At 19.1% G+C, this 144179-nt stretch overlaps 3 protein-coding genes across 5 annotated transcripts; 2 read left to right on the top strand and 1 right to left on the bottom strand.

Annotated features, from left to right (window-relative positions):
- Positions 1-56477: 56477 nt before the first annotated feature.
- Positions 56478-116996, top strand: LOC727302 (prominin-1-A). Its single transcript, XM_026444787.1, has 18 exons — positions 56478-56508; positions 56590-56730; positions 65627-66001; positions 75286-75341; positions 79875-80050; positions 87181-87368; positions 96119-96214; positions 99287-99489; positions 101385-101520; positions 102070-102240; positions 103116-103215; positions 105602-105796; positions 109014-109236; positions 110588-110887; positions 113890-114048; positions 114132-114265; positions 116103-116153; positions 116940-116996. The coding sequence occupies exons 1-18, from the start codon at positions 56478-56480 to the stop codon at positions 116980-116982; spliced, it is 2778 nt and encodes a 925-aa protein (XP_026300572.1). The 3' UTR covers positions 116983-116996.
- Positions 116997-126021: 9025 nt separating this feature from the next.
- Positions 126022-129416, bottom strand: LOC552829 (phospholipase B1, membrane-associated-like). Of its 2 annotated transcripts, none has more exons than XM_026444743.1 (7): positions 129168-129416; positions 128691-128777; positions 128318-128529; positions 127658-127834; positions 126823-127118; positions 126266-126444; positions 126022-126189 (listed from the first exon to the last, which is right to left on the bottom strand). In XM_026444743.1, the coding sequence occupies exons 1-7, from the start codon at positions 129301-129303 to the stop codon at positions 126047-126049; spliced, it is 1230 nt and encodes a 409-aa protein (XP_026300528.1). In that variant the 5' UTR covers positions 129304-129416; the 3' UTR covers positions 126022-126046. The 2 variants fall into 2 exon arrangements, with proteins under 2 accessions (XP_026300528.1, XP_026300529.1); XM_026444744.1 differs by having other exon boundaries at positions 126052-126189; positions 126827-127118.
- A 5730-nt stretch (positions 129417-135146) lies between these two features.
- On the top strand, positions 135147-138769 carry SP34 (serine protease 34). Of its 2 annotated transcripts, NM_001011584.1 has the most exon segments (8): positions 135147-135201; positions 136036-136253; positions 136326-136526; positions 137369-137567; positions 137628-137840; positions 137909-138060; positions 138148-138301; positions 138372-138769. In NM_001011584.1, coding segments are annotated over 8 exon segments (1218 nt in total). In that variant the 3' UTR covers positions 138398-138769.
- The last annotated feature ends 5410 nt before the right edge of the window (positions 138770-144179 follow it).

Here is a 144179-nt window from a genome sequence, read left to right as displayed (position 1 = left end):
ATCAGATCAGCATTACAATCAGTAGTAAATTAGTCACAAGTAATTAGAGTAAAATACTATTTATCCATTCCAAACTCATAATACAAACAATTGTGCCATTCTACAATTGTAAGTGATTTTTTATATAAATAGCATCACATTTGTGCAATATTCAAAGTCATTAAGTTCAGATTTTAATATAATTTAAATTTTTTAATAATATATAATAAAAATGTGTATAAAAATTTAGTATTAATGTTTTTTAGTTCTATTTATTTTCTTATTATTAATATAAATTCTTTTCACTATGTATTTATCTAAACAAATAATCGAAATTTATAAAAAGCAGACGGAAACCATTAGGAAGCTAAAAGAATATTTCCTTTTTGTAAAATATTTAATAAGAAGATATTCCAGAGAATAGTTTAATATTTACGAATGCATGGAACCTTCGTGAAGAATGCTATTAATACTGGAAAGTCAAAAACTCCTACTACAGAAAAAATAGTGCTTCGGAATGTAGAAGAAAATCCTAATTCTAGTACGAGAATAATAGCAAGAAAATCACCATTTTTATATAGGAAATATTAAAGAAAATTGGATTACATCCTTATTATTGATATATGTGTTATTTCACATAATTATTTAAATGAAAAAATTAATCATTGCCATTCATGGATACCGCATTTCAGATAAAAACAATATGTATATTTTAAATATATATACAATATATATATACAATATATTATTCTTTATATAAACATTATATTATTAATTAATTGTTTTTGTATAAATATTTATAAATTAATTATTATAATTATTATAAAATTAAAAATTATAAATAAAAAAATAATATGGAAGAAATCAACTGAATGGAGCAAATATTTAAAAGCAATTAATATATCGCTAATATTTTTTACTAGTGTAATATTTGGCGAATGATTTTGTTATACATCAACTTGAGTTCTGATATTTTTTCACGCAGTATCACGTTTTATAATAGTTTGTATTTATAATAAAAAAAAAATTAATTTCGCCTTCATATTTTTTGTTTTTAGAATAATTTTATCACAATGCAATCAAAAAAATAATAATATATATAATAATATAATAATATAATGTAATATATATTTTAAATGATATTAATACAAAAAATTATATCGAAATAAATTTTTTAAAATTTGTAAAGTCACATCATCATTGTTTTAAAAATATTTTGACAATTTTAAATCAAAATAATTATAAATTAACTTCAATATCGAAATGAAATTATGATTATTATTATCATTTATTTTTCTTCAATTAAATTAAATTTCATAAGATAAAACAATTCTGTGAAAAAAGTTATAAAATCCAACGTCTCTTCATCGATATCATCGTGAAATTACAATCAAATTTATAAAATATAATAAAATTAATATAATTAAAAGTGTTGAGTCTATAAAAATGGAACTCATATTTTTTCCGGATGAATGGATTATATTAGACATAATCACTATTTTCATTTCTATTTTCATTTTTTTTTTTCAATTTTGCATTATTCTATTACATCATTCTGCGATAAAATGATAGTGAATTCATTGCAATATAATATAAATATTGACATGATCCATATCTATATAAGGCAATTTATTCTTTTTTCTTTTTTATATTATATATATCTTATTTTACTACTATTTACTACTTACTATACTATACTAAACTACTTACTATGTTTTTATTATAATCCACAATTTATTCTATATTAAAAAGTGAAATTGATTATATATGAGATGCAATAAATTCATTAATATCCTATAAAAATAATATAGGAAAAGAATTTTGTAACTAAGCATAAAATGATATTAACAATGATATGTGATGTTATTACTTTAACTACAAGAAAATATATTTATGGAACAATATTAAAGGATTTCAACGATTTACAAAAGTAAAAATGATAATTATAGATCTAAATGAATTCGAAAATTGTCCATTTACACGTAAGAATTCGATTATTTGAAAATATGCTCCATTTATCTTATAAAATATTACTTATAAATTATTAAAATTAATTATAATTATAATTTATTATAATTATTAAAAAATAGATTATAAAAAAAACAAATGAACAAAAAAAATTATTGAAATCTGCAAATTAGAAATCTAAAAAGAATTAAAAAGTAAAGAAAATTTACGTATTGATATCTGATAAAACGGAAATGAAAACATCAAGAAGGAAAAAACTAAAAGAATTTTTGTCATTTCTGATTTACTAAAATAACAGAATTGATATAAAATCTTGTATATCGCTTAAAAGATTTTTAAAACTATTAAATGGTTATAAAATAAATATAAAAAAAATATTCGAAAAATATATATTAAACATTGTAAAATTATATATAAATTATTATTATTATATTATTATTATAATAATAATTATTATTATTATTAATTATATTATTATTATTATAATTATTATTAATATTAATGTTATAAATTTCTACTCGTAGTTGGTATCCAATCATGCACAAAATTTTAATACACAATTCTATTGTAATAGATCATTAATTTAATTAATTAATTTCTATTAATTAATTAATAGTTACATTGGAAGAAATGATTGAAGCTTGCAATAAATATCTATCTTTGATTATCTCAGCAAAATTCAAAAACATTTTATAAAGAAACATGTAATTTGGACATAAATGGTATTTCTTTGTGAAATATCATTTCTAGTTTTTAAAAATTGAAAACGCTCATAAATATTTTTTAATTTAATAATTATGATTTTCAATTTTAAAAAAATATAAAGATATTGAAAAAAATATTAAAAAAACATTAAAAAATTATTTTACGTATTATTTGGAAAAATTAAATACTTGGCCAACCATCATCAATATTATTGAAATAATATCATCAACAACACAAACGAAATATTTGATGTCATCTGCAATCTCGTCTCTTATAAATCAAATGGAATAGCTCGAGGGATAAGATAATACTGCATTGACGATCGAATAATTAATTATATATTTATAATAATTATCTATAATTTATATTTATAAATTTATTATTATATATTATATATTTAATTATTATTACATATTATTATGTAATCAAATATTATCATATTTTATTAAAAGAAAAATCAATACTGTTTTTAATTTTAATCATTTGAATCGATTAATTAATAATGCATTGCAAATAAAATCTGATATCAAAAATGAAATATAAATAAAACTGAATATAAATAAAAATGAAAATAATATAAAATAATTATAATTATATATTTATCGTATATAAAAATCAACATTCTATTTATAAAAAATAAAAAATTTCCGAAATTGTTGAAAAATATTGTCTTTTATAATATATGTATATAACACAGAATGATCAAAAGAGAAATACAAGAAACTGCGTTCTTCAAAAATTATATATAAACAATAAAGTGATAAAAGTAAATAAAAATTTCATTTCGAAGAAATTATTATGAATGAACAAAAAGATGAAACAAAGGAAATCTGTGTAAAATTGTATATCTGAATAAAACAATATATTATATTTATTTTTCTAATTAATTCAAAACATTCCATAAATGTTATATAATTGTTTTCCATTATAGATTAAAATGTTCATCAATGTTTTATTATAAATGATGTGTTGTAAGGAATTTTAATATATTTTAAAATTTTTTTTAATTCATTATAGTATCTATTTCAAATTTAAAAATAACAATCAAAAAATAAATAATACTGAAAAAGAAATTAAATTGTTTTTTATATATTTATTATATAATTATTATATAATATATTTTTAATTATTATTATTCATTATATAATTTATATATTTATATATTTATATATTATAAATTATATATTATATATTAAATAGATAAATAAATTAAATGATAAATTCTAAGTTGAAAATATTTGCATTTATTGCCAGGAAAAAATTGCGTTTAATGTAAATAATATAAATAATGTAATTTAATGTAAATAATATAATGGATGGGCCGTAAACTGTTAGAAAACAAAGCTTAAATCGTTCGATTATTGTTCTCGATATTATATTATATTGTTCTTAAATTAGGAGCAATAATGTGATTTTATTTATTTCATCAAATCAAAATTATTTTAACTATTATTTGAATTAATTATTTTGAAAAAAATAATTTTTTAAATTTATTTCTTTTATTTTTTATTTATGAAAGTATCTAAATATAGTTTGATTTAATTATAATATATTTAATTATAAAATTACAAAGTTTTCTTTACTCTTACGAAATTTTCGAACAAAATATATAACAATATTAATAATATATTTTATCATATTATTAAAAATAAAAATAAATATTTTATTATTATAATTTTTCGAGTATAGTTTTGGTAAAACTTCCAAGTTTATAAATTATAAATTTTTGCAAATTTCGATAGAATTTTGAATTTTTTCTTCCTATTTTATTTCCTAATTTATAGTCCTGATCATTTGTTCTTTGTTCATCGCATGTTTATTTATTATTTCATCCTATTCGAATATCAGACCACCTGCGTAGAAGACGAAATTGAGACAATTGAGCAACCCCACTACAAACAAATGGCAAAATTCGATTGTAACGATTGATTACTGATCACAATTGCTTCCTTTTCACTTTGATGTTCATCCGGATAACTACAAATCGTTAACTCCATGGATTCGATCGAATCCATATTGAACCGTGTGCTCTTTGTAAGTTAGAGAATCTCCAATACTTTTATTATATTTATCTAAATCAATTTGTAAATTAATTAATTCGTGTCGCATTCACTTTATGAAATGAATTGAAATTTTGAAAGATATGATTCGCGGTTACTATGAATATTTATAGATTAAATATTATGGAAAATTGTAAACAAATATTGTTAAATATTGTAAAAAAAAACTTTGAAATTGATTTATTAGTTTTTTGATAAATTTCTTGATAAATTCTTTAAATTCTTTAAATAGTGAAACAAAATTCATAGTTTTTAGTAACAAGTTAATTGTTTAGTAACAAGTTAATCTATTCAAAATATTATTTTTGAATTATTTCTATCCAAAAAATTGATATATATAATTTCAAAAATAATATTTTTATTATTTGTTTATTGTGTTCTACATCTTTCATATAATCTTTCTTTTTATGTGATCAATATCTTTTTTTTACATAATATATTTATAATGAAATTTCAATTGAAAATTGATATTCTACTAGAAAAAATTTAGAAAAAAATTAGAATTATTTGATTTTCGTCATATTTTTCTTATTTAAAAATAGTAAAATGTATAATACATAAATTCTGAACAAAAATACAGGTATATTATGAACACAGTAAAGAATTATGTTGAAGAATTTTTTAAAAAAGGACAAGAAAAGGAGAACAAGAATGCAAGACTTCAAAAAATATAATATGCGAAAAAAATCAAAAGTCGAAATTAACAAAAATTTATTTTGTTGTTTTGATTTCTGAATTTTTATCCATGTTTAAATTCTTCCAAAAATAAAAAGAAAAAGTGAGGTATGAATTTCTTAAATTTCATCACTTCAATAATGGATCATCATCAAATATGGAAATAATAAGGTAATATTACAAATTTTGTAATTCTTCTAGTAATAATTTTCTTTTACTATTAGTTTAGTTTACTATTAGTTTCTTTTATTTTAATTTTATAAATTTTTCTATTAATTTTTTATTGCTAATATTATATATTTTATTATATAATATATAATTTTATATAATTCTTCTAATAATAAATTTAACATCTCTTTTACTACTTGGTTTTGTAAATTTTTCTATTAATTTATAATTTATGATTATCTCTTAATATATATGTAATGGAAAAATTTAATAATAACATCATGAATGATATGATTATAATAAATTAAACAATAAAATTAAAATTATTATAATTATTTTACAAACATGTACAAATATGTTGGTAATATTGATCGATATATTGATCAAAAAGATATACCAACCATACAGTTTTACCAAAGAAAAATATATTCAAAAATATAGTTATGTATATAATATATAATTTTTTTTTATATTCAATATTAATACAAATTATTAAGATTATTAATTATATAGTTTATCCAACAGGAAAAAATATAGTCAATTATAATCCGTGACAAAAATTTATTGACCAAATGCAATACGAAATTTATTAAAAATATTGTATTTTTTAAAATGTAAAATATTAAATAAATATAAATATAAAGTATATGGAGATTAAATTAGTATAATATAAGATAAATACAAAAAAAATTAAACTTTTGTATATTATGAAAGAGAAAACAAATAAAAAATAAAATAATAATTGGAAATAAGTATTTGATTGATAAAAACCTTGAAAAAAATATTTATTATTGTAAATTTATAAAGAAATAAAAGAAATTATTTTTTGAAACATATATTGTTTTACTATCGTATATATATACATATGATTATTTTTACTATATAAGTTATTTATATATCCAATTAAGGTTTTGCATTTTTATTATTTTTTTTCGTAAAGAAAATTTTAATTCTTTTTTTTTTTTGTTTACTTTATAAACTGTTATTATCTATATTTTAGATCTAATATTTTAGATCTATGTATAATTATATTTAATAAATTTCGTATATTATTATGTTTGTATCAAAAACATATTTTATAGTAAAAATAATAAAATAATAAAAATAGAATCAATAATAAAATAAAATAATAATAATAAATAATAATATTATAATATAATATATAAGATAATATAAGGAATAATATTATTATTAATTAGATTAAAAATATATATATTTAATATAAGAAGCGATTCGATTTGTATTAACAATCTGAAACAAGAATATCTAAAATATTCCCGTTATTAAAAATTTTATGACAAAGAGAAAAGACATAATAAAATTGCTTAACGAAAATAATTTTTTATTCAAAGTTACTTTTTAATGAAAGAAATTGTTATTTTTTTATAAAATTATAATATATAATTTTTATATATGTATATTTTTTTATACATTTAAATTTAATTAAAATTAATTAAATTTATTAATTAAATTTAATTTAAATTATTATCATTTATAACAAAAAAATTATTAGTTTTGGAGATATTAAAACGTTGCAAAAGTTTTCATATTTAAAAAATATATATATTTCAAAAAAATGATGAAGTTGAAATAATGAATTTTATGTACTTTTTAACACTTTCAATTTTCTTGATTATTTAATTTAAAAAAAAAAAAAAAAAAAAAAAAAGATTTGTACAAAACAAACAAATTGTCTTTTTGTTTCATAGCAATATTGTAGTACATACATTTGCATTCAATTTTAAATCATGTTGTACCAAGTATAGTGATAATAATTAATTATTTTTTTAAATTAAATTTTTTTGATATCTAAAGTGAAATTTCTGATAATTTCTTAGAACTTTTGTGAAATCATTAATTAGTGATTAATTTTTTTCTTACTATAAGTCTTACTATATTAAAAGCAATAACATGAATTGTTCAGTATTTATTCTATTTCGTTTAACATTACTAATTATTGATTATCTTTTCAATTTATTTATCAAATTTATAAAAAAAGCACAACGAATTGTTATAAATAAAATGTATTTTTCATTCTGTTCTTTTTAAAATTTTGATTGTGAATATGTATCTATCTTATGATAAAGAACTTTTTCTTATTTTGAAAACTTTTCTTCATTTTTTTTAAACAAATATATTTGAGAAATAAAATCATGTGTAGATAGAAATACAAAAAATAGACATATATGAAATAATAAAATAAAAAATAGGATAATAATAGAATAAAAAAAAAATTCATTAAGATTAACGACAAAAAATATTTTAATAAATTATAATTATAATAGCTAAATCACATTTAATTAAATTTAATGATTGAAGAAACAAAAAATTTAAAAACTATTATATTTATTTATAAATCAAATATTGGTAATAAAAGAATATTTACTTGAAATTGGAAGAATTAGGATTTGCAAATCCATCTGAATATATCATTAAAAATTTTTTCTTTTTTAATTTTAGAATATTTTGAGAAAAATATATTGTAAAAAGCAACTATTAAAACACTGGATTTAATATTACTTGATAATCATAAAACACATATTAATACAATTATTAAATATCAATTATTTATAAAAAAGAATATTTATAATTCTAATAATATATTTATAACATATTATATTAATATATTATATATTTTATATATATATATATATATATATATATATATTTACATCATATATTTCTTACATTTTTGTCACAATCAGCTACAGCTCTTAATAAAATTGTTTCTAAAAATTTATTTATAACTTGACTATAAATAATACAAATAAAATTATGAAATACATATAAAATTTACCTGAAACAAACAAATATAATTAAATAAAAATACTAAAACAAAAAAATATTTAATAAACAATATTTTTAATAATGAAGATCTGATTCAATAGAAATATAATAAATAGAATTCAATAAAAAATATTTTAAACACAATTCAAATATGTTCCAAGACTTAAATGTAATATTTAAAAAATCAAAAGAAAAATAATGATCATTATTTATAAAAGAAGATAAATTTAAAAAATGTTGTAGACTAATATCAATACAAAAATATAATACATAAATATACAAAATATATAATATAAAAAACATTCAATTTTTTCATTCATTGTTATTAAATAATTTATTATTTATGAATTTTTTTTAATTTTATTATAAAATAATTTTAAATAATAATTGAATATAAATTATAATTTTTAAATTTTTTAAATAATGTAAATTTAATATAAATATTATTATAAATATGTTGACTATGCTAATATAATATAATATTAATATGTATTAATAATATAATACTTAACATTATATACTTATATAATATTAAACTAATATATAATACTTAACATACTATTTAATAAAAATGATAAGAAAATAAATTAATAATATTGTAATTTTGATATTTCAATAATAATTAAAGAATATTTATATCATATTTCAATATTTCTCTTTTATTATATTGCCCGATTCATAAATATCAATATGTTTTCAATACAATTAATTTATGAAAGAAAAAAAATATTTTTTTAAGAAATGAAAAAAAAACATAAATGTATAAAAAAATTAATAACATCATGTATTATAACTAGTTGATTTTTCTAATGTATGTTATAATATATGTACATTAGAAATAGAATGGTCTTTTAATTTCTTTATATTTTATTCAAAACAAAAATCCTTTCATAACTCTTTCCTATAATAACAGAAAAAAGATAAAAAGATAAGATAATTACAGAAAAATAAAAAAATAATATCTCAAATCAAGTTTATGATTGTATTTCTTTTATATATTTTATTATTATATATTATTATTTATTTTTATATATTAATTATTATATACATATATTATATATTATATATAGATATTATATATTATAATATATAGATCTTTTTTTATTCTCAATTAAATTTATTATTCTATTTAGTATTTCAATTTTTAATATGTCTTTTCTCTATATATCATCCATATCAATCCTTATTTACGTTTTTTAGTTTTGTTATATTTCTAGGATTATAGAATTTTGTTTACAAGAAGATAAGTCATTTTAAAAGATTAATTTTATTTCAAAAAATATTATTATGAATATTATCTTATTGAAAAGTTCAGTTAATTTATAATAAATTTCTTTTAATTATTATCATTATTATTAAAAAATTTTATTATCATAATTTTTTTTCACAAATAAGAATTAATTACTTTTTTAGAAAATACTTTTAATTTTTCATTAATATAATTCATTTATATCAAAAGAAATATTCATAAAATATTGATTTTCAAACGATTATCATTCAATTTTGACATCATTCAATTGATATATATTTGATATTTTATTCCATATAAGCTTAAACAACATAAAAGAATTAAAAATTTTATTGTTTTTTATATAACATTCAACGAATGATATATTCAATATATAATAAAGTATTTAAATTTTTTTGATTAATATTTTTGATTCATATTTATAATTATTAATTTTTAATTATAAATTTCTCAAAATAAAATTTTCTTTATATTTTTTTTTACTATTAAAATTTGCTTACCTTTTATTATTATTTTGAATAGATTCAAATTATCTTCAAACATTTTCAAAGAAATTGAAATTTAAAGGTTTTTTTTTATAAGTCAATAAGCCAATTGAACCAAGAAAACAAACTGAAAAAACCTGAAATATTATATATCTTTTTTAATTTAAACACTAACTAGAAAATAAGTAGAAAAATATTTTGTCACATAAGAAAAATAGAAATTATTGAAATTTTAAATTAAAATTAATTAAATGCACGTTTTAATAATAGAAAACATATAATATATATAATACTATACATACTTAAACATATAATATATAGTAACATATATAGTAAATATATAGCAAATAAATAATATATATATATATATATATATATATGTACATAAAATATAACCTATTATTATATAAATTAGTATTACAGAGTTATAAATTTTTTATAATATAATGTAAACTACAAGAATATATTATAAAACAAAGTAAATAAAACTCTTTTAATATAATATTATGATAATTTTATGAATAATAAAAAATTATATTATCTTCTATTCTTATGTAATAACAATTAAAATTTTTTTAGATATTTCTAGAATATGGAATAAAAACTGATTAAAAATTTTAAAATTATATTATATTATATATAAAAATAATATCTATAGTAGTTTTTATAAATGTTAATTTCATTTATTTTTATTATATATTAATTATTAATATTAATGATAAATGTTTTATTTTATTAAAATAAATATATATTACTAATGCGAAAAAGATATGTAATGTTTTATAAAATTTCAAATCTAAAATAATATATGTATTTTATAATTTATAAAAATAAATATTAATAAATGCATAGAATAGACAAACACATTTTTTTTCAATTCTATTAATTTATATTCTATTAGATGAGCTAAGATCATAAATACTTACATTCTTCAACACATTCAAGTTTCAAATATAACATAGCCATAGAATAGATATAATAAATTTTCTTTTTTGCGTCACCAAGAAATTCTGTAAGCATTGAAAAAAATGAGACATAGAATATATGCACGTGACATGTATTATTTTCGTTACGAATTTTTAGGGATTTATTCTAGTTCCTAGACGCCATATTAGCTTTTCATCCAATCTGTATAAAATATAGAAAATAAAATAAAGTCATACAAATCCATAGAAAAGGATTATATTTATATTTGCGTTAATAAATATTAATAATAAAGATAATAGTAATAATAATAAAAATTAAACTTTGACAAAGTATAATTTTATTTTAACTTCTAAAAAAAATTTTAATAAGAAATTTTAATAGAAACTGGTATATAAAATATTATTTGCATGCAAAAAGTGGAATTAAAGAAAAAATAGGAGAAATATTTTTAAATTTATTTAGTACAACAATTTATTTATTAACAATATCGTATGATTATAAAAATTTATGAATTATAAATTGATGAATTATAAATTGTATGAATTATAAATTCATTTATCAATGTTATTTTCGCACGAAAAACGAAATGAAATATCTGTTATAAATTCTGTGAAATTTAGATAATTGTTTTTTTTTGTTAAATATTATGATTCTATATATTCTATATATTTATATAAATATTAAATATAATATTATAATTTTTTTAATCTTTTTAATCTTTATTTTTTATAATAAAATAAAAATAAATAAAAAATAAATAAAATAAATAAATAAAAATAAAAATAATAAAAATAAATAAATAAAAGTAAAAATAATAAATAAATAAAAATAAAAATAAATAAGTAAAAAATAATAAAATATAGATTTTTTTAAAAATATTGATTTTTTTTATTTCTAAATTATAACAAATATTATTGAAAATTAAATATTATTTTGAAAATATTTATATAATTTTCTTCATTCGCAACATTTTTTGTCCGCATATATATTTTAAAAAAGATAATATACAGAATTAAAATAATAGAAGATACTTATATTTATAAAATACCTTAAATATAGCTGAATAGAAATATATCAAATGCTTTAAAATATATATTTAGAAATAGCGTTATTGTTTTCTAGAAATATATTTTTCTAAGATTATAAATGGAAAAAATATTAGCGAATATAATTTGCGAATATAATTTTTTTATTTTTTTATATATTTTTTTTAAAGACATTATTTTATTTAACAAGTTATTAATTCTATAACTTATAAATGAAATATAAAAATTTTTTTTAGATTGAATGTAATATGATATATTTATTTTCTTTGTATATTTAAAATATAGAAAAATTTTTTAATTTTTCTATAAATTGCAATTAATTGCAGCATTTCAAATAATTGTTTCTTTTACAAAATATTATTTAAGTATATCATTTTAAGTAATTTTTTGTATAGTAAAAATTTTTCTTTTAAATATATATTATTTTCCATTAAAAAATTTTGAATCTTTAATTTAGAAATGAATATAGTATAAATTTTTAATTTCTTATATTATATAATGACATATTTTTCATAATGCTATTTTAAATAATAGTTACATTCGGATACTTTATGGATATATTATAAATATGTTATAAAAATGTAACAAAATAATAATGATCCAATATAAACATTTTTGTTTTGTTTATTCTTTTATTTATACTGATTTTTATTTTTCTTATTTGCATAAACAATGGAATTTATATATTTTTTAATATTTTTTTTTACGAATTGATAATTTTTTCGATTTATGAATATCTAAATAATTTTTTTCAATGATTCAGATATTATGATATATTATTTCTTTTACTAAAAATCAATACTGTGTTGGTAAATTGGCATTTAGAAAATTATAGCTCTAATGAAATAAACTGATTTTATTATTTTGTGTATTTCTAGTAACTTTTTGTAATCTTTTTCTTGTAAACTTTAATGTTTCTTTTTCTTGGAATTCTTTGAAGACATTTTTTGAAATAATAAAAAAAAAAATTTCATTTTCTGTAATATCTATTTATTTTCTTTTGTATGTAGAAACATTTTTCCTTTCAATATCTATAATTCTGTATTTATTTTTAATATATTTGAATTAATAATATTTGATTCCCAAGAATATAAATCTTTTATATTGTATCTATATTATATAAATATTAACAATGTTAGAAAATGATATAAATTTGCATAATAAATTATGAAATTTTCTACAATAGTTTGGAATCATAAACAGCATATATAGCATAAGCAATTTTTCATTTCAAAAATTTTTTAATTAAAAGATTTAGCATATACGAATATCAAAATTCTTGTATATCGGTATAGAGTATTAGAAAAGATTATAGATAGATTTTTTGACAGTTTTAATAAAATTGTATGTCAGTGTAGAATATTGAGATAAAATTATCGACAGATAATATTTCGATAATTTTCGACAAAAATTTTTAAAAAGTTAAAAAAAATTAAAAAAGATATTATTATATAATAATAAAGTATTAATCGATTCTATGGCACCATTGTTTAACGAAGCCATTTATCATACTTTTTTAAAACAAATATTTAATTATCGATTGTTTAAAGCACATTAAGTTATAAAAAATGGATTTTGCATAATATCTTTGAAAATCTATTTCATTCAGATATTCCATTAGAATAAAAAATAGAAAATAAAAAAAAATAGAAAGAATTGATTTTAGAATTCATTTTTAATATTTAAAAAAAAAAATAACACGTTAAAAAGTTTATATAATGCATCCGGAAATGTAGATTATGTTAATCAAGTAACGAATCAAGTAACGAATTAAAGATTATAATTAATTTTATTCGTTTTTATCTTTTTTATTTTGATTTTTATTTTTTACAATTTGCAAATTTGTCTATTAATATGTACAATCTTAACTTTAATAAAATGAAATGATCAATATTCTTTTTGTTCTCTAGTTCAGTGGAGACTTTAAAAGATCTTATAATATCTTTTTTTTCTTTTATTTTAAAAATATTAAATCTAATATCTAATATCTAATTTAATCTAAAATTGTATCAAAGACAATCAGTTTTATTTATTTTTATAAAGTGTTACAAAATTTTATTTTTTTGCCATTTATATAGTTCATTATTATAATGCAGATTTTTATGCAAAAGCATATTTTTTATATAACATATTTCACATATTTTATGTAAATAACATAAATACATATATTTATTAAATTAGATATTGCTAAATATAATAAAAAGAACTTTCTATAAAAAAAAGTTAATTCACATGTTAATATTGCAATTTATGATAAAAAAATGATATAAGAATTTAAAATATAATAGAATATAACAAAAAAGTTTAAATATATTTCAAATTTATAATGATGTTTTACAACCGTTTTATAATTTAATTAAATTTTTCAAACAAATTATAACAATTTACAGCACAAATCCTTGTTAAAAAAATTGAAAAATTATTGTTATTAAATAATTTCAGCAAATCATTCAGAAATATGAAAAAAAGATAAATTTAAAATATTTATAAGTAGAAGTAGAGTCTTTATATAATAGTGGAAATAGTGTCTACTTCGATATTATTTTATTTGCGAATTCTATTTTTCAAAGCTCTTGGTATTTATTTCTTACTTTTAGTTTATTTAAGTAGATGAATTTTTTTTGATGTTTTTGAAAACGCAATCAAGTATTGATTATAGCAGATTTGAAAAATTCATTGTCATTTTCACTTTATTACTACTTTATTAATGCAGATTTCGCTATTATTAACTATGTTTTTTACTATGCTTTATCTCGCGTAATTGCGAAAATAATATAGAAAATATAAACTCATATAGTATAGTCTGTTAGCTTCATTTTTTTCTCAAACATCCAGAAGTGGGAAAGTTTAGAATTTATAACATTATCAATTAATTATCGAAAAATTCTTAAAAAATATATTTTAAACAAAATTGTTTATTGTTAAGAGTTTCAAAATAAGTTCATTTAACGCGTTTGCATTATCGATGTATTTTATTGTATGTAAACTAACCGTTACAAATTTATTTCTCAAGTAAGTTTTGGAATTTATTTGGAAATATTTTTACTTTAATTTAAATAAATTTATGTTTATTTTATTTGAAATAATAATAATAATTTAAAAAAGATAAGTTCTTTTAACCCGTTTGCATTATCGATGTATTTTATTGTATGTAAACTAACCGTTATAAATTTATTTCTCAAGTTAAGTTTTGGATTTTATTTGGAAATATTTTTACTTTAATTTAAATATATTTATGTTTATTTTATTTGAAATAATAATAATAATTATTATTATTATTTTGACAAATAGAATAATAGAAGATCTTCTTCAATGAATCCTAATAATTTTAAGGTTATTCCAAATAAGTTTTCCTATATACAATATCTATATGCAATATGGATTCTATTTATTATTTCTTTATTTGAAAAGTATCTAATCTTAAAAAAGTTATAGTTTTCTTTCAGGTAAACATCATGACAGTACTGAATTATTTCTTAATTACTTTTAAAAATACTGATTTTATGACAAAATTTAATTTTTCATTTAAAATAATAATAAAAAAAATTGTTTTAAAATAAAAAAAATTATTAATTAAATATTTAAAAATTTTTCATTCATCTTATTATTATATAAACTATAAACAAGATTTGTTTACTTATTTTTTTTATTATTAATTAATTAAATAATTTAACTTAAATATTCAGCTTTTGCGTGACGTTTTAATTATGATTACCATTATTATTATTATTATAATCGCTAATCTTTAAATCTGTTATTCTAATATTAGATTAATTTTAGTATATATAGAAAATAATTTTACATATAGAGAATTCCTTATTCATTTATGATATTGTTCTTATATAATTAAAAGTTTAATGACAGTCAAAGTACATGTAATGTTTTACTTTGTTTTTTATATAGTTTATTTTTCAAAAATTTTTTATATTACATTTATCAAAATATTTTTAATACTTATAATAATTAAACTATTGAAATTATTGTATGACTAATAATATTTAATATAAATATTAATATATATTATAAATTAATTATTTATAAATTAATGTTTATATATTTATATTATTATTAAATTTTTTTAGATTTCCAGATACTATTCCCTAAAAATAAAATCTTATGCAAGATCTTCATTTATTTTTATAATTTTTTACACATTTATTTTACAATTTTTTAGATTTGAAAAAATTTTTTAAATTATATTCTTGTCTTTGATGATATGAAATCTTAATTTAGTATCATTTTAAATTAAACATGTAAATAAATAGATAATGAATTTATATATTCAGATTTATTTAGAATCACTTAGAATGATTAATTTTTATTCAGATTTCTTTTATTTTATTTAATTTTTTAATTTAATTTATTAAATTTTTAATTTATTTTATTTAAATATTAATATTTAAAAAAATATTTAAATATTAATATTTAAAAAAAATTAAATAATAGAATTAAAATTTGTTTTATTTAATTTGTTTTTTTTTCATTTTACATAAATTTTCATAAACTTATAAATTCTAATTATATAACTATACTATTATTTATATATTATAATTATATAACTTATATAACTAAAAAATGAAACTTATTCTAGCATGAAAAGTTCTGATTGAAAATATTCATACTGGAAGATTCATAGAGTTTTAATAGACAATACAAAAAAACAGATAAATCGAGATTCGTAAAAACTATAATTTTAGAAGAAATTGTGCCAGATGGGGTTGAAAATAATCCAAGCATATTAATACGAAATTGAATATATTTATATAACGTTTGAAAAAAAATTTATCATTGATAAGACATACAAAAGTTAACAAAACAAGTTATATAAACTACGAAATGTATTTATAAAATTATATCTTTATATCAAAATGTACAAGATATATGCATAATAAATGTAAAGAATATGTAAAAATTAATATATATCTACAATATATTAATCATTTTATATTTTTATTCATTATAATTTAAATTATAATTGTTTTGTTGTTATAAATTTATTTATTTTTTTTTTGATAAAATTAATTTATATAAGATAATCACAGAGATAGATAAGATAATTTTATAGAAAAGGTTTTATATTAGATATTTAAATTTACATTTCATTTTATATTGGAATTTATATTGGAATTTTTTGCGATTCTTTAACATTTTTATTAATTTTTGATATTATATTTAAATTTACAATTGCTAATTAATTTTGTATTTACAAATATTCGATGCATTTTTTAAAATTTATATTATTATATTTATTAAATTATTAGATTCTATTAAAACTGATTCCATAATTTTTAATTTTTTCGGAATGTCTTATAGCATTTGATAATAATTTTTAATAAAAATTAAATTTTGCTACAAATAAATAAATAATTATTATCTTCTTTTAATTAGATGCTTTCTTTTCATTGAATAATTCTATAATGCTTTTTATCTTATTTAAATAGATTACATGAAAAATAAATTTATAGATTTACTTTTGCAATAAAAATGTTTTTAAATAAAATTAAATTAAAAAAGTTTATATTTTTTAATTATTTCTTATTTTAATATAAATAACTTTTATATAAAAGTTATTTTTACAATAAATAAATTAAAATAAGATAAACGAACAGAGAAAATCCATAATTGAGAATAATTTTTAATATCAATTTTAGTATGTGTAGATAGCCAATTAATTATATTTTTTATATTATATATACATATATATATATATATATATATATATATATATATATTTAATGGAAATAATGATCAAATTTATATAAATTTTTTAATAAATTATTGTGCTACGATGTAAGTTTAGAGTTTTTTTAGAGGAAATATTAGATGTGAATTATGAAGAAACATGTGGTTTATGCATGACGGAGCACTGGCACATTTTTATACTGATATTTAAGATTAACAAATTTGTCATCTGATTAGCATCTATTTTAGCAGGAAAATATTTAAAAATTTTAAATATATAAATTAGTACAAATATTAATTGGGAATTGGAAAAATAAAACGAAATAGAAATATGTTCAATTGTATAACAGAATACTGTTGCCAACAATATATAAAATTTATTAAAAATAATATATAGTTTTAATTATTAAATTAGTAAATAATTATGAATATAAATAATTATAAATAAATATGAAGTGCATGTTAAATACATATTAAGTCAGTCTGATATAAAATAAATAATAATAATATATAATATATAGAATATAGTATATAATAATAAAAATAATAATTAAAAAAAATTTTTTTTATTAAAAAAAAACACCAAGGAAATAAAATTGTAATTAAATATAACTTCAAATATAGTACAAGCAGTTATACATATAAATGTAACAAATATTAACAAAAATACTATTTAAAAAAATAATGTCAATTTATAATAATAAATATTTTTTCTATTGCACGTATTTTTGATTAAGTACTTTTTTTCATTCTATTTTTCTTCATAATAAAAAAAAGTTAAAAACTTTTTTGTATCTAGTTCACTAATATCGATGTAACATTTATTATTTGTTATTATTTAATTTAAATTTATATCATAGCATTTATATAAAAAATTATAATATTTTTAATTTCATACTGCATTTAATCAAAAACTATTTAGAGAGTATTATTAAAATTTATTATTATTAAATAGTGCCAAAAAATATACTTTAAATATATATTTGCATATAATATATATACAAATAGAAATGAAAAAAAAATATAAAAATATAAATGAAAAATATAAGTGCACGATATGTTTTTTGAAAAAAAAAATAATAATCTTAAGTTAAATATGAAAAAAATATGCATATTCTTAATGCAATAAATCGTTGTTAATTATAATAAATATTTGTCTATTTTTAACAAATAAATTCGAAAAATAACTGCTTTTCAAATTTTTTTTTAGTCTTTTTAATTATAATTTATATTTATTTTTTTTATAATTTATAATTGTGCACGTTTTATTTGATTTTCCACAATAATAAATTAAATAGTAAGAGCAAATCATTTATTAATTAATTCCTTTTTTAACATTTTTAAATTTATAAGTTAAAAATTCTTTTTTTAATATTTTTGTTTTTAATAATATTCAATCATTCTAGATATATAGTAGTATAATAGTATAATAGTAAAATAGATAGAAGAGATGTGTAAGAATCCAGAAAGATATACGCAGTGCTTCTTTTGACATGAAGGATGCCGAATAAAAAATCCTTCTAACGCGTGTATATATAATATTTAAAATAATAATTATGTTGTTAGATGAATAATTATTGTAATTAATATTTAAATGATATTTTAAAAATAATTTTCATAAGCATGGCGAAAATTTAAAAAGTCATGAATAAGAAAAACAATTATAAAAATTATATTCAGTATAAAATAATCCAAATATTTCAAAATTTATTTGAACTACATTAATTTTTTTCGTATTTTTATAATGCGTAATCTATACATATTATTTAAATGCTAATAACGTAATGTAAACATTTATATTTTTGCTTTTTCTTCGATCATCTAAGATAAACTGATCTTAGCACATTTATTGTCTTGATTTTTATAAAAAATCAGATATTGATATTATATTCCTTTTTTTAAGATATAAATAAAGTAAACTTTATCATAATTATTATTATAATGATAATTAATAGTTATTTTGATTATTTTTAATTTAAAATCACAAAATTTTTATTGGTAATGCGTTCAAGAACTAACAGAACAATTTTTTCAAGTGGTGCTTTGTACTAGAATGAAAGATGTCGAAAAAACAGAAATTTTAGTAAATGCATTTTCGTTATTAAAGTAACATTCACGAATGCTGGACTTTTTAATATATACAATGCACATATATGACTCGAGAAAAATCTGCATTCTATATTATAGAATAATTTTTAATGTAATTTTTAAATATATACTGATTATAGAATATATAATATATTATATAGAATATATAATATATAATGATTATAGAGATATTATAGATAAGATTATAGATAAAGATATGAAAAAATTAATTTATTTCAAGAAGAAAAGGAACAATTTTATTTCGTAATTTGACTTTGAACTCGTATTTATTTATCAAAAAAAATAATGAATTCTATCTAATAAATAATAAATCAATTAATACGATTTTTAAATTTAATTTGATATTTCACAATTTTACTTTGTGAGTCAATTCATAATTATTACATTAAATACTAACTAATAAGTAATAAACTAATAAATCACTTAATAACTTTGATATTTCTAATTTTTGCCTTAGAATTTTCAATGATAGTTAAATAATTGCAAAACACTTTACTATTTCAAAGCTCACAATAATTTGTTATTAACATTCATAAAAATTTATATCATTATATTTAAATATAAGATATATAATATATATGATTATATTTATATCAATGTTATAAGATTTTCAATTTGATGGTTTGATGTTGATATTGAAGAAAAGTTTTTAATATTATTTTGATTTTATATTCTTAAATCTTTTTTAAACAATTTTGAAATATTGTGCATTGAGTTTGATCTTTAAATAATTTTGATAATAAAATTTGCTAATCGTTTTTATTTCTTTATATTAATAAATTTATAATGACAAAATTAAATAAACTAGTAATTATTCATGATTTTGTTTCTTATTTTTGAATAAAAAACAAATAAAAAATAAATAAAAGCAAACGTCACAGTAAATAATTAATTGATTTAAATGAACTTAACTAATTTTTCAAGAGATCGGTATAAGAGTACAAAAATATACTAAGATTATAGAAAGATTTAAAAATATTGGAGTAAGACAAATTTTAATTTTACTTTAATTAAATTACTTTTGATTTAATTATTTTAATTAGATATTATATAGATATTATATAGAATGTTATAAATATTAATTTTTAAATAAAGTCAAAGAAAATATAAAAATTTTTAAAATTATATTTAATATATATTTAAAATTTTTAAATCTTTAGTAAATCTTTTAAAAATATCTGTTTTAAAGTTTTTTGTTTTCAAAAGCAAATTTTCTGCGTATATATTCTACTTTACTTACTTTACTTACTTCATTTTCAATTATTATAAATTTAATAAATTAAATACCGAAATTCATTTATTTCCGCATAATATTTAATTCTTAGTTTTTAAGAAAAAAAGAAAAAAAATTATAATACATTCATTGCAAATAAATAAAAAATACTGAATTTTGTCTATGAAAAATATGAATATTCAAAATCAAGAAAAATATTTAAGAAAAATTAGCAATTATTTTTCATCTGTATCATGAACTTTTAAAATATTTATTATTAGAGAAATTTAAATATTTTCTATAGAATAATTTATTAAAGTAAAATAATTGAATATATAAAAAATGTTATTATTAAAAGATATCTATTTATATTAAAGAAATTTGAATATTTTTTGCGTAATAATTGGAATTAATGAAATTAAATAATTGAATATTATATTTTTTTTCATATTCTTATGGAAGTTTCAAATTTGATTTTAAGTTTAAGTATTCTAATAATTCTGTATATTTTCTCTTTACTAACAATTGAAAATATATATAAAGAAAATTGGGGTAAAATGTTAAATATAATAGAAAATATTATTTTTTGCTTCTTTTTCTAATATATATCGATTCTCTTTGTCAATTTCGTGCATAAATTGATAACATAATTTAACATGTTAAAATTTAAATACTCATCCAATATAAAAAATATATATTTTCATAAAAATCCGCAGTCTGGTAATAAAATTATAAATATATTGGGTCTGTAAGAAGAAGAAGTTAAACATCGATAAGAAAAATAAAATTAAAAGGAAAATTCAGTTAAGTCATACATTTATGTCTCCATTAACAAATTGTGATTCCTTAGATATTAAAATAGACTTAATTTGTTAAATCTAATAACAATACAATGTAAATAATTTTGAACTTTTGTTTCTTCAAGAATGCGAAATCGTGACGCTCTTCACATATAATCGTGATTCATGAAGATTTATTAAGATCAGAATTATCAGGATAAATTTCTCAATGTTTTCTTCTTTCTTTATCCTTTTCACAACCTATAATTATTCTACATATTTCATTTATGCCACATATATTACATTTAGGAACTAAATAATAACGTATTATCGAGCCATAAGACATTCTTTTTCTTCCATTATTTCCTTCTTAAATTTCTTAAATTGCTTAAATTCTTCGATCTAGTAACGCTAATTAAAATAGAATTTTATCTTTTGTTTAATTTTGTGTTAATATAATAAATAATTATAATAAATAAAAGGATTCAATTTCGCAAAATTAAAACTTAATTTATTCAGTTTAATTTTTTTTTCATAAAATTTTTTTAATTTTTATTATTTTCATTTTCTTGTTTATATTTATTATTAGTTTATATTTTTAAATTCACGAAATATATAATATATTTATATATAAATATCATTATAAATTTACAGAATTTATTCTATCCATTATTAAAATTAAAATTTAGATAAGATAAAGCTAAATAAAATGAATATTACAATTAGGGAAAGATTATTTTTTACAATATTTTTTGATGTATTTTTATGATAATAATTTTATTTAATTTATCAAAATATTGTTCTTTTTAAATAACAGTAATAGTCTTTTTTAAATAATACAATTATTTATTTAAATAATATAATAATTTAAAAAATAATTATTATTTAAATTAAAATATAATAATTATTTAATTAATTAATTTATTTATTATCTTCATATTTATTTTTTGTATTTATAAGAATTTATTTATATAAATTAAATATATATAAATATAATTATTCATAAATTTCATTTCCTGTCAAAATATAGAGAATAAAAAATATAATAATGATAACAATATATTTATAAAAATAAAATAATAATATATTTATATTATATCAAGAACACAGATAAAGAATACAGATATTTACTTGTGTAAATAATAATAATTATATCAATAGAAAAAATTATAATAAAAAAATTTTTTTATTAGCGTTTAATTGCAAATTATAAATTTTTTAACGAAAGAGTACTTTAACAGGAGTAATTAACGATATATATTTTTATATTATCATTTCGGTACAATAGTAATTTTGACTAATTTTTTTTTATAAGAATTTGCTCATATCCAATAACTTATATTATTATTTTAATTGTTAAGATATTAAGTTAAATTAATGCGGAACTTAAGATTACTTAAAATGGAGAATAACAACATCTATTTTTCTATTATCAAAAATCTTTCCCATTATTTTTTTCTGATATATCATTATTTTTTAGTTTTAAAATTAATAATTAATAATTTGTTGTATTCTATTTTATAATATTCTATTTCAAAAAATATTCAATTTCAATAGTTTATTTTTCGATATGAGATTATTATTAGAAATAAAAAAATATTATCAATTATATTAAATATAATAATATTATAAAATATATAATATATAATATTATTATTTATTTATATATATGATTATAACAGATGGTAAAAAATATATTGAGAAATGCATATTTATATCATATGTGATTTTAATTAATGTAGCAGAAATTTTAATAAATTAATTAATAATGATAATAAAAAGAAATAAGTTAAAAACATAAAAATTATTTGAAATTATTCGTTTATCGAAATAGCTAATCTTTTAAATTATTGATCGAATACGATAAGAGGTTTCATTTTATTGAAAATAATTTTTAATTCCTCATTCCTCATTAATTAATTTGATTCCATCATTTTTGAATTCTCTCCTCTTCATTATTTTAGTAGATTGTGTTTTAAATATCTCTCATCGGCTTTTCTACAAGCTTATCTTGATTTTTCGTCTTGTGTTCAATCAAATTGATGTATATAATGATGAATATTTTTGAAGCTTCTATATTTACTAGAAAGTTATCGTTTTTTCGAATCTTTTGAATGCATTGAATATGTGATTTTATGCAATTGAAATTATGAATAGAATGCACTAATTATCAAGCATTGCAAGTATTTTGAAAAGAAATACAATATGAAGGGAAAAGAACATTTGCTCATATATTTCGATCAATTGATTGATGCCATTTTATATTATTATTTCCATTTATAGGGAATTTATTAAATAATTCCTTTTATTTCCTTCATCGATGTGTAAGATTTTTCTGTAACATTTTTTCTTTTCAACTTTTATCGAGTGCTTAAATATCTCGAATTATTTGTATATTTCCGAAAAGGATTGCGTATTCTATTTTTAACATTATAAAATATTCAAAGAATTTGGACTTGATAAGATTTTCATCTTTTACATATTTGTATTAGCACTTATTTTTGAAAAAAATATAAATGCGAATTAAATTATTTTTTTTTTATTCATTATTATGATATGAAGAAAATAATATCGATATTCAATTTAAAATAAATATAGAATGAAAATTTCATTGTTATGAGTAAATATTTACTTTACAAATGTTTTTAGAAATTGAAGTTGAAATTTACTCTATACTTAAATAAGTTGCTATATTTTTGATTTTATGTTTCAGAAATCGTTAATTAAGTTTGCGATTAATCTTCAGCTATATATTATAGCATACATCTCTTTATTCGAAACATTCAATCATTATGAAATGCAAAGTATATATTCTTTTTCTCATCTTGATTATTATTATTACTTATATGACTTTAAAAAAATAAATCTCAAAATGATAAGAAACTAAAATTATTACTTGCAATTTTATTCTTTTTTTAATTTAACTAATTCACAATAAACTAGATATTTGATTTGTGTCAACTTTAATATTATATATATATTTTGGAATTATACTTGTATTATATGTAACTGAATATTTATATAAAACATGAAGTTATTGTTTAGACAAGATTGGATGGTCTGACGAAGATATTCGTATGATGATTTTATGAGTATAATATACAAATAAAATCTTCAAGTTAGTATATAGACTTTAATAAAATCTTATTTATAACTTCCTTTTATAAATCTTTTTCTTTTTTTCTCATTTTAATGTTATAATATATTATTTATTTTTTCTAATGAATTTTTTATTTCTATTTGAACTTTTAAAATATATATTTCATTCTTCAATAAATATAGAAAGTCCAATATGAAGTTTCCTGCAGGTTTTCTTGAATAATGTACATAATTTATTAATTTAATAATTTTGATTTCAATCACTTCAATAATTTATTTCTCTCTATAAACATATTATTTATCAATATACGAAGCCTATTTGATCAATATTAATTACGAATTCATAATTGAATAGAAAAATTAACATTGATATTTGCTGTCGAAATAATATTATGTTATTGAAACATAAAATATCTTGAAGCGAGAGTCTTAAAAATTATTTCAGCAATAGCATTATAAATGATAAAATTATATTCTTATTATTCTTATATACTCTTATATATTCTTATACTTTTGACATATTAAGTCACTCTCTCTTATAAAATTTGAATAATTTTAATATTTATTACAGAATAAAAGATATAGTTAATTCATTTAAATGTAAAATAAATAATATTCATGTAAAATATTTATATGTATATTATATATAAATAGAAATATATATGTATATAATAAGGAAAGATTTGTATAAAAAAATATTTGATTAAAAGAAGAAAAAATATAAACAAATAATTTTTACAAAATATTTAATTCAGATTTTAATGTTGATAATTTTATAAATAGAACAATATCATTATCTAAGGAATTATCTAGAATTAATTCAATGATATCTTTATGATCTATAATACGAAAAATTCAGAATAATTTGAATTCATATATAAAAACAGCAATATTTATTAAAATAAATAAAATAAATAAATAATATCATATTAATTAATTTTATGTAGTTTTTATGTACATAAAAAACAATATATAGGTGATTATGTATTATTATATATACGTGTATTTAAAGTTACTTTAGGATTAGAACATTTTTAATGTATTTTTATCGAAAAATAAAATTGTTCATATATGTATATATATATATATATATATATATATATATTAAAAAATTATTTAATTAATTAAAATAAAATACTTAAAATAATTAATTTATTCTATTATGATTTTTCATTTGAAATTCTTATTTATAAAAAAATCATATTAAATCATAAAACATTTTTTTTTAAATGCATAAATATATTATACATATAATAATATGATTATGTATATACATATATTTTATATTTATAAAACAAATTTATATATAATTGTTTAATATAATTGTTTAATACTCAATAAATAAATGTTTTGCATAATGTTCTCATGTATTATTTTTTTATGACATAATTTAAGAAATCAAATTCAAATGAAATTAAAAAACTGAATTCATCTAAATTAAAATAAGTTCTACAAAAAAAAACAAGGACAAAAATAACAAAATCACAAAATTAATATATCTTTTTTTTTTCATATTTTCAAATATTTTAGAACTTTTCCTTTATATATATATAGTTATATATTTAGTTATATATTTATATATATTTAGTTATATATTTATAGTAGTATTTGTTTCTTTTTTCTTTTGTTTTTTTATGACAAATTTAAAATCTAAAAAAAAAGTTATTTTTTATTAATTAAATATAAATTATAGATTTATAATTTATTCGATTATAATTATTATATAAATTATAAATTTAAATAAATTTATAAATGTTTAATAAATTGAATTGAATAAATTTTTTTATTTAATTTAATACTATTATTCAAATTGATTATTAATATTTATGTTTAAGTTGTAATAAAATAGTTTTTATTATAAACTAAACATAAATAATATAAATATACATAATAAAGAAATACATATAAATGTAAATTATAATTGATTACAGAAACAGAAATTTAAAACATTTTGAAACAAATTATTGAAACATAAATAAAGTATAAATTATTGAAATATAGATGAAATATAAATTATCAAAACATAAATATTTTTATATATTAAAATGAAAATTTAAAAATTATTTACATCATATGAATCATTATTATTATTACTATTTGGGAATTATTTTATTAATTGTGAATTAATAATAAAATTTTATTAATAATTTCATATTAATAATTCCATTTCACAATTGAATTGGAATTATTGAATTCACAACTATTGAATTATAATTTGCTGCAATTTAATACTGATATATTTTTTAATATTTTTGATTTGGTATATGCAACAAATTCAATAAAAAAATAATCTTCTTCAATTGATCTTTCATTTATCTTTATTGAATTTAATTCTAATAGATTTCGTATAAGAATCTTTTTTTAAATTTTGTCTCTTTTTTTATCGATTTGTGACTTCTTTTTTTTATTATATAATTCTGTTATATTCTATTTTAATATTTATAAAATTTTTTGTTCATTATATTCATTATATTTATATAATTCATTTTTGTTATTGTTTGTTACTGTTTTAATATCTGTTTTATTTATAATATTCAAAAGAACCATGAGATTATTTGTATTATCTTTCTATGGTTTATGGAATATTTTCAATGAAACACTTTAACAAGTATATAATTTTAAAAAAATTCATGTCGAAATATTTATATTCCAAGATTATTAAAATTAATGAGAAGAAAAAACTAAACCACACATTCACTGTTAATTGATTTTTTGTAGTTTTGAAAGAAATAAATATAAGGAGAATCTAGATAGCAGCAAATTATAAAATTCCAATGGAAAATAAATATTATTCTTTAGAAAAGAATAAAATGTTAGTAAACAATTTGTTATTAAACATTATAAATGGAAATATAAAGATATCTGCCTTTTCGCTTTTACAAATCTACTTATTTTCAAATCTCTCACTTTACAGACTTCACTAAAGAAATGGGGATAATAACATTCTTATGTTGAATTAGTTATTTATTATTAGTTACTTCTTTCGCCTGTTGCTTTTCTCAGAACAATATGTTATTTATTTTTCGACAAATATTAATTATTAAAACCAAAAAAGTTTGATAAAGAAAGTGCTTTATTTTCAAATGCAAGATATCATTTCGATCAGTAATCTCAGATAAGTAACAATATAAGATATATATTTATAAATAACTTGATGAACATTAATATAATTGAATTCAGAGCATGATTTTATTTCATAATTTCAGAATAAATTTTATGTTATTCCTAATATATCATAAATATTTTCACCTTTTTGTTGTCATATTAAAATAATTCTCTTTTTAATATTTTTAATATTTTTCTTTTTTATAATTTTCACATGAATGTGACAAAAGCATAATTATCTGTCTTCATTTCGTTAATATTGAAATATTTATAGTATTATACATTATATATTTTTCGAAAAAATCGAAAAAAACCTAATAATTTCTTTATGACAATAAATGACACACAAACACATATCGATCGTTTCTCGTTAATTTATAATTTTCAATTAATATCATATACAATAATAATATATATAAATAAATTTATTCTATATCAAAGAATAAAGAAAAAAATTATAAAGATTATTCATATATTCATATTAATATATCTATTTATATATAACCAGAAGAGATAATATAATATTATTTAAAACAATTTATTGATAGTAAAATTATCACATAAAAGAGGAAGATTCTGAGAAAAAGGTGAAAATAGAAAAATTAGAATAGAAGAATAGAAGAATAATTTTATTTTTCTGAAATTGAGGATTTTAATAATAGTTAAAATACTATAAAAGATAATATAAGTTGATAAAGGAACTCAAAGAAAATGTAAAAACGATATTCTTAAAAATTTGGACAATCCTTGGAAGACAATTAGATTACTACATAAATTAGACAATAAATAATCTTATTCGATAATATTGAAGAGAGTTATAAAAAATAGTGAAAAAGTTACCAATATGCTATCAATGAGCATAATATTCCTTAAATGAATATTTGAAAAAAAAAATCCAAAAAGAATAGTACACCATATGTAATACAATAACAATAAAATTAATAACAACAAACAATAAGTTAAAAAAAAAATCAATTAAAAAAACAATTCGAAATGTGATAAGAATCCAGAAAGAATTATTAAAAGAATATGAGAAATTTATATTAATATTTTTAGCTAATAATAAACCAAACTAAATTTTTGAAATTGAAACTAGGAAATGAAATATAAATATTCAAAAAATTTAATTTAACATGATACAAACCTGGCAATTAAAAATTACTACTCATAAAAATATTCAAAATGTGTCTTTACAAAAAATTCAATATTGTTTATTTATTGAACCAAAAAGAGTAAAAAAGATGAATTACAAATATAAAAACTTTTGTTTTCATTGACTTAAGCATAATATATGATAAAATCATTGCAAAATAATTAGAAAAATCAATTATGCAGTAATTTCGCCATTGGTATTTTTTGAATTAAAAAATAACAAATGAATTTCATATAATATAAATAATTGAATATAAATAAAAAAATATAATATAAATATAATAAAAAAAGTCTATTGAACTAAATAGTATTTATATTTTTCAATATGGTTAAATTAACGATTTGATGAAAAATCCTTTTAGAATTAAAGCCCTGCAATATTTCCGAGCGGATGGGATAAATAATATAGGTAAAATTTGTAAATCCTCAGATCTAAAGTAGAGAAAAAGAACACTCAAAAATTACTACTCCCATGAACTAACGTTTTACTTCTACATCATAGCTTAAGGTCATAATATGCATACATTATAATTCGAGAGATAGATGAATATCAAATTTTCAAAAATTCAATATGACTCAAATTTTGTAAAAAGAATATGTATAAATATGTATAAATATGAAAATATACATACATAAAATTTTGTAAATAACTCTCTATTTAGAAATTTCTCGATTATTTAAGCTAAAAATACGCGATGAATTAGAAATATTCCTTTCTAAAACGATTCAATATTGAATATAAACATTTTTCTTAACTGATATTATAAGAAAATATCCTTGAAAGATAAAATATTAGCACAAAAATTTTTATCACATTTATTTATGTCACTAAATAAATAATGTTAATAATTGCTTTATTTAGCTAAATCGTTAATAAATTATAAAATTATTTTTTATATAAATGGTAATATTTTAGTAATATCAGAAAATATAAGCATTATTAATATAAATTTTGGAATACGTGAGATATGTCTGTAATATTAGATTAATCTTATGAAATAATTAAATTAGATAAACTTGTTATTTATTATTTTATTACTATATTTTTTTTAAGTTTATTTTATTAAAATTATATAGTTGAGTTCATAGCAATAAATTTAAAAAAATTACACTTACTGAAATATTTAATCAATAATTTATATTCATTTTTTTATTGATTTTGTATATATAATATATAATATTATATAATATTGTTAAATAATATTATATAATATTATATAATATTTTATATGTATCTTTTTTTTGTCTAATATATTTGCTTCATCTTGTTTTAATTATTTCATTAAGTTTATTGAATTCTAATTTATTATTATAATGATTATTATATTATAATCTTGTTTACTCCCACAGTAGTAGTATTGTAATAGTTGAAAGCTAATAATGGATTGTAATATACCTTTGGAGATGTTGTAACATGTGATATATTTCTTAAAGATGAATAGATTGTATTATTGATTACGTGTATGATACGCGTATTTCTAGGAGAGCTGATTGTCTCACAATTTTACAGTAGGTAATCATGTCCGGCGGTTAGAGCACGATGTGGTATTACATGATGTGATATTAGAACAAACTATTTATGATGTCGTGTCTGATGGTAAGATAAATTCACAAACTTTTTTATAAATAACGAGTAATCGCATCTAACAGTTAGAGTATATGTTTTCAAATTATCTAATTGTTAGTAGTCAGAGTACGACATGATCACCATTAGACTCTATTTGCAAGTGAAGTTCGTGCCCTTAAAAAATCTCTTTCCAGTTAAATTGGAAGGATCAGTTTTCCGATGGAACATGATCACAACCAATAATATCGTGGTCAATTCGCGATACTTAAATTAAAAGAAAATTCCTTGCTTGAATGGTGATCTGTATACAAAAATCAAAAGACAAACAGGAACAAAACAGCATATCCCTCTTATAAATTTCCTCGAATAAAGAATGACGCTAATTATTGCCGAGTCTGAAATATGTTATTCTTAGGATCCAGCCAAATTGGATTATGTTAAAATATGCAATTGCAAGGATCGACTAAATTCTCAAAAACGACAGATCTCCCAACCATCACCTATTCAAATCTAAGAGAGATCTGCGAACAATAATAACAGAAAAAATCTTTTTTTTTTCTTTATGAAGAATCCTCTTAGCAATAAATGCTTGCAAACAAATACTTTGTCTATTCATAACCTTATCTATTCATAATCTTGATTAATATATGAAACTTTTGATTAAGTCTTTAAGCGATATAGATTATAATTGCAGTGATTAATTATTTGTCTAAGAAAACAAATCAGTAATAAATGCGAGAACACATAGAATAATTGCTTATTAAACAACAGTTTATGATTCAATTGGTTAAATGATTACTTAATTGATTAATTAATTAAATAATTATTTATAATTGTAAATAATTCGTTAGTCTAACAATTCGGTAATTTATTATGGAGATAAGCATTTAAGAGCAATGAAGAAACAAATATTTATTTGGAATGCAAACATTTAAGCAGATATCAAATTTGTTACGAAAATTTTATGTTACATATTATCATAATTCCTAATTGAGTGTAATATGTTACTACCCTCTATTACTAAAAGTGACTCAATTCCAGCAAATTTTCATAGGAAAAGAATACGTGACATCATATTATTATTTTCTCTACTGATTAGACAAAAGTATATCACACAACATGATGCGAAAGTTAATCTTAAAAATCTAATTATGTATTTATGTTTTAATGTAATAAAATTTATATTATGTATTTCATAATATAACAATATATAACTTATGTTAACTTATATATAAATTTATGTAATAAAATATAATTATAATTAATACATTATATATATATATAATGTATAAATTTTTTAATAATCATATAATAATATAATTATTAAATAATAATTATTAATCAATTAAATAATTTTAATATGTTTTTAATATGTATTTAATTTTATATGTATTTAATTTAATATGTATTTAATATATATATTTCATATGTGTAACAATTTTGATTTGTGTTTTGAAAACTATATTTTGATAATTGCATTTATTGTTTCTGTATTTTTAAATTTTGTTTTTATTTGAAAAATATTTTTCCAGATTTGCATTAAAATATAGTAATGTTAAATATAAAATCGCTATATCAATAATATTTTTGAAAATCAATTTTTCTTTAAAACTTATCATGATATTAATTTTATTCCGAAATTTACCCATATTTGATTGTAATGATTCTTCCTTTTTAATTTGAAAAAATAAATGAATATAAAAAATGCCAACATTTCCCATTCAAGAATAAAGCTTTTATGAAATTTTGTTTATTTATCTAATAATCTGTAACCTATGTTATTTTTGATGTTAAAAACTAATTAAAATAATAATGAATATAACAATTATTTATTAAATAGTATCTCTTAATACTTTTCTTAAAAGCAGTTTTTTTAATTATTGTTTGTATAGTTTCATATTCATCTGTCGAAATTTGAAAATTTGCTGCCCAATTTTAAAAACCTAAAACATTAAAAAGCAGATGATATATTACAATTTTATTAATTTAAAATTATATATTAAAATTTGCAAACATTGTATTTACAATAATATAATATGATATTTTAAAAATTTTAAATATGCTTTAGTAAAATAACAATTACAAATAATAAATATTAATTATAATCTTAGATTTATTTTCAATGCTTTAAAATACTATAGTACTATATTACTATATCAATGTTTAAAAATATTATATAAAACTATCTATTAATATAGCAGTTTTATAATCTTTTCAGACACTCTAATAGCATCAGCCATCACGTTCTAAATAGTTAAGCATTTTATTTTATTCTTTTTGTACAAATTTTTTATTATTTAAAATTGTTATTTTTTAAACTTTTTTTATGTAACGTTAAGTATTATATATATAATTTATATATATATATATATATATATATATATATATATATATATATATAATTTATATATATATATGTATAAATTAAATAAATCTTAGATAATTTGTAATATTATCGCATATTCATGTGTAATTAATTTATATAAAATAACAAATAAATGAACAAATAATATTGGATAATTTCCTCATTAGCTTGCATTAATCAATGTAAGCTAGAAATCAATGATTTTTTTTTTTTTAAAATTGCATTATCCACATATATTTCGATTATATTTCTCAATAAGTTATAAAGATATATAAAATACTTTTGTAAATTTTCTTTAATATTATCTTGTGATTAAATTGAACTTATTTGTATTTCATTTTCATTGCACGAAAATTCAACATTTTAATATTTAATACTCTCATTTAACATGAATACTTTCATTTATTAATAAAATATTTTATAGCATTTTTTTATCATAATAAATTTATTAATAATATTTTTTTATGGTGCGTACTTTCATTTTTTTTAATATATAAATTTTCATATATTTTTTATTAAATTTGAATCAGATCATATTGTTTCATATATTTCAATATTGAAATGAAAGTTTCTATTATGCTCAATAATGTCGAGATAAATATTTAATTTTGTTTCTTTTATATTAATATTAATATATTAATATAATTAATATATTAATATTAATATAATATAATATATATTATTATTTTAATTAATATAATATATATTAATATAATTTTATATTAATATTTAATATTAATATTAATGAGTTTTTTCTTTCTTCTGGATTGTTACTGTTAAATTAAACAGAAATATGTCATGTGACATGAGTAATGTGATATCTCATATACTTTTCACGCGAAAATTGATCAGTAATTTGCGCCACCTTTAGTGATAGAGAACGTAATCTAGGCTCTGTTCTAGCAATTTTAATTATGCTTAGCTAAATTCTTATATTTCAATATTTATTATATTTGTTTTATGTAATACAATAATTTTAATGTAAATTTTATATTTTGTTTTGTATGATTCATCATTGCATTTTTTAATTCAAAATTTTAAATCTAAATTTTCTAACTATGCATCGCGAAATGATTATTTTTTCTTTTTTTTCGGAAAAGAAAGAAAAAAACATTTAAGGCATAAACAATAGATAATTATTATTTATATTAATAATGTAATTTTATATGTGTATAATATATTGCTCACATATAAAATATTATAATATATATATTATAAATTTTTTAAATTATATTAATGCAAAACTATTAAATATTTATCTTATTTAAATCTTTATTATTTAATTCTTGAAATTGTAAATATTATAATTAAGAAATTATAAAATTAAAAAGAAATTAATATATTACGTTGTAAATTGCATAATCTAAAAGTTTCGACAAAAATAATTTGGCTTAGCAAATTGCTAAACAACCTTTTGCCAAAATATATATTATACATCATATCATAATAGTTAGAATAATATAATATCATGTACTCTACTTTACAAAAATTCGCCGAAATTGAATCATTTTTAATTGTACAAAGCATAGCATAGAATTCGTATCTAACAATTTTGGTAAATATTTAATAGATAGATAATATATTATAGATAAAATATATATTTATAGATAAAAAGATATAAAAACAGAGGGAGTTAGTTGTTAATATATATGCATGTTGTTTTATGTCAATTAATTATTCGATCTTATGACCGCGACATTCTAAATATCAAGTTCAATTACCAAATATTAATTTATTAATCATTTTTATTTAAAAAATATTCAATCTATGAATATCTTTTTTTATTTAGCTGTCAAGGCAAAAAATAAATCTTCATTAATAAGAAAGGAAATCTTAGCAGAAAGAATCAATCAAAATGAGTGAAATAAAAATCTGTATAATACTGCAAATACTAATCGCAACTATTTAACTTCAGATAGAATACGGTAAATATCGAAAAAAAAATATATCAATACTGCAAATATTGACTAATTAGAAAATATTTTATAATATCTCAGATGAAGAAATTACATCTGTTCATTAATCATAACAGATTAAATTCGATATCAGAAAAATGATTAAATATTAGAAAGATATATCTTTATATACATATATTGTATTATATATATCTTCAAAAATATATCGATAGGGGAAATCACTAAGCGTTGCATTTCATAGTAATATAATGTCTATTAATTTCTGAGATGAAGGAACTACATTTATTTATTAATCACAACAAGCTGAATTCGATATTAGAAATGGCTAAATATCAAAGAGATATATTAATAGGGAAAACCACTAAGCGTCGAATTTCATAATGATTCTGAATTTCAGACGATGAAACTGCATTTAGAGTTATGTAATTTCATGTAAAAAATATGTAAAAATGATTTTATTTAATATAATTTGTATTTTTATTTTACACAAAATAAATTGAATGAATTTTTTACTTTATCAAAATTTGTACTATTAAACTTACTTATCATAATGTGTACTATTAAACTATTAAAAAATTAAGATTTTTTTTAATATTGCATTAATTGTTATATTTTATATAATTATATAAATATAATTTCTTATATAAAAATTATTTTATTTTAAATTTTAAATAATAGAAATAAATATAAATAAAATTTTCATATAAATTTGTCACGTATTCGATTAAATAAAAAAGTATAACATTGAATCAAATCTAGATTCGCGGAAACTCGTTCCAATTCATTCAATTCTTTTGATTTGGTATAATTCAATTGATATATCAATTGATTTGATATAATTGATTTGATAATATGATCAAATATATCAAATTATTCGATACAATTGGACTGTCTGAAAGTTATCGAAAGGAACCTGAATATATTGAACTATTCAATATCAATACATCTCTAATAAATATCTTTTATAAATATCATTTCAAATAGTAAGCAATCAATAAACAGAACATTTTTTTAAGCGTTAAAAATAATGAGCGTCGCGCTTTATAATGACTCTAATTTTTATTTAAGTTTTATTTTAAATCTCTTAAATAATGAAAATTTTATTATAAAATAAAAAGATTTATTAATAAAAAATTCTTAATAAAAAAGAAATAATTATAAAAAATATCACAATTTATAATAATGAATACTATATGTATTCTTTTAGAAAAATTATATTTATTACTTTTTTTTATAAAATTGATTCAATTTTATAAAAATAAGATATTAAATTTTCGAAAGACATTATATATTTTTATTTTCAATTAATATTTTTCAATTAATATTCAATTAATCTTTTAATGTTATGTATGTTATGTGTATATTTTTATCTTTTCCATTATGGTTCAACAACATCTTCACTTATAAGGTTTTAAAGAAGCCTTCATAAATCTTTTGTGTGTCAGTTTACATATAGCCACGATTCAACAGAGTTCTATTTCTTTTGTATTGCGTATTTCAATGAGAATATTGATAAAATTTAATAATATAGTGAAAAAAAATGATTCAATTAAAAGGTAAGTGACATTTTCTATTTTGATTTTCATTTTTTGCTAAAAAGATAAAATATAAATCAAATGTATCTCAATATTTAATAATGTAAGAAAACGAAACAAATTTCATTTATTTAAAACAAAAAATTCATTTCATTATTATTATTTTTAAGTATAAGAAATAAATATGAGAAGTAAGTATAAGAAATAAAAATTTTCTACGTGATATTTTTTTCATTGTTAAACAAATAAAGAAATTTTTTTTATTCTTCATTTTCAAGAATAGATAAGTAAAGTTTAAACATTCATATTTTCTAATAGATTAATTAAAGCTTAAACATTAATAGTATTTAGCATTTCTTTTTTATTTTTAATATTAATTTTATTGATATTAAAAAGATAGTAAAAAGATTTCTTATTAAATTTAAAGTAAATGTAATAATTATTTTTAAAATATATATAAATATTATTTTTCTATATTTAAAAAAAACATTAATTAATATGTCAATGTAACTCAATAATAGATATAATATAATAGAATCTTTAATATATGAACTAAAAAACAAAAGCATTTGAATAAGCGAATTTTTGCACAATAAAAATTTTACGTACAATTTTAAAATACTTTACTATTATTATTAATTATAATATTATTTTTGTAAGCAATACATTTTGTAATGTTACATTGGTGCAATTCTCGAAAGTATATCAAATATATATATATATATATATATATATATATATATATATATATATATATATATATATATTTTAATAAGATTAATAAAACTGCAAGAAATTTATATTATATTATTATATTATATTAAGCAACTTATAAATCAAATTTTAATTTACAATTTTTTATTATCATTTTTCGATTTCAGTTTCAGAAATATATATATTTTCGATATTAAATATTATACTTCTAAAATTTATATAAAAAATTTATATATTAAAATTTATATATTATATTAGAATATTTATATTTTAATTTATATTATACAATAATTTCGAATTATTTAATTTCTTGTGTAATTGACATTTAATTTATGGAAATAGATCTATATTTTATAGAAATAAAACATACAAATATATATATATATATATATATATATATATATATAGGATGTTAATAATAATATCTGTAGAAATAATTTGAAAAATTGTTTTTAGAAATCAAAACAAATTTAGAAATTAATATACAAAAATATTGGATAAGGGTTATTTATTTATATATGTTATATATGTTATATATGCAATTTAAATTTAGGTAGAAACAAACACAGATAAAAATATAGTTTTATTTTATCCTCACTAGGCCATTTCACTTTATGCCTTAGTTCTAACAAATTTAAATTGCTTATAACTTAATAATAACTTAATAATAACTTAATAAGTTTTAAATTTTTATACGTCATTTTTAGAATCTATTTTTTTAAGATTTCTCATAAGAATATTAATATCTTATATATGTACATTTAAAAAGACAGGAATATGAGTTGAAATTAAAAAAAAAACTTTATTTTAACAATTTTTATATATAGTAACATTATTTCTTTTTTTTTCATATAATTTTTGTATATTTATTTTCTATATTTATTATAATTTAATTATATATTCAAATTTATTATTATAAAATTAATGAGGTATTTGATATTATATGAAATATTCTTTCAAAATACTATATTTATAAATCAAATACTTGCTATAAAATATAAAAAAAATAAATATAAAAATAAATATAAATTATTTATTATTGCTATATTTTATATAAAAATTTTATATAAAATATTTGTATAATATATATTAAATTAATTTTTATAAAAATCAAATTATTAAAAAATAATAAAATATAAAATAAATATACATCTATATTTATTTTGCTTAATCATGTTTTAAATACGAAGAGAATAAAAAATATCGAGATGAGTGGAAGAACAGAAAGAAAAATTCAAATTATGTCTTTGTTAAAATCATTCAAGTAATGAATTAATTCACAAATAAATATATTTTTTTATACAAATATATATATATTTATTTTATATTAGAAAAAAAATAAAATATAAATACAAAAATAATTATTCACTTAAAAATATAATTATTTATATAATTATTCATATAATAAATAAATAAATAAATATTTCATAAATAATTATTCATCAATTATTCATTAATTCATAAATAAATATTTTATTTATTTTATAATTTTTATAAAATTCTTTCTTATTTATTGACAATGTGACATTTTGATGGAAGCCTGATAATGTGACATACTTCTCATCTTCTCTTAATTAACCGTAATGGAAATATATGATATCATTAAGTTAACAGAAATACATGATATAACGCTTGATTTTAACGAAAATTTTGTGCATTTACTATTCTTCGGAATTTTTAAATATATAATTTATAATTTTATAATAATTGTATTGAATTTTTTTTTAATTTTCGCAATTTTTAATAATTTATAATTTCATGAATAATAAGAATAATAAGAATAATTAAGTACGAAAAATATTATTTATTATTAATATAATTTATAAAATTAATTAAAAATAAAAATAATAATTTAAAATACATAATAATAAATTTATAATAGATAATAATAAATATAATAATAATGAAATATTTTATATTGATAATAGCAACAATAATAGCATGTTTTCTCTTTCTCTTTCTCTTTTAGAAAAAAAGAGGAAATAATTATTTTGCAATAATTAAAGGATTCAATTTTAAAGTCATACTTTGAAAAATACAACGACATAATAAAATGTGAAATTTGTAATGTATAAAAAAGCATAGTTTGTCTTTAATACATGAATAAAAAATATATATGTATTTATAAAAATATGTATTTAAGAAAAAGCAAAATGTAGGTATCATAAAAAATCTTATCAATAAATCTTGTATTTATTATATTAGATAGAAATATTACAATGATCAAAAATTTAGTTATTATTAATAAAATCATTGATGTATTAAATATTAAAATATTATGTAATATAAATTAATATTATGTACAAATGTTTGGTGCAATATATTAATGAAGATAAAATATTTATTTACCTTCATTCAAGCATATTTATTTAATTTGATTAAAATTCAAAATAGCACTGTAGAAAATTTATGTTAGTGCCTTACACAAAAATGTAATTTATCATTAAAATATATAATTGGAGTATATGACAATACATATATGAAATGTGGAAATTGTTATTTGCATTTGTTATTTTATGCATAACATAATTGTTAGCAATAATTTATTTAATGACGTTAAAGATTTATATATTTTATACTCAATTTATACATATTTCATAGAGTCCAAAAACACAAGGAATTTTAAAAAGTAATTAAAAATTTGTGCAAAATAATATATTTAATTATTTATAATATATTTGACAAATTTTAGTGTGTGTGAAAAAAGTATTATAGTAATAGCAATATATTTTATATAGTATTTCTGTGAAGCATTGAAAACAAATCTATAATATTTACTATTTTCAATTGTTATTTACTAAAATATATTTAAAATTTTTAAAATTTGCATTATAGATATTTGCAAATTTTAATATATAATTTAAAAATAATAAAATTTAATATCTCATCTGTTCTTTGAATGATTTAGATTCTTAATTGAACAATAAATTTTTAAAAGAATTCTGTACAATATGATTTAAATAAATCTATAATTAACAAATTAATTAAGATACTTTTAAGAAAAACATTAAGAAATTGCTTGTTTATTTAATAATAGAAAAATTTTTATATTCATTATAATTTTTAAAAATGAAACATCAAAAATAAACATATAAATTATTAATAATAAATATGAAATAAAATTTTATAAAATTTTAATTTTTAATGAATGAAAATTTTATTTTTATAATTAAAAAAGAAAAATCATTATGATTAAATATAGAGTTATAAGTTTTAAAATAAAATTAATAAAATTAAGAATTTTAACGAAGAATTGATTTTTAAAAATATTGTTGGTATAATAATTTTATATTTAACGTTACCGTATTTCAATACAAATGTAAAAAGATATTTTTCAACATAAATTTTTAAAAATAGATTTAAAACTTAAACAATATGTGCAATTAGAATTTGAAATACAAATTTTTATATGTATGAAATATATTCAAACTTCTTAGAATTATTTAACTAATAAACTATAAAAAAACAAATAATTTTATGATTACCTAACATTTTACTATGCGATAAAAGCTACATAAATGATAATAAGCAAAATAATTCTGTATATTTAAAAAATAAGTTTATATATTATGAATTTTTATATATTTTTATTATATATTCATTTATATATTTGTTTTATTGTGTAAATTCATATTTAAATTATCATTATATATTTTTATAATTTTTTATTTGTCATGTTATATGATATCATTTGTGTATTTTTGTAATAAATTCTTTATCTATTATGTATTATATTACATTACATTATATTTTTATTATAAAATAATTCTATTTCCGTATTATTTAAATATTATTTCTTTATTATTATTTCGTTTTTTCCCTTATATTTGTTCAATATTACATATTTTGATTCATTTCACTCATAACAAAAGATATATTTAAAATGTTTTTCAAGTGATTTCATGTCATATTAATTTGTAATTACGACGAGATATCATAGCATTACAAGTTAAGCATCGCCTGTTGCATTCTATTATGTATAGTAATAATAGTACATCTATACCATCTAATAATAGCAATGGGAATAATCTGACATTACATATTTTTTTAATGCAGAAATTCGCTTTAGGGAAATTGAATCACATTCAATAATAATAGTGTATTATGTTTGTTCAATAACTCTTGTTATAATATTCTTGACGAAGCAAAATAAAATCACTCTGTTTCCGTTACACTATTATTATTATTTACTTTATTCTCGTCTTATTTCATCTAACGGGATTACTTTATAAGTAAGTAATATTTATACTTTATAAGTTAATAATATTTTATAAGTTATAAATTAATAAATAAACTTGAATTGATATTTTTGTATAAAAATTTTTTTATATTTTAACTTTTGTCTTTAAAATTGATTTTCTAATGACATTCACGAATATATTGTATATGCACATATAAACAATGATTTATAGAAATGTATCCATAAATAATAGTATTTCGAAATCAATCTATATCTTGATAATGAAGTTAATTTTATGATTTCACTTAATAAGAGCGTTTTCTTTCAAATTTTGTCAACAATTTTGTATGAAGAAAGAAAATATGCTGTTACGTTTGTTTGATATTTTTTTGTGGAAATATATTTAATCTTAGCTCTTATATAATAATATATCTGATTATTTCTAAGTATTGTTAATTCGATATTTAAGTGCATCATTATTTTCCTTATTATGGTTATAATATAGATAAAATGAACTTTTATTTTTTATATATATTTAATGTGTAATAATTATGTATATTTAATTATATTTTTTTTTATATCTTCTCCAATCATTAATATTACAGGAATTAATATATAAAACTCATAGAAACTCTTTTTTTTGTCAATTGACTCAATATTCTAGAATAAAATAAAAATAATTCGCATCTTAGTTTGAATAAGTTGCATCTTCTTAACTCGAGTATCGATTTGCAAATATAAGAAATTTCATTCAACCCAAGAATAATGTAAGTAGATAATATGTAATAGATAATGTAACTTATAGAATCGATTCTCAATAGAAATGTAGCGCTGATTATGTATATTTCAATTTGTCTTATTTAGATCTTCTTATTTAGATTTTCATGATGGATAAGAAGAGAAAACTAAAAAAGCTGGAGAAAAATAAAGAATGTAGAGGTTTTTATTTTTTCATTTCTTTCCTTATTTTGTTGTATTTGTTATATTTTAATTATATGTATACAAATTCGAGATTACATATAAAATGGTAGTAATAATTTTGCAATTTTTCTTTTCTTTTTTTTTTATTTCTTTTTTGTGTGATTGTTTACTTAAAAAAGTACTTAATTACTTAAATATTTTAATTATTATGTCTATATTTATCTGTTTTACAAATTATTTAAAAATTTTTTTTGATGTATAATGCATGATCATAATCCTTTTTCTTCTAATTTTTCTTCTAATTTTTCCGATCTTTCTCTTTCTACTGTTTCATATATACAGAATGTTCCAAAAATGTTGGAATATCCGTAAACTCGAGATTGCTAACATAATTTTAAATAATATTTTTTTTTGCAAAAACTTTCGTTATAGCTTTCTTAACAAATTATTAACAAAAATTATATAATATTATTAACAAAAAATACCAATCACACGTTGTCTAATCAAACCATGACAATATTGACTATATGCCTTCCATCGAACACGAACAAGTTCAATATCTCAAAGAAAGTATATTGAATATTATATTTATTTATTTATTCATTCTTATTCATGATATGATTCAATATAATTTTTTATCGATAAAAAAAATATTTGCTATATTCAATAAAATTAAATATATAAATATTATATATAAATATATAATTTAAAATCCTTTGCGCTTGACGATTTTTTCAATCGGGCGAAGTTCAAACTCAAGATGATTTTGCGTACATGTGATGAGTGTCTTACAAATAACGTAAAATCATTAGATTTCTTCACAAGTTTATTCTGAATTACTAGAATCTTGTGAAGCATCACTATCATTTTCGGATTCACTATTATTCTAATTTCTCGATTTCTTACTCTTTTTAATACTATGTCACTATCTCCATCACTGTTTTCTCTATCATTAATCTTATTTTCTCTATTACTAACTTCTTAATTATTTCCTCAATTAGTACAATCAATCTTGTTTCTCAATAGTTAAAAATCAATTTCATCTTCACTTGAGTTAATTTTATTTTCAAAATCCTTTTTTTAGAGCTTCTAAACTTTATGAAACTATATTACTTGCCACGATTGTCAAATCTGAACTAACGTTGGGGACATTGTCAGGATTATAGTTTTGAACTAGAATTTAAGATTGAATATCTTATCTCCATTTTAAAGTATAAGTTTACAACATTTCAAATAAAGAAATAAACAGCTAAGAAACTTATTCCCAAATCAATACTGTGCTCTTATTAATTGGAGATAACGAAATCTAGCATAAATAATGAGTTGTCTTATGAAACATTGTAACTACTGAAAGTTGCCTCTCGAGCGCAGAGTTAATAATTTTTAAGTTATTTAATTATATATCGAATTCACTGATAATTGGCATTAACTTTATTCGTTATCCATTATCTATTATTATTTCATATATTATGTAAATGTTATGTATGTTGTATAACTGATCAAAAAATAAAAAATTACTATCTAAAATAAAATAGTTTTTTTAAAGTTAGATCAAATAATTTAAATTTTTTGAAAAATTAAAAGAATTATTTCCAACAAATAAGTAACTGACGGATTATAAACATAACTACTGAATGTAACTACTTTCTCAAATATTTCTGAAATATATTCTTGTAGAGAATCGAATGAGGTAAAGAATCTATATTACTGTATCACATGAGGCAAATCATGGTAGTTAAATATGAAATGTTTAATAATAAAAATCGGCTGATAATGGAAGTCATAAAGCGATGGCGGGGAAGAAATTATCCAGGACAGATGTACAAAATGAGATAAAAAATATTTGCAAATATAGAATTGCTTGAAATCATAAGAAAAATAATGTAGGTTGTTTTTTTATAATTTTTTCATCTAAGTTTGCAATGAAAAGTTAAACAATATGATTTAAAAATTTATGTCAATTACATATATGCCAAAAATTTAAATCGAATCGGTTATGCATAAATAATCAACAGACATCGAAAAATAAATTTAAAAAAACACTTTCTTCCAGTAATTATATTACATGCAAATATCACAATATTCATTCATCTCAATCATATGTCGTTAATATCTTAATAAACAAGTTGTTGTCGTTTGAAGAAATTGTACAACTAATGAATTATTACAAATATTACGTAAATAGATGCTTGTATTATATTTTACTAATTCTCTTTTTCCATAATTTTAAGGATTGTTACCTATTATTTCTTTTATCTTAAAAATGAAATTGAAATTATCTACCTTCGTTTCATTAATAAATATTTATGTCATAAAGAATTAACTTCGAAAAAAAATGATACTATGCCTAAAGTACATTTTTTTGATATTTAAAATAGTTAAAATTTTACAAACTTTTATTTAAGCTTTTGTTGTTTTCTTTTTAGAATTATTTTTTTATTAATTCATTAATTATCATGCTATTGACATATATATATATATATGAATTTAAGCATTAGTCCACATTTTTCCTTGCAATCTTCAACTATTTGTGTTGATAGATTTGGTATAGGATATGATTTTCTCATTGTTCATCGATTTCTTTTTTTCTTTCTATTAGTAAGATTAATAAGCAATAATAAATGTGAAGAAAACATAATTATCTACCAAAATCTTCATTAAGCTATTTTTGAAATTAATTTAATTTCAGGAAAAGATTTTAATGTATAAAAATATTTTTCGAATAAGTAAATTGGACTGTTAATAATGAATAAAAAAATTAAAATTTTTATTTTTTTCTTTTTTATTCGGAAGATTGTATTTATCATATAAGCATATTTGTTATCGCATCATTGACATATGCATATAATGTTTATGTATGAATTCAAATGTTAATCCACACATACTGTTCTGTCTCATAATATTGTTTGAGTCGATAAAATAGATTTAATATATAGATATAATATATAGATTTTGATTTCTCTTTCATTACTCATTATTCATTTTTATTTTTCTTACCGGTTGAATGAAGAAATGTACATGTATATACATATAAAAATACATAAATACATATTTTTCAGGGTTTTTTGTTTCATTAGCACTAGAATCTGAATGAATTGTAGGTGATGTAATATTGAGATTATTGCACATTTTTAAAATGAAGTTTGCTGTTGTATGCAATATGTCATTATTAATATAGATAATATAATATATATAATTTTTTTTATCATACATGATTTTTTCTAATAAATTTAGAAAATTAAATTATGTTTTTTAATTCTTTCGTCTCGAATATAATATAGACAATCTTCATTAATATTTATTGAAATTAGTTTAGTTTCGAGAAAAGCTCTATAATGTTCAAAACGCAATCAACAGAACAATCGAAATATCAAAAAAAATTATTTAATTTTTTTTTCTTTTTACTGTCTTTCTGAAAATATTGTACATGTCATGTTAATACATTTCTTATCATATTACTAACATGTATTGCATGTACAAATTCAAACGTTAGATGTTATTCTGTTTTGCAATATTCGTTTAGAAATTTCGTTTTAATAAAATAGAATTGATATATTGTGATCTATCTGTTTAATCATTTCTTTTTATTTTCATTGTTTATCGATTCGATTAATGAATAATAATGAAATTCCATGTATTTCTTAAATATAAAGAAAACATAAATATATATATATATATATGAAAATGCTTTTTAAGATTTGATATGGCAAAACAATTATTGAAATTAATTTATTTTTATAATTATAGTAATGTAATAGTATTATAATGATATATATTATATATATTGCATTTTTGTTTTTAAATTTTAATGAAATCTTAAGACTTATCAAATAAACAACTCTAAAAAATACATTATTTATATTTAACTTTTCATTAAATGCATATTTTTAGAATAATGTCGTTTCAGAAAGGATCTCTATAATGTTTAAAGTTCCTTTTTTTTAAATAGAATAGTTGAAAAATCAGTTTCCATCGAAATTTTTATCATTTCTTTTTAAATATTTATGATTTAATGATTATAATAGATTATAATTTTCCCATTAATTATTTTTATTTCTCGTATCAGTTCGATAAAGAATTGATAAAAAAAATTAATGTTCACTTGACGATACAATCAATATTGATTTAAATAAATTATGTGTGTGTAGTATTAAAATTAATTATTGCACATTCAAAATAATAAGTTTTTTGTTACGTGGAGTATGCATCACAGATATTAAATAATTTCCTTTTTTAACAATATGAATGGCTTTTTTTAAATAATTTTATTATATATTTAATAATTTATTATTTTTTTTATTTAATTTAATTTTATTTAATTTAATTTACTATCTTTTTTTTTCTCGAATGTAATGAAGGCATAATTATGAAACTTTTTCATTAATAAGTGCTCATTTCTAGAGTTAGTTTAGTTTTGAGAAAAGATTTTACAATGTTTAAAATGGAATTTTCGAATGGAATGTAAGTAATGATAACTTCCTCTTTTTTTATATTTCTGAAAATTTCTGGAATATTGTAATTGTTAGCCAGCATCCGTTATTGCGTTATATATTACGTATTTATGAATTCAAATATTCCACATCTTCAATTGTTGATGTTGATAAAATCGATTTGATATAAAATGCTTCTTGCTTTTTTATGCATCGATTTTTTGTTTTTTTTTATTGGTAAAATTAACAAGCAATAGTGAAATTTCATAATTTCTTGAATATTAAAAAGACATAATTATCTAATTATTCAATCTTTTATCTTTAATCATTAATTTATTTAATAATGAAATGAGATTAATTTAGTTTCTTTATTTGAAATGTCTTTACTTTATTTAAAGTAAATTTTTTGTATTAATTAAAGAATTAATAATCTCGAACTTCGAACAGCGAAGTTTTTTTGTTATTTCTATTTTTGTTTGTATAGTTTATAAATACATCTATCATATTAATGTATATTATACATACATACAAATTTAAGCGTAACTCTCTATATTCTATTTTGCAATATTCAATCATATTTGAATTGATATAACAGATTTGGTACATACTATGATCCATCATTTTTTTGATTTTTTTTTTACTTTTATTGCATAATGAGCAACAATAATTTCGTAATTTATTAAATAAAAAGAAAACATATATATATTTGAATAATATATATTGAATATTTTTTAAAATTCGGTATGATAAAATAGTTATTCATATTTATATTTTATTGTTTTTGTAATTATAACAATATATAGTGATTTTCTTGATATTATATATATTGTATATATTATTCATTTGTTTTTATATTTTAATTAAATTTTAAGATTCATAAAATAAATTTTAAAAAATATGTCATATAAAATATGATATATATTATATGATATATAAATGATATGATATAAATGATTATATGATATATATATATTAAATATACTTAACTTTTTATTAATAAATATTTATTTCTAGAGTTATTTCGGAAGAATATTTAAAACGATTACAATGTTGAAGCATCTACAATATTTAAAGTGAACTTTTTATAATAGTTGGAGAATCAATGCAGTCAGAACCTTTGTTGTTATTTATGTTTTTACTTAAATTTATATATGATTTACAAAATTTTTATATTTATAATTTGTAATAATTTTATTAATATATATAATAAATATAAATTCAAATATTATCTATAAATGCCTTGTAATATTTAATCATTTGAATTGATAAAACAGATATAAATTGTGATTTTCTCATGTATTCATTATTTCTTTTTATTTCTCGTATTGATTGATAAAGAAGCATTAATAAAATTTCCGATAACTTAATATTCACTTGATAATATAATGCATACTGAATGAATTAAATGTAATGTGTAATTAAGATTAATTATTGCACGTTTTTAAAATGATAAGTTATTGCGCATAATATATATTTTATATACGTATTACATCATATTAATATGTCTAATTTTTTTATTATCATACATGATGTTTTGAATAATTTTACTATTGTTTTTTAATTCTTTTGTCTCGAATATAATGACAATTGTCTATAAATGTTTTCATTAATACGTGCTTATTGAAATTAGTGAAATATCAATAAAAAATTATTTAATTTTTTCTTATTATTTTTCTGAAAATATTGTAAACATATCATTCTAACACATCTCCTATCATATTATTAACATATGTATTGTATATACAAATTCAAATGTTAGATTTCATTCTATTTTACAATATTTATTTAGATTGATAAAACAGAATTGATATGTATTGTGATCCATCTATTTAGTCATTCCTTTTTATTTTCATCACTTTAATCATTAACGAACAACAATGAAATTCCGTAATTTCTTGGATATAAAGAAAACATAAATATACATTAATATATATACATATATAAATGTGCTTTTTAAGATTTGGTATAGCAAAATCTTTTCATTGTTATAGTTCATATTTATAATTGTAATAATATAATTACAATCATAAATATGATTTACAATATTTTTTTGATATTATTTATTATATATATTTCATATATTATATATTTGCTTTTGTTTTTATATCTTAATTAAATTTTAAAGCTCATCAAATAAACAACCCTAAAAAATATGTTATTTATACTTAGCTATTGATAAATTTATTTTTAGAGTTATATAGATCGGAAAGGACTTCTATAATGTTTCGAGCATAATTTATAAATATAATAATTGAACTTTTTTATATTTTCTTATTTCTATATATATAACATTTATATAGCTATATATATAACATATATGGCTTAATAACATATATTATCACTTTATTAATGAATATAATATGTATATATAAATTCTATCCATGTATAGATAGAATTTCCATATATTCTGCTTTATAATTTGTCTGTTTTGATTTATAAAAATAGTTTCGTAAGTTATGATTATTTCATATTTAGACATTTTTATTTCTTATTTCTTATTTTGGTTTTACGAAACAAGCAATGATGAAATTTCAGAGCTAATAAAGAGGTAATGTTATTTAAAATGGTAATGTTATTTTTCTTTCATTTTGAATATATAGAAGCGTAATTATCTGCCTTCGTTTTGTTAATAAATATTTATTTTATGAGTTCCTTTTGGAAAAATATCCTGTTTGTAGATATTTTTCAAATAGAATTATTGTTGTATTGTCAATGATCTCTATAGAAATTTTTTTCTTCTTTTCTATGAAAAGTTTTATACATGATATTTTAACATATCTGATCAATGTATATAACATTAATTCTATTATTAATGTTATAAATTAATAATATATATAACATATTTTGTTTTGCTAGTGTCTTTGATTTTCTATTATCAGGATAATATTCGAAATATAGAATATGCATAGTTACTAGTTACTATAATACGATTGAGTAACCAACATTCAATGGAAAAGAATGACACGGAATCACAGCAAATAAGAGTAAACGAAACATATGTCAATTTGTTATCATAGTTGTATAAATCTCAAAAAGACTAAATTATAATGATATTAAATATAAATAAGTGAATGAATAATGAATTTGTGTAAAAATTAATATATAATCGAATTGTAATACACAAATACATAAATAGAAAATCAAGAAATGTAATCAAGAATTTATTATTAAAATGTAACAAAAAGATGGAGAGCAAATAATATTTTCACTAACATTCATCATATTTATCATTCATCATTTTGTCATATAGAATTATCATTCTAAGATTATATGAATAACATGCTACGAATTATATTATATATATATCATTATTAACTATTAGAAATTTAAAATAACTACTACAATTAGAGACACATATTCCAAACATCTATTTTATTAATTTCAATAATATAAATTATTTATGAAAATAATCATTAAATATTTTTAAAAAAATAGAAAGACAATACAAAAAGATATTAATTTTCTAAAAAAAAAGATTAAGTCTATATATCAAATCAAATCAAATACAAAATTCCATTAAATTTTTTATATTAAGCCAAGAATCAACTGAAAATATAAAAAGAAAAATAAAAAAGAAAAAAAATTTAAATACTATCTTCCATATTTATAAATAGCAAATTAGACATAGCAGATTAATCTCTTATGATTAAAAACATTTCAGTATTATTTAAAAAATTTATTTATTAACGAAATTAATTTATTTATCAGTAAATTCTATGATAGTAAATACAACTATGTCAGAAACTCTAATAAAAAAAAAAAAATAGATTATTTTCTGAAATAAAATAAAATTGCATTTCATAGGTTTCTACTTCGATATAGTTGGTTCTTCGATACAAAAAATTACATTACAAATTTTCAAATTTTTATTTATCAGAAATAGATATAGATGAAACAAGTTTTGTAAAAGTATTTGAGACAAGTTTAAAATTCGCAATGTCAACCATAATTTAAAATGTTTAAAAACTTATAAAAAAAATGTAATCCTAACGCCATCTATCAAAGATACATATATAAAAATATACAATTGTATAAAATGTGCAAGAAATTATCTTATTAATTATATAATAACGTAATAAACAATTATACAATTCAATTTAAATTATAAAGAAAATAATATATATATATATATATATATATATATATATATATATATATATATATATATATAATTAAAAGAGGAATTAAATATAAGAATAATTAAAAAATAAATAATATAAAATAAACAATATAAAATGTAAAATTATATTAGACAATAATAATTATTTGCGAGCATTATTGTTCGCGAAATTTATAAACAACTTGGACAAAATTCCTCATATAAAAATTCTTTTCTATTGTTATCACTCACAAATCTCTCTTAAGCCTAAATAAAGGATGATGTTATTTAAAAAGACTATCGTTTTTGAGAGTTTGGTCGATACTTGTAGAGTTAAGCATTGTTCCGCACGATTCTACTAACCGCGATATTATTGATTATTATCATGTTTCACTGAGAAATCTCCCAATTGAACTAGAAAAAGATTTTCTGAGAGCACGAGTTTCACTCGAAATAAAGTCTCATTGAACAAAAGAATATTCTGATCGCCGGATACGACAAATAGATAGTTTTGTTCTAACATTACATCATGCTTTGATTGTCTAATGATTGTGACTATTGTGACTAGTAAAGAAAGTCTCATTGTGAACATGTCGATCGTCGAATGAGACAATAGATAGTTTCTTTGTAATTACATATCCGTTACCGTCAATCACGATCACATATTGCGATATCACGACTGTAAGAGAGTCAGCTCTCTTATAGATACGAATATTGCATTTGTAATGTCACTAATTTAGTCCACTCATCGTAAAGAAAATATCAATCAATAGTCACAAGTACCAGTTTCTTTATACATATACATATACACTTTTTTTTCGAAAGAGCATTCGACATATATCTAAATACTTAATCCACTACTACTCTAGGATAGTAGAATAATAAGTAACACATAAAGAAGTAGACAATGAAATTTTAACGTTTAATTTACAATATCATGTGAAAGATATAGTGCGATCATCGGACTACATGCCATAAACACTTACTAATTTTCTTGACATTCGGATATACAGGTATATTTTCTTGAAAAATATTAAAAAAATATCTTTGAATATTAAATGTTGTTGATAATAGTGAAAGTTAAAGTTTGCTAATATTGTAAAAAATGATTTTATAAATATTTTAAATAGTGGTAGTAATATGATAACAGTGATATTTTACTTCCTCTACGAAAATATTGTAAGAGACTGATATAAAAGATGATACCAACGATGAAGATCACAATAAATGTCAACAATCAGACTTATAGATTTGGAAAGAAATTAATGAAATAAAAATCTGGAACTATACGGAAATTCTTAGTATAAAAGTGACAACTAAGTGAATTAGAAAACAAAAAAGAATTAGATTTTTCAAATATAATATTTGATAATATATTTTGGGAAAATATTGTCACGAATCGATACATAAATCAAATAATAAACAATAAAAATAAAAGACTAAAAATAAATTTAGTTTCCTGTAGATTGTGGTAAAATCAAAATATATTTTGCATTATGTATAATAGTGGCTGAAGTTAACAAACCAATAATTCAGATAAATTGGTTTAAGAGAGTAATATGTTTTGAAAAATACCACACGATCGAAGATTATTAAATTTTTGTAAATTTTATTATATTATTTAAGACATTAATAATAATTTAAAATATGTATTTATTTAGAAATTGTAATAAAAATATTATTTTATGATTTATTATTCACTTCAAGATAATAAAATCTTTTTTGTTTAATGATCATTTGATAATAATTATTTATTAAACATCTTGAAAAATAAAATTAGTTGTATTTTATACATGGATTTACATATTAAAAGACATAATGTGATTTGAACAACTTCAAATATTCAGTCAAAACGTGAAATGACTTGACATGTGATATTCTTATAATACGCGTTATTGAAACTTAAATCGTAGGACAAAAATTTAATAATAATATTAATAATAATTTAATTATAAATCAATTTTTATAATAAACAAATTTGAAACTTTATTTAATTAATTTATTAATCAAGATAATGTCTAATCCTAATTTGTTAACAATTCTCATTTCATTAATACTGATGATCTATCGGCCATCAGAATATGAGATTTTATATTCTTACTATTAGAGACTTTTTTTTTTAACGTAGGAAAAATCCTCATAGAATATCCTGGTCACTAGAAGACCGAGATAGTGTGATTTTTACCAACTAAAACCTTCAGGATGACTTTTCATTGGCGCTTCCAGAGAGCACCGAAAACTCTTGATGAACACAACTCTGTTATTCCTCGCATCTTTTCTCATCAAGGTTTATTTCCAAAAGGGATAGATATTGTTATTCCCTCGAAAAATTCGTTTGGCGATGTTGAAATCATTTTTTCGAATCATCATTTATGGCAGACTTCTATCCATGTTAACAACATGGTCCTAAGCTCCCACTGATAAAACTGTTGAGCACCGGAGCTTACCAATAGCAACCAATTCGATAATTATTGTTAGCTCCAACCCGTCCTCTGGAGCTATGGAATATAGTAATAAAAATAATTATTACGGAGTTCGCTGTTGACAAGTTCGATTCACTAGATGATCAAAGACAAAGTCCACATGCTAATGACAAATGACAAATTTCAATAGACGATCGTCTAGATTCACTAGACGATCAAAGGCAAAATCCATATGTCAATGACATATGAATGAAAAGTTCGATTCACTAGATCAAAGATAAAGTCCATATTCCAATGACGTTTCATTGTTATTATAGAGTTCGAAGTTCAAAGAGTTCTAAAGGTTCTTGATGTTCTAGCTATTTTTATAATTTTGCTGTTTTTTGTAGTTTTGTTGTTTTTGTAGTTTTCGTAAGCTTTTAAGGATGATTTTCTTCTCCAAAACTGGTACTGAAGCCATGTTCCACCACATGTGAGCTTGCGAATCTTCAGTCGAAATACATAAGTATCCAATAACTGAAGATCAAGATCCTTGATTAAGCGATATCCCAGACCAAAGAAAACTAAAATGAGAGTTATGCCACTAACAAGTCCGTTATTTTCTCAAAAAGCTGTTCCGCACGTGTTTGCAGTAATTCCTTTCAGAAAAGACGCTGATTACTGTTGAGAGTGGCATGGCTATAAATGTCGTTTTAGATGCTAAAACCATATTTATACTCTAGCTATACTGAATTGTTTCTAAATTTATAAAGCAAATGGTTATCAAATTTTTCTCTTAAAAATGGTATTGTTCTTATAACATTATTCTAAGCCATCTGTTTATGTCTGGACACTATCTGTTCAGTATCTGAACAATTATCTTCTCATACAACAATTTTAAATTATCAAATTTTTCTCTTAAAAATGGTATTGTTCTTATAGCATTATTCTAAGCCATCTGTTTATGTCTGGACACTATCTGTTCAGTATCTGAACAATTATCTTCTCATACAATAATTTTAAATTTTTGAAATAATCTTGAAAAATATTAAAATTTTTCAATTTTTTTCAATTCAAATGCCACATTTATAATCACATTTTATTACATTATATTATATTTATCATATTATATTTACATATTATTACATTTTTCGTTACATATTGTATGCACAGATCCTAAATGAATCTGTTTCATGTATAAATAAGTAATTATTCTTTGAAATGGAATAAATAAAAACAGAAAAATGTGAAATTGGAATTGTTTCTATAGATTTATTGTATTGATTCTATAGCATCGAATGGGAATGAGAACTGTAATCGTAACTTGTTTTTAATTTCGATGTTTGTTCATGAAATTCATATATTCCGTTTTTAATTGCGAATTTTTCTTGAACATGTTCCCATTATTTTTGTAATATTCATTCGTTGCAGCTACATTTTAATTAAATTGATCACTACATCGCCTTCGTCCTAGTCGAAATGATGAACATGAACATTTTTCGATATGTTCATTCATGAAATCCATATATTCCGTTTTTAATTACCGATTTTTTTAACATGTTTTCATTTTTTTTTAATTTTTATTATTTTCTTTTTCTAACGATTTCTCATCATATATTTCATTTGTAAAAATGTATTAAAAATTCCTCATTATAAAAATGTGTATAATTTAACATAAATAAATATAAAGTTTTTATGTTTATATTTTAGAAATTATGATTTTAGAAGAAAGTTTAAGGATTATTTGAAAATAATATATGATATAAATCTACTCAAACAGTCATAAAAAAACATCAAAGAAGGCTATTTTTAAATTATATCCATCCTCAGAAAAAAGATTAATAATTTATATTTTTGCTATACCGATTGCTTATTTTTATGAAAATTGATTGAATTTATTTTTATTACAACAGATTTTTATGATAAAGTTTAATGAAATCAAAAAGGAAATGGATAAATTAGAAATAATTAAACGTTTAAAATTTATTTTATGAATGAAAAAATCATTGGTTAATAAATCATTAAAAGTAATATTTGTGTTGGTATTAATTAAAAATAATATATCAATTGTTTTATTTTATTAAATTTTTAATTTAATATTAATTTGACACAAGCTTATCATCAGAGAATTTAGTATCATCATTTTTTATTATAAGATATAAATCAATTGTTTAATCAGCGATATTGTAGCATTTGAATTGAGTAGAAATTTCATTTATCGTTTCCTTAATTCTTGGAATAGAATTCGAAATAAAATTTGAATATGTAGAGTATGTAGAAGACTTAGTAGAAGATTAAAATATTGATAATAGATCTTGAAAGCTAAATGTATTATGATTTTCTATTTTGATAACATTGATGCGTAAAATGATTAGTTTTATTTATAATATAGTTTCACATATTTTATGATAAATCATACAAAGTCATATAATATATGTTAAAAACATATGTTTTTTCCTTTTCGTTCAATTTAAATGGCCAAATATGAATTCGCGGTTTTATCATTTCGGATATTTGGGAATAAATATCTTACAGTACTTATTTAGTAAAATAGAGAATAAAAGTTGCTTCAATTGCATATGAAAGAATGTATAACTATTTAAAAAAGAACAAAAATGATTTTGAAATTTTCGAAATGTTTCAATTTAAAAATTAAATAAATAAAAATTAAATAATACATTATTCCATTTAATTTTATGAAATTTTGTATTATTACTTTATATTGTTAAATTGTTACTCAGATATTAGATACTTCACATAAAAAAATAAAATTCAAAAAAATTACTAATTTTATTATTCTTAATAAAATATTTTTCTTATTTCTCATTTTAAAATAATTAACGTTTTTTAACATATTACATTGTTATAAACGTTAATATCTATAAAACATGGACTGAAAGCACAGAAAATGACAATATCGATTATTATTGACTAAAAGTTGAAACATATAATAATGTAGATGTACTCTGTATAAAGGGTATCCCAAAATTAATGCAAGATTTGAATTTGCCGCCATTTTTGCATTAAGTTGTTGGCAACCCTAAAAAAAGAACAGTTTTAGACAGAATTTAGGGTTAATAAAAATGGAGTGTTATACGTGATATAACAATGTGTCTTCATTATTGAACAATATTTTAAAAATAATGAAAGTTTGGATGAAATGAAGGCTGGTCAAGCAGCAACTGTTAATGGTGCTCGATATCGTGACATGATAACACAGTTCTTTCTGCCGAAATTGGATATTAATATGGCCAATATATGGTTTCAATAAGACAATGCTACATGCCATACAGCCAATGAAACAATTCAATTACTGCATGAGATATTTCCTAGTCGTGTACTCTCTCCTTTCGGTGATCAGAATTGGCTCCCTAGATTATGTGATTTAAGACCATTAGATTTCTTCTTATGGGGTTATTTGAAGTCAAAGGTCTATGTCAACAATCCCACGTGCATTACAAGAGGAAATTAAACCCTGCATCAATGAAATTCAGCCACAATTATGTAGAAAAGTCATAAAAAATTTCGACGAAAAAGTGCGTATGTGCCAGCAAAGCCGTGGAGACCATTTGCCCGATGTGTTATTCCATAAATAAGCCTATCCTATGTGATTCACTTAAAAAATAAATATCTAAAGATTAAAAACTCTCTTTTATATTTAATTCAAATCTTGTGTTAATTTTGAGACACAATATAACATAATTTTATATAATACTAGCATTAAATTAAGAAATAAAGTGTATGTAAAGCTATTATAATGCATAGAAATAAAATAAAATGAAGAAACCGAGAAACAAACATTTCGGCGAGCACATTTGCAGTCAGAAGTAGAATTCTGGAAGACTTTCTAAAAAGAAAAAAAACGATTTCAAACATGAGTTTTCATGGAAAGAAACTCTTTTTCTTTTGGATTGATTATGAATTTCCAAAGCTCCATCGAGAATCAGTTTGCAGAGTAACGGCATTTCCAAAATTACAAGTTTGTGATTACAAAATAAAAAAAGAAACAATAATGAATCCTATAAAAAAAATTGTTATTAATCGAAAAATGAGTATTAATTAATAGACGAATTATCTTGAAAAACAATTTTCAAAAACTTACTATTTTCAATTAATAGTAATTTTAGAATTATAAAACAAAATAAAGAAAGTAAAGAAATAGATGATTATCTTTTTAAATAATCATTCAAATATTAATCTAAATAATAAAATGTACGCAGTTGATGACTCCAAATGAATTCCTGTTAATATTTTATTTCCGATTCTTCCTTTGTTTGCGTTATCTAGTATTAAGTATATTATATTGGATATATGACGAAATTTTCACATTTTGACGAAAATTTTCTTTCTACAAAATATTTCGCTTAGAATAGTTGCGCAGGTAAATACTTGGAATGAGATAATCAAGATTAATTTTCGAGAGAACTGTCAACGATAGGAAAATTAAAATTATTGATATGATTTCAACTTTTGAGAACAGATCATACTTTCAAGATAGATTTTAGCGTGGATTAAAATGTCTTCTCGATCTCTGGAAGAAATTACGTAATAGTAATTGACGTAAATTTTTGTTAAAAAAAAATAAACTTCAAGAATAAAGATTTTTTATTATGAATGAAGTTGACATGAATGAAGATTATTTTTTAGATATTAATTTCTTTGAAAAGCATAAATATAGACTAAATTTCAATTAAAAAAATATTTACCAATGAAAAAAAAATTACTTTCAAGAAAGAAGAAAAGAAAAAAAAATATTCAAGAACGAAGAAAAGAAAATAAAAGACAAAAGTAAAAGAAAAATTCATTTTCAGGAAAAGAAAAATCACAGGAATTTTGTAATTGTTGTGTAGAAAAATCGATAAAAAAATCAATTTTGAATTTTCAATTTTATTTATTGAGTTCTAATATATATTCATAAAGTATCTAGAAATAATTGGAAAATATAATGTCATACGACATAAAATTATAATTTAGAAAGATACCAATTTATTAAATAAAACTACCATTTATTTGTCGCAAAAAAAAAAAATAGATAAACTTAAAAACAAAGAAAATATTAATTAATATTATAAAGAAAATATTATAAAGAATAATAGAAAATCCTTTCCTCATTTTTGTGCTTATTAAAAAGAAGAACAGTAATATAATATTTTATATAAATAACTTAACTACAAGTAACTAAATAAAATTACTAAAAAAGACCCATTATCCTGAGAAAAAATCCTGAGAGAAAACTCTTGTTCTTTTATCCAATTTTGCTTATTTTTTTTTTACTGTTAATTTCCAAAATAGTTATTATAAAGATCTTAATGAAGTTATCAAAAAGATAAAGAGAAAATTTTTTGTGGGAATTTTTATATGAATTATGGATTAGTTCAATACTATTTAGATTCTGCAACTATTGTTAGATTTGAATAGATACTAGTAGTAGATTATTTATTTGAAAAATCTGCCTGGTATATATAAACAATATAATAATTTTTAAAAAAGAAAATATTTGAAGAAAAAATAATAAACTTGAAGAAAATATTTTCCTGCCTAAATTAAGCTAATTTAATCATAATCCTAAGAAAATGTAATTTTCTTGCAAAAAAAAATAATATTTGAAACATATTGTCATAAAAATGAAGATTTGAACAAAATTAAAGCTATTTAAAAATAATCAATTCCGATATCTTTCAAGGAAAAGTTTTATCTTAGGATTAAGAAGAACAAAAAAAAATTATCTTCTCGAAAATTTTGGGAAAGGCAGAGATTAATTACTGCGTAATTCGTAAAGAATTGTTAACAATGATTACATCGATAGAATATTTTCATCATTATCTTTACGAGCAGAAATTCCTGTTAAAGATAGTTTACATCATGTTATGGTAATTGATATCCTTTAAGAATCGGATGGAATAAATAAATGAATAAAGCACCTACAACATGATTTTGAAATTCGATATCGACAAAGAAAAATACATACTGATATTCAAAAAGAAGAAAGATCTTGTAAAATAAGTTGCAATAATTGTTTACATTAGGAAGAAAAAAAAATGGATACAAGAGAAAAAGAGAAATGAAATTTCCTTGCAGACGAAGCGAAATTCTAAATTTAAAAGATTGAAAGCTGGTTTAGTTGCAAGATAAAAAAATTGGATACATCTTTAAAAAGAAAGAAGAAAATACAAAACTGGAAAGATATCTTATTTATAAAATACTATTGGAAAATGTTGGAAACATGTTAACAATTTTATTGGATCCTTTTGTTGAGATCTAGAAGATTGGTATCGAGGTTGTAATATTTGACAAAGAAAAGATCCCTTAAAAGACAATACTTGGACAAAGAAAAGATCTCAAAAAAGAGATTTTAAAGATTTATAATGTTGAAATATCATTTAAAAAAATAATATAACTACTTTTGAAATCTTGAATGAAGAATATGTGCTTATTTTATAAAGTATCGATTATAAAATGATTTGCAATTAATATTGATGCTAAATCACAATCGCAAAAGTTTTTCTTTAACATTTCTTTATTATAAGGCATCATAGAACCTCTAGAAATTCCAATCAAAGATAAATTTTCGAGTCAAATGTTTATCAAGAAAATTTTTTAATGCAATTATTTAAAATTAAGAAGACGAGAATACTCTATATCCTTAATTAGATAAATTAATAGAATGTCTGATCAAAACATTGCTTCAATATTTATCAATGTTTGTTGTAGAAAATAAACGTGATTAGGATGAATGGATTTCTTTTGGGTTATCGTACTTCACGGCACGAGACATAAATATCGCCAGTAATTTTCTATAATCATATAAGCTGTTCATATAATATTCATATATAATTGTGGTATCTTTCTCCCCTATTAAAAAAAAGATAATACAAGATACATATTAAAGAAATATAAAAAAAAGATTAAAAAAGATTCATCAATTAAAAGATAAAGATTAAAAATTTTTTCAACAAAAATGAAAATTAATAATAGTTATATCCATGATAATGAATTTAAGAGAAAAAATATGGTTGTGATAATTATGTCAGATGAAAGTTTTGTATATAAATCGATTGATGAAATATGTGGAAATAAAATAAAAAGAAGTTGGATTCATTAAATAATTCCAAAAAGAGAATGTTTCATCACAAAAAAACAAAACATAAATGAAAATAAATTTTTTTTTCTATTTTAGCGATAGTTTCTTTTCGATAGCGGAAAAAACAATAAGGAAGTCAAATTTTTTTACAAATTTTTTCTCTCAAACTTGGATTCGAAGAAATTGTATTTCCGCAATAGAATTCATCTTTATAACACATGGTTTAATAGCGGATCAAAAGCAATGAATGCTATTCCATGTCGAAGAGAATTTATTGGAATTGGATTTATTTTAGAAGGAACAATAATATTTCTTTGGTGAATTGGAGGTATACAATCCTGAAAATGGATTTTAATGATATTTGAAAAAAATCTATTTCAAAAAATGTTAAAAAGAAAAGACGTAAGATTCGAATGAAAGACAAGAATAAATTTAATGAATATTAGAAAAGAATAAAATATTCAGTACTAGCGCTTTGCTCAAGAATATTGGCATATTTCTTTTCTAGGATGAATATTTGCTATCTGAATAAGAATATATATACAAATCTCTTTTTTTAGACGGAAATATGAATGTAATGAAATTATTATTGAATTTAAAACTATTTAAAATTGAAATCAACGCTCAAACTAAATTACTGTAATACGAAGTGAACTTTATTAACGAAATATACTTTATTTAACAAAAATATATATAAAATTTCAAGAAAAACACACACACACACACACACATATATATATATATATATATATATATATATATATATATCGAACAAGTCATTTTCATTGGTATTCTCAGAATAAGTCAATCTTGCGTACGATAATAACAAATATATACATTTATAATAAAATTTCGAGAATTATTTATCTAGTTCTTAATTTTGTACAGATCAAAAGTGTTTGCGAAGATTATTTGCGTTGAAGAAAAATTGATATTGAAGAGACAAGTAAAATAAGTTAAATATACTATAATTATAAATAAATTATAAATTGAAATCTTCATTTTAAACTATAAGCTCAAGAAAGAAGAAAATGCAAAAATTTAATGATTTAACATATGATGATTTTTGTTATATTTAATTTGAAATGAAAACAAGAAAATAATATTATTTAGAATAAAAAAGTTTTAAGTAATAATTAGAATAAACTTTTTTTTATGTAATTAAAATAATTTTTCTCATAGAAGAAAATTTCAAATACTATATAACATATATATATATGCATATGACTTTCATTCTCTATTTATATTATTTTCTAATTATAATTATTCCTAAATTATCGTTATATTTTTCATTATATATTTTTTATATATTCTATTGTTTTTCCTCTTCCGATCTTCAGAGATTTTAAAAGTGAGATATTACAAAAAAAGATGTAAAAAAAAAAAATATCTATCAAAATTATGCAATCGTGCATATTGAAAAGATGAAAATGTACACCGTTACTTTTTACCTAAACATAAATTAATTTCCATATCTTTGAAATTTATTTTTGATTAAATTATAATCTTATAAAATCAGATAAACAAATAATAAATAATAATAAATAAACAAATACTTTCTTCTGATTATAACATACCACATGGAGAAAAATTTATCGAACCACGACAAATTAATTTTAATATAGTAATGAGGAAATACAAAAAAATTAAAGCCGACGTGATAAATTTATATTATTAAAACTGATACCTAATTTTAACTAATAATAACGTAAATAATGGAATTTTATTAATAATATTAAATGTATTTATCTGTGGTCGATAAATTTAAAAGAAAATTATTGAAATTGACAGATTGCTTTAGAATTTTCTAAACTAATGTTAAGATTAGCATTAATATATTTTTAATAGAACAGCCATGTTTCTTAAGCGCTGTTCTTAAAACAAAATTGAAAAATAGAAATATTGAAGATTTTTATACATTAAAATTAATATTTTTATCTTTGTTTAATGAAAAGCACAAAATGGAATTTAATTTTTACAAAAAAGAAAAAAATATTTAATCATATGCGTCAAAATTAAAAAATTTAACGATAGAATTATTATGATTAATGATGTGGTTCGAAAACAGTCATCATGAAATAAATTAAGTATAAGCCGATTCAATCGATGTTCAAGAACGATCGTTAAATCTTTTTAATGTATAAATAATTTTTCGAAAGCATTTATTACAAAATTTATCTTTTAATTTATGATCTGTTTATTCGGAAAAAGTTTTTTTGGAAATCATGGAAATCTTTCCCCATTGTCATTGGATATCGATTTTTCATTAAGTCTAAATAAAGAATTTAAGATAATATTACTCGAGGAGAACGAGCTATTTTTGAAGAAATACTTAAATGATATGTGAACTTTTATATTTTTTAAGATATTTCAATTTGGCTAGAATACAACGTGATCTCAAAAGTAATATGTTTCAGATATGGTTGAAACATTATTCTAGTAATTCAAGAAACTTTTTTCAATTTAGATATTACAAATTATCATTTTGACTATTATCGGAATTCTTTATCGAAATTCTTTCAATTGAATTGTATGAAAAAAATTTCTAAGAGCATGAGTTCTTACCAATAATTACCAAAAAATAAGGAAAAAAGCAGATTATTTATTTATCTAATTAATTATATCATAATTCTAATCGATATGAACAATAGATAATTTTGTTTGTAACTACGTATCATGTTTTTATGCACTGTGAAAAACTCATGTCTATAGATAAGTTTATTGTATTATTGTATTATTATTTATCGTTGCGAGAAAGTATATCCACTTGTTATGAACATTTAGTTGAATCGAAAGATCATTCTACATATGCGATAATTACATTGAATGAATTACAATGAAAGATGATTAGAATAATTTGAACATCATAGAATATATCATAAAAGAATAATTAATGAATATCATAATTCAAGAAACATTAAGATGGTAAAGAAATAGCTAAACACAATACGATAAAAAAACTACAAACAAAATATTTCAAATTGGAAATTCTAAATTGTGAAATATCGAAAAAATTATTACTTATATGCGATCATGATATATAATAGCATCTTGTACAATAACGTAAATATATGAAAAAGAAAATTACACAATATTCATTAATGCATTTTTTTGTAAATTTTATTTAAAATACTTTGTCTAAAAATAAAATACTTCAATATAATTGAAAACGTATTTTAAATATGTTTCATTTCAATCTTGTTGAAAATTTCAATCTAAAATAATATTTGTAAATATTAATAAAATAATATAATATAAACGATAAAATTTTGTAATCAATTAGTTATTATACAATAAACATAAAAATTAAAAAATTTTATTAAAAATTCTTGATACAATTGGACGAATATCTATCTATATTTCAATATAAATATTTCAATTCCTGAATATAGAGGAATAATAGATAATATAAATTATTTGGTAAAAACATTTGATATTGAATTTTGTACTATGGAACAAACATAAATAATAAACATAAACATTATATTAATGATAAAATAATGAATCTATTAATGTTAATAAATTATGATCAATAAATTATTAAATTAATGAAATCCGAAATTTATTCTCTTAGAAATTAATAAACAGAAATTATCAAATATATATATATATATATATATATATATATATATATATATACTATAATATATATACTATAATAGCAAAAAATTATTCTAATAATAACAAATGTAATATATGATTTAGTACTAGGCTTAACACAAAATTTTTTCTTAAAAAAATTTTTTTAAATTTTGTTATTGATTTGAAAAAAACATATTTTATATTCGAAATTAATATATTTAAATTATTTAAAAAAAATTAATTATTTAAATTATTTAAAATTATTTAACAGAAGAAATAAATTTCCAAATAAAATTTTCTTTAAAAAACGTTTATCATATTAATTAATAATTTAACTTCTAGAAATAAACTAATTAACTGTAATTTGCTATTCATATATTACAACATATTACAATTTAAGGTTCTAGAATAATTTTGAAATAAACAAAATATTTTTAACAGTGAATATTTATAATAAATATATATAAAATCATTATAAAATTATAAGACAATATATATATATAGACAATACAAAATAGAACATAAATTAGATTACTTATTTGCGTATAAATTAATATTATTAATTTATTTATACAATAAATTGTATTATATTGTATTATATTATATTGTATATTGTATTAATTGTATTATACAATAAATTAAACTTAAATCTAAAAATTTAAGTTACTATTAATATTAAAAGATAGAGAATTTTAAATTACGAAAAACTATAAAAAATGTAAAGACAGTATATCATTAATAAAAGTTCAATTTATTTTTAAACGCAAATTTAAAAAACCGATTTAATATTATTATGAATATTTTTATGTCGTTTAATTATTGTTACAATATAATAATATTTCTATTGTTATCATATTAGCCTGAAAATAGCTAATGCTAAAAATATAGCGATGTTCTAACACTATGTCAGTATATTGCATATGTAATATATTGCAATATATTTTAGCATGTATTTCATATTTCTATAAATTGCTTAATAAATAAAAGAATTAATAAATAAATAAATAAACTAATAAATAAACTTAATAAATAAATAAATAAAAGATTAAAATTTGCGACAATTTTTCAAAAGAGAAAGTTAAAGAATATATATATATATATATATATATATATATATATATATAAATATATATATAAATAGACAGAGAATGTATAAAGAAAATTATATTATTTGTAAAAAAAATTTAAAATAAAACACAAAATCCTTAATAAACATAAATATCACTCGATCTTAATAAACGTTTTTGAATTTCCTCTGCACCTTACAAATCATACTTAAGAATATAATAAAATGAAATATATTATTCTGTATTTTCAATTTTCTTATTTTTTGTATGTAAAATCATTATCAATTCATTCGATTGTACCTTCTTCTATATTCAATAATTAATATCATTAATAATTTTTCTTAATATCTAATATTATGTATTAATATATTAATATATTATATTTTTATATTTCATATTATATTTTATATCTTATATAAATTTTTTGTATATAAATATGATTATATATTTTTTGTGCCTATTTTAATATATTAATTATATATTAATTATACATATGTCTTTATATTGTACATAAAAATCCATAATTAAATTATATGTTTTCTTTGATTACCAATAAATCAACTTTTTAAAATTTTTCAGGAATATTTCTAGTGTTTGTGTTATTTATCTCGACTTTGGATTATTTTAAAGGAATTGGTAAAGCAGAACCGTATTACAATAATAATAATTGCTCATCTACGGATAGCATTATTATTTTTCATGCATCAAGTGAAAGACAACACGATGAAAATGAAATGGTAGTCGATATTCTTATTAATGAAACTACAAGTGACACAAATGTTTCACATTTCAAGACATCTACAGATTGGAATAATTGGCCAAATCTTAAATTTCCTAGCACAAATTTAGAGAAACAGTATAAAATGGCAAATTTACATCTGGAAAAGGGAATATTTGTTTTTGACTTTCTACGGAAATTTTTATCATTTATTCAACCTTATGATATACCTATTGGTAGGTATTTTTACTATATTATCCTATATACTATATTATATTTTTACTATATATTTTATACTATATTAGATTTAATATTTTCTTCTTTTATGTTACATCTTTATTTTCTTTTATAAAGTATTTATTTGTATTATGATTTAAAAAGATAAAATGTTGTAATAAATTCGTTAAGTAATTATAGAGATTAATCACTCATAAGAAAAATTTTCAATTATTTTGCTCAATTATTTAAAAATTCTCTTGGTAATTTAAAAAAAAATGCAATTTCGTATGATTTTACTGGATACTGTTATAAAATTGATTTAATTGTATAAAAAATTTTAATTGTAATTTTTTAAGTAATATATATAATAAATAATTTTTTATTTTTGAAATATTAATTATTTTAATATTTTGATATTTCTAATATCATATTCTATAATCATATGTAATGACTATTTCATATAATTTTAAAATTAATTTCGTTAATTTCAATGAATTCAATGAATTCACAATAATAAGTATTGCATGATTTATAAAAATTATGATTAAATTATGATCTTTATCAATTTATAAATGTATGTGCATATTCAATAAATAACTATAATATTGGATCGTTCGAAAAGTAGTTCATACTGATTTCTAAAGAAAATTCAAACAAAATATTTTTATATATAATATATATTTATTTCATAATTAAAATACATTTTTTTGTTTTAATTTTCCTCTATCTTTGATACAATTTAAATTTTCCATTTTTTCAGAAATTCTCATGTTCCTCGATGAAATTTTTTAAATTAATATTTTATGTCGATCAAAAAAATTGAAATTTTTATTATAAGATGTTTGTAAAAAGTATGAATAATGATCGAATGTGAAAATAAAATAACAAAAATATTTATTTTCTTTCTTGTAAATAAATTTATTGAAAATGCTCCATTCGGTATCAATTAATATTTCTATGAATGTTTCCAATTTTCAATGAAGCTTTTTCTTCGAAACCTCATAGTTTGCCAATGAAGAGAGATAGGAGATATCATTATAACCTACTACTATTATTGTGAATTTTGGATTTTTCTCGAAGTTGTTTGTTACATCATTTGATTATACATTTTTCTTCAAAACTCTAAATATATGAAAATCAGATAATGCAATATGAATATGGCGGATGAGATATATTCCAATCAAACTTCAATAATAAATGACATATTTGGTATTTTGAAACAAAATATTCTTCCTATTAATCAATTTTTTCTGAATCTCTACCTTCAATTTGTTCTATCCTTAATGATTCAGAGCAATATTTAAATTATAAATTATTTAAGTCTATCTAAATCTATCGATTAGTTGTTAGTAAAAAGTCATAATATAATCTACTATAAATCGGTGTGAATTTTCCGAAACAATCTAATATACAGTAGTCCAGAACTCGAACAATTTATAGTTTTTAAATGATTAAAAATAGAAAAAAATATTATAAATTATAATTAAACGGAATTCAATGAAGCATAATCTGCATATAATTTTATACATTTTTCTGCACTGATGATTTTGAAAAGTGCAATTTGAAATATTGTATTTTTTTTAAATGAAATTATTAATTTTAAATAATAATTTTGACAGAATTAATCGATACAATTTTTTAATTTTTACAAAGAAGCATTAATATACTTTTGCTCTAATTTATTGATTTAAATGTTATTATGGTTAAAAGTATTCTTTGCAAATGTATCAATGCATAAAATTATAAAATTATATTCAAATATATTTCACTGAATATGTTTAATTTTTAACATTATTTTTATAATATTATCTTTTATCTCTAATCGTTTAAAATATTGTTAATTCTATGAAATATTATATAAAAATTTTTGGCTATACACATAATTTGTTAAAATTATTGTAATTTTTAGAATGTAAAATATTTTAATATAAATATAAATTATATATAAATTTCGCAATATTAAATAATATGAATGAATTAATAAATATGAATAAAATACAATATAAAAAATAATAACAATGATTTAAAGTTTTGTATATTATGAAAAAACAATATGGTAATTAGAAAAAAATAAAAAATTTGGCTCAAAAAAATTTATTATAATTTCACAAAAAAACAAAAACATTATTCTTTAAAATATTTTCTATCTAATATTATGTAACATTTTTTCAACTGCTTTGATTTTAAATAATTACTAATGAATTATTAAAATATTTTATGAAAATTTTAAAATATAGAATTTATTAAAATAGTTTCAAGAGATATACAATTTATGCTTTTTTATAGATGTAGAAGTTTTTCGAAAAAGAGTATTTTAATTTTTTTAAAAAGAATAATTTATTTTTTATATCATAAATCAAGAGAGTATCAAATTCTAAACATAAATGTCCTTGATCTTCATATGTTCTAAACTTAACCTTATTAGTTTTAGTAATTAATCTTACTTAATAAAATATTAAAAAATAATTTTTAATACTTACTATTTAAAGCTAAACTAAATTGATATTCTTCAATTTCAATATAATGCGTTCATATGTTTTGTCAAAATCAATTTTGCAATAAACAGAAATGATTCTATTTTACACATAAGTCGACTTTTATTAACCAAAAACGTACTAATCTAAAAAAAATAAAAAAAAATATTATTAATTACAAGGTAACTCCTCATTAGATAGTTGATTACCAATAATGAAATGTATTATATAGTATACTCAATGATAAAATAATTAAATTATATATAATTATATAATTATATATAATTAGATCAATAGATTAAAAAATTTCTTCGTCTTAAAGATATCTTTAAGGGCTGTTGCTTACTAGAGTTTTAAAGATGGAAAATGGTTTGAGAAAAACCAATCAAAATCAAAATCTATTTTTATTTCTATAAACAAAATAAAAAGAAAAAACAAATAAAGCTATATGATAGATATGTAAATAAAGATATTCCAAAAAAATTATTATAAAGAAAAGAAAAAGAAAGAAAACCAGAAGAAAACATAAAGAGAGAATCTCTATTGATTTTTATTTCTATTGCCTTTATTGTATTGAAAATGAACTTATTTTTAAATCTATTGATTATCGAAAAAATAAGAAAATCAAAATAATTATTGAATACACAGGCCTAAGTTTAAATCTATTAAAAATGGATAATGTTTCAAAAAAGGATTTTGGTGCTGCGAGTTCGAGAGCGAAAATATTTTCTCAGTCTCTGCAGAAAAATTACGAAATTATGAAAGACGTAATTTTGTAATTTAAAAATAAACTTCAAGAAGAATTTTTACTAATCAATATGAAAGAAAATTGTTTATTAGATACTAATTTTAAGAAATATAAATGTCGATTAAATATTCTATTTATCTATTGGATTCTATTTATATCTATTGGAAATATGTTTATCGATGGAAAAAAAATTATTTTACAAAAAGAGAAAAAAAAGAAATCAAGAACAAAGAAAAGAAAAAAGAAAAATTTCTGAGCATACAGGAATTTTATAATCGATATGCAGAGAGATTGATAAAACAATAAAAAATTGAATAATTTTTGAAAAAAAATTACTTATTAAGTTTTGTGATATATTTGCAAAGAAATTAGAAAATATTGTTCAGCATAAAATTAACATAAACCTATTGAAATATCATGACGGTTTCCTTTTAATCGCCAAGAACTGGATGAATTGTTAAAAAAAAAAGTTAAAACAAGAATAATAGAAAATAATAAAAAAATTAAATAGTCCTTGGTTTTCTCCGATTATTCTTCTTTCTCTAAAAAAAAGGACAGCAGCACAAAATTTTGTGTCGAATATAAATTAAATGAAATCACTAAAAAAGATTTCTATCCATTACCAAGATAAAAGAAACTTTTGATGCTTTATCTAATTCTACTTGGTTTTCCACAATTAATCTACAAAATGATTATTTGCAAATTTCGATGGAGAAAGATAAGAAGGAATTGGATTATGACAATTTAAAATAATATGTCATTCAGGCTTTATAATGCCCCTAGCATTTGAACATTTAATAGATATTAGCAGATGTCATTTGGAAAATCTGTCTGATATATTTGTATGATGTAGTTATTTATGGAAAAATATTTAATGAGAAAATGATAAAATTAAAAAAGATATTTTTCTATTTGCGTCAAGCAAACCTACTTATAAGCTCGAAGAAATATTTCTTTTCTTTATAAAAGAAATAAAATATTTGGGACATATCTTATTCTATTCTGTTCTAATTTATTAATCGCAGAAACTGGAATAAAAAGATCCAGATAAAATGAAAACTTCATTCAAAAATAGAAAACTTCGAAAAATGTCCTTAATTAAAAAGTTTTTTGGAATTTTGTACATATTACAAGAAGTTTGTTAAAAATTATTTATTGATACAAAACCTTTACATTATTTAATTGAAAATAAATAATTCAATTTAATTGGATCAATGATTGTCAATTATCAAAGCATTTCAAGAATTAAATATAAAATTGATACAATCTCTTTTATTCTTCAAAAGATGAAAAAATTTATTTTGGATATGGATGCATCAAATTTTGCGAAGTAATTTTATTCCAGAAAAAAAAGAAAAAGAAGAAGAAGAAAAAAGAATCATCATTTTTCAAATATATTAGAAAAAGATCAATTATTGTATTATTGTGTTGTGTTGCCAAATTAAGCAAAACATTTACAAGAATTATTGATTTTGAAATTCACTATCAAAAAGCTTATAATGATATAGCACAATTTTCATCTATTACGAAATACTATTGAAAAATGTGGGATTTTTTGAAATTATAAAAAAGATTCTTATTTCGAAAATAGGATATTATATTAAAAAAATCGTAAAAAAGATAATACTTGATTGCTAATATCTGGAAACAAGATTTCAGAATTTTTAAAGGATTAAAAAGATGATTCATAACTTATCAGTAATTAAATATTTAAATATTAAATAAAATTAGCGAAAGTCAATAAGATGTATAAGATTAGTATCGATATTATAATATTTGTCGAGTGAAGAAAAGATCTCAAAAAAAAAGCGGGGACATTGAAGATTTATAATGTTGAAACGCCATTTGAGAGCATTGAATATATTGGATCCATTTTCAAAATCTCGAATCGGAAAAGATTTGTATTCATGATTATTTTTCAAAATAGCCAGAAATAATACTGAATCAATAAGCATCTATAATTGCCAAAATTCTATTCGAACATGTTATAAGCTGAGTACTTTAGAGATTCACTCCGATCAAGAATGCAATTTCGAATTAAAAATTTTTTAAGAATTAATGAAATTGTTTAGAATCTTCAGTCAGATAAATTGTCAGAACGTTTAATTAGAATATCTTATTACAATACTTGACGATGTTTGTTGAAGAAAATCAACATGATTAGAATGAATGGATTTCGTTATTTCTTAGCATTCAAGGCATGGAGCAATATAAATGTTTCCAACTATAATTTTATATAATCAAGAGTTACATTTGTCCAAATATTTATGCAGAAAAATTTCTCTAAAATCAAAAAGAAGAAGTTACAATATACACCGAAAAAATAAGAAAAAAAATGAAAAAAATTCACCAATAAATAAAGAATTAAAAATCCTTTCGGTGAAAATGAAAATATGATATGATAGCCATGTTTATGTCACTGAGTTTAGTTATATTCAGGAGAAAAGATATGGCTTCATTAACCACGATGAATGATTAAATCAAAAAAAGTGAAATTACAATTAGATTGGAAAGAATCATATATAATCACAAATAATATAAACAATATAATTTATTGTTTTCAACGTTCGTTGAAGATAAGATGTAAAATTATTCACATTAATCGATTAACGAAATATGAAATTTAAAAATGAGAAAAAAAATTGAATTTATAAAACAGTTCTCATCTAAGAAAAAGATGTTTCTTAGCAAAAAATTGGGGTATATATTAAAATTTTATATTAAAGGTTTTTCATCGGTGATGATTTCTTTTCGAATTGATTTCGTTTCGTGGAAGAAAGGATGTGTTCGAGAAAGTTGCATTTTCGCAACTCTCTCATAACATGTGACGATCTAATAGCGAACTAAATATAAGTGTTATTCCAGGACATAAATAGATGGGCTGAAATCTGATTCATTTTAAGAGAAATGGTAAAATTTTTCTGATATAAGAGAAATCTTTCTGACAAATCGAAAGCGCATGGGAGAGAATTTACTTGCTGATCCTGTCCAAGAAGAAAAAAAGATTGAAGGTAAAAAATGCAAATAGAGTATGAGAATGCAGATTTATTAAATTCAAAGAAAGAAAGTTATATTAAAATAAAAAAAAAGTTATATTAAAATATTAAAGATGGAAATCTTATTCAGAATTTTGGCATGATTTTTTTCTGAAGCAAAGGATAAATATCGAAGCTTTTGTTGTCTAAAGAAAGCTATGCAATAATAAAATATATAAACATATAGTAAAAATTTATAAATCTCTTTTTCAAATAGAATATCCAGTAGATATTAGATATCCATAAATAGAACAAAATAAATGAAATTATTTTGCGCGATCTTTTTTTGGAAAAGAGATAATAAGCATAATAGCTATAATGCGAAATATTATAGCTAATATGAATCGCAGCATATAATAATCGCAGCAGGAAATGACAATTTTAGTTGTCATTTATATATCATGATATATTGATAAAATATATCTAATTTGTCTGATATATCTAATTAAGTCTGATATCAGTTGTAGATAGGTTGTTCTTTATTTTCCACGAGATTATTGAATTTTATAATAGATGAGTTATCATTATGAAAATAAATTCATATTGATATTAAATTGTTTAAATAATATATAATAAATGTAAATAAAGTTATGGAAAAACGAATGACAAGTGAACGCAACAATATGATTATAATATGATTATTCTATATAAGAATCATGACAAAAATTGCAGAGAATTTTCAAATCAATACTTCGTGACAATGGAAAATTTCTATGAATACAATGAATATTGATCAGATCTCTGCTAGATTCTGGAGAAGAAGATCTCTCTAGATTTGTGGAGAATTTTAAAAAACTAAAGTTTTTAATATTCAATATTTACTTACGATAAAAAAAATATCAAATAAAAAATTCAATAAAGCATAGGATATATAATCTTTTGTTTTTTAATTAAGAAATAGATTGTTGTTTTATTAAACAAAATATCAATTCTATTTATTTTAATTTCCAAATACATATCTAGTATTAAAAATAATTTCATTAACTACTAGAATTAAAATATATGAAAATCAATATATTTTAATTAAGAATTTGATATTCTATTGATATTTGATTTATAATACAAAAAGATCAAAGATCATAAAATTTCAAAGATTATAAAAGTGCCTCATAAAAAAACACATATGCTATAAAATGTATTTCTCGAAGCTATTTAAATTCCATATCTTATAATTTTCATTACAAATGTTTAATAATTATTCATTATGATCAAGAGTTATTTAATTATTTTTATTATTTACTTTGGCATTGAAATTATTAATTCAATATCTAATTAAAATTTTCTTTCTTTATTGTTTTCTAATAAAAAAATGTTTTTTTTATTAAAAAAATTATTATCTTCTTTTATTTTCTCTATATCAGAACAATTTAATATCTTTATGTATTTAATATTTGTATTATATTTTTACATCTCAAAAAAATATAGTTATCTTTGATAAATTTTATATATTATTGTATTTAACCAAAAATTTTAGTTAATTAAATTTTAATTTAAACATTAAATATTAAACATAGACTTTATTTATATATACAAATATGCAAAAATTCACTAATCATTTTCATTATAAATATGAAAAAATAGAAAAAATTTGTGAAATCAATAAAAATAATAATTTTCAAGTGATTTCTCAAAATATTTGTTGGTTTTTTATTTATTATTAGAAATTAAAAATAGCATAAAAAAATTGATTTTATATTTCATTCCAATATATAATCTATTATTTAAAATTAATTATAGTTAATTGATTTATTTTTTCTTTATTTTGGAATTATTATAAATGTCAATATTATATAACTAATGTTATAAATAACTAATGTTAATCTAATAAAAGAAAAAAATTTACGTTTGTTAATAATAGAAATTTAATAACAATTTATTTTAATATTTAATTTAATCTAATATAATAAAAATTAATAAAATATGATGTTCCACATTTACTAATATTTCATTATTTAATAATAATGATAGATATAATAAAATATAGCTATATATATAGCTTTATATATAGCTATTATATATAGAATGTTAAAAAAAAAAGATTATAAGATTTTAAAAGCTTATAGTACTCATCAAGAAAAACAAAAAATGTCTAATCAATAAAGGTCCTGCAATCAATTCTTAGAATATAAATCGATTTTTATCATTAACCAATTTCATAAATTATATTAAAATAAATAAGGAATTCTATATTCTAATTCTATATTCTAATTTTATATTCCAAATCCATGTAAATAATAAATATATGTATATATATTTTAAGAAATTTACAATATTTTTATTATAAATAAATTACTTCAATTATAATTAAAAATATACTTCAAGATTATTGATTATTGAATAATTACAATGATTAGTTTTTCTAATCAATAATTAATTAATCATTACGCAAATTAAAATTATGATTTAAATACCTATATTTCTTTGAAAAAGGAAATAAATTATTCAATTTATTTCGCATAATATTAATTTTATTTAAAATATCCTAAGTTTCATATTGAAAAAAGAATATTTTAAAGTTTATTATTATAAAGAAAATTAAAAACTTAATTATTATTTTTAAATCATATACGTTTCTCATTAAATAGTTATATGTTATATCTTCTTTAAGATTAATTTAAGAGTTAATTTCTTATTTCTTTTATTAATTTTTAATTATTTATTACCTATTAGTTAATTATTTTAAACATTTAATTTTAAATATTAAATATAATATTTTAAATATTAATTTAAATATTAAATATAATATTTTAAATATTAATTTAAATATTAAATATAATATTTTAAATATTAATTTAAATATTAAATATAATATTTTAAATATTAATTTAAATATTAAATATAATATATGCATGTTCAATCTATGTGTGCATATATTATATATTGTGCATATATAGTGCACATTTAAAAAAATAATTCTATGCTACATTTTTTATGGATATAAAATTTCTATTAATTTACTTTCCTATAAATTTATGGAAATATATATGAATTTTAATTTTAAAAAATACAAATATTTTCTAAAATTATATTTTACATTGTTTTAGATTTATTAATAGATGCAATAGAAAACCGATTAGATACATCAACTTTGATATCAAAGGTAAGATATACTTTTTTTTATATTTTTTTAAAATATGGTCAAAATGTTAACAAAGAAAGAAAGAAGTTTATATAGATAAATGATAGACGCAGATTTATTATATGAAATAAAATTTGAATAAAATAAACTGTTCAAAATAAAGTGTTATAAGTTATTTCATCAGAATTTTTTTTAATTATCAAGAAAATAAATTTTTTTTAATTTTTTGAGATTATTGTTAAGAGAAGAAAGGAATATCGTTAATATTTTTTTAAATAGAAAATAATATTAATTTTTTGTTATTGAAATAGATTTCATGCTTATAAACCGAATAACATTTATTTAAACTACTTTCTTTTTACGTTATATAAGTATAATATTATTCGACAGGAATAAAAAATAAAAAAAAATAAAAAATTTGATCAAATATTGAAGGAGAAAATACATTGTATATTACTATTTTCTTTTTATTAATTATTACTAATTTTTTAATGATACATTAAAATAATACATTATTTTATTGTTAAAATATAAATATTTCTAATGAATCAAAAAACAATTCTCCAATATTTTTAATAAAAATTAATTTCTTATTCAAATATTTTTTATTAAAGTAAAAAACTTGTGCTTTTCAAAGATCTCATTCAAGATATATAATTTTCTCAAACCTAGAAATTCCCAGATATTCATTTGAGAGTAAACAATTTGAAAATGACTTTGAGAAAATATATTTGTTTGCACAGCTATAGTTCAAGTAGATAACCAACTACAAAAAAGAGAAGCCTAATTTCGATTAAACATAATGCCACACAATTTGAAAGCGCTGAGAAAGATATTTATTCTAGATTTTGAGATATTTTGAGTTCTCCTTTTGATCTCACACAGAACAATTCTCGTTTCATATAAATCATCGAAATCAATTAAATGATTAGATTGAACAATATAGATAGAACAATATAATAAACAATTATCTACGATTTTTTTTAATTTATTCTGATATTATATTAATATTATATTTTTATTTCTTATATTTGCATTGTATTTAATTAAAATTATATTATATTTTTTAGTTTTTATTGAAATTTATTTTTTGTGATTTCTTGTATAGTTATTTAATTCATTATATACTTATTTTTTCAATTTATTATATACTTTTCTTTCTTTTTTTTATTTAATATCATATATTTTATTTCTTTTTTTGATTTTAATTTTATTTTTTTTAATTAATTATATATTTCTTTCTTATTGTAAAATATATTTATTTATAAATCAAATTTTTACATAATTAGTAACAAATAAAAATATTATTGATATTTTGACTAGTAGATTATTATTACATTCTGGTACTATCCTATTAAATTGATATCTTACTACATACTATATAAATTGATATCTTAATTTTCAAATATATTGTAATTTATGAATTTTTTTAATATAATATGTCGTTTTATAAGAAAGAATCTTCATTTAAAAAAATTATGATTTTATCTAAATTATGATTATATTTATTAAAATCTTTTTTAATTTGTAAATGAAATCATTAATATTAATTTTTATATAATTTTTTACATTTTTCAAAAGTATTTTATTTTTCATGTTTTTCAAAGCATAAATCATATTTTTTATATTTAATCATACTTTTTAGATTCAAATTAATAACAAAAATATATATCTCTAGATATAAATAGATATAGATATAAATATATGTGTGTGTGTGTGTGTGTGTGTGTGTGTGTGTGTGTGTGTGTGTGTGTGTGTGTGTGTGTGTGTGTGTGTGTGTGTGTGTGTGTGTGTGTGTGTGTGTGTGTGTGTGTGTGTGTGTGTGTGTGTGTGGTGTGTGTGTGTGTGTGTGTGTGTGTGTGTGTGTGTGTGTGTGTGTGGTGTGTGTGTGTGTGTGTGTGTGTGTGTGTGTGTGTGTGTGTGTGTGTGTGTGTGTGTGTGTGTGTGTGTGTGTGTGTGTGTGTGGTGTGTGTGTGTGTGTGTGTGTGTGTGTGTGTGGTGTGTGTGTGTGTGTGTGTGTGTGTGTGTGTGTGTGTGTGTGTGTGTGTGTGTGTGTGTGGTGTGTGTGTGTGTGTGTGTGTGTGTGTGTGTGTGTGTGTGTGTGTGTGTGTGTGTGTGTGTGGTGTGTGTGTGTGTGTGTGTGTGTGTGTGTGTGTGTGTGTGTGTGTGTGTGGTGTGTGTGTGTGTGTGTGTGTGTGTGTGTGTGTGTGTGTGTGTGTGTGTGTGTGTGTGTGTGTGTGTGTGTGTGTGTGTGGTGTGTGTGTGTGTGTGTGTGTGTGTGGTGTGTGTGTGTGTGTGTGTGTGTGTGTGTGTGTGTGTGTGTGTGTGTGGTGTGTGTGTGTGTGTGTGTGTGTGTGTGTGTGTGTGTGTGTGTGTGTGTGTGTGTGTGTGTGTGTGTGTGTGTGTGTGTGTGTGTGTGTGTAATTATTATTATTTTGTTACTATATAATAAAAATTTTTTATGAAATAAATATATTTGAATATATTTGAAATATATAAATTATCATAATTATTTATTTGACATAATAAAAGATTTCAGAACAAAGAAAAAAATTTTTTTCGTTTAAAAAAGATATATCAAGAAATCCTTTATTTTTCTTAATTTCCGCTTCTTATCCTATAAACAAAAATTTAATTTCTCTTGAATATTTCTTTCCATATATATAATTATATTCAATATAAAATTTAATTTATTAACAATCAAATTCCTAACTTTTTAAAATTATCATAATTTTAAAATGTATAATAAAAAATTAAAAATTAAAAAATAAAAATCATTCTACTGTATATATTTTTTAATTATTTTTAATTACTATAATAATAATTGCCTATATTATATAATAAAGTATTTGTTGTATATTTTTAGAATGATCGATTCTAGAAATTAAAATAATCATAAAAATTGATATACTCATAATGATTGATTTATTTATTTAAGTAATTAAATTTTTATCTATAAATTGTCTTGCTTTATATTATTATATATACTGTCTTGTTCTATTCTTTGCCTTGTTCATCTAATATCTAATGCAATAAGCTGATTTCTTTTATTGTAAAAATTGTTTTTAGAAAATATATTATTAAAAACTATATTAAAAATTTATATTTTATAATATTAAAAGAAAATGAAACATTATTTTTGATAGATTTTTGATAGATAAAGAGCAATTTATAACACTTTATTTGGACTACAATTTGGCTGTGGTTATTCAGAATTAGGCATATAATAATATTGAAAATAAAATTTTAAATAAAGAAACATTATTTTTATATATATATAATAATTTTATTATTTTAATTAATTTTGTATGTAATGTTTAAATAATAAAAAATAATAATAAAAAGATAAGAAATTTTATTTTTTACAAAATTTATATATCAAGCAATTGCTTCTTGTGTATCATATATTGAGATCATAAGTTGCCGAATAGTCATAAACTAAATGGGACAAGAGTAAAAAAATTCTAGTTTTATTTAATTCTCTTTAAAAAAATTCATTTGTTTGAAAATAAAATTTTTATGTTTGCTGAAAACTCATGAAACTGAAGTGTAAATTAAATTTTTGTGTAGAAATTTTCAAATTGCGATTCCTTCATCAAATATATTATTATTTTTTATTAAATATATCATTATATGAATTATAATAATAATTATTATATACTAAGATTATAATAGGAAAATTTCTATCACATCAATCGTATGAATAGAATGATTCAGAACTATTGAATACTCAAAAAAGTTTAAAAGTTTAAGCAATTGCTTAAACTTTATAGTTTATAAATGAGAGAGTTTTTCTATTCAAATTCTTATCTTAAAAATTTGATGATAGAATAAGAGCAAATTCTGGAAAAAAGAGATATTCTATTAATAGTTAACATTCTGAATCTATATTTATGTCAATTCGTTTTTTATTTCATTCTATTTAGATACTTCTATTTGCGATTTTTGTCGTGCGATTTATTTATAAGTTTGATAAATTCAGACAATAATGAAAATATACATGACTTGAGGTAATGTAATTTTATTTGATAATTTACGATCTCCATATTATTTATATACTACAATTGAAGAACTTCTGATATATGACATCATGATTTTTATTCATAGCATGAATAATATCTTGATAACAAGATGTTTAATTCATAATTGAAAAGATAATATATAATATTATACTATACTATTATAATTTTATTATAACTTTAATGTTACAAATAATTCATATTTTCAAATCAGTCATCTATTTTCATAAAAAAAATATATATTTTTCATAATATTGGGCATTAAATAATTAATTATTTTTTTTTTTCTATTTTAGAAGTTCGAAATTAAAAAATAATTATAAAATTTATTACAATAATATATATTTATTATTTTATTATATTAAATATAATTAATTATATTAAATATAAATATTATATAAATATTATATAAATATTATATAAATATAAATATTATTATATAAATATTTATTATATTAATATATATTTATTTTTATAATATATATTTATAATATATTTATTATATTCATTATTAAATATTTTTTAATTGTTACAGTCCATACATCTGGAAGCAGGTCCATTAACAGTGTTTGGTATATGTTTTATTTTATGTTGTATAATACCTGGAATAGAATTATGGCTTGCATGTCGTCCATTAAAGGAAGATTACAAACCATCTCAACATCCTGGTATACTTACATTTTTCCTTGTATTTTTCATCTGCATACTTGGGTATGAATTCTTAGAAACATCTTCTTAATTATTAAATTTTATAATTTGGATTGATCTAATAATGAATATGAGAAATTGAAAAAAGACTAAATAATATTATTCTATGTTAAATCATAATAATAATGATAAAAATCACAAAGAACTAAAATATAGTTATTTTTAAAAATAATTTACGAAATAAATTGAAGAAATATAGATTTTTAATTTGCAACTATATTGAAACATCTTATAAATTTATGTTATCAATTTAAAATAATGAACTTTTTATAAAAATGTGAATATCTCTGTACATTAAAACAAATCTAAAATTAGCAAAAAATAATAATAAATATTGAAAAAAATTGATGAAATTGTTAATTGATAAAATTATAATTGATAAAAAAATTGGTAAAATCAATAGAGAAATAAAAATACTTTGTTCATTTTTATTAATATATTAATTAAAAATAATTTTTAATATGTTAAAATATATTATATATATAAATCAAAAGATTTAAAGATATGATCCTGGATGCAAAATGATGACGGAATTAAAAATGAGAGTACAACAAAATTGAATGAATGTATAAAAGGATTTATAACATATATGTTATATATCGATAAATATTCTCATTACTGAAATTCGTTTTAATATATTATAAAACTCATGATCATTTTAACTTTCGATTTTTTTTCTTTTTTATTAATTTTATTATATTTAATAAAGTATAAAAAAAACTTCATGATTGATTGAGTTGAGACATATTGGAATTAAATTTGATTGTACTATATTCTTAAGTGATTTGAGCCTTAAAGTTTAATATTTATGCATCAAATTTTTATTAAATTTTTATATGCATGATCCTGGAAATATTGTTGAATTTAAGAAATATTGAAAAAAAAATTTTCAATTTTTTTTTATCAAATCTTTTTATATTAAATTTATAAACATTTTATTAATACGGCAAATATCAAAATTCTTCGATAAATTTTGATTACCACTTAAGCATCGAATAATTAGCCAAAATTTGAATTTCTACAACTAACTTTTATTATATTTTTATATGCAAGATTCTGGAAATGTTGCTCTTCTTGAAAGAAATAATTAATAATAATTTTCTCAAAAAAAAAAAAATAATAAATTTTATAGTAAGTTCTTAAATTAAAATTGATCAATCTATATTCGAGCGATTATCCACTATGAAAATCAATCAAAATAAATATTTCGCTTATCTGCCTATACTTCAATCTATACAAATTTCTCAAATTACAATTTCTAATCCAATGCGCTGTCAGTTTTTCCAAGACTCGCGAATTGTATATATAATCCAAGAATTGGATTCGCGAATTCACTAAATTAAAATAAAATAATATCCTTGCAACGAACAAAATGGGACATGAAAGTATTTTTTCGTTTTTATGTATGATATCGTTAGTCAATTATTTACACTTAAGTATATTTACATGTAGATTCGACAGTAATATTTTCTACTACTTTTTCTATTTACTTTAATTTTTTATTGGCTGATAATACATTATAATTATCTTATTCTAATACAATTTATATTAAAATGCTGAATTAAATACTAAAAAAAATATTGAAAAAATTTCTATATTTTCATTTATTACAAAATATTATTGGCAAAATATCCTCAAAACACGGAATGAATTATTTTGAAAATAAAAATCAAAAAAACTAATAAAATATTCACATATTATTAGTACTTTGAAAAAAGAAGTTTGAAAAAATGTAATGATAACATTCGGATATTTTAAAATCAAAACTTTATCAAGACTATATCGTAATTGCATTTCATCGATAAGATGTAGAAGACTGGTATCGATGATATTTTTCTCTTATTTATCTTTTAAAAAAGAGATTACGCAAAAAAAGAGCAGGAAGTTTAAAAATTTATAATATCGAAATATCATTTGAAAAAATATTGCTTGCTATTAATGGATCCATTTCTCCAAATCGATTAGTTCTGATTAATTATTTCATATAATATCAAATCAACAAAGAATCATAATCATCGCCCAAATTCTTCTTGAAAATCTAATAAGTTGTCATTCATCAAGAATATCTCTGGAAAGTTATTCCGATCAAGAATATAATATTAATAAAATTGGTATAAGAAATGGTATAAGAGTCATATCAATAAATTTAATCCGAGAGAAAAAATATAGTTCCATCAACCATACAAAAAAAAAAAAAAGAAAACAAAAAAAATAGTAAATTATAATCAGATTGAAAAGATCCATATAATTATATATATATATATATATATATATATATATATATATATATATAATACAATAATACACAATTTATCGAATTTAATTTTCGCCAAAGTTCAAAATTATAAATTAAATATGAATCGAATCTGATGACAAAAAATATAAAACTCGTTTTACTTTGAAAAGTTGCTGGAATCCGGCTCATTTGAGGAATGATAATATTCCTTTGATATAATTCCTCTGGTGAATTAGAGATACACTTTGAGAGATTTTTTTTGAAGTTTGAAATCTTCAAATCAAAAAGATAAGAAAAAAAGATATGTTATAGAAAAATCAAATGAAAAGTGAAAATACGAATTCGATAGATTCAACAAACAATGTTCGAATAATATTATAAAATAGTGATATTTTAGATGTAGTTTTTTTTTTTGAGATATAAGACGAATACTATGGTGATAAATGAGTAAAAAAAAAAATATATTGGTAAATATGAACTTCAATGAAAGCGAATGAATCGAAATTTCTGTACTATTTGAAATTGAAGTTGGCGTTCAAATTGTTGTAATGTGAAACGATTTGCTTTGTTTATAAATTAAAATTGTTATATTGAAGGAGTTAAAATCGTTTTTTTGTGGAAAAAAAATAATATTATGAATATTGAAGATCACAATATTCAATTTTTGCTATTGATATAAATATTGCAACAAAGAAAATGACAAGATGGTCAGTTATTAATGATGTTAAAAATATCAATTTAATAAGAATCATCATTGAAATATAAAACCAAACGGATATTCCTTCGTTCTATGCAATTATAAATATTGTGTATCATAAATATTATAAATAATTGTAAAATAAAATAAAATTATGGAAAGACAATTTTTGTATTCATACAATATTGATGTCAAAAGTAAAATTCAGAATCTGTAGAAAAAAGAGAGAAGAAATTCTTTCTATAAAGAAGAAAAAGAAGCAAGGAAATGAGAAAAGTCAGTTTAAAAAGAAAATTTTTGTTTGTTCCTATTATTAAAGATGAATTCATTTTCAAACTTATTATTCATCGAGGGAATGATTAATAACAAGACAACAACATAATCTAAAATAATTATTGATATATTCATTAAATCTAATTAAAAGCGATTATAAATAATCGAAAGTCTTGGCATAATGAAATCAGAAACTGAAAATGTTTTCTCAGTTTCTGGAAAGAAGCTATATAATTATGATCAATATAACTTTTTATAAATGATTCAAAACTTTTCATATCTTTAAAAAAACTTTAAAAACAAAAAAGATTTCTTTTTTATCTATATAAATGAAAATTGCAAGAAATGTACAAATGTATTAATTTATAATTTACTAGAAAGAAATCTCACAGAAGGGAATGTGAGTCTGATTAATTAATGTGAAAGAAAACATTTATTTTTACATATCTTTCAAAATTATGATCTATATCTAAATCTTAATACATTAGCATAAATATAGAATTTAAAATATTCTTATGTATCAATATAATATAATATAAATACAATATAAAAATTTTTTTATTTTTCATAATATTCAGGCTAATTATGATTTGTAATAATATAAATATAATTTTGTATTCAAATAATTAAAATAATAGTATATATATGAATAAGCTGGATATATTATAGATATATTAACATTATCAAAATAATTAATAATTTCGAAAATATTTCAGTTTTCAATCTTACATAATCATCCTAATATAATTTTATAAATGAAAATAAGTTTTATGATTTTGAATATTTAAATTATAGCTCTTCTACTATTATGTAATGTATAGTTGTCAACAAAGTCTAAAGTGGAGATATATGATTCTTTTGAAGGATCTTTCTTACCCTTATATCATCTCATGAAACTTTTTTTCAGCAGCGAATAGTATTACTTATTAATTACTTAAATTAAAAATTAATTTCCTTGAGAAACATAAATGTTGATTAGATTTTTCGATCAGAAAAATGTTCATTGATGGAAAAAAAATTATTTTCAAAGAAAAAAAAATTAGGAATGAAGAGCTCAAAAAAGAGAATAAGAAGAAAGAACAAAGAAAAGAAAAAAAAATTCTTGATTATTTACAAGAATTTTATAAATATTATTCGAAATTCAATTAATGAGAAAAAGTTCTGCAGATATGTAATTTAATATTCTTACAATTTCTAAAAAAAACAAAAGACAAAATACAATTATATGAATTGTATAATTTATTTAATTTAAATTACTATTAATTTTACTTTTATTTCTCGACTACAATTCTTATATGATATATGTGTAGTTATTATTGACTCTCTAGCTAATCCGTTTTATATCTCACAAATTTACTGAGCAATAAACTAAGCAATATAAATAAAAAATAAAAAATAAAAAATAAATAAACAATAAATTATCAGATTTGACTTCTTAACTAAAAAAAGCATAACGGTAAAAGATTGAAATTTTGAAATTACTGCATAAATTCCAAAATATTTTTGCAAAAATCTAAAAGAAATTAATGAGATATTGTTCAATAAAAGTCGAAAGAATATTGTTTTATTAAATAAGTGACAGTTGTCTTTCGATTCTCACAAAAGCGAATTAAAGAAAATATTGAAATAAAGAATGATAAAAAGTCAAAAAGAAAATAGAGAAGTTAGTTTTTGTTCTGATTGTAATTATAAAAAAGAAGAATAGTAGGACAGAATTTTGTATCCATTATTACCTGTTGAACGAAATAATTAAAAAATTCTATAATTAAAAAAAAATTCTTATTCCTAAAGATAATTTAATTTAATTTTCTTTTTCATTTAATTTTCTATTGCAAATGTTAAATGAAAAAGACAAAGAGAAAATTGCTTTTTATGTAGCTTAATAAGATTATGGCAGTTTAAAAATTCATTCTTTATAAAAAATTTTAATTGATTGATCTATTAAACGCATATAATATCTATATTCCATTCGATATTAGTTAAATTTTTTTATTTTTTTATGTAAATATTTTTTTCTTTTTGTCACAATTATAATATATGTTATGATTAATGTTTTGAATCATTTTTATTCCACTAAAATATTGTGATAATCGTTTTTTATTTTTATATTTTGTGAAAAAAAGAAGAAAATATATTTGTGCTAAATAAAAAAATAAATTAATATTGAAAATATTGTATTATTTTTATAAATGATATGTTTTACATAGAACAATATTATAGGCAAAGTATTATTCAGTGCTGCATTAATTTGATATAATTGATGTAATTTTGACAATATTTTTATGTTATATTTTAATATGTAATAATATAATATAATATGTTTAATAATGCTATTAATGCTTTAACTATTATTAGGATAAATAATATATTTATTATTTCAGCATGCAGACTGTAAATGTCATAAAAACCGTAAAACATGCTATATATATTTTAACAAAGATCAAATGATAGTAATATTTATATTTTATGAAAAAAATTAAATTTAAATTAAACACTAAAAAAATGATTTTTAAAAATATATGTGATAGAAATACAATCCAACAATATTAAATGTTATTGGAATATAAATACTTCTAGTGATACTGAAATATTTATGGCTAATATTTTAGCTTTTTGAAAATTTATGCGATCTTTTTATTTGATATATAATAATATATTAAATAATTATATTTTACTAAAGATAAATTTGTAACAAACAATAACATGAAATATTTAAATGCAAATTTTTAACGCTTTTGAAGAAGAATCTGATCTATGAAATATAAATGATAATACAATTGTAAAATACAGCACATAGAAAATTATTAATGCTTTTGTCAAATGTATGTCTAATTTTAGCAAATCTTATAGAAAATTTGATTTCTAGTTTTTATTTTTTAATATTTTTATTTTTTTAAGATTTCATATCTTCCTTTTTAACATTATTTTTAATATTATTTCTTTGAAAAAGAATATAAATGATTGGTCGAAAAAACTTTGTAAAAATTTTTGAAAGATTAGTCCTCATTATCTTCGTCGATATTCATCACAGAGATTTTTGAATCCTTATCAGATTGCAAATTCTCAAATTTATAAGATAAATTCTATTGAAGAAGAAAATTAAAACTGTACATACGAAAAAATATTTAATTTTAAAATTAAAAAAGATTATAAGATTATATATATATCATCTAAACATTAATTAAAATAAATTTCAAAACTCAAATAAAAAAAACTAAACTATTTAATTGTATTTTGAAATTCTATTTTTCCATTTTTTCTGTAAAAAAATTTTTAATAATTTTGGTATATCATTCAATGCATTCTCAACACGATGTGGAAAAAGAACTAAATTACTATAAGAAAAAAACCAGTGATTAATAAAATTTAATAATTGAAATTAACAATAAAATTATTTCAATAAATTATTATTCAAAATATAAAAATAAAAAAACAAATAACAATAATGTCAAGCAACCAAGGTTAAAATTGTAGTTATTATATTATTATAATATTATAAAATTTATAGTTATTGTATTAATTATAATAAATATTATTCAAGCATTTTAATAAATAATATGCTTAAAGTAACTTTATTCGAAATTTTTAATTAGTTACTTTTTCAATGGATTAGAAATTCTAAAATTTATATATTTATTGAGATATAAAAACGATAACAATTAAAAGATCTGAAAATATTTTGCTTAATTTTAGTTAAAATTTTTTTTATTAAAAATATTTATTTATCATAAAGAATCTCATATTAAGTGAATATTAGAATATGGATACTTCAATATTGAATATTAAATGTTATAATATAATTAATATATTAAATTTATCATTTCTTAAAAATAGTAATCTTACTGAATTATGATTTTAATATTTGTTAACAAATTTATCTTATCATTTTATCTATATTTTTTAATTATTTTTATTTTTTACTTTTAGATTGGGAATGATTATAATGATTATATGTAATGAAGCAATGTCTACAAGCGTAGAAAAATTTCCAGTTGTGATTGAAGCTGCTTTGCAAGATCTAAATGACTATCACAGTAGTACAACCATTCAATTACGTAAATATCTTTTAAGAAGTCTAGATGTCGCAAGCGAAGCAATCTTTGCAGATTTAGATAGTAAGTAAAATATATTTTCTATTTATTTATTAGTAACAATTGAATATAATAGTATATTTGAAAAATAATGGAATTTATTGCTTTTAAAATTCTTCAAATGATATTTATTATCATTATTAACTATTAATTTTGTATAAAATAAAATTCGAAATATGATTATTAATTTATAATTATATTAATGATTATTAATTTTTTTGAAATATTTTTGATTCTGAAATATATTGTCAAGAATAAAATTTTGAACAACTTTTTCTTTTATATATGTATGTATGTAACTTCTTATATATATGTAACTTATTAAAAAAATTTTAAAATACATGTGCAAAAATATTTTTGAAATTAAAATATTATAATTATTATATATTATATATTATATATTAAAATATTATATTTTGGAAATTTAAAATAAATTTAAGTTATTTATAATATAGATTTAGATGTTTCAATTAAGTTTCTATCATAATTTGTTAGAATCTAGCATTCTCATTTGAAAACAAGAAAAAAATTTAAATTTTTATATTATCAACAATATATTAAAATAAATTTTGATCGAGTATTCATTAAATTATATCATCATCATCACTAAAACAGTTTCATTGAACTATTATAACTATTATAATTAAATGAAGAAATTAATCGAAATTCAAAAAATGTATTCTTTTTATCATTTATTTAAAAAAATATCAAATTAAAATATTTTTATTAAATATTATTTTCGGGAAAGTTTAAAACACGAAATGTTTAAGTTTCATTTTTTCTTTCTTTTTTTAATCTAGAGAAAATCTTCTAAAGACATCCTATTCTTATCCATTTTTCTATAGTATTCTATATTCCTATCTCAAAGAATATTTTTATACTAGATTCTTATCTATAAAAATTTCAAAATAGTCTTCTACAGCAGGAATTTTACAAGAGCGAATAAAAATATGCGGTTATCTCTCTCTTCCTCGTTATATACTTGTACGTTTTCTTCATGTATAATTTAAAATAATTCCTTGAGTTATTTTAATTATATGATGCTTTTAATCTTTGTATAGTGGCGAGTAATAACGTTACAAATTTTTTTCTTATGGATTCGTATTCTTTGTCAATATATCTTCTCGATGAAAATAATCTCTATCTTCACGAACGATGGTGAAATGTTATCTTGAATTGTGATCATTAATACTATATTCAATATGGCTTTTGATGAAATATATTCGCAAAAAGTCTTACGGTTAAAAATGGATTGTTCTGTTCCATCACTTTTACAATAAGCAATTTTTCTCTATCATTATTTTATGATTTCTAGTATACTGGATAGTATTCTTCATTATTAATCATTTTCCATCGTCATTTCATGATTTTAGTATGTTGTATATAAAATAGAATTCCCCATTATTAATTATTCCATACTATTCTTTGCCCCACATATATATATATATATATATATATATATATATATATATATATATATATATATATATATATAGATATATTGAATACAATGTAATGACTTCTAACTTCATCCTATTCTCTTCTCATGTTCTATAGAAGTGTGATGAGGAAGTCCAGGAGTAAGAAAAAGACTCATAAGATTCCTACTATCGATGCTAATTTCTCATGATTGGCTATTCAAATTTCACTCTCATATTTTGATTTGCATGAATATGAATGTAAATATAAAATAATATAAACTTTTAATCTTTTCATCTTTTATAAAAATATGATAGGAGAGAGGCTCGCGAGCTGTTAATTGTCTTGTATTATTTAGTATTGTGTGAAACTAAAAAAATTTGTTTTTGGAGTAAATGCAGATTTGATTAATCGAAACGGTCAACCACTTCTATACTCTAATTTAAAGTGATATTATGTCGGGTATATTTTTTCTATTGGCAAAAAATACTGGATAAAAATCATCTACTAATCTGATAAAGAAAAAAGAATAGGATATGTTCAAATTAAATAAGATAGAAAGATATGGGCTTACAAGTTAGCAATATTGCGCAGTATTAATTATTAATATTATACAAAATTTAATAATTTGGCTTTGAAAACAATGCTGATCTAATTTATAAATCGGTCAATAATTCAGCGAGTAATTTCAATCAAAACTGAAGATAGATAAATAAACTGAGAAATATTATTTATATTGTATTATTCCAAGGGCAAATTTCTGTGTTCCCTAGTATTCATAGTATCATAATATTACTTGTTCGAAAAAGATAATAAAATCTTTTTATAGTATCTCATTCTTAAAAACCAAACCAGATTTTCGTTCAAAGTTAAGTGTTACTTTTTATTACATGATGTGACTGTCTAATATAACAGTGAGGATAATAATATTATATATTCTATATTCTTCTTTTTGCAAAAATTTGTCACAGGAGAATTGAGAATTTATTTTAATGATAGAATTGTATTATGTTAATAATTCTGAATGCAATTTTTCGAGATGAAACAATAACATAAATAGGTTCAAGATTCTTGCGAATTAAAAAATAAAAAGATATTTTTTATAATTTATTTGGTTTTTACTATAAAATGAAATTATTCATTGTTAATAGAATTATATATAAATAACGAAATGATAAAACAAATTACAAACAATTAATATGAAAACTAAATCATTCATTATTAAACTATTGGAATAATTCAAATTTATTATTCAAATTTATTTATTAAAAGTTCAATTATATTTTTAATTATATTTTTAATTAGTGCAATTTAATTACTAAAATTTTGCATGTATTTTTTGGAATTTCTTCATTGTAATTATATTTATTTTTTTATGGAACAAATTTCTTAAATTTAAGGTTGGTTATTTATAAAATTTACACAGATGATAATTAATTTGATTAATTTGAAATTTTGATTAATTATGCCATATTTAAAATTGACAAACATTGAGATTTTGATTACACTTACACTTTTTAAATTTTTAACAATTTTTAACAATTATTCAATTTGTATTATATATCTGTATGCAAAGTTCTGGAGATATTATTTAAATTTTCAGTCGGAAAAAATGAAAAAAAAATGGAAATATTCTTTAAAAAAAATATTTTTTTATACTAAATTAATAGTTAATAATAAAATTAATAATAAGTTATGGTTGATCAATTAACGTTGACATTTTATGAGCAGGAGAAAATGCTGTGAAAAGTGTAGGATATATTTAGATTATTATTATTTTATTATTGATATATATGTAGATGTGACATATCCAGTAAAATATTTCTCCTCATATCTCTTTTGATGACTATTATTTTCGGAAATGCCTTAACATTATAATAAGAAATATTATATAAGAAAAATTATAATGCCTTAACATTATAATAGAAAATTAAAATATGATATTTATATCATCATTCATAGCAATTATTTATTATTACTGTTATCATTGATATTATCATTTATTATTCTTTTTTTATCTTCCTCTTTTTATTTTTAATTCGTTTTTACGTCATGAAAACATAAATAAAGATTTTCTATCTATCCTTCCATCGACTCCTAAGCTTGATAATGAAATAACATATCTGAATGAATTAGAAACTACATAATCCAAATTTTAATTGTACTATTTATTCAATATTATTATATTAGTAACATTTTCATCGATATGTTGATAATAGCAATATAAATATATAATATAATTTATAGGAGTCTTTGGATATAAATATAATATTTCTAATTAACTTCTCCATAAAATTCAAAAAATTAAAATTCAAAAGAAGTAAAAATTCCAATTTTTCACTATTTTTTTATTGATCTCTTTATATCTGTTTTCCAATTCGGAATCATTATTAATTAAATATTTTTATTGTACTGATTATATTAATGTTTAAATCTAAAATTCATGTATAATGTATTAATTTTTCAGTGAATTATTTCAATCCAAATTGATACATGAGAATACATAATGTTTTTAAAAATTATTATTTTAGATTTCATTATCACTCGTAATATCGTCTTTTGCATTGATCTGTATATATATATAGCATGATTGGCTTTATGATCAATAAAAATAAATATGACTCCCTCATCTATATTGTGATTTATACGAGAATTTGGTGATCAATTTAATTAATTATGTTTGTATATCACTTTGATATATCGTATTAAAATATATAAAGTTTTAATGCATCAATATTCCCATTATTAGTTCTTCCCATTATTTATTATTTATTATAATGAGAAATATTTTCTAACATTATCTAATATTTTTATTTTTTGTATCTAATTTTTATTAAATTCCTATATGCAAAATTTTGGAAATATTGCTTCCAAGTCTTCATATTATTCTCAAAGTTATTTGTCAATGGAAGAAGACAATGGAAAAAGAGTATCCATCATCGTTCCAAACCTATTCCATGATCTCTAATGGACATCTCTTGTCTATCATTTTATTAATAATGTTCATTTTATTACTAAAATCATTATAAATAATGATTGCAGTAGTTATTATTGGGTTGGCAACTAAGTAATTGCGGATTTCACTCATAGATGGCTTCAGTTGAATTTTTAGGTTTGCTAGCGTAGTCCAAATGTAAAATACATTTTGTTATTTGATAGTTGGCAATTCAGCTGTCAATCAGTAAAAAAAGTTTTTTGATCGGTTGCGTAGTTTTCGTTTGGCGTTCATTGAAAAATGGAAAATCAAAAGGAACATTATCGTCATATTTTGCTTTTTTATTTTCGCAAAGGGAAAAACGCATCGCAAGCTCACAAAAAGTTATGTGTTGTTTATGGCGACGAAGCCTTAAAAGAACGACAGTGTCAAAATTGGTTTGACAAATTTCGTTCTGGTGATTTTTCACTCAAAGACGAAAAACGCTCTGGTCGTCCAGTTGAAGTTGATGACGACCTAATCAAAGCAATAATCGATTTGGATCACAGTACAACTCGTGAGATTGCAGAGAAGCTTCATGTATCACATACATGCATTGAAAACCACTTAAAACAACTTGGCTATGTTCAAAAACTCGATATATGGGTTTCTCACGAACTGAAAGAAAAGCATTTAACGCAACGCATTAACAGCTGCGATTTGCTAAAGAAACGTAATGAAAATGATTCATTTTTAAAACGACTAATAACTGACGATGAAAAATGGGTTGTTTACAACAATATCAAGCGGAAAAGATCGTGGAGCAGGCCACGTGAACCAGCTCAAACAACATCAAAAGCTGGTATTCATCAAAAGAAGATTTTGTTATCAGTTTGGTGGGATTACAAAGGAATTGTCTATTTTGAACTCTTACCACCCAACCGAACGATCAATTCTATTGTCTACATTGAACAACTAACGAAATTAAACAATGCAGTTGAAGAAAAGCGGCCCAAATTGACAAATCGAAAAGGTGTTGTATTCCATCATGACAATGCAAGGCCACACACATCTTTGGTCACTCGGCAAAAATTATTGGAGCTTGGTTGGGATATTTTGCCACATCCACCATATAGTCCTTGCATCATCTGATTACTTTTTGTTTCGATCTTTACAAAACTCCTTGAATGGTAAAAATTTCAATAATGATGATGATATCAAATCGTACCTGATTCAGTTTTTTGCTAATAAAAACCAGAAGTTTTATGAACATGGGATTATGATGCTGCTTGAAAGATGGCAAAAAGTCATTGATCAAAATGGGCAACACATTACAGAATAAAGTTATTTAGTTCCATGAAAAAATTGTCTTTGATTTTCTAAAAAAAATCCGCAATTACTTAGTTGCCAACCCAATACATTCATTTTATGCTATTTCCATTGCGTAAAAAATTTTTCCTTCCTTGATGTCTCATTAATTATCACGGTCTTATTTCTTTTAGGAATTAGAAACATTTTCATGTTTATGAAATGATCTAATAATATTTCTATTTCTTTTTTCATAAGTTATGCTTCTATTCTAGATAGAATAATATCTATGTGATATTTATTATGAATTTACTCTCTTACTTCATACAGATACCATGATTCGTAAATCATAATGCAATTCTAATTTCGCGATCCAGTAGAGTTTCTATCAATTTAATTTATAAATAAATTAATTCTAGAGAATTTCTATATTTCAAAATTCCATATCCAGAATTTCCAAAGTGTAAGAAATTAAGAAAAAATAGATAATTAATTAGAAAATACATATACCGAAAACTAAGATAATAAAATTATAGATTTACGATGCTTGATAAACTCGATAATTTCACCGGAAAGTTAATTTAGAATATTTTTAAATTATATAGTCTATGAGAGTTTATACTTCAATTTTTCACGCATTGATATTTTTTGACGTATTTACGATTTATCTTATTTATTACTTAGAAATGCGTCGTTCTGGGATTTTTATATGGAAAATTTCATAACGGATTAATATTTTATCGATTGGAACAATCAAATTACTTTAGCTATTTTTTACAGAAATTATTTTATTCTTTGACTATTAAGTTTTGAATATATCATCTACATTATATACTATATATATATATATTTGACAGAAATTTATTATAAATATATACATATATAAATATCAATGATAGTTAATTAAATATAATTATTATTATGTGCGACTTAATACAAAATGTACGGCGTGATGACAATGGCATAGGACAATGAAAATGCACTTTTCGATGAAACGGCTGCATGTAGATATCATCGCATTTAGATAATCAGATAATAAATCATTTTTTTTTACATTCTGATGAATCATTAATGAAATTAAAAAATATTAATAAATCAGTATGAGAAATATATTTTTTGAAAAGATTATAATAGAAATGAATTCGGATGAATTCATTTTTCAATATAATAATAATTAAATAAACATATATTATCAAAAAAGTATGAAATTTTTAATGATTAAAATATTGAATTATATTGAATAGATAGCAAAAAATACTAATTAGAATTTGTCTGAAATTAAAACTTATTGAATTTTAATCTTTTATTAAGTAAAGAGATCTTAATAATCTACCGACTAAATAGAATAAATTTTTTTAGTAATTTAAAATAAACATTTGAAAATTTTAACATGGACAACTTAATAAAGAATAAATTTTATTAATAGAAATAATAATTATAGCAAAAAATAATCTATATATAAATATATATATTTTAAATTATTTAATCAAACTTTTATATCACTTTTTTCCATTTATAATTAATTAATTCTTTTTATAAATTTAATCCATTTTTACATATGATTATAAATATCATCATTATAAATATTAATTTTAATATTATTATTACTTAAATTATCGATATACTATAAAAATATATAAAAAGAATTAATTATATAATAGTGTGATTTTGATTAAATTTTATCAACAACTATTTACTTTTTTTCCATTTTATTTGTGATTTTACATATGATTTTACATATATTAAAAGAAAAGAAGTAATATGTAATAGATAATAGATTATAAATAAAGAATAAATAAAGATAAAAAATGGATATTATAAAAAAAACGCATTACATTTTAAACTTTCTTGAAAAAAATATTTATCAAAATTATTTCATATCCATCAAATTCATTCAAACAATGTTCTTTTGTCCATATATTTTACAATTTAAAATTATAATAAATTTGTCAAAAATTGTTTTTTTTTGGATTTCAATTTCGAATCATGCTTGTTAAAAAAGGTCTGAAAAATAAAAATATTATCAAGCGGTAAATATATTGCTATTTATAAATATGAATTTATAAATATAAATATATAATATATATTTATATTAAAAATATAACACTATTCAATGATAGTAATGACAGTTTTTTCACTAATATCTTAAAATCTTGAAAAGAATTCGATTAAGTAGTAATAAAAAAAAAAGTTGTTCAAATTGATATTTTTGCCAATAATTTTAAGATCGAGATCAATATAAAAAAATCATATTTCAAATAATTATCAATATAATATATATATTATATTATTTATTATATTATTATTAACGATAGAGCATATTTTACAATTTGTACATAATTTGTATATATTTTATAACATCGTAAATGAAGGGTTAAGTAATTGAAAATGTATTCTTCGATTTTAAATATATAATGTATAATATAATAAAAATATAATAAAAATATAATAAAATATAATAAAAATTTTTTATTCAAAAAATTAAATAATATAAAAGTAAAAAAACAAAAATCTATTTTATAATTGACAATATCTATCTGCTCTCACTTTTCCTAATCTAATTTAGTACTTTTTTTTTTTGACAGAAGATATAGAAAAAGAGGAAACAGAAACAGATCCACATTCTAGAATTGCAATCATTTTAAAAATGAAAAAGAATTATTATAAATTAATGATAAAATCGGTTTAAAATACTATACAAAAACTCAAACTTTTAAATAAGAAATTCATTACAAAAAAAATTTTATAATTATTATAACTATTTATATTTATATATTATAATATTTATTTACATTATTTATATATTTATATATTATATTATTATATATATATATTATATATTATATATTTTATACATTATAATTTACATTATAATATTTTATTATATCTATCTTGAAATCATTTAATTTCATTTAATCATTTAATTGTCTACATATATTTATATTATTTATGATTAATTTTTATTTATAAATCAAAACTGAATGTCCTGTATATTTATATTTATGAATATATTATTTCATACATTTCCTGCAATCAAAATTTAATCATAATTGAATCATAATCATAATTTATGATTTGGAGAATATAAAATATATTTTATTAAATGTGAATATAAAAATGTTATGTATTTTAGACATAGAAGAATTATTAGGAAAACCAGTTCAGACTGAATTATCCAGTGAAACAGGATTGAATGATGCACTAAATACGCTCGTGGATCTTTTAAATGGTAAAAAAAATATTAAACCATTCATAATTTATTTTAAGCATTAAATGTTGAAATTAATTTTCTTATTGCGACTAATATTTAAGTTATTAAATTATTAATACACATTACCATATTTAATTTTTGCATCATAATTAATAAATAATAAAATTACGCATTTTTAATTTACAGAAATTTTTATGAAAAATTTTTCATAATTTATAAAATAATCTAATTTATATACAAAATAATAAATTTTTAATCTTATTTATATATTTTTTTAGATCAATTATATTTATAGGACAATTTTGAAAAGCGAAAATATGTCCAGTATAAATTTGTAAGATATTTTTGGAGAATTGATTCTAAACATTACATTAAAATAAACAATTAATAAATATTATAAAATACATGTAAAAATATCATTTAAGATTTATTTTTAAATTATAAGTAATTTAATTTTTTAAATAAAATCATTTAGTTATTTATAATTAATTACATTAATTGATTTAAATTAAAAAGAAAAAACTAACGATATTATAGAAGTTTTAAAGATCATATTTATTTATTATTATTATTTTTATATTAATATTTTTATTATTATTAATATTATTTATTATTTTATTATTTATTTTAGTTTAATAGAGTTTTTTTGATAAAAAATACAATTTATTCATATCATTTCAAATACATCAAATTCATTATACTAAAACATAAATGTAATATAATACGTGAAGAATCATATATATACGAAAGAAAATCTTGAATATTTTATCTTATATAGTTTATCTTATATAGTCAAATCTTATAAATATTATAAAAAGTGACAAATCAGCATTATAACAATAATTTTGGGTTTATTATTGCATTCAATTTACTTATTAAATCTATAAAATATAATTATAAATCAATTATAATATATAAACTTGCCGTATGATTTTATTGTGCGCACAAGATGTATATAAAAATTTTAAATTGAACTCTTTTGATCATAAATTTTAAGCATAACTAAAATTAATCTATATAGTATATAGCTATTTAGAACAAAATTTAATAATTTCTAAACTAATCCATTAATTTAATTTTATTTATATAATAAAAAGTTTTAATTGGATATATGAATAATGATTTAGCATAATTTTTTTTCACACGACTATATGGTTTTAAATCAAAATTATTATTATTCGAAATAAAAAATGTTATGGATATTGACTCAATAACAGTTGCAGTTATAATCATTATCATGAGCTACAATTTCAATTATTTTATTAGTAGCAAAAAATTTCTGGCATACATGCTGGCTATTCGTGCATACAATATTGATAGTCTAATATCCATAGATGCGATATTGTCTGCATTGTGGAGTTGTCCCAAATAATCGATAATTATGATATTCACAATAAAAAACCGTAAATACTTGTAATATTATATATCGCCTAGAATAAATCGCAAAAATAATGCGATTAATTATTGATTGATTAATTTAAAAAATATTTGTTTAATAATGAATGTCTTCGTTTCATTGCATTGAATTTTGAAAAAGTTTGGATAATATGTGCAATGTTTTTATTTTTTAGATATTTTATATGCATAAAAATCAGATGACAAAAGATTATTAAAGTTTCCGAATATCATTAATTTAAATAATAATTTGTTATTGCTATATTTAATAATTATCCATTATTAAAAATAAATACTTCATAATTTTTTAAAAATTCATTGTTTTTTTTCATCGTGAGTAACGCATTTTTTTTCCGTATCATAATAGAACATGTCAAGATTTCGGTAAGATTTATAATACGATCGTGAGGAATAGTTATTTTTGAACATTTTATCTAAATATGAATAAAAATATTATATATTATACAATAATATTATACGATATTATATAAACTTATTATTATATACATATTATTATATAAACATTTTTTCCGATATTCGGCAAAGTTTTAAAGTTTTTAGTTTTTTTTAATACATAATACATTAAAAACTAAATATTATAATAGAATCTGATATAATTCAGCATTTTCCAAGATTTTATTCACCAATAATTTGTAATAATTAGATACTTCGAATTTCGAGAAAAATTCGAAGGTGATTCCAAATATTCTCCTCCCCTCAAGAGAAAATATTAAAAAAAAATATAATATAAATAATATAAATTATTAATTACCAACCATATATAATTAAATTTGTGAAATGAATAATAATTTAATATGTGATATGTAATAGATAAATAAGATGTGTAAATCTGTAGATATCATAAAAATATTTTTTAAATTTTGAATTTAAGTATTTATGAAAAATCTAAAGAATAACAAACTTTTTCGCTATTAAAACAATTTTTATATTTTGTCTTGATTTGTCATAATGCGATCATCTATAAAAAATGTATTTTAGCAATAAAAAAATTAATACATTGCTTTTTCGATAAATAAAAACGATTGAATGTGAAGCTATAAGTTTATATCATATTTAACAATATTTAATAAAAGACATCATATTTAAAAATATTTTATAATATCGAAGAGAAGAATTAAAAAAATTTTTAAAAATTTGAAAGCAAAAAGAAAAATGCAGATAAAATCTTTATTTTTTGTTAAAAGATATATGATATGTAAAAATTTAATTATATATATGAATAATATTTTATATAATAAAAAATGTTAAAATGCTATTTTTTATAACAATGCTTTGATTCTTCACATATAACATTATAAATATTTAAGTTTTGGTATAATTGTAACATTTAACATTGTAATGTAATTGAATTATTATCCATTACTATGTAAGTATCATTGAAATACTATTGTTGTAGTATTATTAGTATTTTATAATTTGCATGCAGACTTTAAAATAATTCAGTTGCTTATAAATAAAACGATACTTTGCATATGAATTATATTATTATAATTCATCTTGCATAATAAATCTATTATAATTTATTAGAAAAAAAGAAAAATGTAATTATATATAAATGTAATTATTATAATCCATATTTTTATGATTTTATTATATAAAAATATTGGTTGTAGTTAAAATTATAAATTATATGTATAATTGTATGCATTATCATTTATCATAATATTATTTCAGTTAGCCAAAAGGTTTCGAGCAATGTCGAATCTTTGTTAAGTGATGGAGAAAATATTCGTAATCTTGGTAAAGAATTAACTATAGAAATTAATAATTTACGTCAAAATTTAGAAAGTGCATTAAGAGCTTGTACTGGTCAAGATCGATCTCTCTGTACCATTATCGATTCTTCTGAATTACGAGTAACTTTACGTATTGATCAGGTAAATTCAATATATTTTTACAAATTAATATTAATGTAATATTAATTTAAACAATATATATATTTATTATTTTCATTTATTTATATTTTTCATATGATTTTATTCAAGAAAAACAAATCTTTATAAAATTTTATATATAACTATTAATTATATAAGATTAAACTTTGTATACATAATATTAAATATTAAACATTATTGAAATAAAAAATTATAAGATTATGTTTAAAATAGATTCTTCTAATATTTATGATACAAATGAAAATACTTATTATTTTTGAAGATTTGAATATCTAGTTTAATTTGGACATATATACATGTATAATACACTTTTACAATATTGTGTATAAGCATTCAAATAATGAAAAAATGTTGGTTTATTATCTGAATATTACAGGATAAACCAAGAAAACATGTATTCTTAATTTGCAAAATTATTCGAATATATTGCAAATTTGAATTATTAAATGAAACTATTAACTATGTTGAATGCAGTTATATGAACATTTTCATACAAATAATTGGATAATCGCATAGATAAAAAATAATAAATAATAATAGATAAAAAATAAATGTAGAATATATTTTTAATAAAAAATAATTTCTAATTGCTTAAACTGCTCAAAACATGTTGTAGAATCAAGAAAATATCAAAAGCAATATTTAATTTTTATAAAAAATTCTTATTTTAATTATTTTTATTATAAATATATCTAATTACTATAAATATAAATATATTTATACTATAAATATATCTATATTTATACTATAAAAATATATGTTTTAAATTATCGATTTTTCTATTCAGCAATAAATTATATTCAATAAATATATCATAATTTTTCTATTCAATAATAATAAATTATATTCAATAAATATATCGTAATATATTATATAATATATATCATTTATCGAATAAGAATAGAATAGAATGGAATATAAACGACATAATAGACACTTTTAATACAAGATTAATTTGTAAGATCTATTTTAGAAATTGATTGTATATTCAAAAAATAATGAAAAAAGTTTATATAAATATATGTTTTATTTATCTTTTAAAATTTTCTATTCAGAACATTTTCAGTATTCTTGTTTTTTTAAATAAATAGATTGAATGGAGATCCTATTGTATAAACATTTTATTCCTCAGATTTAAATTCATTAGATTCATCAAATACAATAAAAATTCAATTCTGCTGCAACAGAAATGTATCACTGAAAATCCCACAGCGAATACATTTTAAAAAAATACAGAAAAATTTAAGAAAATATGATTCATTTCTGCAATGTAAAAAAAGTTATATGCAATAATACAAAATGAAAACATTTAATTATAAATATTGTTATATGCGAAACTTAATCTATCATCTTTAATGTGAAAAATAATGACAGAATTGCATGTTAGTTATATTATTTCAGTTAGCTAAAAGGTTTCGAGCAGTCAAGGAGTCGAATCTTTGTTCAGTGAACCAAATTTATATCAATTTCATCTTTTCATCATTACTCATTTTATACAGCAATCTCCATACTTTACATGCTGGAATTGAGTTTTGTAGAATACATTTCTATTGATTTTTTTTTAAATAGCAGCAAAGTGAATAAAAATTTTATAGTATGATAAATTTTATGTTCTTGTTTTAAAATAAAAATTACATTATTTTCTATTATTTATAAAAAATATTTATTTATTCAATTGTAATTTTTTCCATTCATGGTTTCATATAATATAAAATCTATATAATGAGAAATGCTTCTTCATATTTTTATTTTAAAAATTAAAAAATTTTTTTTCAACTATTTTAAAATACATTTTTTTATTATGAAAATTACAAAATGTATATTTACAATATATATTGCATAAGCAAAGTTTAATAATATTATTTATATTTTTACAGCTCATAAAAGATACCCGTTTGTTACGTTTGCATAATACTAAACAAGAAAATCTGACAAAAACTATTCGTCAAGTTCGAGGAGAATATTTATATATTCCACAACATATTGCACGAAATAGTTTAGAAGCCAGAAATCGTAAGTAAGAATATTATAGTATATTGAAGAATATATAATATATATAACAAATATGTATTAAATAATATTAAATAAGAATAATATTAAGAATAATTTTAAATAATTTTAATTATATAATAATATAACTTATAAATAAAAATTATATTTATAAAAAATAAGTGAGAAAATTTGGAGGATGCAAAGAATATAAATAATAATACGATAATAATTGTACGATAGAAAAACATGTGTAGAAAAGTGAACAACTATAATTTCCTATAATATAAAGAATATTATTTAAAAAAAGTATTTTATTATGATTTTCATATATATATAATGAATGTAAAATGTATTTATATAGTATTTAATTTCAAGAAAAATTTAAAACTTTGTTTATGAACAAAATACAGATATTTTTCTACAATATAATTTACAAAATAAATGATAATATTTATATTATTAAAATATTAACAATTTTGAAAACAATTACAAAAATACATTACAAAAATTAAATATATTTAAAAAAAAATACAAAGAAATATAATGAAAATAAAAAAAAAATCTTTTCAGAAATTCGACGTGAAGTGAATAAAATGCGAGCCAGGATCTTCGATGAAGCACGAAATATGGAAGCAAGTAATTCAGAGCTAGTTAAGCAGTTAGAATTTGCAAGACGTTTAGTGGATTATATGACGCCATATATAGTAGTTTTTGAACATATAAGATGGCTCATAGGTATAGGTCAGTAGTATCTTGTATATTTTTATAGATTAAAAAAGAGAAAGAAATAAATTAAATTTTATTTATGCAAATTTGTTTCTGCAAATATACATATATAAATTTATAAATATTATAAAAATATAAATATATAACATTATATAAAGTGTAGAAAAAATAAATATTTCCATCAAATCAAAGATAGAATATTTTATATTTTTAAAATTAATTATATCTTTGGTGGAGATTAATTAAAAAAACTTATCGCAAAATTGATTTTTGATCTTGATAATCAAGGCGATTTTTTTTTTATTTTGTTTTTATTATTATATGAAACTTACAAGAAATACAAATTAAACATTATAAAAAAAATGTTCTTAAACGTTTGGATATAAGGAGATACATTATGCAATATTAACAAATTTTTTTACAAATTGATCATGAAGATTACTTGAAGATATTAATTTTAAATGAAATTACATAATTTTTATTACACAAATTAATAATTTGTTGCTTTTTATAAAAAAAATATTTATTTATTATAATTAAATATAATTAAATATTTATTTATGAAAATCTTTAATTTAAAAATATTTTATTTTAAAATTCATAAAATTCATAAAACTTATATGAAAAACTAGGAATCCACAAAGTTATGTTCTCTTTTCTTTTATATTAATATGTTTAAGACAAACTTTCATGTCTTAACTATATTTTCGAATTAATCAATAAATCATCTGAATTAAAATTAAAATTTGAAATAATTGTTAATAATTAAAAAATAAAAAAAATTATTAAAAAAATATATGAATAAATATGATAGATTATAAATATATATCGTATTATATATAAAAATATAAAGATTAATCTGATAACAAATTCTTATTTATATATTATAGGTACAATCCTATGTATTTTACTCATCTGGCTTTTATTGCTAGGAGCTCTCTGTTGTCGTTGTGGTACTTATGAAACTAAAATTCGATTTACACTTTTATGGTATGTATATATAATTCAATTCAATGCTTGTTTACATTCGATATTAAAATTATAAATGTTATTAAGAAAAAAATATAAATTGTCTAGAATATAAAAATATAATTTGTTTAGAATATTTCCTGAAGCATATATATATCATATTATAGCTATAAGTTCATTGAATGTACTTTACAAATTATTATTATTAGTAAAAATAATAAGAAATGAAATAATAATTAGTAATAAATTAATTTAGATACATAAATAATTTAGAAATAATATTCAACAATAATATTCATCTCTAATTTTTAAAACGCGCAATTTTTTTAAAATTCACTTAACAATGAAAATAGTATAGCATAACGAATTTCTTTCTTGAATATTTTTTAAATCTCTAACAATACTATAAACTAGTATATATCAATGCCAATATAATAAAAAATCTGTTATAAATTTCTCATATCTAAAATCCTTACTATTTTGTAACAATTGTTACTAAAAAACAACTAGAACATATTAACGAGATATTAATAAAAAATAGTTTTCATAAAAAGTAGCTATTTTTTCATTTGCTTTTTATTGTTTAGGTTATAAAATCATTATTAAAACCATTTATGCCAGAATTTATATCACAATGAATTCATAATATAAATTCAACATTTTTTTGCAAATATCTTGAAAGCGAGGATAATAAAGTGAGGATAATAAAGCGAGGAAATAAAGTTGTTCAGAATATAAGCTTGATAATATATTTCAATGATCATAAAATCGATGAGAAAGTCACACTTGTAAATAATTATCACCAATTTTCATATTTTGATTAAAATTAATTCTTCAATTTCATGAATATATTGATATTTTATATTAATATATTAATATCTTATATGTATCTTATATGTATACAAAATATCCTACAGAATTAGATAGATTATAATATTATTTTATATCTGATATAATTATATTAATTATTCGATTAATTATTTGAATTCAATTGGAATCACAATCTATTAATAATAAAATAATTAGTTTAAAAGAATTTTTTGCAATATCAACTAATAATCAAGTTAATGTATATATGTATATATGTATATATGTATATATGTATATATGTATATATATATATATATATATATATATATATATATATAATGTATATTTTTTTATTAAATAAATATATTTTGCAATAAATATTTCATTTATTATAAACATGAATTTCGTATAAAGAAAAAATTTTCATGAGATAAAATTAAATAATATTACATATACTATTTCTGTACTATTATATTATATATTTTTACGTTTATGCATTTGCAACAATATATTTTTTTTAAAAAGAACTATAATTTTTCTCGTACGAATCACTTTGTTTGGCTTTATATAAAGACAAAAAATTATAACACAATCATAAAGTAAATAATTCATCAACATATTTCAACTTTATTAATAATATATAGATATTTTATTCTCTATGGTTTTTATGCATTTAAACAAATTCTAAATCATATAATAATCTCCAAAATACAAATTAGTGATACTAACATATAATTCAAGGTTCATATTAATATAATTTACATCAATTATTTTATAAAATTATATACTTAATATCAGAATACTTATCAAAATATTAAAAATAATTTAAAATAAATTTAAAAATATTTCAATCATTGAATTAAGTTACAATGTATAGAATCAATATATTACAATCATCAGCCTAAATATGCAATTATATTTTCCTTCCGAATTTTTTTAAAAATAAAATGTATTTAAAAAATTCAAGATCTAGAAGATTATATTACAATAGAAATAACTAAAATAAATAATTTTATAAAAAAAATATTTAATAAATTTTATTAATAAAAAATGAATATTTAAATATTTAAATAAAAAAACAAAAAAAGATTAAATATTTTATTTAGAAATTATATGAAACAAAATATTGCGTAAGAATAACAAAATACTTAAATATATATCATTATAAAATTTATTATATACTTTTATATATTACTTATTACTTGTATAAACACACACACATACATACACATATATATATATATATATATATATATATATATATATATATATTTATTTATTTATTTATTTATGATGTTGATATCGTGATGATATTAAAAAGAATTGAAATTTTTCTTCTTAATAATAGAATCATTTGATTAAAGTTATATTCAAGTATATACAAATAATTTTTTCAAAACTTCAATAAAACATGTATAATAATATTTATTAATGATTTGATTTTCAATTTTTAAAGAAACAAATCGTTTAATTATTAAATAAATTAAATAGTTAATTTTTTAAAAGATCTATCGTTACATTTGTTATCAAATTTTTTAATATTGACTATATGACAAAAGTTTTCAAATGGATTAATTGCATTTTTTTCATATTTCAGTGGCGTATTTATGGCTTGTATTATCTCAATTATATTATGGATAGTTTTTATTATGACTTTGATATTATCGAGTCATATTGAAATGTTAATCTGCCGTCCACTTCATGATCCGAATTATAATACATTACAAGCTATTTTGGAAACTCGAATATTCTTAGGAAAAAGATTAAGTGTATCTTTAAAGGACCTATTTGAGTAAGTTCATTCTTTAAATATATAATAATCATATATATTATTGTTTCTATAAGATGAATAATATAATATCCAAGAAAAATTATATAATCTAAAAATGTAATTTTTAATCAAATTGTAAGATTATGAATTCAGTACATAACTTTCTTTAATGAAAAATCATTTTGAAAGATTTAATAAAATGAATTTTATATTTTCATTTTTCAAATTATTTATATATATTTATGTTTTTCAAATTTTATAAAGAGAAGCTTAAATGCTATTCAATGTTTTATCAAACAATTCGATTATTCAACAAAGAAAGATTTTCAAATAAAAAATTTTTTTACTATTTTAAAAAAACATAAATAAAACATACAATGTCTGGCCAAAAAAAAAAAATTAGCGTCACTCAACTATATAATTTTCAACTATTTTCATATTTTTAGTGCCGCATTCAATAATAATTTTTATTAATTATTAATTTTTATTAATTATTACTCTTTTATTTTTAATGTTTTAATTTCTTTTGTTTTGATTATAGTATTTCCATGCTTCTTATGCACTATTTTATCCTTCATTTTTAGATTTATAAATTTAACAAATATTCAGATTTTTTTTAAATCAATTAATATAACGACTGGTATATAAATTTCAAATAAACTTTAAATTTTCAGTTGACTTCATATCAAAAGAGTTACTTGATTATAATAATAAAATGTATTATAATATATAAATTATTTATTTTTATATATTAACTTATTAGATGTATTGATCTATTTTAATATATATATGTTAAAAAATTACATACGTCATATAAAAAAAAAAGCGCGTATATATGCGCTTTCCGACAATTGTTTACCTATTGTGATATCATATAATATTTATATTCCAAACATGAAAAATTTAAATAACTAGCAAGTTAATATATATATGAAATATATTAACAATTAATTTTAACAAAAAATTTGTAATTAAATTTTTTCAAATCTTTAAATAACTTTAATAACCACGAAAAATATTAAAAATTTTATGTGATTTTAATTCTTTGGCTAAGAACTGCATATAATTTATATTATATTCTATAGAATCATTCAAAAATTGTATCACTTATTTTTAATCAATAATTCATCAGTTTAAACCATACATTGAAATGTTATAGAATGTAATTTTTTTTCATGCGAAGTAATGCAATAATGATTTCAAATTTTTTGTCTAGTTTTTTACAAAGAAATTTCGAAAAAAGAAACTACTTCAATAATAGAAATCATAAAAAAAAGAATGCAAAAATATTTCAAATAAACTTATTTTATAATCAATATATTGTCAACATAACAAAAAATAAAAACAAAATTGATAGACAAAAATGTCAATTATTTATTAAGTTATTAAATTCTGTCGTATCACTATATTTCTTTTTTTCTATCTAGGTTTATACAAACAATCTTAAAATATTTATAAGTTAAAGAAACCTCAACCAATATTTTTGTATAACAATTTTTTATTTTGATGTTGATTCCTCGAATTGATTCTCCAAAGGTGACTTATAAATATATTAATAATCTTGTACATTATAGTGAATTTTGTTATGAATTTTATTACATAATATATATTTTAAATATTATTAAATATTATTTTAATCAGACTAACAATTTTTATTTATTATTATATATTATATATTATATATTATATATTATATATTATATATTATATATTATATTTAATTATATTTATTATATTTAATATATTATATTTAATATATTATAATATATTTATCTAATTGAAGAATTATCTATTTTAATATTTTTTGATAGTATTTTTATACATACTATAATCTTAATTATAATAATTGTTTGTATCAAATCTTAAAACATTTCTGATTTTTTCTTTTCTATTTTTATAATCTTCTTAATGATTTGATTATTGCTGATGAATTATATCTTAGTAATTTTTTTCTTATTTGTGAGTGATTTTCTTATTTGTTTATTATTTATAGTATTATATCAGATCAATTTACAATTTTATCAGATCTACAAATTTCTAACCATTTTCATGAAACTCATATATATATTAATAAATATTAATAATAGATATATAATAAATATTTTGAATCTAAATTGTGCAAAATTAGATTAAATATTTCTGATAAAAATTCTTAAATATAATCAATCTTAATAAAATTTATTATTTTAATAGTCGGATTTAAATATTTAAAATTTTATATACTTTATTATTATCTTTACTAATGGAAAACTAATTGATCATTCATCAAAATTTTTTAGAATGAATTCTTGGAAACTTATTCCACTTCATTGAATACGAACATTTGAATATTAATGCATAAAAACTATTTTTACTATATTTACACATGTACTATACATATATATATTATATATTCTTATGTATTTATATCTATATTGTTTATATAGAATATTTTTTGTAGATATTACTTATTTCTTATTCTATTACTCATTCTATTTATTCTATTATTTTCTTTTATAAATAATCAGATATTTGCTAATATTAAGCATAAGTTTAATTTACATTTGTTTTTTTAATATCGTGGTTATAAACATCTAAGTATTATACGTATTTATTTAATATCCTTTTTGCTATGATTTCTTGTTATATCTAATTGTAAATCGAATAATTTTGATGAAATTTCCAAGAAATAGAAAAAATATATTTATTAGAGTATATATAGTATATATATATATATATATATATATATATATTATACTTTTCAAATCTTTAAATAATTTTAATAACCATATTATATATATATATATATTTATATAGTATAGTATTTATTTATTTATTTATAACACTGATAAAATAAATTATATTTTTCTTTAAATAAATATTATTACTAGTACCATTTATGTAATATATTTTTATTATAAAATTTTATTATATATTATAAATTTTATTATAAATAATAACTATTAATAATAAATTTTATTATGTAAATTTTATTATAAATAATAACTATTGATAATGTTGATTTGATAATTGATTAATTAATATAATATAAACATATAATATAAAAATTAATAAAAAGCAAATAAATAGCATTTATTCATGAAATTATCATGAAATTTAAAATAACAAATACAAAATAATAATATTTTATTAAATCCTAGAAGTTTCAATTTTATTTGCAAAATAATTCAAAACTTCAAGATAAAATAATATCTGATTATTAATTAATTAATAATAAACATATAATATATGATTATAGGAAATGTCGAATGAATGAACCAGCTTACCCAGCATTTGGATTAGGAAATACAATGAAATTAGAGCAACTTGCTGCATATTGGACTTGGTCAAGCTTTTCTAGAATTATATTAAAAATTAAAGTCGAATTGAGAACCTTAAATATATTTCCAAGATATTTTGAAAGACAACTACATGATTTATTATATGCTTGCGGATTAAATTTAACAGAACATAGAGTTATGGTATTGTAAATCTTTCATTTATTTTATATTTAGATTTCTTTTATAGACACTTTTTTTAAATATTATCTTTTAATTTTATAGAATATAATAAAGATATACAAAAAATAATTAAAATAATTTAAATAATTTAATTAGTAGAATAAATAATTAATTTCTTTTACTATTAATATATATATATATTTCTTTTACTATAATATATATATATATACTATAATACTATTAATTATAACAATAACAGAATATATATAATATGAGTTATGTTTATATATAATTGCTATTCACTATTATTTAATTTTTATTAAATAATATAATATAATTAAATTTAAAATGTATTACTCTTTTGATAGATTTTTAAATATCCTAATCAACAAAGATTTCTAATCAACATCTTTAATATTTAAAAAATTGTTTTTAATAGAAAATATATCTTATGAAATGTAGTATATTTTAATCGTGTAAAAATATTAATTTCATATATTTTTAAAAATAGTAGTAAAATGTTTCGATTTGCTACAAGAAGCAATTCGTTTCACCATGAAAAAAATTATGTTTACTGTAAAAATTTATATATTATATTTTTATAAATAACTAGATTACAATAGATTAAAAAAGTATTTGTACATTTTATTTACTTATTTATTTTTGCAATAGTTTATAAAAACAGATGATATATAAATATTTTTGATCAATTAAATAATGTGCAAATTAAAATTTTTTTAATAAATATGAATAAAATAAAAAAATTAATATAAAAATTCAAGAATTTTAAACCAAAAAAAAAATTTGTAGATTTGTAATTCTAATATTAAATTTTAATTCTATTAAAGAAACTACAAATAAAATTCATAAATGCTTATATTATATAAATGCTTGAACATTATTCGAATTAACATTAGAAAAGATTGTCTAAATTGTTTTCTATTTTGAAATCAATGCCCAAAATTAAAAAATCATTAAATTTTAACAAATGAATTATCGATTTTTGCTGTAATCAAATTAGTAATAAGTTTGACATTTTAAAATTAACTTAAATTAACTATTATATTTCTTTTCTAAATTCAATAAAAAATATTCATTAATTAGTGTGTATATAATTATAATTATAATTAGCTGTGATTTCTAATCATTAATCAAATTATATGATATTTTACTCAACTTTATTTATTGCATATATTGTTTCAATTTTTATTCTCATAATTCTCACAAATTTATTTGTTAAATTTATTAAAAATAATCTTGTTAGATTTGCTTAAATTTGGCCTAAAAATTCAAAGTATGTAATATATTCTGTATTTTTTACAATAATATTTTATTAACATTTTATAATTTTTGAAATATTATTTGTTATTAGATCCAAGGAAAAATTTTAAATAAAGATTTAGAAATATTATCAGATCAATTGGATAAGGTTACCCAACGAATGAATGATAAATTAACAGCAAGAAGCTTGGAAACTATTGTAGCAATTATGCAAGATATAAATTCAAGGCGTTTAAAACCTTTGATGAAATTACATGATAAATTATTATACAAACTTGCTGCATTGGAATTGCAAATACAGCCGCTACAAGCACACATTAATTATTCACTTTCTCATTTGAAGAACATTCAATATTATATTGATAATGAAGGAGATAAAATTGCTCAATTAGTATGTATATTTTGATTCTTTTATTTTATTGGTTAAGAAAATTTAATTTTAATTAATAAAATAATTAATTTATCGTATAAATAATATATGTAACTTGATATTAAAATAAATCTATGTACAATTTTCTTTTTATATTTTCTCATTTAATTAAAAAAATTCTCATTATTAAAATATAGTATCTGAACGTTCTGTTATAAAATATTATTAATTTTTCTAATGATTAAATATTAAATTTCAAGTTAATTTATTTTAATTGCATTATTTTATTTTAACAAATTTCAGGTATTATTTTGATATTTTGATATGCAAAATAGAAATTAAATGGTATTAAATATAAGTAATTATTTCAGATTAACTTGTTCTTTTTTGAAACTTTTAAAAAATATATATTTTATATATTGTTATATATTATATATTCCTACGGATTTAGAACATATATATTTTTCATGATTACAGATAAAAAAAAATATTACATATATTATATAAATATATATATAAATATTATATTATAAGAATTAAATAGATCAAAATTAAACATTAAATTTTCAAAGAAATATAATTTCTTTTTTTAAATATAATTATAGCTTTATATATTAATGCATTTAAAAAATTTAATTATATTTTTTTTGTGAAATGAAATATTATAATTTTAACAGTTAAATGTCTTGCAATTGTTTAATATTAAAAAAATATTATTATATTTATGTCTAAATCTAATAATTTAAAAATTATTATAATAAAAATTGTATGTAAATTATTTGATTTAAATTACTTGTATTTATAGATATCATTAGATTATTTATGCCGTAACAAATCGAACAATCTGTCATTGCAATTTAAGTATTGTTTTTTATTTTCTTTTTAATATTACTTATGTAATATTACAATTGTTGATATAAACATTAATTGATATAAAGAATTGATTTATATTCATAAATATTGTAATGTTTTATAATACAATAATCTGCAGATATACTTAATAATTTAATAAATGTAATAATAATGTCTAAAAAATTATATATTTAAAACAAAAGTTTATTAATATTTTATTGTTTCAATAAAGATAAAAAAATTATATCGATTATCAAAAATAAATTATTGCATTTATTTAAAAAAAAGTATATCCAATATATTAGACTTGTTTGTACTCAAAAACAACATGTAGTCAACGCTATTGTCACAGCTCGATTAGACTAGGCGCTCCATGATTAGTCATAATAATAACTTATTAATAAAACCGTAACAAAAGGAAAATACTGCTTAAAATTATCTAGAAATCTCCAATTTATGAATGTTTCGATATTTTTGGAATATCTTATTTTACTTTTTATTTTAGCTAGTATGAGTTCAAAAAAGGATTTCAGGAGTTCAAAAAACGATTATGGGAAAGAGCATATAATTTTTTTTTATAAATATTTTCCTTTATTAAGAAAATAAAATTTTCGATCAAACTTAATATGAAATTCATTAAAAGTTTTATAATTTTAAATATTATATTTAAATGCAATATAAAGGCGATATAATACATACATACATACATACGTATATATATAATACAAAAAAAAATAATTTATACATTAGTATTTATGTTATAAAGAAGAACAAAAAAACAGATTTAAAAAAAATAGTAGTTGGAAAAAAATATTTTTATAAATTGATAAAAATTTCGGAAAAAATGTTAAATATTACTAAATTATTAATTCGTAAAGAAATAAATCTTTTTTTTTTAATTTCTATTATATTATTTTATATATTATATTATATATTATATATTATATTATTTATTATATTATATTATCTATTATATTATATATTATATTATTTTTTTATTTTCTACTTAATATTTTGTAATGTTTCCATATCCACGAACAATTAATACATGTGTTTCTAATACATGTATTAAATATTATTATTAAATATTTATTAAAGTTTTACTTTTTCATTATTTTTTTGTTCATAAAAAGAAAAATTTAAATTATTTTTTATATTTATTTCATATCAAATGAGTGTAAATGAATATCTATATTCAATAAATACAGAGCCGCAAGTATTAAATATTTAATTGGATACACTTGAAGATGATTGTAAGATTTCTAAGAATTGATGATAATAGTGATAATAAAAAACTGAACATTAAAGCAGTATTAATGTAAAGCACATTATTATATAGATATTATAACTTAAAGTTTTTTATTATTTCAACATCCGTCAAGATTAATAAAAAAATAATTTATAAATGAATCAATAAATATGGATGACAATATTCGAATACGCGATTGGATTTATTAATTCTATTAAGAAGTTAGTCTAATTATAAAGGTAACATTACATACAATACAATTCTTCATTATTAATTCCACATGATCGCGCATAAATCAGTTTCTTTTATCTCTGAAATAATTAAACAGAATTTTGATTTTTAATATTATCATTATTATATAACTCACATTACATTTATTTTATTATCAATTTTTAATTTTTAATGAATTTTATATATTGTTTGATTAAAAATTTTTTACCAGAAATAGTGATAGAGAGCATATACAGAACGTTTATAGATGTCAAAAAATTTAAAAGATGAATCTTTAAATTGAAATGAAAAGAAATAACAAAAATGTGTTTATAGCTTTGATATTCAATTGTAAATAATTAAAGATCAATGAACATATTTATAAATAAATACATTTCTGTATATAAACAAATATAAACAGTTTGCTTCATATAATTCATTATTAATATATAATAATAATTTTTATTATTTTTTTTCAAATCAACAATTATTTTTATATTCTGCTCTTACTCTCAATCTCTTATTGTTCTATTTTTTTCATGTCATTTTTTTTTTAAATTTTTTTTATTGTATTAAATATCTTCTATCCATAATTTATAATAAGTAATAATTATGTATCATATATAAAATATGTGTAAAATAAATGTAAAATATGATTGTACATTATTAACATATGAATATAGTACTGATAATTGATATATTTTACGCACAGAAAACAAAAGCTTATACAGATCGATTAGCAAATTATCTGGATCAATGGAGATTTCATATATTATCTGAAATGGGTAATGGAATAGCCAAATGTCGGCCACTTTGGGATGTTTTAGAAGGAATTAAACTTTTATTGTGTAATCATTTTTTAGGTAATTTGGTACGTATAAAATTACGAAATCTTAGAAAAATATTTAAAAATATTGTTTAGATATAATTTTATTTTTTATTTTTATTTTTCAGAGTGGATATTGGTTTGCTACATTTATTTGCGCAATTATCATGATAGCAAGTACACCAACTGCACATATTTTATCATTAGTATATAAGAATCTATCTAATAATGTAAAAGATGTTAATCTTGTACCCACGAGATCGTAAGTATATTTAATTATATTATTTAACTCTTTGATTAATTTAAAAAAACTAAATTAAAAACTAAATAATTAATATAATTTATTTTCTACAAATTTTTATAAATCTTTCCATATATGTATATTAATAAGATTGATCAAATTAATATTACTTATTTACAAATTAATATTACTAATTTACTCGCAAATAGAATGATTATTTATATTCAATATAATAGAAAAGATTTATTTTTTATTTTTTTAATATGTAATCTATATAAATATATCTCTATAATATATAGTGTAGATTCAGCCTTAGATTTTTAATTCAAAATATATTCTGAATTATTAAACTTTTATTCAAAATATATAAATTTGTTCAACTATAAATAAATGAAACTGATTCGTCTAATCATTTTATTACCGACAGAATCGATTCTCATTAACTAAATATAATACTATATCTATAATAAATATATAAAAAAAAGTTTCATCATAAAAATCACATCCAAAAATATAATAATAACCTACATTTTTTAAATAAATTTCTGTTCCAGTCTAAATTACATTTCAATTCTGATTATCTATTCAATAAGAAAAAAAAATAGAAAACTGGATAGCATTACATATTAATAAAACTGAATTATCATTGAAAACATATACTAAAAGATTCAGCACAGATATTACCAAAAAAAAAATACAAAAAATCGCGAAAATACACATAAAATAATATATATAGTATATATAATATATTAAAATTAGAAATATTAATCAAATCAGTAGTTATTATTTAAGTTTCATCAATTCAGCTTACAATAATAATTTTTTAGTTTTTTCAACTACTTTTAAGATCATCGTATCATATAAATAAAATTTGCTTTCAATTTATAAAAATTTATGATTTTAATTTATAAAAAAAGAAAATAATTGTAGTATTTTAAAATTTAACGAAATTAATTAATAAATTAAATTAATAAATCAATAAATTAATTTAACATTTATTTTTAAAATAAGCATTCGCGTTTACAGTAATATTATAGTAAGATGAATTGAATTAAATATGTGTTAAATATTCTTTCGACTGAAGTATATATGTATGTTTGAAGAAATTGATAACTGTGATATGCTTTTTTTATGATATGCGAATTATATTAGAGCTGGTTTCTCACGATGTTATAGCAGATAATCATGTTCGATGATATCAGAACACGATGTGATGTTAGAACTATCTATTTGATCTTCTCACAATGAGATTTTTCTTACAAATAAAACTCGTGTCCTCAAAAAATCCTTTCCTAGTTCAATTGGAAAAATCATAGATTCTCGATGGGGCACGATAATAACCCGTAATATCACAGTCAGTGCGTGACACCTCTAAGTTAGAAAAAAATTGAACTTGAATTAGAATGATATTGATTGCCGTTAAGTTAGCCATATATGTTATCCTTGGGATCGAGTTCCGCTTCATCCAGGCTAAAGTGTGTCAAAAATATACAATTATAAGTATCGATTAAACTCTTCTCAAAAACGGCAATCTTCTCAGATAACATCATCTTTGTTTAAACTCAATGGAAATCGGTGATCCATAATAATAGAAAAGGGTTTTCATATGAAAAATTTCTCTGAATAAGTTGTTTATAAATTTTATGAAAATAAGTGCTCGCGAACAAATGAAATTGTTTTCGATATGATAATATTGCGACAGATTTTGCAAAAATATATTTAAATAACATACAATCATTGATATGGATATATTATAATATTATAATATAAATACATATAATTTTTTTAAAAATTTAAAAATAAATAGATAAAATTATAATTTTATATAATTATTAATGTTATGTGTTTTTAATTTCAGAGAGGATCCGCCAACTGAACCTGACCAACAAGAAAATTGGAATACACCCGAGTAAGTATACATTTTATTCCAAAATAATTGTTTAAAATAAAAATAAATATTTAAATCTTCTAATTAAAATTAATTCTAATTATTTTAATATAAATATTATTTTTAAATTTAATTTTAATTAAATTTTATTTAAATTTAATTATTTAAGAAAGACATAAACATAATAAATAAGAGATTTACTTTACATAATCATTTACTAAAAAAATAATTAAAAATTTTTTAAAAATCTTAAAAATATATATAATAATATAATATATATAAATATAATAATATATATCGTTGATCTTTCTTTGAAATGATTTAAATATTCGTATAATATTCATAATTTAAGAATTTTTTTTAGAAAATATTAAATTATTTTTGTTAATTACTAATCAATTAAATTATTTAAATAAAATAATACAATTTATTACAATAATAAAAAATTATACAAATGAACTAATACAAATAAATAAATTAAAAGTAAATTATATCCATTTATATAAAATATATAAAAAAATATTTATAACATATCTTTGGATTTATTATAAAACTCACAATAAACACAAAAATTTATATCAATTTATTTATTAAGTTATATTCAATTGAATTTTACGTTAGATGAAACAAGATAGAATGAGTTCTATTTTGTCTTATATATTAATTTTGTAGCTTAATAAATAAGCTTCATATAATGTTTATATTTATTTGAATTTCGAGAATCATTTTTCTATAATATCTTCTATATTATAAAAAATATCTAAAATAATTTATTCTCATTACAATAACAAAACATTTTATTTTCAGACCACCACCACCACCACCATCGTCTGAAGAAGGATGGCAATAAAAAATGTTTTGCAAAATATTTTATAAATAATTCTATTTCTATATAAAACTATTTAAAAATCTTTAATTATTTATTTTAACAATTTTATTATATAATAATTAATATAATAATAAAATATTTTAAAAATAAAATGGTTAACATAATATATGTTACGAGCTGGAGAAGCGTCAATTATCGGTTGGATTATGAAATTCATTTGTTAATTGCATTAGTTGTTGAAGAAAATGATAAAAAAAGAATTAGTAATAAACTTCGCTAAATGTTAAAATGATTGAAATAAATTATATATATATAAATTTTTTGAACATATAATTGTTCAATGTTACAATCGTGATATTTATAGATAAATTTTAAATCAGATAAGTGATTTTGAAAAAAATATCAAAATAAAAGATAATTATTTACAAAAGTACGCATATTTATATAGTTAAAATAACATGTACTGAAATATATACATATATACGTATTTAAAAGTTTACTTGAAGCTTTCATATCCATCAAATATAAAAGAAAAATCATCCATAAAAGTACTTTTAAATTTATAATACAATTTATGTAAAATATTTCGACAATATGTGTGATGCATTATGATCATATGATAATTAATGATCTTATTATTATTCGCGTGAAATTTCTTATTTAGAGATCGTACGCTCGATTTGGATTCTAGAAAATTTAAAATCATTGGGAAGCAAAAATCTTTTCGTGAAAATTTCACGATAGATTCTTTCCTATTTGTATTACTTGTTTTTTTATATATATATATCTCGAAAATTAAAGTCAAGCAATGATAATATATATAAAAAAAAATTGTTCACAATCAATATTTTGATAATATTTCATCGAAATTGATGAGAAGGATTCTTTTGTAAATGATTCTTTCATTTTAATAATTTTTTTACTTATTTTAGAGTTCTTTTACTTATTTTATCCATAGATACTATGATTATAATATTGAAAAATTATAAATATATATAAATATATATATTTATAATATTAAAATATTATAAATATATATATATTTATTTATTTATTTATTTATTTATTTATTTATTTTAATTACAATATCACTGTTAAAGTCTAAATTGAATGACTTTGAATATTGCACAAATGCCTGAATTAAAGATATTACTTCAAAGACCATTTACCATCGTAGAATTGTATAATTTTTTTATGAACTTTAAGCAAACGAATAGCGGTTTACTTTAACTATTTTGCGATTGACTGTATAATAATTCTAACTGTAATCTGATATGAATTGTATCGTTTCTGAATTCTATCTGATCTAAATTGTATTTTATTTTAACTGAAAGATTATCGGCCTTGGATTTTCGGATTATCAGCTTCCAATCATTATTTTCTGTGAAAATGCAAACTAGGAGAAAATTAGTGAAACCAATAATCACATTAAAGAGTGGAAATATGAATCCTATATTAGGCGCACAAATGATTGTTGCTATTATATCTTCTTAGATTGAGAAAAACGTTAAGAAATTGGTCGTAAATTATTGCTAGAATATTGAAGATAAAATTCAAGCTGTTTGGCCGCTTCACAAGTCGTGGTTTTGTCCTTAACATATCTTGAAATCGCTAGCGACTTCAAAACTGTAATATATGTTTACGCTGATACATTAATCCCAACTTCGTAAAATATCTTTATAATGTTTGCGCTTTTCTATTATTCAAATGAACCGAGATTGATTTACTTTCTTTTTAATCGTTGTTTGGATCTGATAATAATCCTGTCTTTGTGTGTAGACAGCATGAATAGCTTCGCCGTTGGCCGCTGATTTTTACAGTGGCTACGCGTGGAATACTGTCTGTTTCGAGATGAAATTGCATAAGTACATATCCTACTCCATATATTATACTACTGTACTTATACTATTGTAGAAGAGAAAGGTTTTTTTCTTGTATTATTATTCAGGTCATTTTCTTGCAGAATGTCTATGGAACTGTACCACCTATTGCTCTGCTGTAAATATTCTTTATGCCAGCACTATCAGAAATGTTGGAACATTTTGTTGAATTAGCTGATTAAGGCCAATGCGATACATAGCTAATATTACCGTTGCAGTTCAATTAATCTATATGATTAACTTTTTATTAATAATTTATATAAGCACTTTTTATTAATAATTTATTAAAAAAACGTAACGAAAGTTTTTGTAAAAAAAATATAATTTGAAATTAGCTTAAGAATTTTCAGTTAATCGGTATTCCTATATTTTTGGAATCTTATATAATGTATATATCTTATGTATTATATTATATTATGTAATAATAATATTATATGATAAAATTATATATAATATAAATAATAGTATATAACATAATTTTTCATTATTTAATTGAATATTCAGTTTTAATATATCGCATTACTATAAATATTTTTATTTTTTAATTAAATTAGAATGATGATTGTACATGATTTTTTCTTTTCTTCTTGGTTTTTATCAGATATTCCGATTTTTCATATAAATTCTTTATATTTCTTATTATTATAACTTAAAAAAATAAAAAATAAAAGCTAATTAATAACATTTCAACGAGACAAAATGACTAAACGAATATTGAGAGGACAGAATTAATTAAAAATCGAGCAAGCAGACTCAAGCAGACATTTCATATGAATAGCCATCATATTAAATTCTATATTATTGAATTTTTAACTCAATAATAAGTTGAAACATATTAAGTTGAAATTGAATTACTACGAATTACTACAATAATATATAATTGAATACTTTCAGCAATTACTAATATACAAATTTATTTTCTTATTCCTACATTTCTGTTCAAGTTTCTATACAGTTTCTATTTTATAAAAAATATTTGAAATATTATTTTTTATATTAAATATTAAATATTAAATATTGAATATTATTCTATATTAATCTAAATATTTCTTTATTATTTTAGATTATATTTGTATACTTTTTGTCATAATAAGATTTTCTAAAACTTCAATGTTTTGAATTGAAGAGAAATTTTATTTTTAAACCTAAAATGAAAATATCTAAAATGAAGAACATTATATTCAGTATATTGACTCATAAAAAAATCAATTACACAATGATTTAAGATTCATGATGATATATAAAATATAATATCCTTTTCTAAAACTGCTTATCTCCATTTTAAACACTTTGTTGAATAATCCTAATACATACTATTATAATAATAAAAAAGTTATAATAGATTTCGATTGGATTAATATATATGACAAATAGAAATAACATTAGAAATAAAAATGCATATGAAAGTAGATGTTTCCTCTCATTAATCGAATTCCTTCCAAACTTCTTTTCAGCATTATGACATTGTAAAAAATCTAGTTCTTGTATAAATATGCATACCGCATTTGTAATATATTCCACTTATTACTAAGAAAATACATTAACAGTCACAATCACAAAGTATATTCATAAATATATAGTCAAAAGAGCATTTGACACATGTGTATATATATACACGCACTTAACAAGTTTTCATTTCACACTACAATATATTGAACACGAACAGTTTTAAAAAAAAAAGTTAAAATATATGGATATTACATAAATATTATAACATTTAATAAAAACGAATAATATAATCCAATATAAACCAATAATATAATAAAATATAATAATAGAATTATTATATAAAAAATAAAATATAAATAAGAAATTTATAATCATATAAAAAAAAATATTTGAAAAATATTTCTTTGTAGAAAAATGCAAAATTCTGACAAAAAGAAATTGTAAAACTGAAGAATGTCTCAAAAAAAAAGTTAAAATGTATTATTTATATATAATATATATACATATGTATTATGCATTTATAAATAAATTTAATATTTAATATAAATAAAATTCTAATACATGTATATATATATAATATTTATATTTATTACAGAATATATATATATATATTGCAGAAATTTGACAAAGATGTGAGAAAAGATTTATTATTTATGTCAAGAGTTTAAAATTGTAGACTGTAAATATAAAAAATTTCAAGACAAAGAAATGATAGATCTGTAAATTCAAGAAAATGCATTATATTTTGCAAAATAATAACATTCAGAATACAATTTATATTTCAAGATATATAATTTAAAAAAATATTAATATTTAAAGAAAATCTTTTTTTTCATATAAAGTTTTTTTCATCTATTGGAAATGAAATAATGTAGATGTTGAAATGATTCCAACAATTTCAAATGATTGAAAATTTGGACGAACATTGGCAAAATCAGGAATGAAAATTGAACACATTCACAATAAAAAAGACAATTCAATCTCTATCCTTTACAACGTACAATTATATTATAATGCCTATTATTTTAGTAAACAGATAGTCTCTTTATTATTTATATAATTTTTTTAGAAAAACTTAATATTTTCATGTGTTTCATATTTTGTATTTTATATTTCAAAAGTTACAGTTATGTTTAATGAATTTTATACATTATTGGAATTGGCATGAAAATTTTTTGTCAGAAATAGAAAATTATATCATTTTTTTTATAATTTTTTTACATATTCATTACATATTCTTTTTTTAATTTACAATTTTAAGATCAGAGACAAGAATATTAAGTAATAAAAAAAATTGTATAATTTAACTTAATTTACAGTTTAGTTTTGAAATTTTATAATTTATAATTTAATAATTAATTAAAAAATAAAATATTCATAAAAACTGCATTATATTATCATTATTTTTTCTATTGAAATTTTAATGGCATATATATTTTCTTATTCTTATAAATATAATTTATTATTCTTTATAACATTTTTTAGTAATGAAGGAGGAAAAAATTTTTTTCCAAAATTATATATAGCACATTTTGATATATTTTTTGTATATTCACACTTTATTTTATTTAAATAAAATAATGATATATTCTTTTTTTTTGTTTGCATCAGCATACATAAATTGCATAAGCAATATAGATTTTTTAAACTTTTATTTTATTTTATAGATGGCAAAAATGCAAGAAAAATCACCAATTATCCAAAATTTAATAACATTTTTGTAATAGTTTTATCATTACTACTATTAATTTTACTTGCCGATGGATTCAATAATTTATCGCATTTTTCTGTTGATTGTTTTTATATACGTTAAAAAACAAATGCATTATATAAGTAAAAAAAATATAAATATATTATGAATATTATAATACGCCTTATAATTTGCAAGATAAATATAAATTCTGCAGTTGTTTTTCTGTTTTTACCTTGTATTTTTAGTATGAAGAAGTAAGAAAAATAATTGCAGAATCCATATTTGCAAGACAAGCAGTTTTTTTGCAAATATTGATTTTTTTTTTCATTTTTTTGTTATTCTTGTTAGTTTTATTCGCGCCTAATGGCGTGATAGTATTAGTGGTGAATGAAAGTTTATTAAGTGCATATATATGTGTCGAATGTTCTTTTGACTTAGATGTATATTTGTATGTGTAGAAATTAATGCTTGTGATCATTTGTATCTTCTTAACAATAAATGGAATACCTTAAATGCAATATGCATGATTAAAGATGGATAGTAATCATAGTCAAAACATGATACGTAGTTACACAGAAATTATTTCTATTTGTCGTGTCCGATGGTCAGAATACAATGTATTCACAATGAAATATTGATTAGATATTCTTCATAATGTTATAATAATCGTAACACTAATAGTAATCGTATCCGATGACCAAAGCACAATGTAATATTACGAAAAAATTATCTAAAGGTCATATCCGGCGGGCAAAGTACGATATTCGCAACGAGTGTTAATTAAACTCTTCTATCGAGAGACTTGTGTCCTAAGAAAATCCTTTCTTAGTTTAATTAGGAGAATCACGGGCATGATAATAAGCACTAAAATTAGTCTTCCTACCTGCAATACTTTCAGACTAGTATAAATATCACACAAAGAACTGATGATAATTAAGAATTATTATGATAATTAAGAATTATATTTATTTATATATTTATGTTATTATATTTGTTGTAAATCTTCTCGATCATAGAATTATGCTAAATGCCGTAGAGTCAGCTATGTTTTGAATATGTCATTTTTAGTTTGGGATCATATTGCATTTTTGCTAGATTGAAATATTTTAAATTATATATAAGTTCAAGTATCATTTCTTTAAAAGCAGCACTACTACAGACAGCATCATTAAAATTTAGAATCTTCATTTAGTTTAATGAATTCAATGACTAAAAATAATGGGAGAATATTTTACATAGAGAATTTTTCTAAATAAATTGGCAAGCATAAATCTCACGAGCAGTAAGTTTTTTTTTTTATAACTGATTTATAATATATTTGAATTTATTTTAAAAATATAAAAAATAAGAAAAAGGAATATTAATATTTTTATATACATCTTGAAATATTTAAATATTTATTATCAAGAGAAAAATGTAATTATATTTATTAACATTATAATTTTAATTTTTTTGTATAAGATATAATTTTTGATTTCTATTTTATTTTCAGATCGGTAAATATTTTATTTTTCTTGTAAATTAAAAAGTTAATTCACTGTATGAGAAAATATGATAAGGATGAACCTTGAATATTCATTATATAAAGTATTATTGTAATATTGTAATAAATATCCTTGAATGATCACTTATTTGATCATTAATATCGTTCATCATATGCTTCAAAATAGGAATATAATAAAACATGAGAACATGATAATTTACTGTGCTAATTGATTATTAGAATCATATAAAAATTGATCTTTTAGATTAATTTTCTAACTCTGAGCATAATTATTATTATGATTCAAAATCGTACCATTAATATATTTATTATAAATTTTAAAAGAAAGCTTCTCATCTTTAGAATGGAATTTAAAAAAAAGTGGTTTTTACTTATATTTTTTACTTTATCTTTAAGGAGTAATAAAATCCTTGTAGTTTTTTTCAATGTCTAGATCAATATAATGTGATAAAGTTTAAAATAAAGCGACGAGAAATTGATCATTCGGGAGTAAACTTCTTCCTATTATATTCTATATAAACAAATTCACTCATGAATCTGCAGTGTGAAGACTCTGAGAGAATATTTTCTGATCACAGACTGATCTTATTAATACCAGTAACAAGTTACGGCTTTAGTGCCTGTTACTAATTAGAACGGCTATAGGCAGGAAACGCACAAACTGAGAATAATATTTAAATTGTCTAGTTAAATAGTGAGATTAATTCGATGATAGCTTTGCATCAATCTTGAAGAAATGTCTCTTTAAGACAACAAAATATGTGAATATTCCAGATCGATCCATCTCTTTTGACTCAGAGCTAAATTAACATCATACTTATAGCATAAATTATCAATTATCATAAATTATCAACCTAAGAAACGCAGTTAGATATCGTTAGTAATATATATGTAAAAATTATAAAAAAAAATTCTGTTAACAGAAACAAAGAAATGAACTTATTTTTCATAAATTTATATCCCTGTGCATAAATGTTTTTTTTTCTATAATTTTTTTATTTAATTATATATTTAATTATATTTATTTATTTAATATTTTTAAACAAATTTGTTTGCGGCCATTATATAGTACTGGATAATTTTTCTTCATTAAAAATATTATTGTGTCACCAAGGTATATATTTAAAAAAATTAAAATTCTATTCTGATATAATACCAGTTATCAATTTCATTTCATTTTTGATATAAAAGATTTATTTGTCACAAATTTATTTGTGAATCTATCTTAAACCATTACAATTTTGGCATTGAAAGGGATTTTATTAGATTTTGTTAGAAATGAAGCCTGGTTTTTTAAGTTTTATTTCGGAATTTCTTCTTGAAAATGAAAAAAAAGATAATTACATTTGATCTAAAGAATCAATAAATATAAATATGTGCGCGGAATAGACGCATGAGTTGGACAGGATTCATAGATCCCAAATTCTTACACAATCAAAGCTACTTTTTTAAATAATAATTTATTCACTATGAAATTACTCGTTATCAATAGAAATATATTTAAATAATAACATAAATCATCTATTTCTTCAGAAATTTTTTGATACCTTTTTGGAGATAATATTCCTATTAATATACATTCTTACTATATAGACTAACCTACTAATCTAACAATATCATAAAATTAAATTAATATTTTTTTTTAAAAAATATATATTCGTAATATATATATTATTAAAATGTATGTAATTTTTACCTCTCAGAAATTCTTGCAATATGAATAATTATTTTTATTATATCATCAATTGATTTTTCTGGACTTTTTTTCATTTCTTTTTTATTTATAAATAAGTTCTAAGTAATATTCTTTTTTATAAATATTTAAAACAATAAAATACTAAAACAAATTCTTCTCATTTGCATTAATATATATTCTTTTAATGCGCTTTTTTAATAGATAAATGAATATTGTTTAATTACTTAAAGTATTACTACAACTACTATTAATAATTAGATTCTGGATATTTGAACAAATACATCTTTATATAATCTAATACAAACAATAATCTCTTCAAACAAATATATCTTTATAAGGAAATTATTGTAGAAAAATATAATAAGAAATGCATTATAAGAAATTTTAAGTGAACGAAATATAGTTAAAAATATAATTAAAAATAAACTTTAAAATCTAATTAAAGTCGAAGAATAAATTTTTTCATCTTTCATTACTCAAATACTTTATATATTTATGATTAAAAAAATATTATGCAATTTATGTGTATTATGTCCATCTGTACATTTATAATTTAAATATTATTACTTATAAATATTATTTATTATTTATTAAATATTATATAGTTAATAATAAATAAATTTCTTTCATTTTGTATTGCAAAAATATAAAAAATGAATAGAATATAATTTGAAGTTATATATAGTTTCATATTAAAATATTTTATTTAATATTTACATTTGATTTTCAATATAATATACTTTATAATATATTTTCAATATAATAATAATAAATTTTATTTTATATTATATAAATATATAAATATATAATAAAAATGTATAATTAATTATAAAATTAATGTTTATAAATTTTATTTTTAATTTTTATTGTTCAATCTGGGAATTTTCACGTGTTAGCAGATATGGTTTTTTAGAAGTAGGACATAAAAATGTTTCAAATACTGGAATCCAAGTAGTAGTTTTATTTCCAATTGGTTGTAATAAATTATTCCATAAAGCATTCGCAACTAAAAATAAATACAATAATATTTGTACGATTATTAACAAAGATTATTTTGTGTAGTTCTATTTTTTTTTACTTACATACTGCATTCATTTTTTGACTTATGTGAAAACAATCAACAGAAAGATATGATAGATCACTAAATCCATCCTCAGCAAGCGGAATTTTAATATTACTAATGCCTGGTGAAACAATAATAGTAAAGTCTTCTCTGTTAAATTCTGGATAATTCGCGACTTCCTCTTGCAGTTTCTGCCATCTATAAAATAGGATAAAAGTATAACAAAAATTATATTTTGCTTATGCAAAAAAACATATCTATTATTTAAACAATTATTTTAGACTTAATTTAAATAAAATAAGAGTATACAATATAAAATAATTAAAATTTATGATATTATATATTATACTTTTAGAATAATTCTTCTTTTTCTTGTTTTTTAATATTTTTATTAAAAGATACTATAAAGAATAATAATTATATTTATGAACAAAAAAATATATGTCTTCAAATTTTCATGAAAAAGTGAAGATAATATAATATGGTTTTTATGTAGATTTTATGTTTTAATCAAAAACTATTAAAAAAAAATTCATAATTTCTAAATTAAACTTTATGTTAATCTAAACTATGAACCTACTTATTATTTCATAATATTCCTCTCTCTGATCTCGGAATTGTAAAGCAAATAAACATGAACATTCGAAAGTGGTCATCATATAGCATTTTAATGAATTCCTTCCTTTACGAGTAACAACAAGTTCCTTTAAATGAGGCACTATTACCAGTGATACCAAAGTACGTGGTAAATTATCTCTTAATATCCGAAAAGTATTGATTAAATCAATTCTGTGTTCTTCCAAAATTGACCATGGAGGAACTGTACATATATTGGTACAAAAGTCATTGGCACCTATCAGCAGTGAAATGAACTATAAAATATTAAAATGGATTTTGTTATATTTTTACTTAATATATACATTAACAATTGATATTTTATTAAAAAAATCTAATTAATTCAAATAGTTTTGATCGATATTTAAATAGTATTTATATACATAATTATTAAATCAAAAATGAATTGCAGAATTTTTACGATTTAAGTATATTTAAGTAAATAACTTTTCAATTGTCATGAAATCTTCATATAACGTTCATTTTGATATAAATCTTAATCAAAATTAGTTATATTAAAAATATATATAATGATTTTGTATATAAATTTCAATGATCAATTTTTTTCTATCTTTACTTGAATAATAAACTTAGTAATATTATAATAGTAATAATATATTATAATATATTATAATAGTAAATAATGTTATATTAATTATTACAAAAAGTAAAATATTTTAATAACTTCATAAATTAATTATATATAATATATGTGTATACTATATTATATCTTGATATTTAGTAACAGTCAATTTTATAGATTTATAGTAATTATTTTAATTAATATAGAAAATACCTTCCAATGTTTCTTTATATTTATTCTCGTGTCTCTTTTCATTTTATTGATTAAATATTTAGCCATAAAAGGCATATCTCTAGACATTGCAGAAATTTCAGCGACATTCAATTGCGAAGTTACCTCAGAAGTTTGTCCATCTCCAAGCGCATAGCCTATTAATTTGGGATTGAATTCCTATATGTAAGAAAATTTGATCAAAAATCTATCAAAAGCTTTCTATTTTATCAAGAAACATTGAATAAGAAAAATTTTAATTTAGTATAATTTAATTTCAAATAAAATTAATAATTTAAATATTGTAATTGTGAAAATAATTATTCGTAAACATTGAAGTTACAAACTTTCTTTAATGTTTAAAATATAAGAATTATTTATATTTTTGTAATAATTTTTTTTTTTGGCTTTTTGTATATCAAATATTTTTTTCCATATATTATTTTTTTCATTATGCTTTTTAATAAATATTATATTCCTGGATTTTACATCATAATTCATTTAACCATTAAATATTTCCATATAACTCATATTTATATCATGGTATTTTCAAAATTGTTTCAAAAATTATAATATATTAAATGAATTTTGAATTGTGACTAAAAATTTTTATTAAGATAATATTTTTTTATACTTAATAACTTTAAAAATTCCATAACATACTTTGAAGATATTCGGCAATGTTAAATATGTCCTCCAAATTTCTTCACCACCGATACTAAATGATGCACCTCTATTTTCAATAGATAATTCTAATAAACTAGTTGCAAAAATTCCAACTCCAGCTGTCAAGGAATCACCCATCGCAGCAATAACATCTATATCTCCTGGTCTTAAACGATGAACTGAATCGGGAATAGTAAAAGATCTAGCATCTATAAAGATTAAATTAAATAAAATAATTAATTAAAACTTTAGAATATTAAAACACAATAATTTTAATTATTGTATATAGAATTTGATGATATAAATATGATTTGAATATGATTTAAAAATGTGAATATTTTGATAATAATAAGAAAATTTATTTAACTACCTGTCACGTTGCAAGGAAATGGAATATCTGTTAGAATTTCTTCTTGAATTTTTTCTTCGTGCCGCGCTGTAACTCTTTGTTTTGTGCCTTTTGTAAAAAGAAATTATTAATGATTCATAATATTTTAATGAAATAAGAAATAATCGTCAAATAAGATATATGAATATAATCGTCAAATAAATATATGAAATATTATAATAATTTAAAAAAAAATAAATATCTATCACTAATAAAATTTAATACTATTCATCCATTTAATAAATATCTCAAAACATTATAAATTCTTAATACATTCCAAATATCAATAAAATTCTACTTTTTATTAAAATATTATATCAAAAAACAATGTTTCCTTCTATTTTTATAAAAATTTGCTTTTTTTCTCATTTTTTCTCCAAGACATTGATTTAGATTTACATATTCTTCTTTTAATAAAAAACAAAAAACACAAAATGATAAAACTATCTGAATACGTACCAATACTTCGAGTAATCCAATTACGAAATAATCGATATCTTTCCAGATTTGCCGGTGAATCTAAATACGTTTTTTGAGAACTAGATAACACATATAATAATTGTAACAAAAAAAACAACCGTAATTTTTCCATCATTCGTTTTAACAAATAACTAATCAATTAATAAAATGTCTTCGTAATAATTTTCTATTCAATTATATTTCTAGAATTATAGATACTGAATGCATTCGAAAGCTTCTTTTCTTATACGACAGCTGCCGCGTATATTGTATATATTATAGTAGAAATTAAAGATAAAAAATAGTCTTACGTTATATTGAATAACAAAAAATTTATTTACAAAAATAAATATTTATAAAGAAAAATAAATATTTATAAAAATATATAAAAAAAATATCTATAAAAAAAATTAATTAAGAATCTCTGTATATAAAATGTATATGATTTTATACATATTTATATATATACATTTTATACATATTTATGACTGATGTTTTTTTTTTAATTTAATTTAATTTTAATCATTGTAATGAAAGGAATATTAGAAGATGAAAAACTGAAGATGGAAAACTTCTCAGATATAAAATTTTCATTTTAATTTTTTTTAATTTCAATTTAATTTTTAATTTCTGAAATATTGATAAAAACTTTTTGGTTTAACTTTATATTGAATCTTTTTTATGCGTATGATGTATATATCAATATGTCATTTATCAATTGTTCATATGAATCATAATGTTCGTATTCATGCTTATGACAAATATTCGTATTATAATAGAAATCTGTTAAATGCATATATTTGTGTGAGTATATGTGTGTTAAATGCTTCTTCGATTTTTTATAATGTCAATATGTAATTGCGTGGAAGGATCAAAGCATATTACAATGAGCAGTTTACAATGAGATATTATTTAAATCAGATAAGTATGAGTCAGTAGTATAGCTAAATCAGTTGTCAATCAATTACAAATAGTTACAATTAAATCACAAATAGTTAAATTATTACTCATTCATTCCTATATAATGTAAACAATTATACATCTTAATTCTATAATCGTAGATGATTCTAAGAATAATGCCATGAGACATGTCATTTATACAATATTCAAAGTCATTACGTTAGACTTTAATATACTCTATATTTTGTTTCTATTTTAAACAAATTTATTATTTTTTATTATTATTGCGTTTTTAGTTTTTAGTGTTTTTATTATTTATGTTGGTTTTTTATATATAAAAATGCAGTTTATTTTGTACTTTTACATGTGAATTGGTTATTGAGCATGATCATTGTTTCGTTTCTGTTTTCTTTTCCTTTTTTTGTTATGTCGTGCAATGTAATATAATGAGCCTAGTGTAGTAGAATAAAGACATTGGATTCTAACGTAATTTATTCCTATTATTTATTCCTTTCATTAAACATATACTTTCTTATTGTATATTCTTTGTTATTAATTAAATTATTTTACAAATTTATTCTCTAATAACTTAATTAAATGTATAACTTTATAATCCACAATTAACTATATAATTTAAACTTGCTGTGTGTTTGATTATATTAAGTTAGAAAAGTTTTTTCTTTTAGTTTGTCTTATAGTATTTAAACAATAAATTAGATTTTTTATTTTTAACATAAAATAAGACAAATTCTTTTATTTTTGTTTTATAATAGATATATAATATAATAGATATATAAACAATAAAAATAAAGAATTTATTGATTTCATATATAATAAAAATGAAAAAATACTTAATATAAATATTTCTTTGGACAAGTTTATGGATATTAAAACAAAAGGATTTTTTTTTAATTAAGTGAAAATTTATTTTACATTATCCTTCATATATTTTAATCATAAAATCATAAATTATCATGTGACCAATTTTGATTATGAGTCAATACATCACAATACATCAGAACGTAATATTCTTACATTTATGTTAATTTAAATTTTTTTTAAAAATAAAATATCAATTTAAAATATTCAAGTCGTAAAAAATTTTATTAACAAAAATTCTTAAAAGAAAATGTACTAAACTATAAGAAAATGTTTTGAAAAAATATTTAAAATAAAGAAAATATTTTAAATACCTTTTTTAATTTTAAATTATATGGAAAGTTGTTAAACGAGACATATAAAAATAAATATAATAGATAAGAAAAGTATATTTATGTATTATATTTATATTATTAATATATTAATGTTAATGATAATAAACGTTAATAAGAAATAATTTTCTTAATAATAGAAATCATTTGATATTATTTAAGAAAATGTCATAAATGAATAATTTTTATAAAAACTTTAGCTTCAATATTTATAGAGTTATACAAAATTAATTTATTACAATATTTTATTACTAACAAAGTTTTTATTTTAAATAATCAAGAGTAAAATATACAAATAAAAGTTTACATATGTCATTAAATAAATGAATTCACGAAGTTTTAGGAGTTTTTTTAATTCGAAGTTGAAAAAATTCAAAGTTAATAACATTATTTTAATGGATTGTTTAATAAATTCAAATAATTCAAAATTTAAAACAAGATTAAAACATTAGAATTATTCTTTAGTTTTCTGAAAATATTTTAATTTTTCCTTAAATTTTATAAATGCTTATCCCTTCTAAGATTTTTTCTGTTCATTTCAGAAGATTGCCAATAAACGATTACATAAATGATCAATAATAGTACGAATTACTGATGATTGTGCAATATCTTTGATTGTGCAATTTAAGAAAATTTCAGAAAAATTTTAAGAAATAGATAGCACAGAGTTCGCTAGAATATTGACCTATGATATTTATAATAAATTTTCTCAAATATATGATAATGCTAATTGTTATTAAGATTGGAATAAATGGAAAATATTATCTCAAGTTCAAAATCATGTTCATTTGAACTACTTTGAAGTGTATCTAAAAGATATACAATTTTAACAATTTTTAAAATATTTCTCTTAAAAATTATCTCACGTAAATGTCTTAATAAATTTTATATATATGTAGAATGTCCCAAAAATGTGGGAATATCTATTAACTACAGATTCTTGAAATAATTTCAAGTAACATTTTCTTTTACATATTATAAGCTGAATACGAATAAATCTAAATAACTTGTATCAAAGAAAATATAACAAATATTTTTTTATTAACAAAAAATTATATTAAATTACATCTTATTTAGAAACAATGAACAAATTATTTTTTATTCATAGAGAACGAATAAATCGAATTTATTCATCAAAATTTGACAAAATAATTAATATCAATTTGTATATTGTAATATAAAAAAAACAAATATAACTTTTCTAACAAATGAACGATAAATAATACATATTTGGAAAAAATAAATAATACATTATAATGTATATCAAATTAAAAAATAATTAATTAACAATTGATATATATTATTATTAGTTTATATTAAATTAAAAAATAATTAATCAAGTAAGTAGATAAAATCAGTTATTTATCAAAAATTCAACTCAAACTTTGAAAGAAACTAATTTTTGATTTGAATGTAAAAAATTAAACTGATCATAAATAAAATATCATTGAAAAGTGATTTAAAGGAAATATATTAGATCAACTATAATATTATTCACTTTACATCAATACTAATCTTTTAGTTCAATAAGAAATTGAATTAAATTGAATTTAATTCTTTTTAATTTTTCTTCCTCATTATTATATTTTAATGCTGAATAAGTGAAAAAATAAAATGTTTTCATACTTTGATAATGAAAAATGAATTATGTTAATGAATATAGTATGCACAATTATATGCTGTTTCTCACAATAACTGTATTTATATAATTATATTCAGCTATTAAACAAAATAAATCATCGTAAGACAATGATTTTTTATAATCATGCATATCATACAATTCATTACTCATCAAGATAGAAAAATATTTTCATCCATTTCGATCAAATTTCATTATCCATTTAGTTATACAATCACGAGTTCAAAAATTTAAATAAAAATGTTTAATGTTAAAATAATAATGTGAAAGAAAAATTAAATTTATCTCTTATAGAAATAATTAATCATAAGTTAATATATATTATATTAATAACCATGTAAGAAAATGAATAATGGATATGTTAATTCGATGATACATTATCTTTGTATTATTTTTCAGTTATGTTTTATTTATAATAAGTTTAGTATAAAAATGTGACAAAAATTAATTCAATATTAAAGAAGCACAGGAACTCAGTAGCACATTTCAAAACTCAAGTTAAATTTTTAATGAGTGATTGATTCTATCGATTTTTTGAATTGTTCTTTAATTTAATATAATATCATTTATTTTTTGTTCCAAATTATTATTATATACTATTTATTAATTAGAAAAGTTTTATATTTATTTTTTTATATCAAAATTTAACATTTTTTTTATTCACTTTGAATGACGAATAAATTCAATTTATTCGCTTTAAATAATTATTATAGTTAATTATCCTATTTATTTTTCTTAAGATAATAAAAATAATAGTAATAAAATAATAAGAATAAACCTAATTTAATATATTTTTTTAATATAAAAAAATATTTATTATACTTAATATAATTTTTTCGACATATATTGTTAGATTAGTTTATACATAATAGTGTTGCATCTAGAATAATCTACGCTTTCTGATTAATCATTGTTTTTTTCTTATAATTCATTAATAAAATTATAGCGAAAATTTTTGCAAAGAAAAATGTTGTTCAAAATCTCGAATTATTCACATATTTGGATGATCTATATATTAATATATAATGATATATAATTATACATTTAATTGATTAGCTTATAATAATCTTCAAAATAATTGAAACTATTAGTATAGTTATTATTATATTTATTTTAAAAAAAGCTATAGATATTTATTTTATTTTAGTTCTATTATATTATATTATTCTATTATATAATATTATATTATATTATATACTTATTATCTATTAATATTACATAATATAAATAATACCATCTAATATAATTATACACAACTTTTACATACTATATCATTATTTACATTTTTGTTTTTTCTAATTATATTACAATATCTATAGAATAGTAATAATTGCATGCAACTCGTATGAAATATTTATTTCTTTCTTTCTCTTTCATATTTTCTTATCTTCGTCATTATTTTTTACTGCCATTATGAATGTTAAATGTGTTTGCGTCAATAATATACATTTTCAAACATACAAAAACTTTTTGTAACATTAATTTTTTAAAGTGAAACTTCTATTTTTACATTTAACTGGTCAAAAACTATTGATAAATAAGAAATAAAATAAAGTTAAAAAAAAAATAAAATAAGATAAAGCTTTTGTGTGAATTATTGTAAAAAAAATTGAGAAATAATTTTTTAAATATTTAATAATAATATTTAATATCTAACATTTTTAACCATTTGATGTTACATGTATATATATATTTATAATACATATGATGATATGTATTACTTCAAAGAAAGAAAATATTACAAAAAAATACTTTCTTTTGAAATAAAAATACTTTTTTTCAAATTTATCTCTAAGTATTTGCTATGATTTAAATTTACATAAATACACGTAATAATCCTGGATACAGATTGATTACATTATATAATTAAAAAAAGTAATAGAAAATATGTGTGTCTTAAAAATGAATGAATATTGATATTGAGAAATTTTATTCGTATTTGTTTATAATGATATAGAAAATATTTAATATTTTTCCATTTTTATTTTTAAAGTTCTAAATATTTATCCGTTAAATTTATTTTTATTTTTTATGTTCTAAATATTTTTGATAATAACAACAAATTATTATCTTTTTTCTATTTATATTTTTATTTATTATTTTATATTTTTTTTCTTCATTTTTATGATGTATATAAAATCCTCGAAATACAAGCAAAAGCAAGTAAATGGTGATGCTAGTGTTTTTGAAATTTTTGCCGCTGCCACATAAGAAATTCGTAAATGCAGTATGATTTTCACAAACAATATCGCAGCGTTTCAAAATGTTATTTTGGTAAAAAAAGGTATATACAGAATCTTTAATATTTGACTAAAGAAATTATAAAATGTCCCATAAATCTATTAACAAAGTTTATTTAATAATTTTTTAGATAACTTTTTTTTTCTCTGTGAAAATTTTCATTTTAGCGTTAACGAATTATTAATGAAAAACACTGTTTAATGGCAAAATATGTAGAACTATTGTTATGATAGTGACATTGATTGAATTTTTAAACTCGAATAAACAAGTCAATATATGTTGAAAATAATTTTTCCTTTTGTTTGTAGTTTATTCATTATAAATAAGATATAATTTGATATAATATTTGCTCAATAATTATTCAAGATATTTGTTTCGATACATATTATTTTTTTTATCATAGAGTGGTAGATAGTAATCTACATATTGTGCAAGTATTTTTTTATTAATATCTCCTTAATAATGCCAAAATTTTTATAAAAAAAAAAAAAAGAATTAAAATCATTTCAAAAATTCACTTATCAATCGATAAAAACTGACACTTTTATATACTTATGTTATGTTTCTTATTATGATATGTTTTTAATTATAAACATTTATGTCATATTAATTTGTAATATTTTTTTTATATATATTTTACTATATATCTATAATTTGTACTTCTAATCATATGAATTTGAATTGTTATATTAAAATTTTTTGCTTTATATTTTTTGTTTTATTGCTTTATATTCAAAGAACATATATCGTGTTATATTTTTTTTAATTTATATCATATTTCTAAAATATTATTTAAATTCAACATTTTGATTCATTTATATAATTCTTAATTTGTCACTAATAAGAGAAAATATTTTCTTAAAATTATTCGTTACAGTTAAGATAGTGTTGTTAATATTCTATGGATCAATTATGTTTTCTATGACTCAAGTAAATAAGGAAGAATGCGACTATTATCAAAACCTAAATCTTGGCGAAATATATTATATTTACAATCCTAGATATCCATTACCATACTCTGGATCAAAATGTACATGGACTATCACAAGTTATCATCGAATTAATTTAAAGTGTTCCTTAGTTGAATTTTCAGAAGTAAGATCAAAGTTTTTATTATATGATCAATTAATAAAAATAATTGAAAGTAAGAAAATAATTTTCTCACAGAATAAAAATTGCAACGCAGGCAGTTTAACTGTTAAAAAGAATTTCGCTAACAAATATTGTGGTAATATAACATTGAATATAGAATCCACATCAAATAAAATGACTGTAATACTAACACCACCAGGTAGATTTTTCTGTGAAGTACGACCAATAAAAAGAGTAAAAGATTCTACAAATTGTAATTGTGGATGGAAAAATCCTGTATGTATATATTTATTTTATTTAAAGTAAGATTTTCAACAAATTAAATCCAAAAAATAATTTGAATTTTTGAGTTAAATTAAATTAAAATCGATGGAACATTTTCAATTTTTGCTTAATTACATTCAATAATCAAAAACGCGATATAACTTTCTTTTTTGTATTACCATTTATATTTTCCATTACGTATTGACCTATAAATCGATTCAGAGTTTTTAAAATTGTACATTTTTATTCATTAGCAACTTTTGAATCAGTTACTACTAACACAGTACATATATTTGTGAGATTAACTATTTCGAGTTTCAAAAAATTTTTAAAATTTTTTTCTAATGATATTTCGTAGATTCGTTTTTCTAATTTCACTTTGTTTTTATTATCGCATGTATTATCAAAACGCTTCATAAATTTATACTTGTTACTTGTTACGAATAAGATCGATTCGCGAAAATTTCTCAAAGATCACTCAAAAATCTCTTCTATTTGAAGATGAAAATTAAATTGTATTTCGTTCATTCGCTAAATTTAATTATTAATACAATTAGAATTCATTAGTGTCTTTCCATTCTAAATATTTTTTTAAAACAATTTTAAAACAATAGTCAAAGCAAAAAGATCAGAATCTCAACAATCGAGCAAAGAACATTTTAAGTGAGATTTTACTCTCTCTAATTCAAACTTTTCATATTCACATATTCTTCCCTCATTCATATTTTTACATTCACCATTAGTTCCGTTATCATAATCGGTATAAGAATTACTATATATGAAAAAGAAAAATATTTTTTAATATCATTTTTCGATTAATCAAAATAGAAAGAAGATCTTTCATTGACTTTCAGTCTAGAATCGTTGGTGGAACTAATACAGGAATAAATGAATTTCCTATGATGGCTGGTATTAAACGCACTTATGAACCTGGCATGATTTGTGGAGCTACTATAATATCCAAACGATATGTATTAACAGCAGCACATTGCATCATAGATGAGAATACTACAAAATTAGCTATCGTAGTTGGTGAACATGATTGGAGCAGTAGTAAGTATAAACTGCAAATATACTTTGTATTTCTTTACTAAAGTGATCTTTAATATCAAGAAACAGAAACAAACGCCACAGTATTGCATAGCATTAATAAAGTTATTATACATCCAAAGTATGACATCATAGAAAAGGATGATTGGCAAATAAACGATATAGCACTTTTGAAAACAGAAAAAGATATTAAATTTGGCGACAAGGTTGGACCTGCTTGTCTACCTTTTCAACATTTTTTAGATTCTTTTGCTGGTTCTGATGTTACTGTATTGGGTTAGTATATATTGGTTATATTTTCTTTATATACATAATATTACTTTATTAACATTTAATGAAATTAGGTTGGGGTCATACGAGTTTTAACGGTATGCTTTCTCATATTTTGCAAAAAACTACATTAAATATGCTTACACAAGTAGAATGTTATAAATATTATGGCAATATAATGGTTAACGCAATGTGTGCTTATGCAAAAGGCAAAGATGCATGTCAGGTAAAATTGTCTTTGAAAGATAAATTAATATTTAGATAAATTTTCTGTGAATTTAATAATGTATTGAAATATTTATCTAATAAATAGATGGATAGTGGTGGACCAGTTCTATGGCAAAATCCTCGAACTAAACGACTCGTAAACATAGGAATTATCAGTTGGGGTGCAGAGTGTGGTAAATATCCAAATGGTAATACAAAAGTTGGTTCTTATATAGATTGGATCGTTTCACAAACTCCAGGTATGAATAATATAAAATATATAATAGAAAATATCATATATTTGTGTAATTTTCATAATTTTAATTTCAGATGCTGAATATTGTGTCATCGAATAAAATATTGTAATCGATTTAAATCATTACTTATAGCAAATATTCATTAATTTCGTTAATGATGTATTGCATTTTTTGTTAAACAAATTTTCTTATAGATATAAAAGTTTCATATAAATGTAAAATGTATATTTTTATATAAACATTTCAAATTAAGATTCATCGATTCTTTAAATTAAATTTCGTTAATTCGTTAAATTTAAACATGATATACATTTTACAATTTTAAATTTAAAATTAATTTATTAATATATATATATATATTACATATGATTAAACATTGCTATTTTAAATTAATGTGTAAAACATTTGAAATTATATTTCTATAATAACAAATATGATTTGAAATCTTAAATAAAATCCATAAGGAATTTGCTTGAGTCATATTTTCTTATACGATTTGATAATTATATAATGTGACTTCTTTTCTGTATATGATTAAATATCATCTTTCTTGGAACTCGCATTAAATACATACAAAAATAATTTGAAATTAATTATGCAATTAATAAATGAATTCAAAAATAAAGATATACTTATTTTAAACGATTATTACGAATATATGTGTTATTACGATATACGAATATATGAATTCATACATTTCAAAATTTAAAATTGCAAATATATGAGATATATACATTTAAAATTTAAAATTACATATCGTGAACATTCATGAATAAATATAAAGCATAATTAATATACTTAAATAATGGAAGATATAGTTAATTTGCGATTGTCATATTTTCATTTTATTACTTCATATATTGCGTCTTTTATACTACGCATTTATTTCAATTTTAATTATAAAAACTAGAAGATATCAAGAAAAAGAGAAAATTTTTTTTTATCTGAATTACTTAATATTATATCAGATTGCAAGAAATAAGAAGTATTATATGTATCTTTTATCAGTGCAAAATTTTTTAAAAAATATTTTTCATTGATTTAAAAGAAAATGTGTAAAAAATTATGAATCAAGTGCAAAAATTTTGGAAAATTTTTTAATGAGTCAAGATGTAATGAGACATAAACTAGTAGAAATGATTATTATAATATTGATAAATATAATATTTTTTTTTTCTATATTTTCATTGAAATATCATGAATTTAGAAAAAAAAAAAGAAAATTTGATCAAATGAGATTTTATCTGACATAAATATAGTTACTTTCTCAAAGCAATATGTATGATTCGCAAAATACACAATCATATTATACCATATTTCTTGAAAAAAAAATTTTCCCGAAGAAAAATCCTGAAGAATCTAAAATCCTGATTTAAATCCTGAAGATATTCGATCTTTGAAAGAAATTTCAAACAATTCAAGAATGTATTTCATTTACTCAGATATACTAAATCAAGCAATTTCTCATTACTCGACTCAATATTCATAATAGACGAAATTCCGATACATATGGAAATTTATTGTTATTCACACAAATATATAAAGAAGAAATAGAAATAAAGAAACAAGAAAAAATAAAAAAAAATGTTAATTCACGGCATGATCAAACCATTCACCAGTCCATTATAAATCATTCCAAAGAAACTACTTGTGTTCGAAAATAAAAAATCATCAATTATAGGAAATTAAATAAAAAAATGATAGAAAATATTTTTCCCAAATATTCTTGATCGACTAAGCTATGTACAATATTTTACCAATATTTTTAATTTAGTTCTGACGAATTTAATTATTCAATGTTTCGTTTATTGAGATTATATTGTTATTTACAGATTTAGATCTAAAAAATCATAAATTAAAAAAATATATTTTCCAAATTTTGGAATTAGAATTTAAAATAATAACCGGATAAGTATGAATTCATGAAAAAATCATGCGAATATTAAATTATCTAATTTCTAAAAAAGTTGTGAAAATAAATAATCCAATAAAATAGATGTTATTAAAAGAATAATAAAACCGCATAATTAAAGAGAAATTAGAATATTTTTAGACATAATAGATTTTGGTATAATAAATAATTTGCATCATTTTTTTGCAATATTATAGTATGTATTATAATTATATAAATATTATTGAATTTGTAAATTTTTTCTTTTAATCTTTTAAATTTTTTATCTTTTAAATTTTAGATCGTACTTTATGTAAAGATTGTAATTTAAATTATTCATATAGCATATGATAATCATGAAATATTATTTCCATAATTTGTTTATCATACTAAATAAACTTCCGCTATTTAATACCACACAAATGAATATAATAAATGAAAATTAAATAATATGTAAATTTTCTGTGTCATATTCTAAACTAATGAAGTAATGAAAAGATCGAGTTGATATAGGAATAGGATAGTCCACATAAATGATTACCTTCACATTATGTATAAATGTTTTTTAATGGTTAAATAAATAATTATTCTAAACTAATGAAGTAATGAAAAGATCGAGTTGATATAGGAATAAAATAGTCCATAAATGATTACCTTCACATTATGTATAAATGTTTTCTAATGATTAAATAAATAATTAATTAAAAAAAAACACTAAAAATTTAAAACATTTTTTAAAGATAGATTAGACCAATCTTTTTTATCTATTCTATAAGATATTTATAAATTTGTTAGATATCTTTAAAAAGTAAATTCTAAAACGATGAAAAATATCATATAGATATATATTTCATAAAATGTATTTAACAATAAGTAATATAAGTTTTATTATTTAACAATGAGCGTTATAAGTATTTTAACTTTAGATTAGAGAGTAAGACAATTGGAGAACGAAAACGATGAAAAATAAATATAAAAATATTTCTAAAGTTCAATATAATGTAATATACAATGTATATAAATATGTATATAAATATCGTATAATGTAATTATGCAATATACTTATTACATTTAAAAAAAATGTATCACTTTTTGAAATTACATAATTACATAATTTATTATTTAACAAAGATTTATTTTGAATAAGTTATACCATTTTAAAATATTCGACATTATAATGATTACGTATCATTTCGTTTAAAATCATAAATAAATTGTCATATTATATTTAATTTGCTAGAATTCAGAAGCAAATCAAAATATCCCTTAAAATTTCTAATAAGAAAGATTAAAAAGATTGAATTTTTATACATATAAATTTATTTGTTTTAATTTTCATATATATATATATATATATATATATATATATACGAAAATCTGAAATACTAAAGATACTTGATTCAATTTGAATTCAGATCGGTGCATTGAACATAATGATTGACAAATTGACAAATTTCATTTGTACTATTTCTTATTCTTATTCAAAGAAGAATAATTAATTATAATAGAAATGAATATCATATATTAATACCATGAATTAATATTATAATTAATAAAAATACATAAATATTGCAATTTTTTATATATCGTCTCGAATAAATACAAATTTATTAATTTCTCTCTACTTTTATTTTATATATACTAATGAATTAACTAAGATCAGGAAAAAACAATACTATTTTTGCAAAAAAAATTATTCACTTAAGTTTTCTTAAACCTAACACAAATATAAGATTCGAGTTCAGATATTACTATTTCATTTTTTTTTATATTTAGCTTCTTTTTTAACATTCATGATTAATATTGAATTATTAGCAATCCTATTTCATTAATATATTATTGCGCAATCGATAAATCTGAAATTTGATGAAATTAAAAAATATATTTAAAATAGTAAATTTTTGAAATATTTTTATATGAAATTTATGAAAAATTATATGATACTAAATAATAATCGAATATTAAAATAATTTTATTTGAAAAAATAAGTGAATAAAAATATTATCAATATGCATTAGCAACATAATACAAAAACGAAAAATGCTTACACAGATTTTTTAAATATAAAATATGATATTAATTGTAATGAAATGAAAATGTAGATATTAAATTTCAATTATTATTTATTTTTCAGTAAATTTCAATCATTATTTACTTTTCTCATATCAGAATAAAAAATTTTTGAGTACAAATAAAATAAAGACAAAAATTTTTCAACTGATATATTGATTTGAAATTCAAATTGATTCAGGTATCATTAGTAACTTTTTTATATCTATAAATAATTAATTAACATATAAAATAAAAAAAAACAAACCTGTGAGTAGAAAACACATTCAATTTTAATTCGAAATCTTATAGAAATATATTCTGATTCATGCCTATGAACTTTGGCAAATAAACAAATTAAGCTTCATATTGCGATTCATCTATGGATTTAAATAAAATATTTGCAATGATTTATTTATGAATTTAAATATAATGTTATTTTATATTAATATAAAATGCTTATAATTTAATAATTTAAAATACTATATATAAAATACTATATTAATTTAAATATTTATATCCAAGTCTTATCCAAGATATGTTTATATGAACTTTTTTCATGATTTTGGATTTTTTTGAATATATTTAAAATACATTCTCCAAAGATATCCCGAATTTTTATTTTTAAAAATCATAGAAAACAGCAATTTTCATTCCTTGTTCGCAAGCATTCATTATTGCTCGCGAGATTTATAAATAGTTTACTTCGAAAAATTCCTGGTATGGAAATTCTTTTTTATTATTATCTGTCATCAATTTCTATGAAAACAACAAAGAATGAAGTTATCTGAGAAGATTGCCGTTTTTGAGAAGAGTTTAATCGACACTTATAATTATATATTTTTGATCCACTTCAATCTGGTTGGAGCCCGATTCCAAGAATGATATATTGTAGACATGGCTGAGTTAACGACAACTAAACATCATTCTAATTCGAAGAATTTTCCTCTAACTTGAAGAGATGTCACGAGTCAGGCACTGACCGCAATATTATTGGTTGTTATCGTGCCCCACTAGAAAACTGTGATCCTCCCAAGTGAATTAGGAAAGAATTTTCTAAAGACACAAATTTTTCTTGGGAACTAGAGTCTAACTATCTCTCGTTGTGAATACGTCGTAGTTTGACTGCCGAATACAATAAATAGATAGTTTGTAACATATTGTGTCGAACACAATTATCTATTGTGACATTGTGAGAGATCCAGTTCTCTTATAGGCACGCGTATTGTATTTATAATCGCACTAATATAGTTCACTTATCACAAAGAAATACATCACAGTCATACATAAGCATCAGCATTCTACACACACACATATACACACACACACACACACACACACACACACACTTCAGTGAAAGAGCATTCGGCAGAAATATAATACATGATTTAACAATTCATTCATTATTCACATCATTTTTTGAGAATACAATTTTTTATAATTATTTGAAATTAGAATATTATGTAATTATTTATTATTTCCAATCACAAATATTTCATAATATTATACATATATTTCGTAATATTTCGTAATTTTAAGTGATTTTTTCTTTATGAATTTATTTATTTAGTAGATTTAAATTTATTATTTTATTAAATTTATTAATTTAGTAGATTCAAGGTTTCTTAATTAAACAAAGATAAAAGTTTGAAAATATTTGAAAACGAAATTGAAAATTTTAATAAAATTGATTTTAAGATATTTTTTTTATTTTTAAGAAAATTCTTGGATTACCAATATATCGCAACAATTTTTTTTATTTTTTATCTATAATATGAAAAGTTATGTAGCAATAAATATATATATATGTTATAAATTTCGAATTCAAATTATTTTTCTATATATTTAATATTTAATTATTTATTTAATTTTATATATTTAATTGTTATTTTATATACGAAATATAAAATGTGATATATATCAACATTACATTTTTTATAT

This window comes from Apis mellifera, linkage group LG13 (genome assembly GCF_003254395.2).
Source record: "Apis mellifera strain DH4 linkage group LG13, Amel_HAv3.1, whole genome shotgun sequence".
NCBI lineage: Eukaryota > Metazoa > Arthropoda > Insecta > Hymenoptera > Apidae > Apis > Apis mellifera.
This window is presented reverse-complemented; position numbering and strand designations above follow the sequence as displayed.

Coding starts and splice junctions, on each gene's coding strand:
- LOC727302 (XM_026444787.1), top strand. CDS start 56,478: ATGAAGGCTGGTCAAGCAGCAACTGTTAATG. Junction 99,490..101,384: donor TAACTTTACGTATTGATCAG/GTAAATTCAATA, acceptor ATATTTTTACAG/CTCATAAAAGATACCCGTTT. Junction 114,049..114,131: donor ATCATTTTTTAGGTAATTTG/GTACGTATAAAA, acceptor TTTATTTTTCAG/AGTGGATATTGGTTTGCTAC.
- LOC552829 (XM_026444743.1), bottom strand. CDS start 129,303: ATGATGGAAAAATTACGGTTGTTTTTTTTGTTACAATTATTATATGTG. Junction 127,835..128,317: donor CATTGCCGAATATCTTCAAA/GTATGTTATGGA, acceptor TCTTACATATAG/GAATTCAATCCCAAATTAAT. Junction 127,119..127,657: donor ATATAAAGAAACATTGGAAG/GTATTTTCTATA, acceptor AATATTTTATAG/TTCATTTCACTGCTGATAGG.
- SP34 (XM_026444525.1), top strand. CDS start 136,071: ATGTTTTCTATGACTCAAGTAAATAAGGAAGAATGCGACTATTATCAA. Junction 136,254..136,325: donor CCTTAGTTGAATTTTCAGAA/GTAAGATCAAAG, acceptor ATTTTCTCACAG/AATAAAAATTGCAACGCAGG. Junction 137,568..137,627: donor TGAACATGATTGGAGCAGTA/GTAAGTATAAAC, acceptor TTTAATATCAAG/AAACAGAAACAAACGCCACA.